The following is a 115461-nucleotide window of genomic DNA, read 5'->3' on the forward strand; positions in this document are numbered from 1 at the left end:
TGTCATATGAACAACCCATATGATCCCCAACGCTGGGGATTTTTGATTATCTTATCTTTGAATATTTAATAAATTTTTTGGGGTACTAGTCCCCAAGTCCCCAGAATATTATCATGTGATATTCATCACCTCGTGGACAATTATTTATCACGTGGTTAAATTCTAAAAAATTGGTAGCCGGATTTATGTACCGGTTCTTTAGAGTTTAGGATTAGAATTATATTAGGGTTAGGTGATTAGAATAGGATCATATCTTAAATTGTTGGTAATCAGTTTACTTAAGTAAGGTTGCCTGCCGAAACTAAAAAGGAAATTCCGAAAGGTTTCGGCCAATCAAATCAATTCCGAAACTCGTCCTTAATTTTGGCCAAAATTAAAATTCGGCCGAAATTATGTCATTATATCACCCGACATTACATAAATTTCCAAAAAAGGATATTTTAATTCTAAGAAAATATTATACGTACTTCTAAAAAAGTCAATTTTGATGTTGACCATTACTTTTGGCTGGAATTATAATAAAGTTTAATTATAATTTTGGCCAAATTTTAACCTTTTAGTAAAAATTTTAACATTATATAAATTTACCTAAACTTCTAGCTATAAAAAAGTTTTAGTCTTAGTTTAAATTACTTAATTTTGGCAAGTAATCTTAAATTTTACATATTGTTTACACAGTGAAATTTGATAAACTGGATCTTTGATAAATTAGATTTGGACCTAAACTGGACTTTTTTACTGAAACCAAATCACGTATATTAATATAGTTTTAATATACCAGAGTTTACTAGTAAAAGTTCGATATTCGCTAACTGGATAACATTCTTATAAGAGTGTTATCCAGTTGCATTATAATATTATCTAGTCATGAGTATATTGTTATCTAGTTATAAATATATTGTTACCTAATAGTTATATGTTTTCAAGATTCTATAGCCTTTTTATAAGCATGTTGATATCCATTTGTTTTTAATACTCTGTAACTATTTAGTTGCTAAGTAAGATAAAGGTTTGTTTTCACATTCTGAAGCCTTTTGACAATTGTAAAGGAGTGAGGTTTGTTTTCCCACTCTATAACCCTTTTGGTTATCATATTTGAGATTGAGATGTGGCCCATTTATTGGTATCAAGATAATGAAAAAAAGCATGTCAGGTGGCGCAGTAGATCTGCAATTATTTTTGGCTGACATTATGTCATAATTCTGGCTGATCTTTTGGACACATAATTTGAGGATCTAGCTTAATGCCATGATAGTGCCGTAGTAGTGTTATGGAACTATCGTGAAACTGGTAGGAAATGTCATAGAACTAGTAAGATATCAGAGAAGTTCTATTAGTTTGCCAGTTTTATACTAGCTTAGATGCTGAATTATTATATCCAAACTTTTGGCCAAATTTATGGAATAGTATTAGCCAAAATGAAGCGAATTAATACTGCACATTATTATATTATAGTTACGTGATACTGTTTTAGTGCCAGAACGCCCTGCTTGCCATTTCTTAATTGCTGGATGGAACACGCTAAATTTGCAATCCATCTATTTGCTAAAGATGTGTTGCAATCTATTCACTCACTTTTTGATTGCTAGTGAGGTATATGTGAAGTGTTAGTGTTGTGCTATTTTTGCAATCCTACCTTTTATGACCTATTTGATTGTCAGGGATGAGACACAAAGTGCCGAATTTGTATCCATTCTTGCAATTCCACCTTGTATGACCTTTTTGATTGCTGAGTGAGATACATGTAAAGTGTCAAATTAGTTCAAGCTATATTGCTTTTATACCTTTTTCCGTGTATTCTTCTAAATCTTACTGCCTTCCTGTTCTCTTTTCTGCCTATCGGTAGTAGGTTACTCAAATGAAATTTCTCTTTTCTTTTCTATATATAATTCTGCTTGAGTAAGTTACCAAATCTATATTCTTGTTTTCACTTCTGTTTTTCTCTGATCTTTTCCTGTATAGATGATACTCTACCAGGTCATATCATGCCTGTTAAATTATCTTTTTTGAACTATGATGAGAAAAAAAGATGGCTATACAGTTTTCATATCCTTTTTCTCATATTTTTCTAAACCTTTCTGCCTTTCTGATCTCTTTTCTGCCTATCAGTAATAGGCCACTCAAGTGAAATTTCTCTTTTCTTTCCTATATATAATTCTGCTTGGATGAATTATTATAAACTTGTTTGTTTTTGCCTTTTAACTTCTATTTTGGGGTATACCTATATCTGATTACTTTAGAATATCACTGCATTGGTAGGCCACTCAAGTATAATTTAGTATATTTTAGTATATTTATTGTATATTCTTGCCAGCGCAGAAAAAAACCTTGGAAAAATTTCAGAAAAATTCCAGTTAAATATAAAAATTCTGGAAATTTATTTTTTCAACCGGTATGGAATTAAAAAAAAGTTTTAGTTTTAGATGGTATTACCAAATATATAATAATCTTTTAACTTTTTTTTATTTGTGCATATACAATATGAAGTAATCAGAAAAGACGTACTGGCTTTAAATAATTATATTGTAATAAACTACTGAAATAATAAATAATAAAATTAAAGATAAAAAACTTTTTTGCAATATAAATTTATTAAATGAAATTTCCGGTATTTACAAAATATTCCAGAAATCTGCTATGCCACAACTGGAACAATTCCAGAATTATAAGATTTTACCAGGTTTATCAGAAATTTACCAGAAAAACCAGTTAAATTATAATGGATTTTTTACGCTAACTCCTGCTAATAATCAGATTGGAGGCCAGCTTTACATATTTTTTTATTTCATTTTTGAGTCATACATTATTACATTTTTTATTTTGAACTTTCCAAGTTTCTCTGTTATTTTATACTGCTTTCTTGCATATATACCATGCTTCTTATACAAAAATCCTGGGCTGAGCCCTAAAATAATAAACGAAGCAATCAGGCTCTTTTTAGGGTTAGCGAACCTTAACTATGAGTCTGGTTATAATAATCATGTATACTTTCAATATTTGTCTAATAATAAAAATGATATCTCTCTTCTAGTACCTATTATTTTGAGGAAATTTTTGATAAATATATAGTCTAAGTATTAGGAAAGAGTTTTACGGTAGTCAATCATCCATCTGAAGTTTATGGATTACCTGATGCTCATGAATGCATTGATGGGAATCTGCCTTTCTGCCTCATTTTGGATATTAATACAAGGCAAAAGTCAGATCCAATGAACCCTGAACTCCCTTTCTTAGATAAATATAAAATTACTCATGAAGATTTATTATCCAGGATCTTAATTACCTAATATTATATAATCTGACTTAAAACATTTTATAATTTTAAATGTTTTTATCTTGACCAATTCGTCTAATACTAATAAATGCAGTTGGCATATTGTGTATAAATATGCCTATTTTATTGACTATAAAGACCTTAGGGGTTTTGTAAAAAAAGTTGCTGATAGGGTTGGAAACCATACTCTGAATTCATTGACCTTAGACTTTATAAATCATGTTTTAGTTTTCATCTCACTGGTCGAAATCAAAAAAATCAGACATATGGAAAATTAGTTAAAAATCAAACCAAAATCGACTGACATTACAAATTGGCACATCTGATTGATGCCAATCGGACAATTTAATAAAAATCCAGCAAAAAATCATCATATTTGATTGACGGCTGATTGATGCTAGTTGAAATAAAAAAAAAATCAGACAAATGGTAAATCAACCTAAAATTTGCCCAATATTTAAATATGCACTTCTGATTTATGGAAAATTGACAATTCAATAAAAATTCAATAAAAATTCAATAAAAATCCAGCAAAAAATCATTATATTTGGTTGATGGCTGATTGATGCTGGTTGAAATAAAAAAAAAATCAGATAAAATGACAAATCTACCTAAAATTTGCCCAATATTCAAATATGTACTTCAGATTTATGGAAAATTGACAATTCAATAAAAATTCAATAAAATTTGGCAAAAAATCATTATATTTGGTTGACGGCTGATTGATGCTGGTTGAAATCAAAAAAAAAAATCGGACAAAATGGTAAATCAACCTAAAATTTACCCAATATTTAAATATGTACTTCAGATTTATGGAAAATTGACAATTCAATAAAAATTCAATAAAAATTTGGCAAAAAATCATTATATTTGGTTGACGGCTGATTGATGCTGGTTGAAATAAAAAAAAAATCAGACAAAATGGTAAATCAACCTAAAATTTACCCAATATTCAAATATGTACTTTAGATTTATGGAAAATTGATAATTCAATAAAAATTCAATAAAAATTCAATAAAAATTTGGCAAAAAATCATTATATTTGGTTGACGGCTGATTGATACTGGTTGAAATCAAAAAAAAATCAGACAAAATGGTAAATCAACCTAAAATTTGCCCAATATTCAAATATGTACTTTAGATTTATGGAAAATTGACAATTCAATAAAAATTCAATAAAAATTCAATAAAAATTTGGCAAAAAATTATTATATTTGGTTGACAGCTGATTGATGCTGGTTGAAATCAAAAAAAAATCGGACAAAATGGTAAATCAACCTAAAATTTACCCAATATTCAAATATGTACTTTCAATTTATGGAAAATTGACAATTCAATAAAAATTCAATAAAAATTTGATAAAAATTCGGCAAAAAATTATTATATTTGATTGACGGCTGATTGATACAAAAAAAGTCATCAAATATCATTAAAATTCAGAAATTCGGAAAAAATCAACACCAAATTTATAGTCAATTACTCAATTTATTATAAATTTATGTCTAAAACTTATAAGTTTATAATTGGTATTTTCTACTAATTAGATTTACGGCTAAATACTCTCTTGCATAGTTGCATTTTGCCAGTTTGAGATTTTGTAACTTACTGGTACAAATCTACCTAAAATATGATGCACAGGTATTATACAATCACGACTTATTGGATAAAATTCAGTATTCCACAACTCAACATTACAAATTTCATCACTGCTGAAATAGTATCGAATATTGGTTGAATTTGCATGTTTATACCAATGAACGTATACTAGAAAATGTTTGATAGGACCATCTGGAAAGTCTACTACGTGAGTAAAATAATACTGAATTTGACCTGAGTAGGTGTCGACATCTTCATCATCTGTAATAAATTTCGCTAAGATGTACAAACTTTTTACATGTTTTAATGAAAATAACAATCCAAAGACTTCAGAACCAATCCGATATCTTCCGATTTGGTTAATTTTGACCCTAATTATTATATCGTTATCTAAACCTTCTACAAGAAGTCTCCAAAATTCAAATGATTTGTAAGTTGTATTGTAATATTCAACCATTAAATTTAACATTTCACTTGAAAGTAGTATATTATGAGATACCGGCTTGAGAAATTCACCTAGGAAGTCTTCTTTGCCAGAAATCTATGAATCTTTAATATTTTGTGAATTCAGCCAAAATCGATGCATCTCATCTGATGAAAATTCATCAGTAACTGAAAGGGACCTGATAGTACGCTGACTGTTTAGCAATTCAAGACCTTTTACTTCAATACTTGAACTTATGATATTTTTGATTTGTTTATCAAACATTAATCGGCGCATAAGTTCAGACTCAATTTTCCTGTTGCTGTTTGTTTGGTAATAAACCTAAAAGTGCGAAATCAATAAATTATAAGCTAATATTGAAATCGTTAAAATCATTAAAAAATCGTTAATGGATATTTACCTAATATACCATTCATATGTTCGAAAGAGAAACACCAGAACGCATATAATGATCCATAATCAGATGAGCAATCACGCAAATGTAGAGAAAGATGAAGATTCGGTGTGATCTTATCTCTGCCGTAGTGATTCTCAATTAATTTGACTATTTCGATAAGACTTCTATGGGCTTCATCCACCAAATTAGATTCTAGAATCCGATTTACCAAAATCAAACAAACCCTGACAAAATGAGTCAAAATTCTTCTATCTACGACTAAAAGGTGTTCCCAAAGTGATACAGTTGAATAAATTGTAAAAAATATTCGCTACTAATCGGCCGTAAAATTAGTGAATCCTTCTCTACTATGAATTTTTCCTGGAATTCGATCTAAATCAGATGGTATCTGAAATTCATCCATCTTTTTCTGAATTTTGTTCAAAGAATTTGGTGTCAAAATACCCCCATCAATCCAAATTCGTTTTACTATCCACTTCGCAATGCCCAGAAATAAGCAATGCATTAGATCGACTGTAATAAATCTAATAGGGTCAAAATATGATAGACACAACAATTCAGATCATCTAACACCAGTTTCTTTGACGAAGCGCTTTCTAGCAGCGTCTGAATTGCATCTTCGCCAACCTAATGCGTTTTGCCAGTATTCATTCGAATCTTGAGCAGAATACCCTACATTATGCATTCCAGCAAAATTATGCTGCTCATTTTCATAATTTGCTTTTTTCTCACACCTGTGACATAAAACTAAGGCAGAAACATGACCGCAAATTTTTCTTGCAGCGGGAATGTCACATAATACTAAGATTAAAGCGCCACAAACTCTTTTTCCATTATCGCATTCATAAGTACGATTTAGTGTTAATTCAGTCTAGAGTGTTTCCAATTCGTTAACTATTGGTGCTAAATAGTGGTTCACTTTATGTAGGCTGACCTCCTTTGGCCCAGGTAAAATGCCGAGAGTTAATAAATTTTCACGTCTAAATCGGATATCGCGTGGCAAATTCATATAGCGGCATATATGACATCGATACTATAAATAGTACTATCATATGGCTGAAACCAATCAAGATTCAGCATCAAGTTAAGATGAGAATTGGCCACTTCGCTTCTGAAAAAATTTGGCGAATCTTCATTGTCTGATTCTTTAAAATTCTTTCACACTTGCCCATCATATATATCGGTCAAAATATTATAAAAATTTGACCGATTAGCCTAATATCGGAGAGAATTTTCAAATTCAAGCCGACAAACATAGTGGCAAGTTGTTGATTGATTCCAGTAAACTGATATATTAAATTAGGTTGTATTATTGTTCGATTTATCGATACACTAATTTTTTCAGACAATGCCATATTGCAAAGACGTGATCTATGAACTGAAGAATTGGGAAATTCTATATGTTGACATTTCATTATAGCAGGATTGTCCTCTTGTTTGAAATCTACCACTTCCTTTTTTTATACAATTTGTGACATTTCGGACAAGGTACAAAACTATGAAATTGGTCGTTTAATTCAAGCTTCTTTCTTGTTAAGTAAAGCGAATCTGAAAAATCATTAAAATCGTTATTACTGAACTCACACAGTGCCAATTTCATAAATTTTATTAGAGTCTCAGTAACTGTCTCTGCAATATTGAATTTTGTTTGAAAGTTCATTATCCAAAGTAACATCCATAAAAATTGATCATAATTCGATTCTGAATATGGTGGGTTTTGAAATGGTTCATAACTAGGTGGTGAATAGTCTTCAAAAATTTCAGAAATTCCAGAAATTGGATCATTATCTGATTCACTGCCTATAGACAATGTAGTATATTCGGATGATGATGAATCTTCTGAAATTTCTGAACGATTTATATACTTTTTTGCACGTTGTCGAGGTAAGAAGTTAAATTCGACATCTTGATATTCATCATCAACATCATCTTGATTACTGTTATCTGATTCTTTCAATTCTTGTCTAATAGATTTGTCAATCATTCGTCCAGCTGAAGCGGGTGTTGATGTTTCACCTATTTTAAGTTGATGAACTTAAGACGAAATTGTACCTTGCGAATCTTGGTATTCTTGATGTCTGGAATCATGAATTTCTTTTGTGTGAGAATTCACCAAGTTGCCATCACAATTAGGACAATTACAAACTACTAGTTTTCTTTTATTACTTGTTGGTCTAACAGAAGATACTATTTCTTCGTTTATTATACTAGAAATTGATCTATTTTTACGAGTAGAAGATGGCTAATTTGAAGGTGATTCTTTATCATCAAGATCGTCAAGTATATTAGAGACTAACCTTTTTCTGCTCATTTGTTTAGTGTTTAAATAAGTTTAATAAGTTTGGCAAAATCCAAATTTGTAAAAAGGCCAATTTTTATAAAATTTGAATAACATAAAATTTGTATAATTTGTATGTATAATTAATGTAATCCTGGCTTCTATGATTATTTCAATAATTTTTTAGGATTTAATATTTTTTTTCGCAAATTTGGCAATTTTATATAATAAATTTGCGAATTTTCTAATTAATATACTTTTAAAAATTGCAATATGATTTAAGCTTATTTTACAATAAAAAGCTTATTTTTAAAATAAAAAGCTTATTTTATTTTAAAATAACTTTTATTTACAAGATAATCACTTTATCATCCCTTTATCATCCCTTTATTATTTTCGGATGCCAAACAAACCTTATCAAAAAAAACTAAATTTTAGCAAAAGTTGAAAAGTAACAATTTTGTATTAATCAAAGTGGTATTGCTATAATAACAATATTGCTACAGAATCTAAATATACAAGGAATATTTTCAATTTTACTGCAAATTTTGATAAAGTATAACTTGCCGCATTAAAGTATATCAAATTTTAACGCAGTAGAACGCTAATGATTTTCTTATTATTATTAATTGATTTGACTTTTTAATTATAATTTATAGTTGATTTTCCTCATGAAATCAACGCAGTAGGATGCTAAAGATTTTTGTAATTTTAATTTATTTGTCTTTTTTAATTATGATTTATAGTTGATTTTTCAATCGAGAAATCAACGCAGTAGGATGCTAACGATTTTCTTATTAATTAATTGATATGACTTTTTAATTATGATTTATAGTTGATTTTCCTCAAGAAATCAACGCAGTAAGACACTAAAGATTTTGTAATTTTAATTTATTTGTCTTTTTTAATTATGATTTATAGTTGATTTTCAATCAAGAAATCAACGCAGTAGGACGCTAACGATTTTCTTATTATTAATTGATTTGATTTTTTAATTATGATTTATAGTTGATTTTTCAATCGAGAAGTCAACGCAGTAGGACGCTAATGATTTTCTTAATTTTAATTAATTGATTTGATTTTTTAATTATAATTTATAGTTGATTTTCCTCAAAAAATCAACGCAGTAGAATGCTAACAATTTTCTTATTATTAATTGATTTGATTTTTTAATTATGATTTATAGTTGATTTTTCAATCGAGAAATTAATGCAGTAGGACGCTAACAATTTTCTTATTAATTAATTAATTTGATTTTTTAATTATGATTTATAGTTGATTTTCCGTCGAGTCAAACGCAGTAGAATGGACTAACAATTTTCTTATTATTAATTGATTTGATTTTTAATTATGATTTATAGTTGATTTTTCAATCGAGAAATCAACGCAGTAGGACGCTAACAATTTTCTTATTATTAATTGATTTGATTTTTTAATTATGATTTATAGTTGATTTTTCAATCGAGAAATCAACACAGTAGAACGCTAACAATTTCTTATTATTAATTGATTTGTCTTTTTTAATTATGATTTATAGTTAATTTTTCTTGAGAAATCAACGCAGTAGGACGCTAACGATTTTCTTATTATTAATTGATTTGATTTTTAAATTTATAAATAGGATGATATGATGATATTGAACCTGCTTCAATTTTTTAAAACGAATATTGAGTGAATATCAAAATGTCAAATAATAGCAATAATAAAAAAAACAATAAAAAAAATAACAAACAAAAGCAACAGAGGTTTCAAGAAGAAACACTGGACGAATGATCTAATTGTCAACAGGGAAGAACGGAAGAAGAAAGTAATCTGAATGAGACGAGTGACAAGACTAATAAGTCGACTAATAAATCATCACCTACCAAGTCAAACAAACAAAAGCAGCAAAGGTTTCAAGAAGAAATACCAAGCGAAAGATCTAATCGTCAACAGGAAAGAATGGAAAAAGAAAGTGATCTGAATGAGACGAGTGACAAGACCAATAAGTTGACTAACAAATCATCACCCATCAAGTCAAACAAACAAAGCAGCAAAGGTTTCAAGAAGATACACCGAGCGAAGGATCTAAGCATCAATGGGAAAGAACAGAAGAAGAAAGTGATCCGAATAAGATGAGTAACAAAACTAATAAGTCGACTAGCAAATCGGCACCCATCAAGTCAAACAAACAAAAGCAGCAAAGGTTTTAAGAAAAAATACCAAGCAAAAGATCTAATCATCAACAGAAAAGAACGGAAGAAGAAAGTAATCTGAATAAGACGAGTGACAAGACCAATAAGTCGACTAACAAATTATCACCCATCAAGTCAAACAAACAAAAGCAGCAAAGGTTTCAAGAAGAAACACCGAGCAAAGGATCTAAACGTCAACGGGGAAGAACAGAAGAAAAAAGTGATCTGAATGAGACGAGTGACAAAACTAATAAGTTGACTAGCAAATCAGCACTCACTAAGTCAAACAAACAAAAATAGCAAAGGTTTCAAGAAAAAACACCAAGCGAAGAATCTAATCGTCAACGGGAAAGAACGGAAGAAGAAAGTGATCTGAATGAGACGAGTGACAAGACCAATAAGTCGACTAGCAAATTGGCACCCATCAAGTTGATCCTCAAATCTGTAAAGTCGATCAAGTTGACTCAAGAAGAGTTTGACAATGAGGTTATAGAAATTGAACTGCCAAATATTCCTAAAGGTAATTGAATTTTGGAAAATTGCTAATTAACATGTATGATAATTAATAATTTTTATAGATCAACAAGAAATGTTATCAGAAATGAAAAAACAATATGGGAATATTCGAATTTCACAAAAATTTGTATTAGTGGTTAAAGATGATCAAGGTAATGAAAAGATAATCGATGACGACGATACTAATTTAGAAGCAAGTACGATTTTGACTTCATTCGTATAAATTCAGAATTATTCATAAAAAAATATTACTATTAATAAAATTCTTTATTTAGAAAATCTAAAATTAAAGAAACAAATTGATGAAGTACAAGTAGAGAATGCAAGGCTTTAATACGAAAATAACTAGGGATGGGGACAGTTCCATCAGTTTGGTTCCAATTCTGCTAAGTGGTTTAACCGATTCTAAAATAGTTTGCTCAAAAAACGGTTCTGAGCGGTTCGGTTTCAGTTTGGTTCTGCTAAACGGTTCTAGTTGGTTCAAATTTGATGAACAGTTATGATAATTCTGGCCAGAATCAAATGATCTGCATGAAAATTTCCTTTTTTGAATTTCATGTAACTCAATTTCCGTTTTTATAAGGAGTTGAATTTCCTTTTTTGGATTGTATAACATCACGTGATCGGTTTAACCGAACTGATCCGCAGTTCAGTTTGAACTAGTTCACAGTTCCAGTTTTGTTTTTGGTTCTGAACCAGGTTCGAACTGCTCAACCGGCGAACTTCCCCATCCCTAAAAACAACTGATTATTTGATAAAAATCGTTTTTTGACTTGAGTAAATAAGGCCTTTGCAGACGAGAATGACAATTTACGCAAAAGCTTAAACAGGTATTCGAGAATCTGCCTGCCTAAAGCTATTTATAGGCAGATGGATCTCGAACAGCTGGCAAAATGTCAAAAAGAATTAAGACAAAAAAGTTCGAGTGGTATGAGGAAGAATTGGAGGAAGAAGGGTCTGGTTCTAACAATAATGATAAGTACGACGAAAAAGAAGCTAGGGTATATTAATTTTATTTGTCTGATTCAGTTATTTAAAATTGCAATATTGAGTAATTAAGTACTGGTTATCTTTATTTGATTGTTATATTTAGGCTGAAATGAAGTCTATTTTGAAAACCATTGATGAAACTCGAGGACTAGATTATAATGAAATGTTCAATAACGCGAAAAATCTCAAGATTCGTCGTAATCTAGTCCCTGAATTGCGTTCAGCCCTTACTCTGTATTTTTCCGCTTCAAATAAGCAACTTACAAAATGGTTGGGTTCTCTCCACAAGTCTTATCATTCTCATTAAAGATTAATGGATATGGGAAAAGCTGATGAAAATAAACATTGGGTGCACTCAAACAATCAAGTACACGACGTTAGTAATGATTTATAATTATTATGCTGAATTTTATTCTGATTATATATTGAATTTTATTCAAATTATAACGTATTTTAGAAGAAAATCTGCCGAATGAAGGTGGCAAAGAGATTATATAGTTTTGACGATGAACGGATTAGAGCTCCGAATGGGTCAGGTCAGGTCAGGTTAATTGATAAACCTGACCTGAAATTTTTCGAGGATCAGGTCAGGTCAGGTTATATCATGTTGTCTGTTTGACTTGACCTGACCTGAAACCTGAAAAATTTCAGGACTATTTTTATTAAAGTATTGAAAAAAAATGGTACAAAACTTTTTTTTTAATATAATATTATGAAAAAAAACGTTTTTGCAACGTTTTTTATTAAAATATTGAAAAAAAATATTGCAAAACGTTTTTTTTAATATAACATTATGAAAAAAATGTTTTTGCAACATTATTATTGAAATATCAAAAAAAAACATTACGAAACATTTTTTTAATATAATATTATGAAAAAACGTTTTCGCAACATTTTTTCTCAAAATATTGCGATTCAACATTTTTATATTGATTTTGTATAAAAAAAAAGTGAGTTGCGGTATTGCGATTCACTTTTTTATATTGATTTTATATAAAAAAAGTGAGTTGCGGTATTGCGATTCACATTTTTATATAAATTCTTATAAAAAAGTGAATCGCAATACTGCAACTCACTTTTATTATATAAAATCAATATAAAAAAGTGAATAGCAATACTGCAACTCACTTTTATTATATAGTAGAATCAATAGTTTCAGGTCAACAGGTCAATCAGGTCAGGTCAATATTCATACCTGACCTGAATTTTTTTAAAAATCTCATACCTGACCTGAATTTCAGGCAACAGTCTTGTGCCAGGTTACCTGAATTTGGCTAACCTGTTCGGAGCTCTAGAATGGATAACAAAATATGATAAGCATAGATTACTAAAGATGTTATCCAATCGTTTATTTCATTCTCCAGAAATAAGCGAGACAGACAAAGAAGACCCAACAAAGTCCATAATCGCTATTTATGACTATTTGTGGAGATCTGATGAGGTTAGAATAGTGTTTGGAATCATGTAACAGTTATTCAAATAACCCGAGTATATTCGAGTATTCGAATAAGCATAGTGGTTATTCGAGTATTCATTTAGCCAAATATAGTATAGTTAAAATTCTAATTGGACATGAAATCCTTAAATTTAACTGAGTTAAAATCATAATTCAGGCTAAAAATTATGTAAATCATTACTATAAAAGGAAATTTAATTTATTCGAATATTATTCGAATACACTTTATAAATTTAAATGAATACTCAAGTATATTCGAATATATTTAATTCCAAACACTAGGTTAGAACTTCTGAATCTTGATTTTTCAGACGAATCGCTGGATTTAATTTTTATATTTTATTGTTTCTTCAGCTTAAAATTTTGCTATGAAATGTATTTGATGTACACTTGTCAAATAAGATGAAATTAATACGCGGATGTTAAGGTTGCTTACCGAAACCTAGGGTTTAGGCAAGATGGCATTTCGCTGAAAAGTGAAATTCTGCCAAAACTATATTAAAGTTATATTAAAAAACTGGAGAAACTTTGGAGAAAGGCGAAACTGCCAAAACTTATTATAAATGCCAAAACTGCCAAAACTCTGCCAAAACTATAATAAATCTATAGTAAAATTTTGATGAAATTAATCGTAGGATTTTGAAGAGGTTTAGACAAGCAACCTTAGCGAATGTAGATATGATGATGAGGTACAAAAATATGATTGACCACATTCATCAAATGCTCCCGAATGGTCTTATATCGTACAATAACAAGATTTAATATTCGATACTGATATCGATCAGGGTTTCATTACTGAATATGATGAAGAAGTAAAAGAAGTTAGTAGAGAGACAACACTAGCAACTGGCAACACCACCAAAAATAATGAAGACCATAACAAGGAAGGAGAAGAAAAACTATCAAAATCAACGGTCGGTGATAATCATAATAATTCAGATTCTGATTTGAACAAATCTGAATTAATTTGGTAGAAAACTTTCTTTTTTTCGTCAAAAATCTATCTATATATATATATAATTAATATTCCAAATTATTAGTATTAGAATTTTCCATAATTCAAAATAAATTTGTCTTAATTCAGAAAAAAATTAATTACAATTCAAGATAAATTTACTGCAAATTTACCGTAATTCAGAATAAAATTTACTGCAATTCAGACGCAATTTAGAATAAAATTAACTGCAATTCATTAAATTTTTACCGCAATTCAGAATAAATTTACCGCAATTCAGAATAGAAAATTTACTGCAATTCAGATTAAAATTTACTGCAATTCAGAATAAATTTACCACAATTCAGAATAGAAAATTTACCGCTATTCAGAATAGAAAATTTACTGCAATTCAGATTAAAATTTACCGCAATTCAAAATAAATTTACCGCAATTCAGAATAGAAAATTTACCACAATTCAGATTAAAATTTACTGTAATTCAGAATAAAATTTACTGCAATTCAGATTAAAATTTACTGCAATTTAGAATAAAGTTTATCGCAATTTATTAAAATTTATCATAATTCAGAATAAATTCACTGCAATTTGGTAAATTTATGAATATATTTTTTTAAACAATTCGGATTAAAAATACTAAGCAATTCAATATTCTGATTGGCATCGATCAGCCTGCCAATCGGAACTTTGCCTAAATTAATAAATCAACCATCTTTATCACCAAATTCAGCCTAAAATTGGACATCTGATTTCTAGCCGATTTGGACTATTTCGACCAGTATATTGAAGAATTTGCTAAAGATAAGAAACTTATTCAAAATTCTAATAAAATTTAGAAAGAACAAACTAAAAAGTGAATAGCTAATCTGGATAGAATTCTTATATATTTCTCCTTAGCAAATATGAGTAAAAGGGTTCAGAACATGGATATTTCCAAAATTTCTACTAAAGAGAATCTTGCAAATATGATAGTTATATTGAGTATGAGACCTGCAGAAGTAAGATCTTTTCAGATCAATTACTATAAACCAGACTCTTCGAACATTCTATCATAGTATAAAGAGGAATATTCTTGGTACTGTACAGGCTATTTAAAAAATAGAGGAGAAAAGAAAAAGAATCTTGAGCTTCTACTATTTCTTTCCATAAAGAAAAATACAAAACGTGCAAGAGAATTGCTTATCTGGATTTAAAATGCAATTAAGGCTAAAAAGTTATTTGACCTTGTCTTTACTGAAAGTGAAATACGTATATAATGCTGGGCCATTTAATGAATTTTTAAAGTAAGAACCTTATAGAATCATATCTAAAAAATTAAGAGATTATGGAAGTAAACATGCTTTCAGAATTCATGGTGGTAAGAACCCAACTCCCCAGCATCTTAAACTACTTTCAAGAATTGCAATAAGATAAGAATCAAATCATCTTAATGCAAGTGATAATTACGCTATAAGCAATATAGAATCAGAAGACTCTAGTCCTAAAGATGAACATAACTCAGAGCTAAAATCAGAGTTCACAGAAAATGATGAAATATCTGATATTATTAATATATATAGCTACTAGTAATACGCCTATTTGATAACCACCTATTTTGAGAAAATTTATTTTTGAAGAGGGGTTGAAGATATTTTTTTCGCTTATCCTATTTTTTTGCAAATTTTAAATTAACCGTTAAGACATCGTATCAATCTACTTATTATTATTATGGATATCAGAAAAGTAATCCCAAAGGTTCAAAGGAGAGCTAAAACAAATAACTTTAAATCGATTCTAGAACAGTTCTTAGAAAAATATGGCTTATCCACTAGTCCACTTCAGAACAATTAAGTGAACATAATAAAGAGCTTGATATATCACTAAAGAATTGAAAGGCCCATAAATATATTAAAGATCTTTTAACCCTGATGCAAATTTAGTAAAGAGAAGATAGAGGCTCTTGTATCAGATAAAAAAAAAGAGAAGTTTACTATAGAGAAAAAGGCAGAATATTGTGCCAAGATGAGTAATAAGTGGGATATTCATCACCATAATATAAATTTAGGACCAAAAAATAATGATAAAAAAAAGTTATAGCAGATGCCTCGTGCTAATATATATCGATTTTGTGAAAAATTAGTGAAAGCTGGAGTGGATCCCAAGATTATTAATACTTATGCCAAAGATCCAAACATTATCTGAAGATCTAATAAAATTCCAAAAAAAGTGTTATCAGCTATGCGAGCTCTTCAATGAAAATAGTTTTTAAAGAACAAAACTAATTATATATATGGGTTAAAGGGTCAGGAGGACTGATTTATCAGTCTGATATTATTTATTAATTTTATTTTTTTGTTCAAGGCAAGATCTAGCATATAAAATATATCACAAAAATGGTAACTGATCAAAATCATTCATTTGATGTATCCAACAAGTGGAAAGTTATCAGATATACAGAAAAATTAGCCCAGTCATTAGAACTAAATAAGCAAAATACAGAGGTGTATAGTGCGCTTTCTGGTGAAAATAGAGCGCTAAAGAAACAATTGAAAGATTATCATTTCCAATATAACATTTTAGAAAAGAAGGTAAAAAGATTAGAAAAAGATGTAAAGTTCTTAGAAACTGAATAGAACCCCGCTTACTACTAAGATAGGTCATCCTGTGGCTTAAGGTAAGATTTACATATAAAACTCTTTGAAGATCCTACTATAAAAGGAAATTTTATGTTACATTGTTATAATTTTTTTCCTTTTAGTTAATTAACCAATAGAATTTAAGCAAATTCTAAGATAAGGTTTTATATGAAAGTGAAATTTCTATCGGTAACATATCTTAGTAGTAGGTGGGGTCCTGACTGAATATCTGGACGAATGTATAGATAGGGAAACTGTGGTTGACTTAATACAAGAAATAGTTCTCTCAATAATTGCTAAAAAAAGATAAGAGTTTCTCTTATTTGTCTGAGTCTTTGAAAAATCTGATTTGGTTGAGATAATTGAGGTAAGAGAAAAAAAAGGATATTTCTTATAAGCAACAAAGAAGGGTGTGATCAAAAAAAGTTAAGATCCTTTGATCAGGATGAAAGCTTTCCAATATTTTATATTAAAATTCCAGAAAAAAATCACTAAACAGTCAGTTAATCTTCTGCAATACTAAAGGTATAAGGGATATTATATTTTACATTTTTTTGTTTGAAGATACAATGTATAATACAGATTATTTATAGCGCAATCAAGCATCTTTTATTTACAATATATTTTACATTTTTTAACGATAGATAAATCAGAACTCCACCTATTACTAAGATATGTTACCGGTAGACATTTTACTTTCATATAAAACCTTACCTTAGGATTTGCTTAAATTCTATTGGTTAATTAACTAAAAAAGAAAAAAATTATAACAATGTAACAGAATTCTGGACAATTATAATAGAGGTCATATCTGTAATACTAATAAAAATTTAAAAAAAATATACATAAATTTAGTCATTTTATTATACATTTTTATCCTATAATTTTTATATAATACTAAAATATACTTTTTTATCATATGACATTAATATATATTTATGTTAAAAATTTTTTTTTATTTATGGTATATCAATATCATATATGTTAATCATCTTTAAAATAGGGTAAATTTAGATATCACCTCTATATAATGTTTAAAATTTAGCAAATCAATAAAATACACACTGTTTTATCAGGTAAAATTTATGCCATATGATAAAATTTTATGATAACTATGTTATTTACAAGATCAAAATAAATATCAATTTTACAACAAAAAAACTATGTGTAAAAATCCCAAAATTTCCAAAGATTAAAATAAAAATTATCAAATCTATTACTAGAAATCAAAAGCAAAAATTGCCATCAAAGATCAAAAATAAGTTTGCTAAAAAATTAAGAATGAAAGTTATACCACTAAAGAAGTACAAAATTATTGCCAAGATATGAAATCCAAGTACTTTTTAAGCTGAAATTTGGATTTTCCTAAAAAAAAGAAAGAAAAAAATAAAAGCTAATTACCAAAGTTTGAGGTCCTATAATTGCAAAATTCATGCCAAGGTCTATAAAAAAAAAAGTAAATTAATAATGTTTTAAAATCAAAAAATGTTAAAATGAGAGACATTTATTGCAATTTTAATGTCCTTAAATAAAAAAATAATGCCAAAACAAAAAAGAGAAAAGAACTCAAATCCACTTGTAACTTTAAGGTTTCTTGAAGTTCGAGTTTACTCTAAAAAAAAAGAATATTAGTAAGGTTTATAGACAAAAAAACGCAAAAATAGTAAAAAAAATTGAGAAATAATACCTTCATACATTCTTCATACTTATAATTTCAAAAATCTGTACCAATATCCAAAATGTTTTGTCATAAAAAAAGAAAAGGAGAAAGAATATTATATATTTTAAGTAACAAACGTAAAAATAATGAAACTTCCACTATTCCTATTTATGATTTTAGACTTTATGCTATTAATACTATTCTAAAAAGGAGAGGAAGAAAAAAAAATTTCAAAATAAATTTTTTTCTTCATGCGTCGCAAAATCAAGATTTTCACCAATGAAAACCCGTAATGTAATAAGTGATATTATCACAAGTACGATAAAAAGCAAAATACTAACTGTTAAAATATATATTTTTATAATAAATCTATATATGACCTTGAATTTTTATCTGAAATTTTATACTTTTTTTTACTATAACCTATTTTTGTAATATATTATTTTTGCATATAACATTTTTTTAAAATATACATTTTTTCATATAACCTGCTCATTAAAAATACAAAATTTTATACTTATTTTACATATGACTCCTATTATAATTATCTGGAGTCCTAATGTAACATAAAATTTCCTTTTATAATAAAATCTTCAAAGAGTTTTATATGTAAACCTTACCTTAAGCCACAGGGTGACCTATCTTAATAGTAGGCGGGATCCTGATAAATTCCTCTATCACACTTTATTTGTTTCCCGATTGTGGTATAGATGCGGTGCTCACATTTTATGGAAATGCATCAACTTAAAGGAAAATGGCTATTATCGTGCAAAGAATCCCCTTCAATTGAAAAAATTTATAAAATTAGTATGTAAAAAGAAACAACTAGTTTATAGCTTAAATCTAACTCATCTTGAAATTTCATACTACCATCCACTTTCCAATAAAAAAATTAATAATATTGTGCATTTATTTTTAAATATAATTCATTTGGATTTTGGAAAAAGTACAGGATATAGTAATAAAATGCTAAATCAAATAGCAGAATCATATCCAAATCTAAAGTATCTCAATTTGGAAAAGAATAAGTATGTAAGCAGTCATGTTGAAATAATAACTGATAAAGGCCTGTTTGCTTTAGCAAACGCATGCCGTAAATTAGAATATCTAAATATTTCTTACCACATAGAGATTACCAGAACATCAATTTCTAGTATTATTCGTTCTTGTCCAAGATTTTAGGAACTCGTCCTTAATTTTTGTAGAATTACTAATGTGATTATCAGATAAATTGCTTGTTTATGTCTTAATTTAAAATATCTTGATCTGGAGAGTGTTATAATATTAGCAAAGAAGCTGTAGATCAGCTAAATCGAAATATACACGTTGAGAATTTTGTGATGCCTCCTGATTTTATTGGAATAGTTAGAAATCATCTTACACTTGCTAGTTTAGCTCAGATGCGCAAGCAACATAGAGTTGGTGAAAGAATATTAGCACCAGAATGGGTATTCACTCTACCTATCTAACTAATTTGAATCAGTGATTGGTTCACAAGATGGTAATTAGCAAAAAGGCTTATTGTTGGTAAAGGCAAAAAAATTATGGATCAGTTTTATGACTATATCTTAGATGTCAGTCTTAAGGAAAGAAATTATTTTTATGTAATCTTCGGTGGAATTCACTCTGGGGGTTTAAAATTTCATGTGTGAAGATAATTCTTTACCTCTATATTTTATATCACGTAGAACAAACTTGGTAATAGCATAATTAGTATCTAATTTCAGGTATACATGAAACTGAAATTAGTTAATTTTGACCTCCAAAATGGTCAAATGGTCAAAATGATTTCAACTTGAACCCCTTCAAAAGTTGAAATGGTCGAAATTACGTCATAGGTCATAGTCATATGATTTTATAGTAAACAATAATATTAAAATTCAACGTTGACGAACTCCGCATCCAGTGATTCGATTTTTATGATCTTTACGCTGTTGGATTCAGCTCATCAAGAGGATTCCAATGATATGTATTTCATATTTGTAGCATTAATATTGACGGGGTTATTCACGTTTAAAATTTGGTATTAAATAGTCTTATAATTTTTATAGTAAACAATAATTTTAAAATTCAAAGTTAACGATCTCCGCATCCAGTGATTCGATTTTTATGTCTTTACGCGGTTGGATTCAGCTCATCGAGAGGATTCCAATGATATGTATTTCATATCTGTAGCATCAATATTGACGGAGTTAATCACGTTTAAAATTTTATATTAAATTATAATTATAAAAATCATATGACTATGATGTAATTTTGACTATTTCAACTTTAATTTCGACTTTTGACCTTCCCAAGTTGTAATATTTCTACTTTTGGGCTTTAATTTTGACTTTATGTATAATTCCAGGTTTGTCAGTTGATAATTAATTTTCTCTTTAAGCCCATACATTCTTACCATTAAACTGAATCTTTCAGCCATACTTTTCATATTCCGTTCCAATTCCACAATTGACTTTTGATAATGTTCATCTTTAATCTTGTCTTTGTAGTATTGTACAATATCTTCAAGATTCGCATAAGTTAACCATAAATGCTGTACTAAATTGACTAGTGTTACCCAAAGATCATTAAGTTCATTTTCTGGCCCTATATTAAGCACTGAATCCCGGTTTATCTTAATTTTTGGATTAAGTTTGCTCAATGCATCTTTACTAACATTTGTCGACTGTATGCCAAGAAATTCCAAACTAGAACAATGTTGCACAATTTCATCAATGACTATATCAGTAGCTAGACGGCAACACCTGATATCAAGATATCTTAAATTTTTACATGAATATATAATATTACAGATAGTTGTGTCAGAAGCATCAGAAGTATCGATATCAAGATGTTTAAGCTTTGGGCAAGAGTTAGCAGTATTACAAATAGATGAATCAGTAATAAATCTACACTGATCAAGTTCAAGGTATTCTAAATTATGAATATGTTGCAACAATCTATTAACTGAAATGTCTGTAATATTATGACAACATTTCAAAGAGAGATGGCGAAGATTAGGACATGAGTGAGCTATTACATCTATCGTCTGATCAGAAATTAGCTTATACCATTTTAATCCACCAATGCATAAAAGTACTAATTTAGAATATGCTTCTACTATTTTATAAACGAAATTATTAGTGATATTTCCACAGAAACTAATATCAAGATGACATATTTTGTGGTATGATTTTGCAATTTTATATATGGAGTGGCCAGTTATATCTTAGTTATCACAGATATTGAGAGATTCTAAGTTGGGATAAGATCAAGCAATTTCTATAAGTGATGCTTTCACTTTGTTCAAAATTTAAACTGGTTATATTTGGGTATGAACGTAGAACACAGAGAATTTTATTATCTGAGAGTCTAGAATAATGTATAATTTTAAGACTTCTTAGGCTTAAAGTATAAGATGTTTTCTGTTTATTACATGCTGACTCTAAAAAATTTTCCAAAAGAGTAATATTCTCACCAAAGACGGATAGTTCGTGATTGTAATCTGATGTTCTATCTCCTACAAACTCGAGATGTGTAACTTGTTTATTACTAGTATTAATCTTATTTTCTTTTATTTCAGATGTCATTTTTGTCAGTTATAATAATATATATATTCAAAATGGAAAACAATTTCTCAGGAACTACGTTATCTATACTTCTTCGCAGTAACTGAGGTGCTTTACAACTACCTCAGCCGTACTGCCAAAATTTTGCATACAGGCCACATTACGGTAGTATGCACTAACACATGAAAATAAACAGTGACGAATAAGGTTTTACCTACTCGAAAAAAACAAGTCCCTCAGATAAATATAAACAGTGAAACTTACGATGGGGTGCGATGATATGATGTATAAAAAGCAATCATTACCGTGCAAAAAATCACAAATGGCTGACCGTAATGGCTTTATGTTTTACATGATCGATCATCAGCTTGAAAAATTTTGCTAAATCACACGCATGTATTCTTATGTGACAAAAATAAGTAGATCACTAGGACTCCACTTATTTATAATAAAGGTTACTGTAGAAAATTGGCCCTTTACTAATAGTTTTTACCTTACTTTTTTCTTAAATTCTATTAAGCATTAGCTTAAAAGTAAAAAAATCATAATAATGTAACATAAAATTTCCTTTTATAGTAAGATCTGCAAAGAATTTTATATACGATTTTTACCTTAGGCCAAAGGGGGTGACCTATCTTATAAATAAACGGGTTCCCAAAAAACCCGCTTACTTATAATAAAGGTCACTGTAGAAAATTAGCCCTTTACTAATAGTTTTTACCTTATTTTTTTCTTAAATTCTATTGGTTAATTAGCTAAAAAAGAAAAAAATCATAACAATGTAACATAAAATTTCCTTTTATAGTAGATCTGCAAAGGATTTTATATATGATTTTTACCTTAGGCCTGGGATGACCTATCTTGCATTATGCAGCTTGGCCCCGTTCTGAATCACTTCAGTACAAGCTATTTGCGATTGACAGCCGTTAAGGCGCTAAAGCATATTAATTTTTGCATATCTAATACAGTCATCCTCCCATATAATCACACCCTTCAGGACTATAAAAAAATGGTGTGACTATAAAAATTATATTGGGATTAATTAATGTAAATGTGCTTATAAGGGAGTTGTGATTATACAGGGGGTGACTATATGAAAAGACGACTGTATTTTAAAAACGTTGTCGTCACGTGGTGTCATGTTTAGATTACCCGTATAAATAAATCATTTGAATTGTGTAACCCTACTCCTATTCGTCCCAATGTTACACAAGTACACAAGACCAAAAAAGGAAATTCTTTTAATTCTGGCCGGAATTATAACATTATTTTACATTATTTTAATACATATTAACCGTTGACGTAGTCAACGGGTGAATACTAGTATATTTGAAAAAGAGATCATATTAACCTTTGCTCTTTATTTTTCCCCAAACAAATGTGAGAAAATGTGAAAGGAGGTCTAGTTGCAACACAGGACCTACTGTAAAAGTAAATATTAACGTCAAAAGCATATGTTATGAAGGGCTGAGGACTTTGTAATTTCGAGATCCAAGAACTAACTACCTTTGCGTCTCTCCGGTAGATCTACATGTGAAAAGGTATGAGGATTCCGTTTACATGTGCTTTCATGAAGCTCTTCAACATATATTACGATACCTAATCTTGTCCATACTCCCCTTTTTCTCGTTTCGTTCAATTAATAAATAAATAAATAAATAAAATATTGATTCTCAACATATATTAGTATACCCCTCGTTCATAATTTTCAAAAAATGTCAGAAATGTCAGAATATTATCACGGCTATACATGTAAGTTCTAATTACACAAAGACTCAACTTATCCCCTTAATATTCTCTTTTTGATGCTTACTAACCAACCCTCTCTTTAGCCATTTGTTCTTACATAAGAAATCGTAACGAGACTTGTTCCTTTCACGAGTTCATAGACCTTTACCAGGAAATGATTATACATTCCCCACCAAACACTGATGACTGGAGTGGTTTAGAAACTGCATGGGAAATGAGATTCCTAAGAAGCGTAAAAGATATTATTCCTTAAAAATACGATGATATACATTCAAAGGTTTTATTTATTATACCTTTTTTTCTAATATAAATAAAAAGGAGCTCTTAATCGGTGATCGGTTGATTAAGGGTATTCGGTGATTGGCTGGCCCAAGTGATAGTGGTTGCGCTCCTGAGTTGGTGATCGGTTGACTTTGGAGTATCTGGTGATCGGCTGGGCGCCATCATTGCGTTTTGTATGGGCTTCACTATGATGTGATATTCACAAAGATATTTTTACTAATTAATTATTTTCTATAATAGGTGAAATCAGAAACTTCGAATAAGTCTCTAATATTATTGGCAGAATATAATAAATGAAAAAGGACAAGTAAATCAAGATTATTCAAATTTTGCTTGCTCTATTACTGGTACATTTATTGATTTCATTCATTATATTTTGATAAACAGAAATCCGTAATCAATAATCACATTTCCGGAAGTCTAAAAATATTGGACGCCACGGCTAAATATAATACAAATACGATCGTTTCGAAAGTTTTGAATCCTCGAGAAATAGATACGGATGCTTCATCACCAAATGAACGTTTAAAGGTGTGCATTTTTTGCTAGAAGTTGTGTGAATCGACAAAATGTTGGCTGTCAGATATTAACTCTTTCTTTGTATTTAGTCTGATGAACATTTCATGCCTGTCCGTGAACCAAAGCGGAAAAAGCAGTCTATTTCGAAAAAGGTTAGCATATAACAATAAAAGTCCTTTGATATAAAATGTTGCCTTGAAATCTATGCGACCTTGTTTTTAATGACTACTTTGATATCTATAGAATAAAGAATCTAAGGAACAAGCTAACTCCAAGATGGTTAGTATGGAATGCATCCCTGTAATGATAAAGATTTGTTTACAAAATTTATTTCTGTAGGACGAGGTCGATGTTTTTTTCCAAAGTCCCTCACAAACGGAATGCAATGACGATGACAACTCTCGAAAGATGAATGTGTATGATTACGAAAAATATGAAAAATCTTATGCTAAATTGGATGATTCCAATAAGTGGGTACTCACAACCGCACATATTACAGCACCTGTGACTTGCATGTCCGGCAATATCTGTTATAGTGTAAAAAAATAGTGTACTGAAAACAGCCGAAAGGCGCTTTGCTTATATTAATAAAGTTTAGCCAGTTCGGCCATTTATTTTTTTAATTGATACATGATTAGCTTGAAATGATTTTTGATCGATACTAACACCACATAATTAGCGGATATACATGTCCAAAAATATTTGATCGATACCTAATTAGCGGACATGCATGTCCAAAAATATTTGACCGACACTGCCACCACCTAATTAGCGGACATGCATGTCCAAAAATATTTGATCGATACTAACACCACATAATTAGTGGATGCATGTCCGGGATTCCTTGGTACTGCGCCAGGATTACTGCACCTCTGTCGTCTAATTTTCCCAGAATATAATTAGCCGATCATCTCATGACTTATAGAAACTCGCCTGCTCCTGGAACTCTCCTAGAACTATCAAGGAACTGGCAGGGAACTAGGGAGATCACATGTGATACAAATTTTAGTTTAGTGATCGGATCTAATTTAGCCAATATGAATGTGTTTTTCATCCTGAACAAGGACATAATCAAATAAAAAATGAATTTGGATTTACTAGCATATAGTCTCTCAAATCGGCTACAAATCAACTAATCGCTAATCAGTAAATCTGTATAAATTTGAATGGTGATATTATCTAGTATAAGTTGCTAAAGAATTGCAAGAATTCATTAAAAATACTATAAAACTCTGAAATTGCTATAAATCTCTAATTTACTAATAATTATGCCTGGTGACATGGTTAAAATCATTATAGATAGGGTTTATAATAAAATTGTACCTAAGCCTATCAATCTCCACCCTGAATATGATATGGAACATGTTTTTAACTGTCGACCTCAAACTGATAACTATTGGTATGAAAAAGTGGTTAAAATAGAAAAACAATATGATTATTTATCTATTATTAGACTCATGAAACTTCCCAGCAATGAACTAATCGTGTAAGAGGTTCTCTGCAAGAACTACTTTTTAAGCGAAAATATAGTTCATATCATGTGTACTGCCTTTTCACTTCATTTGGGCAATTAAAATCCAAAACATACTATGTTAATGGAGCATAGCGGACATGCTTTTATCACTTTGCCGATCATTTGTTGATCATATAATATATCATGTCACATTAATTTTGAAGCTATGGTTAAAGCCATAAAATTCTTAGCCAAACTATACTAATGTCTTTTTAGTAGTATAATTTATGAAAAATAAAAAAAATTATATTGTTAAAGTTAACCTTAAACCAAAATTTTAATAATTTGATATTTGCCTTTATTTGCCGATCATCTGCTAATTTGACTTTGGAGCTTCGGGTGAAGCCACAGATTTACGGGCGAAACTTGAAATTTTCAAAATATATTATTTAGGTATTCAAGAATCAATGGCCAAAATAATCATGTAGAATTTTAGGTAATCAAAAAGTTATCATTGAGCAAATGTTTATGAATATTATTAAAATACACATATAGACAAAATTTGTAAAACTTTATTAACTGTCTAAAGAATTTTTTTTGATAAATTTAATATGCAGTAAATTTAAATGAATGTTAAATTATCTGTAAAATTATTATTATGTAGGATTTTCAACTAAAGTAATTATAACGAAGTGATAAAATTGAATAAATAATCGACAAATGATCGACAAAATTGTGATAAAGTAAAGATGTCCGCTATGCTTGTTAATGGTGAGTTATATGAAGATCACTTCTGCTATCGTAGACTTAGTGTTTATAAGAGCCAAATGGCTATCTGTTTCAAATGCTGGAAATTGGTAAAGATTACTGAAGTAGAGTCTAGAAAGGAATATTATAGTGGTTGGGAAAGATGGGCCTATGAAGTTGAGTCCAAAGATCTGATGAAGAATCATTGGTATAATTTATATTCTAAAGTGATTATACAAAGTACTCCAAATTTCGAGCCAGCTTATATTCCACCTTCCGGGTAAGAAATGATTTTACCAACTTCTTATCAATTATCAAATTGTAGCAGTGATACAGGCAAATTATTTATATTGTCTCTATCAGTAGTTTAACTAACTGATTCTGACTATTTCTTTCAGCTGAAGATTAATATCATATATTATATATACTTTATTTTTTTGCATAATGAATGGTTATATAATCTGCATGCATGATCACCACAAGTCAAATAAAGGGCTATCAGATGATTTTCAATCACCTGATAGCCCTATGTTTTTCCATCAATTCTACTTTGAATAGAATCTGGTAGGTCTATATGAAATTTAACCGATTTTTGGCGTAAATTAGGGATAAATAATATGGCTATCAGATTAGAGAATATCGGGTAAGTTTAATGCCAAAATCAGGAGGAATCTAAGCATCCCGATATGACTATAATATTCTGATAAATCAGGTGTATATCATTTGAATATCAGTTGTAAATCGTATATTGATAAAATCACGAAAATTTAATTTAAATAAATATAGTATTTTATTTTACAATTAAATATTACATAATAAATAAATTGCTACATTATATTCAACTTTTGTTATTACAAATACAAAGTAGTAAGTTTAAATCTTGCTTGATTCTGATTTATTTATTTCATTTATATTATAGAATCTACTTGAAAAAAAAATTAAAATAATTATTAATAAACTAATTATTATAAAATATTAACGAACAAATAAAAAACTTACTTGGTAAAATAAAAAAATATTTATTATTTGGACTGGTAGGAAGATAAAATAGCCCATTCTGGAGCATTACGAGGTGGCTTGGAATTATCTATGTACATTTGATTATCATACCATCATTTCCTTACTATTTTTAAGTTCTAAGTGGCTTCACTTACTTCATCAGCACATCGCAAGAGAATCCGCAACTAAAAAGTTCAATTATGTAAATAATTGAAAAAAATACAATGTAATAATTCAGCATATGTCTCATCCTTTGCGATCTCCACCTCTTATCATATACATGAAGAACGTGATTCGTATTTTCGTTTCTAGATGGACAAATCTTTATGTTTTTCTCTTCTTAAACTTATGTGAAAGGAAAAAATGATATCGTAAAGTGTTAGTATTTCAATGATAGTAGCAACTATTATATGCAGAAAACACAAACCTTCTTCTTCATCTATTTCTGAAACTTCGTCTGAATGGTAATTTGAATCATTAATGATTTTTCTTAAATCTTTGATCAAATTGCTAAATTCTAAATCCGTGAGCATTTGATCTTTGGTATTTATTATACGCTTCAATCCTCTTTGACATCTTTCCTTTTTCTTTGCAACAAAAATAATATAAATACATAAAATGTTAGTAAGATATAAGACATCTCAAATTTGCAGAATATCTATTTAACTTGATGATAATATTCAATAAAGAGCACCATCATCCTATTTCAAACCTAAAGTAAAGTTGTACTTACATCTTTCCTTCTACTGTTTATACCTGTTCTTTGTCTATTTGCTTTTTGTTTCTGAGGATTCAATAACAAAATGTAGGTGTCTCTTTGGTGACGATGATAATTCTGAAGAACTTTCTTCAATTCTGTGTCAGTGTAGTGAAATCTTTTACCAAACGCTCTCTTTATAGCCAGAATTACATTTTGAATCACATATATCTTGATGTCAGTATACCGATTCTTATAGTCTAACTGTAAAGAGGCATCCAAGCTTTTTAATATGTTGACAACATCATTCTATTATAGATAGAAGAGAAGTAAGTTAAGTAAATTACTTAAAAACTATACAACTTGAGCGCAATAATACAAATACTGATCCAGAAAATTTTTTTGTAATCTTTATTCATAGGTTCTAAATTATTCCAAGCTTTTTTGATACTTGCTGAAGTATCAGGTGATGCAAAAGGTATTCTTGTTTGACTTCTATTCCTGTGAAGTTCTTCGATTTTGTCCATCAATTCCATCACAATTGAATGTAACTCTGTAATTTCTGATTTAAATAAAAATTAATGTTAATTATTTTCAAATTTTTTCATTATAAAATTCATTCATACACAATTTCTTTTTTATAATAAATTACCTTCTTGATTTTGAATTTCTCTACTTTCATTCCTTTTGTGCTTTTTCTCCCTTCCATAATCTCCACTCATGTCTCTTTCTTTTTCTCATTCCCTATTGTAGCGTTCTCCACTCACGTTTCTTTCTCTTTCTTGTTCCCTATTGTATGTCACCGGGTTACCCTTTCTCTTTCTCATTCCCTATTGTAGCGTTCTTCTAACGACAGATTGCGGAGTTCGACTTCTGCCTCTTTCATGTACCGACTTTTCTTTTTCATAAGTAAAGCGATTAGCAAAGTAGGATAATTATAATAAAGGTCATATACAAAAAAAGTATATTTTATTGTATTTTTAATGAAAAGGTCATATGCAAAAGCGGGTATTTTAAGTAAAAGTCACATGCAAAAATAGAATACTTCTGAATTAGATCATAGTAAAATAAGTATATAATTTTATGTAAAATTTTAAGGTCACATGTAATTTTTCTAATAAAGCGTATATTTTAAGGGGAATATAGTGGGGAATATAATATGCAGTAGTGTTACATCAAATTTAATATAAATAGCAAATTTTGCTTGAGATAATTTTATCATAATGATAACGTAATAAATTTATATTCAAAAAGTTCATTTTTTTATCACAATGTAATATAATTATTTAAATTTATTAAATTTATTTGCTTTTCATGTCAGATAAATTTACCAGAGATTCAATATGATTTACCATTAATTATTTTTAAAATGTTAAGACTTAAGACACGCGTTTTCGTGTTTTAATTTTTGTCTTTAATGTCATTATATATCAATACAAAATGAAATATTTTGAGAAACTTTTAAACATTAATACTTTCTACAATTCCACCTCCTAATATTCATTCTGTTCATGTTTCAAATATTAATATATCTGATATCTTTTCTATTACTTTTGATACTCCTTATGAGACTCTTCTACCGTTAGCCAAAATTGATAATACTGCTGAAAAGATCCTTTATTTGCAATATTCACATTTAACTTTCACAGCTGTCTTTTCTAATGGGGGTTGTTTATTAAACCTTAGCATTACAATTTAGACTATGATTTTAGAATTAATGAAATTTTCAGGAAATTGTGAAAATTTCACTGAAAATATGGGATTTTTAATCGTAGGAAAAAAAGAAATAATAATCTATAATTTTTTAATTCAGCTATAGATAAATTACAGTTGATTATTTTTACAGAGTCAATTGATGATAATGCTGTATAATTTTAATATAAAATAAAATTTTGACCTATTTTTTAGTAAAAAAATTATATTGATGTCATATGATAAAAAGGATATTTGTAGTACAAAATAAGGTCGTATGATAAAAATGTATATCAAAATGTCAAAATTTATGTATATTTCATTAGATTTTTAATTAGTACTGCGGATGTGACCTCTATTATAATTATCCAGGGTTCTATTCGAACTGTCTCAACAAGACGATTCCAACGAGCTATTGATTGGATTTTTACAATCACTGGATAGCGAGTTATTGCATAAAACGAATTTTGACTAATTAGAAAAGAACTAAAAAATGGAACTAAACTGAACTGTTCAGAGCTTTAAAATTTACATTTGGAATTTTATCAGGCTTTATTGCTCGAAATGTAATATTTTTATAATACGGCTTGGAGCTATTAGCAATGATTTAATAACAATCCCAGAGGTATAAATATTTCAGTTCTTTAAGGTGATGTCCAAATAAAATAAGATCATACTTTTTTTATATACCAATTCCCTTTCTTTTTTCCATTGAAAATTCGGTAAAGTTTATTGCCAAGCAAGAGATTAATGATCATATTTGTTTTTTCTGAATTGCTCTGATCACATACTAGTAATTTGAATATAATAAATTATAATTTTATATAATTAAAATTAAAATTAAAAATTATTATTATATAGTTTAGTCAATAACAAAACTGAAACTAGTTGGTGATGAATAAGGTTGCTTGTCTAAACCTCTTCAAAATCCTACGATTAGTTTCATCAAAATTTTACTATAGATTTATTATAGTTTCGGCAGAGTTTTGGCAGTTTCGGCATTTATAATAAGTTTTGGCAGTTTCGCCTTTCTCCAAAGTTTCACCAGTTTTTTAATATAACTTTAATATAGTTTCGGCAGAATTTCGCTTTTCGGCGAAACGCCATCTTGCCTAAACCCCTAGGTTTCGGCAAGCAACCTTAGTGATGAAACTGAAATTTTTGGCAAAAAAAGTTTAGGCAGGTATCACTAAGTATAAAATAGTTTAATTTTAGTTAAAGAAAAATAGTTTTTCAATAGTCTAATTGAAACAATAGAAATTAATCAGTAAATTTAAACTGAACGATAGTTATTAATCAGATATTAACCTAATTAATACCTAATTGAAGTGTAACCAATTTTTAACTATTAAATAAATCAGATAACTGATCAAAAAAAAGTTACTAATCAGATAAATACCTGATTGGTCAGTGTTTTACTTATGTTGTAATTTTGGCTGATACTATAAGTTCAGCTTGAATTAACAGTAGAATTGAAAAGACTGAAAAACTGCAGTTTGGTCTTAAAACTAGCAGTTCTGGGATTGAGTAAGACTGGTAGGACTGATGACATCTTTACTGATTGAGTATTTTTACCAAATACCATTACTAATCAAATAATTTGCTAACTTTTGACAGGATTTGCTTATTTATTTAATAAAGAATTAAAGCAGCGTTAGAAAATTAACCCTTTACTAATAGTTTTTACAGGACCCCAGAAAATGCTTAGTATATATGTAAGGTACTAAGGTCTTAAACGGCATAGAAAAATTTTATGATGTAAGAATTTTATAATGCTTAATTTTGAGAAAATTTTATACTATGTAAGATAATTAAATTGCATATTTTTGGTATTATTTTAAAATACTAAGAGTTTTTAGTTGCTTATTTTTCATATTTATAGAACTTTTTAAAATATTATATATTGAATTTATAATTAAATTTTATTTTATTTTCACTAACGGTAAGTGTTAATTTTGTATTATATTCCACAATTTTGTATAAATACACAAACAAAAATTTTTTTTTTGATGAAATTTCAGTTTTTTTTTTCAATGTTTTATTAATTATCTTTCAATAGTATCTTTTTAATTTTTATTAAACTCAGTGTATTATTTTTAATATAAAATTACTATATTATATATGTTTATTTTGTTTAAATAAAATTAAAATATAATTTCACTACTCACTATTTTGGTTATATCAAATTATATTGTATGCTTAAGTAAGGTTGTTCAGCAAGTTAAATCTACTTGTATTTTAATTTTCATAAGGCTAAATATGATATTTATATAGAAAAGCATATTTTTTATAATGATAATAACTTTTAAATTTTTCACTTTTTTGTTTACAACTTCAGAGCGTAATTACACCACTTCAGTCAAATGAAATCGACTTTCTAAATTAATTGATAGTTGTTCAGCAAGATCGAAACTACTTATATATTAATTTTCATGAGTGTGAGTATAATACTTATGGAGAAAAGTGCATTTTTCATAACAGTACTAACTTCTGAATTTTTTATTTCTCCGTTTATAACTTCAGAGCGTAATTATACCCCTTTGGTCAAATGAAATCGACTTTCTAAATTAATTGAAAATTGTTCAGCAAGGTCGAAACTATCTTTATATTAATTTTTATAGGTGTAAGTATAATACTTATGGAGAAATTTACATTTTTTGTAATAGTATTAATTTTGGATTTTTCTTTTACTGTTTATTAACTTTATTAATTGAATATTGTTAATCTACTTGTATATTATGTTTAGTTTAGCTTCACAACATATTTAAAATTGGATTTAATAAAATATATTAATTAATAAATATATGTTATAAATTATATGTGTTATAATAAAAATTTAATTAGGTTAGAAGATTGATTTATATAATTTTTAAGGTTAGATATCAACAATGCTTAGCGATTATAGTAAAAACCTATATCTTAGAGCTACTAATAAAAAAAATTTTTGGAACCTTACTTATATAAGTATTTTCCAGGGTCCTGTTTTTACCTTACTTTTTTCTTAAATTCTATTGGTTAATTAGCTAAAAAGGAAAATTTATAACAATGTAACATAAAATTTTCTTTTATAGTAGGATCTGCAAAGAATTTTATATATGATTTTTATCTTAAGTTTAAAGTTGATCTATCTTATAAATAAGTAGGGTCTTCTTTTGATTCAATGATCAGAAAAGGATGAAATATAACTTATTGGAATCATCTCTACAAGATGAATCTAATGGTAGTAAAATTGTATTTTTAAGGTTAATAGTTAATAGGAAATTAAATAAAATATAAATACAGTCAACTCTCTTTATAGTCACACATTTGGGACAGTCCATATTTGGTGATTATAAAGAGATGTGACTATATAAAAAATTTCTTATATTAGTATATCATAATTCCGGCCAAAAATTAACATAATTTTGGCCAAAATTATACTTAAAACTTTATTGTATCGTAACTCCTCCAATATTAATCGTAGAGAGATGATCTTACCGCCATTCGATTCGTCTTGATGAGACGGTTCTAATGGTATAAAATACATCGAAATCCAATCACTAGATTAATTTCCGAAATTAAAAAAATACTAATGGTTTTTGTGTAATAACTCTGCCAATATTGATCCTAGAGAGACGATCTTACTACCATTCGATTCGTCTTGATGCGACGAATCTAATGGTATAAAATACATCGAAATCCAATCACTAGATCAATTTCCGAAATTAAAAAATATTAAATAGTTTTTAAGTAGTAACTCCGTCAATATTGATCATAGAGAGATGAGCTTACCACCATTCGATTCGTCTTGATGAGGCGATTCCAACGAGCTATTAAACGTCTTTCTACAATCACTAGGTACCGAGATATTTAGCAAAATGTTAAATGGCGCAGTAAACGTAAATCAAGGAATATAATAATGCCGATGCTTAACATTTTGTTGAATAACTCATCAGCCAGTGATCGTAAAAGGATAAAACTGCCACCATTCGATTCGTCTCAGTGAGACGATTCTAACAAGCTATGGTACATCTTTGTACGATTATTAGATGCCAAGTTATTTAATATATTCTTTATATAACTGTGATTATAAACGGTTCTTTTTAATATAAGATTTTTGAGGATAGGTGTGATAGTGACTATAGATAGATTGTGACTATATAGGATAGATTTTAATAATAAAGTGTTTTGAACATTCAACTGGTGTGACTATATAGTAGAATGTGACTATAACGGGAGTGACTATAGAGGGAGTTGACTGTAATATATTTTTATTTTATATTTTACTTAATTTCTCATCAAGTATTACTAATTCTAGAAATGCGATTTTACTACCATTAGATTCATCTTGTTGAGACAATTCCAATGAGCTATATTTCATTCTTTTCTGATTACTGGGTCAAAAGTTAGTAAACTGTCTGATTGGTGACTGATTGGTAACTGATTGATGTCTGATTTTCCACTTTTTAACCTGTGTAAAACAGATTATTACATAAATTTTCTTTATTAAAAGTTGGATTAATACTAATTTTTATTTTAGTATAGAATAAATTTTACTTTTTTGAATTTTATATAATATATAATAATACATACCTATAATTTAGAATCACATATATAGTTACACAGAAATCTAGAATTACTATAATAAAAAAACTTTACATAAAATTATTTGTTTTTCATATTCTCATGAAAAAAAATTGCTAAATTCAGTTGATTTAGCTATTCAGAAAAAAATTTATTATACACTGATTTAACTTTCTGATAAATTACTTTATCATATTATAATTTAATCTAATTTGGCAGTGACTTTTTAATATAATTATATTTAAAAGGTCACTAGTAATTTCATTTTCTAATATATTTTTTTTTGATTTTTTAATAAAAATGAAATGCTTAAAACTTTATATATAAACTATAAAGTATTAAGTAATATTTGAGTTACTTAATTATTATTTTAAATAAAAAGTCCCAATTTTGAAGGTATTTGCTTTTTATTAACTGTTGAGTCATTATTTTTAAATTTTTTATTATTGAATACTTGTCTAATTTTTCATATTAAGTTAATTTTTTTAGGTTTTATTTAGTTTTTTAATATTAACAGGTTATCATTATATTATAATATAAGTTTATAATACACTAATTAGTAGACTTTTGTATTACATTTATTATATTAAAATACTTATTGCTTTCGATGTGTCACATTTTATATAACGTTTCACGTGATAATTTGAACATTGAGATCGACAGTATGATCGACGAAAAAAAACCCTTCAACAAAAAGCAACTTTATAAAATAAATTTTTACCTACAAGCGATACAAGTCAACGAAGTACTCCGCGAAATTATACCGCGGAACGATATTTTGAAACTATTTATAATTAATAATGATATTGACTCAAACTAAAATTATAACAGAAGTTCTATTAAATATATTTATACAAGTCCGTTTGGTACGCATTAAACATTCGTAACACGTTCATCAAGAAAAATAATGTTAAACCCGAATTTATTATCGCTAATTCACAACGCTTTTTCTTAAATGTGCACTTAAATACTTCCGAGTTGTGCAGATCACAGAAGCAGAACTTTAAAGATCCTGAATGGCGACTGTACAAAAGAGACGTAACGGACGACGAAACAACCAAGAAGAGACACCCAACAAATTGAAAAGAAAAAATTCTAAAATACTTGAACATGTTACTCAAGACGAAACTCCGGTGTCAAACGTTGTTGTTCCAATGGAAATTGAGGAAGAAATTAAACCAAAAAGCAATGGAATTTTGACTTCGCTGCCATCACCAAAACTACAAAAGGAGCAGACTTCAACTCCAACAGTAACATCAAGCAAAAAGTCAACTACACCTAGAAAACGAAAAGCCAAGTCGGAAGAGATAACTTCAGATATTAAAACGGAAACTATATCAACGGAAACTATATCAACAGATCAGCTTGTGATGAAAGAAGATGAACAATCCGTTACAGCAATTAAGAAGGAAAAACGAAAACGTAATAGAGTTTTACCTCCAAGGGGGAAAAAAGTTAATAATGACTCATTACAGTCACAAACACAATTGCAACCAACAACACAACCTCAAAATGAGATGACACAAGAACAACAAACACCACCTCCTCAACAACCTCAGCCAGAAAAATCAACGTCATCTATACAAATATCTCAAAAAACAAGGAGTCCTTCAACTCAGAAGCGAAAAGTTAAAGCTTTGGCAATCACAGGACCGGGAGTTAAAGAAAAATCCCTTGATAATGTCACCCCCGCAACCTCACTTGAAGAGGCTAGTACTCCTGTACTTGAACCTAAGGAAGTACTTAAAGAAGAACAAAAAGAAATTAATGAAGCTAGAAAATCACAAAAAAAAAGCGAGATTAGTAATCAAACAAAAAAGGAAAAGAATAATCAAAAGCAAAGAAACTATATCAAGTGGGGATGATGATTTGGAAGACGAATACATTCCAAATGATATCATAAAAGTAACAACAATTAATGAAACACCACGATCATCATTAACATCTCACACTAAACCATCGAAAAAACGAAATATTACGAATGGTATGGACAATAATAAAGATTTAAAAGCTCGTGTCACTAGACAGCGAAAATCAACAAATAAAGGGAAAACTAGGGGTCGAAAGAAATTAATTAGGTTAGAGGATGAAGAAACTGAAAGGAATATAAACAAAGTTTCTGATGCAGAGACTATTCAGAATGATATAGATGAAAAACGAGATCAAACATCAAGTCATGCCCCCGATAATAGGCAGGTAATAGAGAATAATGAACAGGATCGGGAACAAACTGAAGACGTTGATTTGCCATTTGGTGGTAGATTAACGGCAGATGAAGCAGATACATCAAGGACACGTCCAGATTACTATGACAAAGTGAGGTTTGAAAATGCTAAAAACAAGGCTGAAGCTGTATGTATTCCCTATATGTTGGACATTATTGTATATAGGTCTTATTTTTTCCCTTTTTATTTTTTAGGCTATGCAACCAAGACAAGAGACTACCTTTGATATAGAAGATCAGCCTCAAATATTCGCTGATGCCACTCCAAAAATCAGGTCAATCAGGTTTGGTGACTGGGAAATGGATACATGGTATGTAGCTCCCTATCCTGAGGAATACAGTTGGTATCCAACGCTTTATATTTGTGAATATTGTTTGAAATATATGAAGAGCAAATATATTGCAGACCGACACAAGGTTTGTTTTTAATCATTTCCTTGTTCATATTTTATCAATAATTTTGACTTGATTTGTGTTTAGATGAAATGTCCAATGAAACATCCTCCTGGTGATGAAATTTATCGAGATGGACTAATCTCGATATTTGAGGTCGATGGACGTAAAAATACTGTAAAAAGACGAATTAATTTTTGTTATTTTGCTACTATGATTTCATAGTATTTAAACTTAACTGTCATTATTAGATCTACTGTCAAAATTTATGTCTTTTGGCAAAAATGTTCTTGGATCACAAGACGCTTTATTATGATGTAGAGCCGTTCTTATTTTACGTAATGACCGAAATAAATGATACAGGATGTCATTTTGTTGGATACTTTTCAAAGGTTTGTAAATTATAGAATTCTAATAAATTAGATTGTTTCATATTAACCTATTTTATTGCAGGAAAAACGTTCCCCTTTAAATTACAACGTGTCATGTATCTTAACACTACCCATTCATCAGCGAAAGGGGTACGGAAATTTACTAATTGAATTTAGTAAGTATTATAGTTTTTAACTTTGGGGCGTATTTTTGCAAAGTTCTTACATAAGCTTCACTTTATAGGTTATCTTTTAACAAAGAGAGAGAGTAAGACAGGGTCACCAGAGAAGCCATTGTCTGATCTCGGCCTTCTTAGTTATCGTTATTATTGGCGCAACGTACTTTTTGAAGTACTCAATGATTCTCCAGAGGCTCTTAGTATCGAAGGTATAATATAGTTTTATATATTTAAAATCTCTTCAAATATAATATTATGTTAATTTTGTGCCTTATAATGCTAGAATTAAGTCGCGCAACTAGTATGACAGTCAATGATGTTGTAGCTACTCTTCAAATTAATAATATGTTGGTAAAAGATGAAGAAAATGGTACATATAGGATCGTTGTTGACAAAGACTTAATTAAGAATCACCTTGAGAAAGTGACAGCTAAAGGGTATCCAAGAATAAGAACAGAAAATCTTCGATGGACGCCATTTATTTTAACGAGAGCATTGCGAAGAGCACAAGATCTTGAAAACGAAAAGAACATAAGCAAGCAAGAGCAACAGAATTCAACTGATCGGACTAATAAAATAGTTGATGACGAAATGGATGTTGATTAACAAAAATATATATTAACTAAACACTGTTGTAATTAATACATTATAAATTTAATAAGGGTATATATAATATATTCATTTTAGTAATCATTTGTTTAATTTTAAATGGGTCAAAAAATTGTATATAAAGTTATTATTAAAAAAATCATAGTAATTATCTTATTTAGTGATATATAATATATTACAATTTCTTACTCCCAAGAAATTTAAATACTTAAATATTCAAGTGTACATAAAATTAAATTACAAGTAATTATCAGTTAGGAACTACAAAGTTTCTATCGGACCGATATAAGATAGGGGGTATATCGGAGTCACCCTTCATTTCTTAGCCACGATTGTTGATTGTCTCACAGGTATCATAAACTTCGGATTTGGTTAAGGTTATAGATGTTTATAGAATTGGGTGATATTGCGTCATGCTGCAATGAACGAATGATTGACAAATCCCGGTATTTTTTTCTCGTCTTTTATCAACATAGATAGCTAGATAGCAGATACTAGGAAAAAGAGAGATAGAATTTCGTAAATAAATACATATTTTTGCTTTTTTTCCATAAATTTTAAGCTTAAGCTTTATTAGCAATTTTTATAGTGACTTCGGATGCTTTATCTTTAAAAGAATTGAATTTTGCCAGAATAGTTATTTTGCGTCATCTTACTTCTTTTTGTGTGAATTCAAGTAACCATTTGGCAAGCAAAATGTCGTCTTTCACTAGCGTGGCTCGCATGTATGCGAATGTCAACCAGACTATGCCCCGGGACTACTGGGATTATGGTAAATAATGAGGCTTTTATTTCACGAAAAAACATTTATAATTTGGCGTGATCTCCTTGTTACCATTATTATTAATTTACATTGATTCAATTTAATTTTAATACAGATAATTTACAAGTTCAATGGGGGTAATATGTCTTATTCATTTTATCATAATTAGCTTATATGGAAAAGTAATTCTTTGGTTAAATCAATAAATGATTTTTTGATTTAAAATATACTTTTCAAAATAGATAATTTAATGATGGGTTAATCTAATTTTTTTTTTATCATCGGCATCTAGTGTACAAGATAATTACGAAATAGTACGTAAAATCGGTCGTGGGAAGTATTCCGAAGTGTTTGAGGGAGTCAACATTATGAATAATGAAAAATGTGTGATTAAAGTCCTTAAACCTGTAAAGAAGAAAAAGATCAAAAGAGAAATTAAGATTTTACAGAATTTGGCTGGTGGTCCAAACATTATTTCGCTTTTGGATGTCGTAAGAGATCCTCAGGTAATTTTAAAAAAATAGACCATGATAGGAAGAGTAATAATCGTGGTGGGTTTTGATTTATGGTTAAATTGAAATATTGAATCTGTTGATATGAAAAAATCGGAGTGAATAGTTAACTAAAGTAGTTGAGCAAAAGACATATACGAGTGAAGAATATATATTTAAATTTAAATATATATATATATATTTTTATTTTATTTATTTATTTATTTTATTTTATTTATTTTATTTTGCTTATTAATTTTTCCTTATCGTAATTCAATTAGTCTAAAACGCCATCACTTATTTTCGAATATGTAAATAACACCGACTTCAAAGTGTTATATCCCAAGTTCACTGATTACGATGTTCGTTATTATATCTATGAACTTCTTAAGGTATAAAGGAAAGAATTTATTTAAATATATGCTTTGAATTTTTTGATGTAAATGGCATTGTGTATTTAATTCTTTAATTGATGAAATTGATAATAGGCATTAGACTATTGTCACTCAAAAGGTATCATGCACAGAGATGTAAAGCCGCATAACGTCATGATCGATCACGAGAAGCGCAAGGTAGTTATAAATTTATTATGTAAATGCATTTCAATAATTTATTTATAAATAACGTGCTTGATTATGTTTTTTTATAATTGTAGCTGAGATTGATAGATTGGGGTTTGGCAGAATTTTATCACCCAGGAACTGAGTATAATGTGCGTGTAGCTTCTAGATATTTCAAAGGTCCAGAATTGTTAGTTGATTTCCAAGAGTATGATTATTCTCTTGACATGTGGAGTTTGGGATGTATGTTTGCCAGTATGGTAAGCACTCTTTTCTTATTTATACGGTTTACTATTTTATTATTATTTAGTCATTTATTTATGTTACAAAAATATTCTTTTTAAGATCTTCCGTAAAGAACCTTTTTTCCATGGTCATGACAACTATGATCAATTGGTGAAAATTGCTAAAGTTCTTGGTACTGATGAACTCTTTGCATATCTTGATAAATATGATATAGAGTTGGATGCCCAATATGATGATATTTTAGGAAGGTAATTATGGATGATGAGATTTTTTTTTGGATCATCCGCAACGAAATTTGCATGTTGCAACTTTTTTTATTGCTTCTTATAGATATCCACGGAAACCATGGAATAAATTTGTCACAAATGAAAATCAAAAATTTGTTACCAAAGAAGCTATCGACTTTCTCGATAAATTGTTGCGATATGATCATCAGGTTATTATATTATTATAGAAGAAAATTTGTATTTACGCAAAAGAAAATTATTAATATCTTAACATGTGTTAACATTAATAGGAACGATTAACACCTCAAGAAGCGATGGAGCATCCTTATTTTGGTAATTAACATTTGGAATTTTACTCTAAATGATATTAATCTTTGAATTCTATTAATTAATAATTTTATTTTAGACCCAGTAAGACAACATCGAGATGGCAATGGAAATCGAGCATAAAAAGCGACAATTTATTGGTTTCAAAGACAGTTTATTTTAATTCACCAGGTTGATTTCGGCAGCCCAGTAATCAATAATAATATAGGGAATGACCAAGAATTGGATGTTTGGACGAGAGAAGGAGGGAACATGCTATTTAAAAAATTTCATTTTCACGTGATTTATATATATTTTTTGAAAAAAAATTTATTACATCTTTTTTATCTCCCAATATTTCAAACAAAATTTCTTTGTATGGATACATTATTAATCTTATGAAAAAAAAAATGACAATCATAGGACAATTTCTCATTTCTCTTTCAATATAAATTACAGATTAATTTTGTATTTTTTTTTCCCTTTACGTTTTCAAAATGCAATATAGATGAAAATTATAAATTGCAAAAAATTTAATTTTTTAATTAATCTTGTTGAGATTGTTGTAAATTTGATAATTTAGAATGCAAAGCTTGATGAAATTGTTCACCAAATTTTGGAGAGGCAGCTAATAATAAAGCTTCCATAGTTTCAAAAGGTTTATTAATCCATTTTTTTGCACATTCCAAGTCTTCTTTATTAAAATTAGTGCCTAATGGATCGACTTCAGTGATCTATTTATTAAGTTCAATTCAAATTCAACGATTTTAAACAAGTAACACTGCTAATAAAATGGATAATACATACAATATACCCTTCCTCAGCGATTGTAATTATTAATTTAACATTTTCAAGTAAAGTCAGTTTAAATATAGAAGATTGATGAGCATCTGAATTCAAACTTCTTGTAGGTAATATTTCTATTGAATTTGGTGTAACACCGTATTCATATTCTTTAAGTACGTTAGAAAGTTCTTGTTCAATAAATTTATTTGTCTCTGTAGTTGATGTCATTTTCTCGCTTTAAAAAAAAAATTTTTTTTTTCGGAAAATAAATTGGGCCAGTAAAAATTAATTTTAAATCTGCTGATCATCGAATAACTCCTTTCCTTTTTTTTTAGTTCGGAAAGTTCAAATTTATAACAGACCATTGTGTACTAGCTAGGGTGTGAGGTACTAGTAATTTTTTGGGTCAAATTAGCACCGTGCTGATCAAATTGACTAAAATTGTAACGTGTGAAAATTTCCAATTTTGGAGCATGTGAATAAACAGTAAGGAAAAAATTCAATTAATTCAATTAATTCCAATTAGCGATTTATTTTTCGCGAAAAAATTACGCAGTTTTTTTTATGAATCTAAACCAGTTTTTTCCAGTTTTTAAATTACACTAAACATTTACTACGGCTGATCTCATATCGAGAATTTTTTAGATATAAAATTGCATCACTAAACGCATTCCCGAACCTTTATTATCGTTACGCTTTATAGTTGTAGTCTTTGCGTTCTTTCTCAACAATTTATAGCTACTCACTGGTGAACTTGTGAATTGTTGTTTTTACAATCCGTTTACTTCAATTAATTTCTTTAATAAATTTCCATTAGTAAGTAGTTTTTTTAAATGCAAAGATCTTGTACTAAAATATTATTTCTCATTGTTTGCTAACTATTGCACGTTTGTTTATTCCTAAGGTACGTTTTTTACATTTCTCTTTTATCGACATGCCTCTTTATGAAAACAAACCTCTTGCTTCACCACCTGAACCAAAGTTAGATCCATCCAAGCACGGCAAGAAACAAATATGGGTAATCCCCTATTCCAACGAAGTCTTTATTAATTATAGGTATTATAAAAATATATATGTGATTTTGAATCCATATTTGTAGTTCGTTTACCGGTTTTCCTTTTTTGCCTGATTGTCGCCATCTCAATCATATCGTAATTTTGTAGTAAACTTACATAATCCTGTTATTTATTTATCTTTCTTTTTTTTTCCATTTGAACAGAGACTATCTTAATCGTATAGCATTTTATAAAAAGTCACACTGGCAATGTGCTGTGACTGGCAGACAAGGACTCACATATGAAGAAGCTATTGAGAACGAAAAGAAACATCGTGAACAACTCAAAAAATTTCCTAGAGGATTGAAACAACAAATTTTACAAATGGTGCAATTTAGTAAGTATAGTATTTATTTTTTTTTAGATGAAATCGATTTAGTTCCTTTATATAAGTACTAACATTTTTATTTAAATTATTAATTTCTCATAGGTACCGATCGTCTTGATGTCTTGGCTAATCAAATATTCGATAAATACAACGAAGAGTTTACTGTTGGTGAATATGTTACTATCAAAAATGAAAGAGAAGGGAAAAAGAGGTATGTATTCAATTTCTCCATAATGTTTTTTTAGGCGACATATTTATGTGTTTTGTACATTAAAATTAAAAGGTTGAAGGGAAAGATCATCGACGTGAAGGCGTCGGTTGCACCAGTTGAAGGATCCAAAGGAAAGAATTCTAAAACCAAGAGGTCGGTTTCAACGGTGCAGACTACAGTATATCGCGTTCAAATGTTAGACAAACTAGGAAATTCCGTTCAACAAGTGGCAAAGAATGGAAGTCATAAATATTTGATAAGGACTTTTAACGGTGGCGAAAACTTGAGGTTTGTAATATTAAGCATTTATTAATCAAATTTCAAGGCGACCAAAATTTGAACTATGTTTATTCCTTATAGCCGTAACAAATTGGCATTCAATAAGACCTTGATCCGCTTGTTCATCAAACAATCCACAACTAAAGACACCTACTTGCACGCTCCTTGGGTTGTGAAGGATGATTTGGCTAAAAAGTACAAAGTGATTACTAAACTTCCTGATGATTTAAAGAAGGCTAAAGATGAAGCACGAGAAAAGAGCAGAAAGCGAAAAGTAAAGAGATTGAGTGTTTGTTTTATATAATCCAAGTTACTTAAGGTTAATTATGTTTATAAATTATTTATACAATAAAGGGCAAAGCTACACAAGGAGGTCCTTCTAAGAAAACTAAAGTAAACAAAGGAACGAACGCTAGAACTAGAGGTGATGACGATCAAAAAGGTGGCAAGAAGGGAGCGGCCTCCGCCGCAAGGGGCAAAAGAGTGCCAGCATCAAAAAAGCAAAGCAGGGCAACCACGAGTAAGGAACAAGCGAAAAAGGCGGCTGAAAAGAAACGGCAGAAAGAGCGTGAAAAAAAGAAGAGGGAAACTGAGCGAAAGAAGGAGAGAGAACGTAAAGCTAAAGAGAGAGAAGTTCAGAAACGTTTAAAAGCTGAACAAAAGAAGGGTAAATAGATTTTACATAAAATTATATATAATGTTACTGACTAACTATACTCTTATTTTATTAAATTAGCAAAATATCCAACAGAAGATTTAGATGTGCCCCTTGATAGAAACTTACTCTCGAAGAGACCTCACATGGTTCTCGATTTCAAGATCCCTCAGAAATATATCGGAACGTTCTTGATGACATGGAACTTTTTCACAGTATTCGGGTAAGTTTTACTTTCGTTATTGAATTAATTCGATATTTATCATTCGTTTCATTTTGTTGTTGTTTTTTTTTTCCAGAAAACCTCTGGGTATTTCATTCCTTACACTTGACGATCTTGAATTATCATTTTATCACAATATTATACAACCTCGTTGCACTTTGGTGATTGAGATGCATGCGGCTTTGCTCAATGCTATTATCAGAGATCGTTTACAATCTAAAAGTAAAAAACGCCAACCAATTCCTCGCGTCGTTCCTGCGCTTAGAGATCAGATCAATGGCCCAGATGACATGGATATTGATGATAGAAAGAGCGTGCTAGCATCTCGTGATGTCCTTGAAAGATTTGCCAAAACTTGGGATAAGAAAGTTATATCTTCCAAAGATTCACGAAAGGGATGGGAGTGTGTTCTTATTGGCTGTCTTTATCAGGTATATATAAAAAGATTTTTCAATGTTTCGATTTAATTTTAATCAATGCATTTCCTTCTGTTTACAAGATGGGAACCTACGAAACGATTCCCAATGTGGATCGTATTCTTTCTCATTTAGCTCCTATTGATAGCATCAATGCATCTGAGGAAGATTTTGAAGGATATTTTTCTACCCTTGAAGTAGCCGATAAATTGCAGATAATGGAATTTTTGATAAATAACGTTGCCAAAACCACCCTTATTCATGAACACATTGAAGGATGCGTTAGCAGGCAGACGGAATTGAATAAGGAGAAGAATGAAATCGCCAAGGAAAGGAAACAAATGTAAGCATCCTATAACTTAGTAACTTAGTATTTATTATGATATGATAATAACGTTAATAATAATAATCAGCGCGAATTCACTTGCGGAAATTGTCAAAACAAATGTCACTGTGCCACGCGGAAAAGGAAAAGATAGATCGGACACCGATGAGAGTATTGTTACAAGAAAACGCATTCTAGAGGAGGAAGAAATTGCATTACAAAAGAGAGTGGGTATATATTAAAGTATTTATACAATTAATAATGTTATTAACCAATTTAATTATTAAGGAGGAGAATATTGATAAAGAAAAACGAAGATATGCATTGCCACGAACCAATTCTATGGGCCGCGATCGGTTTCATAACAAATATTATTATTTTGATGAAGTAGGATTGGTTGTTAATGAAAGATATGGAACTGGTAGAATCCTAGTTCAGAGTCCTAGTTCTCGAGAACTAGTAGATGTATTGACCGAAGCTGGGCGCCAAAAATATAACAAAAGAAGAAAGTTAGAAGAAAGTTTTGGGTCGGAAGAAGCGCAATGGGGATACTATGAAGATCCCGAACAAGTATGTAACTTTCCGGTCAATAATATAAATTATGATGTAATATTAATGATGCAATTTTAAATGCCTTAGATCGATGATTTGTTGAAATGGTTCAATGAAAAAGGCCAAAGAGAGTTACTGTTGAAAAAAGAAATAATTTCCCGCATTTCCGATGTCAAATCAGGAATGGTTAAGAGAATGCAGGTAATGCAAATAAAGAGTGCTAATGAAATTATTAATTCATATCTGTATCATTTTTTTATTAATTTTTTATTTATTTATTTAGGACATAGTTGCTTCGCGCAAATCTGCTGAAGTGCGTCGTAGTAGGCGGACCCAAGCGACAAAAGCATTACTTTCACAACAGCCTTATATGAAGTGGTTTAACAAGTTTGCCAAGTAAGGCATTCATTTTTTTTTCGTAAAAAATTCATAAAAAAATAAAGAAAAAAAAGTTTAAAAAGTTAAAAAATTTAATTGAAAATAAAACGAAAATAAAAAAAGATTAACCAGAAGGAAACTGGGTTAAAAACCGGGTTGGAATCGCTCAATCGTCCCCAGGCTTGTGTCATCACCTCATCGTGGTGTCTGGGTGAACAGGAACTTCTTCCTGGCCAAGGATGATACGAATTATTTGATTGTTTCAAAATGTAACTTTTATTTATAAAAATTCGTCCCAAATATTGGTTATTACACAACTTTTCATTGTAATTAACTGTCCAATTCGGAGAGCAAAATAAAGAATTTTTTATAATGTTTTTTTTTTACTATTTGAATTAATTTAAGGCTTATTTTAAAAAAAAAAATTTTCTCTTTTTTTTCTCTCACACATTTCCCACATTTCCCACATTTCTTAAGCCTACTATACTGTATTTTGCTGGATGTTTAAATATATGTGTTATTATATATAGTATTTTCGTGTTTCGTGTTTCTATACGTTTTTCATTTTCTATAATAATAAAAATTATTGTTCGACATTATAAATAATGCTCGTTTTGAATTTCAACTTCTTCTAAACCGGTTACAACATTTGGGGAATTTGAAAGAATATTAAGGACCAATTTAGCAGAATTTAAGACACAATCATTTATACTGATTCCCCAATAACTTGCACCAGTAACACTCAATCGATTTGCGTAATGATTTTTAATCGCATAATGAAGTTCTTTAAGTCTTGAATAATGACCAACATAATATTGAGGTATACAATTCTTCTGTATATCAACAAGATAGTAAAGTGGAGTAGAATAAATTCCAAGATGTTTTTCTAAAATTTCTATTGATTGTTGTAATAAGATTTCTTTCTTTGGAAAATCATCTTTTTCCGAAATAGAATTAAAATAGTGACCACCCATCATTATTGTTAATTTTGTATATGTCCTTGAAGGTTCATCTTGTAATGGCATAGCATTTGAATCAAATACTACACCAAGAACGTGATAAGGATTATGTGGTGTTGATTGTGGTATTAAATACCCAAATCCTTTAACTGGTAAAATTTTTGGGTGAGCATATGCTAAATTAATTGTTGCTACTGAAACTGATGGATTATAGTTCAAATGAGGAAGTACATCCTTTTCAGGAAGAATATTATAAAGTGCTCTTGAAGGCAATGCACTAATTACATGATCAGCTTCATAAACTGCTTCATTTGTGAAAATCTGACGAACATAAATATGGGGAGAAATAATAATTTTCTTTAATAATGAATTTTCTATACACAATAAAAAAATAAATCATCATTTTTCTTACCTTTACATTTTCCCCAAATTCCAATTTTGTTACCTGATTATTCGTTTTTAATTGTACATTTTCCTTATTTTTCAAATCATTCACAATTGCTGATGATAATTGTTCTATACCATCTTTAAAAGAATAAAGACTAACATTTTTAAATATTGACAAAAAATCTTTATTTTCATCATTAATGATTTTTAATAAATATTTATCTTGTTGAGATAAAAACTCTTCTTTATTACTCATTAATAAACCTTTAATAACAGAACCATATTTTTGCTCTAGATTATATAATCTAGTAAAAGTTGATCTAATGGAAAGTTTATTTATATCACCCGCATAAATTCCATGTATAAGTGCACTAATTAAAATATCAGAAATAGATTTACTAAATCTTCTTGAAATAAATTCATGAATCGTTTCATCATGATAATTCCTTGCCGGTTTAATAAATGGTTCAAATAAAATTGATGGTATCGACTTTAATAAAAAATTATTCGTGAATACAGATTTCATACTTGATAATAATGATGTTCCCGGTAGTTTTACTATTTTATCTGGATAATAAATAAAACGATCTTTAGCAGCGTCATCATCTTTTGTAACAGCATGTAATGAAGGAATTAGATTCAATCTATTAACCTAAAAAAGAAAATTTTTAAAATTAGATAAAAAAATTTTAATTTTAGAACAGTTATATTAATTTACTTACCATGTCTAATACGACAGAACCTCCTATTCCATTAGGTCTTAATGTTCTTGGACCTTGCTCAAAAAGTATTTTATGTTGACCAACTCTCTTACTTTTTATCCATCCTCCAAATCTATTTGACCCTTCTAAAACTAATATTTTCGTTGTAGAAGGTGCATAACGAGATAAATACCATGCGGCACTTAACCCTGATATGCCACCTCCTAATATTACAAAATTATTTGGACTTGACATAAATGAGAATTTTTTTTTTTTTTAAATCTTATCTCAAAATTTTTTAATGTAAATATCACATTCTTTTAATTGTCACCTTTATTTATCACTAACAACGCGTTCGCAAATTTATATTTGAAACGATTTGATAATTGTTTACCATAAAGTTATTAAAAAAAAAAAAATTTTATTTTTTTAAATATTCAAAATTTTCCAATTTGAAAATAATTATTAATCCGGAATATGAGATGAGAAAGGTAATAATAAAATTTCATCTTTAAAATAAGAAGAAAGTAAAGAAAATCCATCAGATAAATCATTATCAATATATAATTTAAAATAACATTTTAAAGATTTTTTATAATCAATAAAATCTTTAATATTTTCAGGTAATAAATTCCACCAACCAAATAATTCAAATTTTTTAATATTTAAACTACTATAATCTTTTAAAACTTTTAAAATATCATTTGAATAATCAATATCATTAATCTGAGGTTGAATAATTGAATCAAATCTTAAAAAATTTAAATTTTTAAATAATTCACATAAATTCTTAGATTTTTTAAATGATTCAATATTTGTAATAACAATTGGTATATGTAAATAAGTAAGATAATGATAATTTAATAATAATATAGCATCTAATAATAATAAATGATTATTATCACTAGTTTGCCAAGTTTCAATAGAAATATATTCCAATCCACCATTATTATTATCATAATAATTATTATTATCATTTACTGAATTATTAATAATATAAATTAATGATTTAGTTAAAATAAAAGAATTGAATTTTAAATATTTTAATTTAATAAATTTTTCATTTTTTAATTCTAAATTAAAAGTATTTTCAAATTCCAATTCCAAATATTCAAGATTAATAAAAAATTTTTTAAATAAATTAAATATTATGTCATTATTAGATAAAAATGATAAACCAAAAAATAAATTAAGTTTATTAATAGAATGTTGACTATTTATAAAATTACTTAATTCATTTAATGATTCATCAAATTTATTATCTAATAATATAAAAGAACCAGGAATATTCATATTAAATGATTTAATATTTGTAATAATTGTAAAAAGAAATTTAAAAATATTATTTGATGGATAAATATCAAAACATTGTTGAAAAGAATAATAAGTTGCTGAACATTCAAATTCTTTAATATTTGATAGAAATTCTTTAAATAAAATATTATAATTATCATTTAAATAAGTAAATGATGATAAAATTATTATATTATTATCTTGAAATTTTGGATCAAAACATAATTTGATCACATTTTTTGAATATTTCATAAAAATATATAATAAATTAATTAAAATTGGTTCAACTTTAATATCAGAAGACCAATTCTTTATAGTATTAATAATTCTATCAATATCAAGACATTTTAAATATGTACTATAATTATATAATGGACTTTTATTTAAAGGATTAACAAAAATTTCTTTTTTTTTATCATTATCTTCCATAAAATATAAATAAGAATTTAATAAATTTTCATATCTTCGAAATGTAACAGTACTTTCTTTCATCACATTTCCTTTAAGAGGATCTTTAGAATCTGAAATATTTTTAACGGATGAAAAATTTTCTAATACATTAGAATCTATTGCTACCCAATTTAAATATCTGAATGGATTTTCCCATAAATAAGGGATTGCAATTTCATTCCATTGCTTATTTACCAAAGAACATGAGTAAATAGTTGGAATTTCCTTCAAATTTGAAAAAATTATTTGTAAACAATCGGAATTTAATCCTTGACTCATTTGTTTCAAATGTTTTAAGGAGGGATTTTGAAAAAAAAAAAAGCAAGTTTAAATGATGAAGTCGATCCTATACTTTTTATATTTTGAACTATGACAATTATGGTATCCACCATTTAAATTTTTGTTCACTTTTTAAAAGTAATAAGTGTTACATACCATTCATGAAAATTCTATTTTAAGTTTAAGCACACGTGTTTAAACATACGTAAACCTTGCTCCGGACAATAATATCAAACGATTTTAAACGGTAGAATTCATCCCCGGAGATGATGACAAAGATTGATTTTTTGTTTAGATGAATATTGAACCGAAATTTATCCGGATTTTAAACCAATAGATTATGATAGACGGATGAATTTTCACCCGTAATTCAAATAAATAATATGAAAATTACTAATCAAGGCTTTTTAGTTTTACCGACATTCCATTTCAAGAAAAGATGTCCCGATCAAAAAGAGATTGAATCAACACGACATAAAAAAATATTTAACTTATGATTGTTGACTGGTGCCATACAGGGATCGGTTATATTGGAAAAATTTTTGATTCTGTAATTATTAGGAGTTGTTAAACTGAAAAAAAGTTACATTTTTCTAAAAACAATTCTTATAATTTGTTCATCTATCATCTGACATAAACCAAAAGTTAAACAATAAGGATTAGAAATCATTGTATCACCCTAAAATGGCATAAATACCCGAAGAATTATTCCTTTGTGTATTAATTGTAAGAGACGTTGGAATAATTACCTCCTTCTACTCTTATGGTTTAAATTTTATGGTTTAAATTTTATGGTTTAAATTTTATGTTATATGCTTTTTTTTTTAATTTTTATTTCTTATCCCGCTTCTTTTGAAAACACTCTTACATTAATTTATTAAGTTTTTTTTTACGAAAGAAAAAAAGAAAAAGAAAATCAAAAATTTCGATTTTTTTTTTTAGATAAAATTTTCTCAATTATTAAAAACAAATTAAAACAAATTGAATTTTTATTCTCACTGATAGTTAAGATATTTTACGCCATAATTACCATATTTGATATTGGATAATCTTCACAATCTATTCAATCTAACCAAAATATATTCATAATAATAAATTATTTACGTCATTAATATAATTTAACTGCGCCATCACGCGATATAATAAAAATGCCATTCTGGAAAAGTAAACCTCCGCCACCACCAAAACCAAATCAGTTACTTCCTGAATTAAACGCAAATGTATTTTCAAGGATTACATTTTGGTGGGCTGGAAGTTTAATGAAGTTAGGTTACAAACGCCCATTGGAAAAAGATGATCTTTACGTTTTAAATGATGTAAGACTTGCTAAAAATATAATCAGTAAATTTGAAAAATCCTGGGAAAAAGAGCTTACACGTAAAGATGGTAAACCTCCATCTTTATTCAGAGCTCTTAATCGTGTTTTTGGCTTCAAGTTTTGGATGGCGGGTTTTTTCCGATTTATGAGCGATACTTTACTTGTTACGTCACCTTTGATTCTTCAGGTATTTGATCTACTGCGGTATTAGTCACGTGAAATTATGTATTATTTATTTAATCCTCCTTTAATATTATTGATTATTGTAGTTAATTTTGCAATTCGCTCAAGAATCATGGATGACCAAAGATGCTAAGGATGCTTCACCTAAATCTTATTGGGGATATTGGTTTTCCGTAATTCTTTTTATCATGCAAATGAGTTCGACACTCTTTATCAATTCTTATTTCTATTATTCTATGGAAGTAGGAATCCTGATTAGGACTGCATTGATCACTGCAATTTATCGAAAAGCTATGATGTTAAGTGGAAAAGCACGTAGTATGTTTACCACGGGAAAAGTAACAAATATAATGTCAACCGATACAACGAGACTTGATTTTGCTTGCGGTTTTTTTCACGTGGCCTGGGCTGCGCCGATTCAACTTTGTATAGCTCTTGGTTTATTAATTAAAAATCTTGGTCCTTCAGCTTTAGCAGGTTTTACTTTATTAGTTATAGTTGGTCCACTTCAAGCTAAAGTTATGAAAACTTTGGCAAAAACACGTGGAAAAGCTTCTAAAATCACTGATGATCGTGTAAAACTTACTCAAGAAGTTTTACAAGGTATTCGAGTTATTAAATATTACGCATGGGAAGAAAGTTTTTTGAATGCCTTGAATAAATTAAGAGACAAAGAAATGAAATATATTAGATTATTATTGATTATAAGATCTGGTATCACTGGTGTTTCCATGGCCATTCCGATGTTTGCTAGTATATTGACATTCATAGTTTATTCGCTTACTGGAGGGACTCTTACTGCGGATATTATTTTTCCTTCTTTGGCCTTGTTCAGTATTTTAAGGTTACCTTTAATATTATTACCTATGGTGATTACTATACTTACAGATTCTTCTGTATCCATAAAACGTATACAAGAATTACTCCTAGCAGAAGAGTTAGATTCCTTACCAAAAGTTAATCCGGATAGTGATTCTGCTATTAAAGTTATTGATGGTGAATTTATTTGGGAATCTGCACCTCCTGAAGAATTATCAAAAGATAAACAAAAGAAGAATAAGAAGAAACATAGGAAATCAAAGGGATTATCTAAAATTGAAAATAACGAAAAGAATCATGTTGAAGAAATTAAAGATAAGAAAGAAAATATAAACGAAAAAGATAATAATGGGACAACTTCTCAATCTTCTACGACTTTAACACCAATTGATTCCACGGAACAAAATTCTACTACATTTACTCCTTATTCACACCTCCGGAACATAAACTTTTCAATACCACACGGTAGTCTTGTTGCTGTTGTAGGATCGGTAGGAAGTGGTAAATCTTCTTTGTTATCAGCTTTAGTTGGTGAAATGAAAAAGATTCGCGGAGAAATTGAATTTGGAGGAAGTGTGGGGTATTGCCCTCAATCTGCTTGGATTCAAAATGCAACTTTGAGGGATAATATTATTTTTGGTTTACCTTTCGATGAAGAAAAATATCGTCGAGTTGTTAAAGATTGTTGTCTTGAACCAGATTTAGCTGTATTGCCTGATGGTGATATGACTGAGATTGGAGAAAAAGGAATTAATTTATCTGGAGGGTGAGTATATATTTCGAATATTTAAACAAATAAATAAATACCTTTTAAACTTATACAATTTTTTTTTTATAGACAAAAGCAACGTGTCAGTGTAGCTCGTGCAGTTTATTATAACGCTGACATTGTAATGTTAGATGATCCTTTATCGGTATGTATATGTATTTTTTATTGCTTTTATATATTCATTGGTCTCTATATTAATTTTTTATTTTATATTTATTTTTTATTTTAGGCTGTAGATGCACATGTTGGAAATTATCTCATCACAAATTGCATTCAAGGCTCACTTAAAGGAAAGACACGTATTCTTGTCACTCATCATTTACACATATTACCTCACGTAGATTATGTTATTTGTATGAAGGATGGTGAAATAGTAGAACAAGGAACTTATGAAGAATTAATGAAAGCTGGAAACGCATTTGCGAAATTGATCGAAGAGTATGGCGAAGCTGAAGAAGAAGAAGAAGAAGAAGTAGAAGAAATTGATGTCAAACCAGTAAATAAAGATGAAATTGAAAAGGAAAAGAGCAAAGCCGTCGAAAAATCATCGAAGACTTTAATGACCACAGAGGAACGTTCAACTGGTTCTGTCGATAATGCTATTTATTTTGCTTATATAAGAGCCGCAGGAGGATATATATTAATACCTAGTTTGTTATTCCTTCTTATAATGATGCAAGCCACCAACATTGGGTATGTTCTCTTTTTTTTCAATTTTATGAATTTTAATAATATATTAACTTTTTTTTTTTAATATTGAATAAAAATAATTAGAAATAATTATTGGTTGACTGTCTGGATAAACAAACAATTAAACCTTTCAGAGGCAGCATATGTAAGTAATTTAAGTAAATTGCTTATTAGGATTCGATACTTTTTTTTTTGTTCTTAATTTAATTATTAACTTAATTAACTTATTGTTAGATGGAAATTTATGTAGCATGGGGAATTGTTCAAAGCATTTTCAGTGTTTTAGTTGGCATAACCTTCTCATATGCTGGTGCTAAAGCTGCAAGAACGTTACATAGAAATGCCATTAAAAGAGTTATTCGAGCTCCAACTAGATTCTTTGATACAACCCCATTAGGAAGAATTATCAATCGGTATGTCAAAGACACTAAAATTTCTGTTTTGGATTTATTGATTAATTATTGTGGTTAAATTTTTTTTAAAAAAATTATCATGTTTATAGATTCAGTAAGGATGTTGATACATGCGATAATTTACTCTCTGAATCTTATCGTATGTTCTATACTACTCTAGCAGTTGTGATTGGAACTTTTATTTTGATTAGCGTCAAATTTGTACTTTTCCTTATTCCATTGATTCCGCTTATGATATTATATTACGTGGCCGCCCTCTATTATCGATCCACAAATCGTGAATTGAAACGTAAGTCTTTTCAATTTTTTTTTTTTTTTTAGAAAAAACCTTCTATAGTTTCTTATAAAAATTAATTTCAATTTAGGTCTCGATTCCATTTTGCGTTCATCTCTTTACGCACATTTCTCTGAGACATTAACGGGGTTACCTACTATTCGAGCTTATCGTGAACAAAATCGATTCATAAGGTTTGCTTTTTTAAACAATTTTTTAATATCATCAATATTAATATTAATTTTATATAAATTTTTATATTGCAGCATAAATGAACGATTTACTGATATTGAAAACAAAGCATATTTCCTTACAGTTGTCGTCCAACGTTGGTTGGGTATTCGACTTGAATCCATTGCAAATGCTTTGATTTTCTTTACAAGTATATTTACTGTTATTGAAAGGTATAAAGTAGATCCTGCAATTAGTGGTTTGGTATTAAGTTATGCACTACAAGTCACTGGAACTTTCAATTGGTGTGTCAGACAATATGCAGAAGTGGTAAGTTGTGTTTTTTATACTTTCAAACTTTAATAATAATTAAATAAATACTTATACTTAAAGTAATATTTTTTAAAAAAAAATTTCCTTAATAGGAAGCAAATATGAATGCCGTAGAACGTCTTGTATATTATTCAGATTCACTTGATATTGAACCTGCACCAATAATTCCTGATCATAGACCACCTCCAGAATGGCCCGTTAAAGGAGAAGTACAAATTAAAGATTTAGTGATGGCATATGCACCTGAACTTCCACCTGTATTAAAGGGAGTTTCACTTGATATTAGTTCGGGAGAAAAAGTTGGTATCGTTGGAAGAACTGGTATGTAGTAAAATTTATTCATTTATATTTCATTTTATTTAGTAAATAATAACGTGAAATTATGCAAATTTTTTTTTATAATAGGTTGTGGTAAATCAACGTTAGCGACATCTTTCTTTAGATTTGTTGAACCTACTTCGGGAAAAATTGTATTAGATGGTATTGATGTTACCACTATTGGCCTCAAAGATCTTCGAAGTAAAATTACTATTATTCCGCAAGATCCTGTTTTGTTTAATGGAACTTTAAGGTAAATAATAATTTTATTCATTCACGTAATTTCGAATTGAAGATTAAATTAATTTTTTTTTTTAGGAGTAATTTGGATCCGTTCAATGAACATGATGACGCAAAATTATGGAATGCACTTCGAAGATCTCATTTAATTCAGGAAGATAATGATAATGTAGAAGAACCCACCATAACTGACAAATCAGGAGCATTACTTATAACAGGAGAAACACAACCACAACAATTTAAACCAGAGAAATTAAGTCTCGATTCACCAGTTGATGAAAATGGAAGTAATTTTTCACAAGGACAACAGCAATTAATAGCATTAGCAAGGGCATTAGTACGAGATCCTAAATTAATTATAATGGATGAAGCAACAGCTAGTGTAGATTTTAGGACTGATTATTTAATTCAGACTACAATAAGAGAAGAATTTAAAGATTCCACGGTATTAACCATAGCTCATAGACTGAGAACTGTTGCTGATTACGATAAAATTTTGGTTATGGGTATGTATATGATTCTTTATGTTTATTATTTTCGTAAAATATTCAATTATATTTAATTTTTTTTTTTATATAATAGATGCTGGTAATATAATAGAATATGATTCACCATACATATTAATGCAAAAACCTAATGGAATCTTTAAGGGAATGTGTGAAAGGAGTGGTGAATTTAATGAATTATTTGAAATCGCTAAAGGGAAATATGGAAGTGATCAAAAAGTAAAGAAAGAGGAAATTAATAATGAAAAGCAAGAAGTTATAAAACAAGAAAGTGAAATAATAAATTTTGAAGAAAAATCAGATAATTAAAATATGAAATATGAAAAAAAGATACATAATTTAAAATAAAAATTATTTTTAAAGAGAGACTCGATTAATTATAGTGTTAGTTTATTCACCATCTTGGTTGTTTTAAAAAACTAAATCAATCTTTAATACTGTAGTTTTATTTTCACTTTTTATAATATAATTAATATTTAATGAATACTTGTAGTATTAGATAAATAAAATGTGATTAAATAATAAATCAAATAAATAAAAAAAAGAAATTACGATTTCAAATAATAATTTCAATTTATATTACTAAAGCTCATTTAAATTCTGGATGATTTTTTTTACTATTATTATTTCAAGAAATAAAAATCGGTTATTATATCTTACCCCCTGGTAAATTGCAGACCCCGGCTCCATATTTCTTAAATGAGAAAGCACGTATTTTTTTTTTAAATTTAATTTAAAAGGAAATTTGGCACATTTTTTGCCATTTTTTTTACTGCGCCGATAATAGTGTAAGAAGTGATTTTCAAATGATGATAAAGATAAAATTATAATTAATAAACAATAAACAATAATTTGATATTCGGATTTTCAGACTTTGAAAGGTTTAATTATTTTAAAAATAAATTTGATATAATGATAAAGTTACAAATGTTTGGTTGAGCATTGCTTTCAATAGATCAAATTTGTCAAATGATGAATGATTTAATGAAATGATATAAAATAGAAATTTTCTTGTGATTCCCAAGCACAACATTTCGGAATTAAAAGTATTGTGGTCCAAAATGATTGAATCATGATCTTCAATTGAAACGTTTTTTCAAATTCTCAATAAAATCGATAAATGTAAAAAACCATATTTTTATTAAAAAAAAAAATAAAATAAACCAAGATTCGTAAGAAGAAATAAGATTTAAAAGGATAAAATTATAAATAAATATGAAAAACATATTATAGAAAACAAAGAAAGGTTATTAAAAAAAAAAAAATGGCATTCCTGCCAAAAGGAATAAAAAGGGTTAAAAAAAAGAAGACAATCCGTTAAACAATTGATTTGCAAATGGATCATTTGTGTTTTGTTGAGGGAGTCTCTTCAATGTATCATCATTAAATATACGTTTTTGACGTTTTTGATGTCTCATTTTACGTCGGATTCTTCTCGGATGATTTTGAAAACTTCCGTGTTGATTTGAAAAGCGCATTTTTGTTAGTATTTTTTTGTTATGCTTAACCTTTCTTTTTTTGTTGGTAAGAAAAAAAAAAAGGTTAGTTAATGAAGAAGTAATTATGAAGGCTTTAAATACTTATTTTTTTGTTCATGTTTATTTTGATATTTTTGATACCGATAAACCGTTTTCATTTTTTTTACAAAAACCGTTCATTTTATCTGAGGTTACACCTTTGACCTTTAAAGACATGATTTCTAATAAGATTGATGGTTTGATAAATGATATGATTGTATTAATATCTTTATTTCATTTTTTTCAAATGAAAAATTTTTTTCAGAATGAGAAAAGATAAGAAAAATTTTATATTTTATTTTAAATTTATTAACTTAGTATTACAACTCACAACATGATCTTTTTTTTTTATTATTATTATTATTATAATTTCCAGATTTTTTACGATACTCCAGTTTTAGTGTAAATCTGATTGTTTTGAAAGTGTATAATCAATAATTAATGAATGAATACTCCGGTGATTCATGATTGGTACTACGTGAGAAAGTCTAAACCGTAAACCTGATTTTATAAAAACTGCTTATCGAATAATCAATAAACTTTGTGATCATATTTAGATGTCTTTTATTTACAGTATATTTATGTGTATTTTTTAGAAAAATTTTAAAACATTTTACTCCGGCACGTGTAAAGATTCACGTGATACTAAAATAAGGAGTATGCCATTGTAGTATGTATGTTGTGGTCAAATGTCAGCTATACTATGAAAATAGGGGTATATAATGGAGGTCATCATACCATTATCTATTCTGCAACCACAAAATGATTATAATTTTAATATAAATTTTGCACCATATTGATTGATTCAGAAAAAAAACATATTCTTTTTACCTAATCTCTCATCCAAATTTCCTTACCCTAATCCCTTACCACAATCCTAATCTTTAATGAATGTATAGTAATTCATTTCTTAATAAGTTCCTTGTGTTAGAACGATGCCTAATCATTTATATAATGAAAAAAAAATATTAAAGATTTTCATAAAATATACACAGTCAATTATTTGATATATACACCTGACGGGAAAGAAAATAAAAAGTAATTAATATAACTAAACAGTTAAACAGATAACAGATAACACACCATGATATTTTATAACGCTAAATATATATACTGAAATAAAATGTCAAAGAATTCAAAATCTCAATGATGTAATTATTTATACACGCATTCACATCCAATACTTTTTCGTATTTCCTGTATACCCATTTGTACGGCCGTACCTTATTTAATGCTTTATATATAATACCCGGACTGGAAAAAAAACGGAGTTCATTGACAGATGTAACACTGCTATTGTAGCAGGTATGTTGTCGATATCTTCTTCATCCCAGTTTAGTGTTACGATCCGAATTAAATCCACTTTTTGTGTTTCTTTAACCGATTTCATTGATATGATATATAAGTAACATGGTAAATACGCGTATCATTTGGCACGGTTAATAACTACTTATATTATTTTTTATTTGTATATTAGAATTTCTCAAATAAATGGAACATATAGTAATTTGATAAAACATTCCAATTTACTGATGGCTCACCAAATATGAATTAAGGGTACTGTTCTAATATTAACACTATGTCACCTCTTCCCGTAAAATGGATTTTCAGATGGTGGACCAGGAATTCTTCTTGAAGAGATGGTCAAATAAATATTTTATAAGTAATCTATCCTATAACTCTAACACAACAAAGTAAATTAAAGAAATTAGGCTGATTTCATCACGTTTATGAAGAAAAGTTTAAATTAAGCATTTTTTTTTTAATAACTTTGTTGGAAGAATCGAAGTCGAAAACAGCGTTCGGTGGAATCATGATTTTAGGAGTTAAATAATACTGGCTGATATGATTTGTTTTTGTCGAATTTATCGTGTATATTATATTTTGAATATTTTGGAATCTCATACCTACAAAAAAAATAGAAATAATTTGGTATGATATAGTCGATATAGTCATGTACGAAGAAAATCTATAATTCATTAATATAATTATATATAATAGAATTTAAACTTAAAATAAGTAATAACTATGGATTTGTTTACAGCAAAATTCGAAATATAGTGGACACTTGAAAATTTTTATTGTCGGGATTGTCGGGTACTCGGGTTACTCGGCTAGTCAAGTTATTAGAAAAGAAAATAACACGGGTATACTTTAATTAAATTTCAATATAACATAATTACATTTATATAGTATATACAATTATACTTTATTATACTTATACTACGCCATCATATATATATATGTTACCATGTTATACTGTATATCTTTTCTAATATCCCGACTAGCCGGGTAACCCGAGTACCTGACAATCCTGACAATAAAAATTTTCAAGTGTCCACTATATTTCGAATTTTGCTGTAAGCTTAGACTAGAATGTTACATCCACATCCGGCCGTCGCTAAACGTTCTGACTATGTATATAGTTTTGTTGATGATGAAAATGTACTCCTTAGCGCCTCTTTCAAGTTTCTATTTGATCACAAGCAAAAATTGCAAAGATAAAATATCCTAGACTTGAAAAAAAAGTCTTAACCCATTTTTATTTTATAATCGATAACATCAATACATATAATAATATAAAAAAAAAAGCCCTTTTAAAATCATTACTGGTATATATAAAATCCTAAAGTTATCGAAGAAGAAAGATTAAACGTTAAAAGAGTATGATACTTATAAACCAATTATTTAATGGTCTACGACAGGTAATTTAATTAATTTTCTTAATGACAACTAAATTTCAATTCCAAAACATTCGCGTGAATACGTTCACTAAATATCGTGGTCATTTCGTGACATATTTTTGACATGTACGCAGTATAAACATTATTTGAGATAGCATACTGTATACCCTTTTGTTGGTACGAAGGACTTACATAGTGAAAAGTAGGGTATCTTAAGCATCAGTTAGTTTTAATATATAAAACTTTCTGAAAATAAAATAACCTAAATTTTTCGTGCACGTCGCACAAATAAAACAGGATATAATTGAATTTCACCTGATTTTATATGGAATCCAGTATATCGAAATTTTTAACATATCGAAAATCTCGATATACCGGATATTTTTATTGTCCGTTATATCGAATTTCACTGTGTAATTCTACGCAAAAAATACGTATTACACGTGACGTAGAAACGATAAAGCATTTAACAATTATGGCACTAATTTGAAAGTTTTGTGAGGAATACCACCATTTCTGCTATATATATATAATATATATATATATATACTGTATAGTTCCACGAAATTTCTAAATGCAGTAAATTGGTATAAATGCATGTACTGATTGTACCGTCACAATTCATTCCCATGTATAATTCGTAAAGTTATTATTGATCTAATCCAAATATTAAAGTTTTCACTAAAAAATCTCTTAAAAACTTTTTTATTTAATCATATGTTTTGGTAGGAGGTAAGGAGGTTAGATAACCATTTTGTTATCATTGCGTTTTAAATTAAAATGGTTCATATAAATATTATGATAAATTTCTAGAATACGGATTGAAGAAACTTTTTTACATGCTTTATACCATAAATGTCATAGTTTTTTTTCTTTGGGTGTGAATATTTAAATAAAGATCAAAAATATTTTATTTTTTTTCATGCACTTATTATTATGTTGATCTCCTTAGTGGACCGAGTTTAACCCTAATAATACTTTATTGGAAGAGTTTTTGACAATAAAGTTTGACAAAGTCTTAAAATATTATTTGTTTGCCTGCAACTAATATTTTAAATGCATTTTCATTATTAAAACAAAAAGTGAAGTATAGAAAATTATTAAATATGTTCTATTTTTAGAAAAATGTATTAGATTACATTTAAAGCTCTTATTTTCGTTGATTATATATGAAAAATAAAGTTCGTTTAAATTATTCTCTTATTCTTTCTGTGTATGACGAATTTAAACGTTCTCAATCAAAATTTTTTCCGAATAATAACGTATTTGATTTTTATGTAACACAACATCTAAAACACTTAACAGGGAATCGAAACAAAACTTGCGATGGCCTGATATACATGTGGAATCAGATTCATAAGGCGATTACTAAAAGTCAATAAGCATGAAAATGTTTGTTCGTTTACACTTTTTCAAATGATGATATCTAGAGCTAATAAAATTTTTATATCTGGTCATATTTATTTGGGGTATTCTTTCCATTTAGTTCTTTGTAAATAATAATATTTAAATTCGTTTAAAGATGATTACTGAGACACGGATGCATCGTATCGATGAAGATATTCTCACATGACAATTGGCAATACATGCATAATTATTTTTATTATTGAACAATTACATTTTCACTTAGAATGTGAAAATAATAATTATGTATTGTCTTGCAGTAAATATGAATATTTTTGTAATACAGTTCAAAAATCCTAACGCAGGAAGATTGCACGTACCATGTTAATTAATCAGATTTTATTATAAACAATTTCTAGAATTAGGACTCATCAATAATTTAGGACATTAAAATCGAAAAAATAATATATAGGGTCTGATCTAGGTAAGAGAATTTTTTGACTAAAATTTGAAAGTTATTGTATTTTAATATAATCATTCAAAAAGTATAATGCAATAAAAATCTTAATTTTTATATATTGTACAATATATTATCAGTTTAATTTTTTTAATATTATACGGGACCTTTGCAGAATGTTGAGAGATAATGAAATACATATTTATATAGCCTCATCCGTTACTTGATTTTTTTATTTATAAAATTTAGATATATTATTACAATTAAAATGTCTTTTACAAATCGCCGTAGAAAAAGTTATTATCAAAGACGACGGATTCAACGTCAAGAACGACGAATTATGAATTTAATCCGTATACAGATTAACAATGACACATTAAGAAGAATTGAAAATCTTCCTCCTCAAAATACGAATGATTCATTCGCAAATCAATTATTTAATGGATTACATTCTTTCTATTAAAATTTACCTTTAATCAATTAAAACTTTTTATTTCATATTTTATTATTTATTAATTTTTATTGATAAAATATTTTTCTTTACTATCATGTTTACTATATACTGTATATGCTATCTTTTTATCGTACATCGTATAGACTGCCTTACCTATGGCATTTTTCTTTTTTTAAATATTTCGCATTATATAGTATTATACAGTATACATTTATTGCAAGAGCATAAATATTTTAATTTTTATGATCTGTTATATATGGTTATTATAGAGTTATTAGGCACGGAGTATTCAATATGGAGGTGGGTGTTGAATGATTGGCTGTCATTGTGCCACTGCGTGGCATATGACAACAATATCTTATTTGGCTGCATAATAAATAAATAAATATATATATATATTCTTCATTTGATTATGTGAACAGTATTATTGATCAATATATGACATTTCAATAAAAATAAATATATAGTAAATAAGATTTGCATGATAACTCCAGAATTATTTGAAATATATTGAAGATTCCGTATGAATAAACGGGGCAATCAGACGATAATCAACATAACCCATTAATATTATAATGCGTAATAACAAAACACGAAACTATATGAAAGTATGATTTTTTAAAAAAATATCGTTTCTATATCTTTTATATCTTTTAAAAAAAACAGATCGGATATTTGAAACACACCTATATAGGACTAACACGGCTTTGCTTTCTTATGTATAAAGTATATTATGTGTAACATATAGTTCAGGCCCTATGTTGGCCCCTGTTTATTCAAAGAATCTGATTTCATAAATGATCGGTAAAACTAGCTTTGTGTTACATAAATTAATATTAGAATAGGAACTGATTTCTTTGGGAGGTTAAAGCGGAGGATTAAAGTGACATAAGAAATGTTCGTTATCTGCAGAGTTTGTTTTCTAATTGTTTGCTAATGACATTTGCCAGAAAATTGTTAAAGTAAATAGCTCAGTTCATAAATCTAGAGGAGTTTCCATTCTTCTACTACTATAAAACGAAGCATCATTATCGTTTTCTGTTTTTCATTTTCATTAAAGAAAATGAAACGAGGAAAAAAAAAATTGCTCAAAATTCAAAATTTATATTCATAAAATATGTTGGTTAAAAAATCATTATAATTCGATTTAAGCTAATGATTTAGTCTAAAAAAGGAAATTAATGAAACGTCATTGTTTCTATATAGAATGTCTAAAGTGGAAAATTTTGATAGTTGGGGATTCCAAATTATGATCTCGAATGGAAAACTTGATAGATTGACATTACACAGATCACATAAAAAAATTTGCAAAAAAATCAATAAAGTAAATTGAAAAAGTGATAAATCATTGATTTTACAAATCCTAATATGAATAGATCTAGCTTATCAAAAGATTTGATCTCAAATTATGATAAAAATGGAATGTATCATCATCAATTGAATGACACAATGCCAATTTTCTTTGTCAAATGATGATTTGATTTTTCTTCTCTAAAGTTATATTTGAAATAAATAGCCTCAAAAATAAATCTTTATTCCCAAATTTTTTTTTATTCTTTTTAATAAGAAAACATTTAGACATAAAATAAAAATGTATCCTATTATGGAATCTCGAAGAAAAAGACGAAAAATACGATATTTTAACTATAGATCGAATGATACACTGAATAGAATGTTAAGTACTCGTCAACAAAATACAAATGATTTATTTGTAAACCAATTTTTTAATGGAACTTCTTTTTAATTAAATCTAAACGATAATTTCTTTACATTTTCTCATTTTATTAATTTATTATCATAAAAAAAAAAATTATCATCACATTTATCAGAAAATCTTCCCTTTTTTGACTTCATGTGCATCGCGCATATGATTTTTTTTTTTTTTCTCCATAAATTTATGAAAATAACTTTTTTTTAAAAAAAAAAATCATCACTACAATTATTAAGGATGTCTATCATAAAATTTGATTTTTTTTAAAGCATACACTTCAACTTTTGTCTTTTTAGCTTTTTAGCTTATTCCTCAATAAAAATATTTTTTGTATGACTGCATTTCAATTTCTATTGTACAATTTTTCTACAGTATTTATTAAATCTATTAGATAACATTATGAATATATCGTCATACTTTAACACAACATCTCCTGTTTCATCAGTTTACATAAAAGTTTTGATCTACATCGATTGAGTCCATTCGATTGAGGTTCTGATAAAAGATTTTTTCTGTATTACTTGAAGGGTCAAACAAAAAAAAAAGCTTACAAATAAATTATTTATTTCAATTGATTAAAATCACTGGCGAGTCATGAGATAAAGTATATAATTACCAACCTTGGTCCTCTTCTTTGAGTTTCTCAACTAACTTCATGATATGAGCCGCATGTCCCATTTTCATTCGCCAATCAGCTTCCTTAATTAGATAAAACATGTTTAAAGCAAGAAAACAATGGTAAAATCTATTTTTCAATTATTATCAATACTTGGAACAAAAATTCTAATCATTTCTAGTATTCTATTTACAGGAAGAAACTCATAAACCAAATAGTATGATCGATCAGATGGATCACATGGATCAGTGGATCACATGAAAAATTCGAGGTTAACCGTTAACGAAAAAAAAATTTATTAGGGAATAATCTTGTATAGTCGCATTAAGTGGCGTACTCCCTCAAAGATATGTCATATATTTAACCGCTGTTCTAACATTCTTTGCTATGAAAAATTATTAATAAAGTTTCACTACATGAACTTTATTTTTTAATGTGTGATCCCAAAGTTAGGCTTATACCAAAATAAGACGATTTTGAAAAAAAACTTTCCCAGACACCAAAAAAGTCATCAGCACAGGCAAATATGCGAGGGGGTTTATAAATTGATAATATTCATGTACCCCGAGCACGTACAAAAATCATTTAATTTATTATATATATATATATATCCGAATTTTTTTCTCTTTTAAATTTTTTTTTCTTTTAATCCATGCATTCTTTTTTATATCACATTTTGCAAGAAATATTTTCAGATCGTCATTCAGAAATTTATTCAAAAATAAAAACGTATCTCCTCCCTTCTAAAATAAATATTACTTATATATGCCGTCCAAATTCAAAATTGCCAATTCCAAATCCCAAATCACAAATCCCAAATTATATTTAATTTGCCAACATTTTGAAATCTTAATATTGAGAGACGAAATTGAAGATTGGAAGAAAGCAGTCTGATTTTGGTAAAACCGTCATGATAACTTCCTGAAATAAGTTGAAGCGATTTCGACTGACATGGAACGTTTAGCTGAAAATGATATCATTAATAAGGAACTCAGAAATATTAATGATATAGTGCTAATAGAAATGGGTTAAAACGCAAATAATGAAGAATTTTGTAAGAAAAAATACATTCTACTTGCTTTTTAAATTTTCTTTAAGCTTTATTATAAACGCTAAAACTGTACAACTGTGTCCATTACCAGTGTTGAGAAGTTTGTCCAGAACTTGCCTAAAACTTTATCAAATCCTTAAAAATTCTGTCCAAACCCAACACTGCCCATTACTAAAAGTAAGACTATTGCCTCATTTTAATGTAGATCTTAAAGCTTAATCGGACGAGGTTAATGGGATTGTTAAAGGCTGATGGTGTAAATAAATTAAGAGATAATTTTATATTGATTTTTGGTTAAAAATATAATCCAATCTCTGGATTTAATGACGTGAAATCGGTACAATTTTTTTTTCAATTAGTTTTTTTTCTTGTTTTTTTATAAAAAAAGTTTTGAGGAATAGTGTTCGGGATTTCGGGGGGGGAGAAAAGACTTCTAAAAAAATGTTTTTTTTTTAATTAAATTTTTTTATTTTATTTTTTTATTTCTTTAAAAATGTTAAGAGTATTATCCGACTAATAGAACAGTTTATATAATTTGTGGCCAATAAGTTCCGCTACTATTTTTTGGCAAAAATTATCTGCCATATTAAGACAATATGGATACTGTCAATGCAATAGAATCCATATCTGATATATTGTATCTTTTGTTATCATAAAAATAATCTCCAAATCCATACTAATGTAATTTATAATGAATAAATAAAATATATGTATATACGTATGTATATAAAACTAAAAAAAAAAGATAAAAAAACAAATAATAAAACTAAATCAAACCACACATGGCGTAAAATGTCATGCATAAAAAGCATCAAAATTATGTTAAGATTCAACTATAGATACAGCTAATCCAAGGTATGGATAAGGTTTAGGTGAAGGGAAAATTTTTCTGCTGATATGAAATCCTTCAATTGGTTGAAAAACAAAATTTCTAATTAACATTCCTAACATTATTTTCATTTCAGTCAAAGCTAATTTATTGCCTATGCATCCTCTTGGACCATTAAGAAAAGGCAAATAATTTAAATTTGTTACATTTAAAGAAGGATCCAACCATCTTTTTGGATCAAAATCATCAACTGTTGAGCCCCAAATTTCAGGTGATTTATGAAGTGCTGAAATTCCAATAAATAATTCAGTATCCTATAAATTATAAAAAAAAGAATATTTATTTAATAAATATTTAAAAGACAAATATATATATATATATATATACGTTTGGTTTATTTAATAAAAATAACAGATATATACCTTTGGAATCAAATGTTCTCCAAAAACTTTATCTTTAGAATTCGCTCGTTTAAGAATTGGTACTAAAAGTAAAAAATTACAAGTTAAAAATTACTTGATCTGTTAAAAAAAAAAAAAATATTAAAGTTATACCTGGAGAATGTAATCTTAAAGATTCTTTAATTACGCAATTTAAATATTCCAAAGAATTAATATCATCAAAAGTAGGATTGAAATTTGATTTATCGGGAAAAGCTTTAACTAATTCTTCACGTAATAAGTCTTGCACATATGGATGTTCTGAAAGTAAATATAAAGCCCAACAAGCTGTAACATTTGTGGTTTCATGTCCTGCTATTAAAAATGTCATAATCTAAATATTGAACCGCAAGAAAAAAAAATATGAAACAAAAAAAAAAAAGTAAAATAAATAAATAAATAAAATAAAATAAATACAGTAAAATTAATTAAAATTTTTAATTACCTGATATTTTAATTCTTCGTCAGTTATTTTTTCTTCAACAGGCAATGTTTTATTGATATTGATTAACACAGATAATAGATCCTTGCTTTTTAATTCGCCATTTTTCGCTTCATTATATTTTTCTTCAATCAGTTGTTTTGATACGCGATTAATAACTGCACACGCATTTTTAAATTTCCTATTAATATCTACTGGAATTTCTCTAATAAGTGGAACATAATTTGCTAAAAGACTTATTGTCATACGTAAAACAGTTGGTGGACTATTTAAAATAGAATCATAGGCTTCTGCCAATTCATTTGATGATGTTAATGAATTAAATTCATAATTAAATCCTAAAAAAAAAAGAAATTTCATTATGATAAGCGTTCAATATTGATAAAATCATTCTACAGTATTTTTAATTTTAATTTTCTTTTACCTACTGAACCAATAATATCTAAAGTAGTTTTTGAGATATAAGGCGTAAAATTAATATTAGATTTTCCTTGATTTATTTCATCTTCGATTAAACCTTTTAAGGTAGAAGTTATACGAATAAATGTTGGTATCATTTCCTAATTTTTTTTTAAAAAAATGTTATAAAATATTATAATATATTAATAAAAAATCATAAATTAAAATTTTTAAAATTATATTTTTCATAAATTAAATAATAATTAATTACTTTAATATTATTATGAGTGAAAGCTGGACTCATCATTTTTCTTTGTCTCTTATGATCTTCACCTTCCGAAAATAAAAGTCCTTTACCAGCAATTGCAATGGCAGACGTATTATAAGGTTTAATAAAATCATAATTTTTATTTAATATAATTTCTTGAATTATTTTTGGATCTGCTATAAAAAGACTTGGTTTATTAAATATTCCATGGAATTTTATGATATATCCATATTCTTTAAACCATTTAACTCCAGAATTAAACTAAATTTTTTTTTTAAAAAAAAAAATTTTTTGAAAATATTGTTCATAAGTAAATTAGTGAAATTATTAAAAATTAGAAATACTGTAATAAAGATAATATGTTACATCATCTGCCAAAAATGCTTTAAGATTTCCATAAAATGGACCTTTAGATGGTGGACCAGAAATTTTTCTCAAAGGAGAAATATAAAATGGCCAAATAAAAATTTTATAAGTAATCCATCCTATAACTCCTAACACAAAAAAGCTAATTAAAGAAAATGAATCAAGCATTTTTTTTTTTTTATTAATAAATTTTACTAATAGAATAAGTGAAGCGAGAGGTTTAAAAGTTACGAGAAGAAAAATAGCATTTTTTATAGGGATAATCGACAAAGAGCATTGGTTTCTATAAACTATAAAATAAATTCCTTTGATTGCTATATTTAGGATTTAGTAAGTCGAGAATAGCAATATGTTGCTTTAGAATGCGGACTAGAATTTGGGATTTATATAAATGCATTATAAAATATTCAATTAATTCAACACATGAGCTGCGCCTCACACTCACTTGATGATAAAAATAAGCAATCGAGCGAAACAAATCAATCAAATGAAAAGAAATGTATGAAAGAAATTATCATTGAAATATAAAATTAATTATATTTCGTAATGTTCAATATTTATATATTGTTCTAAATTTTTGAATAAAAGAACTGAATGCTCATTATACGTTGTAAACACATAATCATAATATAACCATTATGATCATTTAGCCATTTAGCCACGGTTTAATCGTTATTATAAGGATTTTGGTAACAAAAGAAAAAATTATTCCATTGTAAACAATCATTTAATTGTTACAATGTTTGTTAGCATTTTCTGTCATTATCCTGCTTTTTTTGGTATACATTTTCTTATTTATAATTTTTCTTTCTCATTAAAAGGTAATGATAAGCGACCTGTTTACACATCAATTATCTGTTATGCTAAATGAATTTTATTAATTTGTATATACTGTATACATTTCTATAATAAATTTGAAAATAAATAAAGTATGACACTTTATTTAATTTATAATGAATGAATAACATGATAATATATCCATAAAAAAACACACAAAATAAATAATAAGATCAATAACAAATTAAGATTCAACTATAGATACAGCTAATTCGAGATGTGGATCAGGTTTAGATGAAGGGAAAGTTCTTCTTCCAATTTCAATTCCTTCAGCTGGTTGAAAAACAAAATTCCTAATTAACATACCCAATAAGATTTTAGCTTCAGCTGAAGCTACCTTATTGCCTATACAACCTCTTGCACCATTTAGGAAAGGCATATAATTTAAATTATTTACTTTTTCAATTAAAGTAGGATCTGTCCATCTATTTGGATCAAATTCACAAGCTGTTGGGCCCCAAATTTCTGGTAATTTTTGTAGTGCTGAAATTCCAATAATCATTTCAGTATTCTATAAATAATAGTAAAAATAAAAAAATTTTAATTAAGTATTCTGAAAAAAAAAAAATTTAATAAAAATAAAATAAAATGAAAATAATAAATATACCTTTGGAATGAAATATTCTCCAAAGACTTCATCTTTAAGATTAGTTCGTCTAATACCCGGTACTGAAATAAAGTAAAAAAATTATTGTTAGAATAAAATTTTAATTTGTATAAAAAATGAGAGAATTAAAATTAATTTATACCTGGAGGGCTTATTCTTAAAGTTTCTTTAATTACGCAATTTAAAAACTCCAAAGAATTAATTTCATCAAATGTAGGATTGAAATTTGATTTATCAGGAAAAGCTTTAACTAATTCTTCGCGTAATTTGTCTTGATGATGTGGATGTTGTGAAAGTGAATATAAAGCCCAACAAGTTGTAATATTTGTAGTTTCATGACCTGCTATTAAAAATGTCATAATCTATATTCACAAAAAAAAGAGAGGTAAATAAAATAAATAAATAAATAAATAATAATCAATTAATCAATCGATTTACCTGATATTTTAATTCTTCATCAGTCATTTTCTCTTCAATTGGTAGCGTTTTATTGATATTAATCAACAATGATAACAAATCTTTTCCTTTTAATTCTCCATTCTCGGATTCTTTATATTTTACATCAACCAATTCTTTTGATACGCGGCTAATAACTTGACACGCATTTTTAAATCTCTGAGTCGTTTTTAAGGGAAGACTTCTAATAAGTGGAAATCGAGCTGATAACATATTAATGGCAATTCGTAGAGTACTTGGCGGACGATTTAAAATAGAATCGTAAGCTTGTGCTAATTCATTTGGAGATGTTAACGAGTTGAATTCATAACTAAATCCTGGTAAAAAAAAAAAATTATATTTTTTCAGTCTCTTATTATAAAATGCGTTAATATTAAAAAGTCGTTTTCTCCTCACCTACTAAACCAATAATATCCAAAGTTGTTTTTGAAATATAAGGTGTAAGATTTATGCTTGATTTTCCTTGATTTATCTCATTTTCGATTAAACCTTTCAAGGTAGAAGTTACACGAATGAATGTTGGAATCATTTCCTAAATTGAAATAAATAATATTAACTTTTAATTATATTAACTTAATCAAAAATTAAATTTTATAATGAAATTACCTTGATGTTACTATGAGTAAAAGCTGGATTCATCATTTTTCTTTGTCTCTTGTGGTCATCACCTTCTGCAAATACAAGACCTCTACCAATAAGTTCAATAGCGCCTTTATTATAAGGTTTGACGAAGTCATAAGTTTTACTTAAAGTTATTTCTTGAATTATTTTTGGATCCGCGACAAAGAGAACTGGTCTATTAAATAACTCATGGTATTTAACAACATTTCCATATTTTTTAATCCACTTTAGTTGTGGATCTATAAAATCAGACTAATAGCAAAAAAAAAAGGTATCCAAGTTAGAATTAAGAATTATCAAATTAAAAAAAAAATTACAAATAAAGAGTTACCCTTTTTGTCATAAGTGATTGAACATTTCCGAAATATGGATTATCAGATGGTGGACCAGGAATGTTTCTCAAAGGAGAAACATAATAAGGCCAAATAAAAATTTTATAAGTAATCCATCCTATAGCTCCTAACACAAAAAAGCTAACTAAAGAAAACAGATCAAGCATTTTTTTTTATTTTAATTGATAAATTTTATTAAAAATAAAAAAAAATAGGTGAAGCAGAAAATTTTAAAAAGTTGGTTGGTAACGATGAAAAATAACGTATTATTTATTCATTTCGGTGTTCGGTAAAATAATTACCGAGAATACGCCTCCCTTCGCATTATCTAAATGGAAAAAGTCAATATAATAAACTCAAAGTTATTTCGGCCTTAATTCCGTAAATTATTGACAATGTTTCACTGCTTTTTATTTTTATTGAACTAAAACTTCTTTGATTGATTGCTAAATTTAGGCATCAATAAAACAATCAAACCGCAGTTAGCAATAACTGATAAGTTTTCTTATAATAGTTATATTACTATTATGTACTTGTAAAAAGGCTTTATAGTATTATGGCACAGTACTGCGTCTAATGGAAAGACGAAATTCAACTAAAAAAAGAAAGTTTCATTAAGTCGATCCTTTTAAGATCGGTATCAGCTCCCCGTTGCCAATCGACGATTGCGCATTAGTTTATATGAGTTTTGGCAAATTGTTACAATTTGACCTTATAAGGCAATTTTAATTTCACATGCCAATAACAATGATCGACAAAAGTATCCCCGGGCGCCGTTCGCGGCATTGATAACCGAAATATAATAGCAGGACGTGATTTTATTTGCAATTTTAAGTAAAATAGATAAGCATATAAATTGTGTAATTAAGGAAAATTTAAGAATACGCATTCCAGGTACAAATTTGATCTTAATAGTTCTTACCTACTGAAATATCTCTGATAAACGGAACGGCAATTCGTAAAATATTTAGTGGGCTATTGAAAACAGAATCATAAGCTGTTGTTAATTCGTTTGAGGGTATTAATGAATTCAATTCGGGAGTCGTTCAAAATCCCGAAGATCGGATCAGAATCCCGTTACGACACAAAATAAATCATAATCCCTAAAATTCAAAATCCAAAAACTACATTATCCCCAAACATTTACTATCCGAACACTCAACACATATATATGGGGGTGAATTAGGTTCAAGCTATGGCAAAATATTACGATTCGGCATTACACCGGTGTAATACTGGTGTAATATTGGTGTAATACTATTTTCATATGAATCTTCGAAACAAAGATTTGGTGTAATAAATTTCACAATTACGCCGCCTTAATGCCTCGATACAACGAACCTTCCGGTTTCACCTTAAATTCACTATAAGATTATAGCAAAGAATTTAAAGAATTAACAAGTAATATTATATTTTGTGATTGATAAATGTCACGTGTTGGAAAAATTCGTTATAAAGGCTGACTGTATATTATCTTGATTCAAAAATCAAGTATATTGTAAAAGCTGAATTCATTTATCTCATGATCGATGTGTTCGGTCACGGGATGTACACGTACTTGATTGGTCACTATAAATAGCCAAACATTATGATTGGCTTATGATCACGTGAACGAACATGGCTTTAGATCCCAAGTTCTCTCAACAAAGCCTTGTTAAAAGGGTTAACAAAATGTTATACAGTCAAACCTTTATATAACGATATGTCGGGACATATATGAAATTTTTAGAAAATATCGTTATATCAAAGTTATACCGATATTTATATGTCCTCACATATAGTGGGAAAATAAAATTTTATCGGTATATCGAGGTTAGACTGTATTAAGTAAAATAATCCATTATATATAATATTTTATGACCCAATCACTATGCGCAAAAAAAATAGATAATTACAATAAAAATAAGATTACAAAATTAAAAATTTAAACAATGTATTACCTCTCCCGTTATAAGTGATTTGAGATTTCGTGGACCAATAATTTTTTTTCAAAGGAAAAATAAATCCATCCTATAACTCCTCTAGCTAAAGAAATAGTGCAAGACAATTTATTCTTGATAAAATTTTATAAAAAGAATGATAGGAGCGAGAGATTTTAATGTTCGGAACCCGAAACATAGCACCGACTAGCATTATAACTTTTTTCGTTAATTACGCAAACTCGATCTCGGGATCCTTTTATTGTTAATAATAGAACATAAAAATATATATAAGTAAATGTCTTATGATATTGTGGCACAGCACATGAGTTTCGTTGAATACCTTGCTTTATTTAGTACAGTAGTATATATAAGTTAACAATTTTTGATTTTAATTTAATTAAATAGTAATCGCGCCTTCTTTGCAATTACACTTTTAGGAAATTATAAAGTGTAAAGCTTTCCTTAAATGAAAATTTAGAGATCTATGAAAAATTTATCTTTTCCGATGAAAAGATCGGCGCAATGATAAAATATTTTAATGGAAAAATTATTATTATTCACGAATTCAAAACTTTAATCGTAAATTATTTCCCTAATGTTTCAACTTTGGAGTTTGGGCCCGTTATCCGTTTGAATTTTCAATGTTTGAAAAAAAAAGTTTTAGAAAAATATTTTTCGCAAAATTAATGATATAGCCATGAATTTTACATACAACAATAGACTCTACATAATTATACTTCAGATATCTGTCCGACAGATACTACAACATTATTAGTTATGAAATAAATTATTAAACTTTATCATTAAATCTGCAGAATTAATGGCGATTCAGTTTATAGAAAATCGTGATGAAAATATTGATACATTATAAATTTGAAAAGAAATAAATGAGAAAGCTAGTTTTTTATGAATAAATCATATTTAAATGTTTACATATATATAAAGCAGATAATAATAATTACAATAAATAAAAAAAACCAGATAATAAATTTTAAGATTCAACTTTAGATACAGCTAACCCAAGATATGGCTCAGGTTTAGATAAAGGGAAAGCTCTTTTTCTAATTTGAAATCCTTCAATTGGTTGAAAAACAAAATTCCTAATTAACATACCCAATAATATTTTAGCTTCAGCCAAAGCTAATTTATTGCCTATACATACTCTTGGACCACTAAGGAAAGGCAAATAAGTTAAATTTGTTACACTTAAAGAAGGATCCAACCATCTTTTTGGATCAAAATTATCAGCCGTTGGGCCCCAAATTTCAGTTGATTTTTGAAGTACTGAAATTCCAAAAAATATTTCAGAATTCTATAAATAATAATAATAAAATTTAATAAATACTTTAAAAAAAAGGAATTTTTAAACAAAAAAATATATATATATATAAAATAAATAAACCTACCTTTGGAATAAAGTATTTCCCGAAAATTTCATCCTTTAGGTTAACTCGTTTAACAACTGGTACTAGAGTAAAAATCGCTAAGTTAGAATAAAATATTGATTGTTTGAAAACTATTAAAATAAAATTTGTACCTGGAGGGAGTATTCTTAAAGTTTCTTTAATTACGCAATTTAAATACTCTAAAGAATTAATTTCATCATATGTAGGATTGTAATTTGATTTATCAGGAAAAGCTTTAACTAATTCTTCACGCAACTTGTCTTGCTCATGTGGATGTTGTGCGAGTAAATATAATGCCCAACAAGTTGTAACGTTTGTGGTTTCATGCCCAGCCATTAAAAATGTCATAATCTGAAATATTCGCCAAAAAAAAAGATAAATAAATAAAATAAATAAAAATAAATAAATAAACAAACAAATAAATAAAAATCTTTTTTAATTACCTGATATTTTAATTCTTCAAAAGTCATTTTTTCTTCATCGGGCAATGATTTATTAGTATTGATTAATAACGACAACAAATCCTTATTTTTCAATTCTCCATTTTCAGCTTCTTTATACTTTTCTTCAACCAATTTTTTTGATATGCGGCTAATAACTGCACATGCATTCTTAAATTTCAGGTTATTACCTACTGGAATGTCTCTGATAAATGGAACATAATTTGATAACATTATAACGCCAGTTTGAAAAGTACTTCGTGGGCCATTTAAAGCAGAATCATAAGCTTCTGCTAATTCGTTTGAGGATGTTAATGAATTGAATTCATAACTAAATCCTAAAAAAAAAAATTCAGTTTATTGTTGTAAAATGCGTCAAATATTGAAAAAAAAATCATTTATTTTTTTTTTCTCTCACCTACTAAGCCAATAATATCTAAAGTAGTCTTTGAGATAAAAGGTGTAAGATTAATGTTAGAATTTCCTTGATTTATCTCTTTTTCGATTAAACCTTTTAAAGTAGAAGCTATACGAATAAATGTTGGAACCATTTCCTAAATTAATTAAATGTATTAAATATTAATTTGGTTCAAAATTAAATTTACCACGATAAAATATAATTACTTTGATGTTACTGTGAGTGAAAGCTGGATTCATCATTTTTCTTTGTCTCTTATGATCGTCACCTTCCGCAAATACAAGTCCATTACCGATAAGTGCAATAGCAAACTTATTACTAAATTTAACGAAATCATAAGATTTATTATTTGAAAACATTTCCTGAATTATTTTTGGATCAGCGACAAAAAGAGTCGGTTTATTAAATAATCCATTGTATTTTACAATATTTCCATATTTTCTGACCCATTGAAGTTGTGGTTCAGTAAATCCGGCACCCTATAGCAATAAAATAAAATAAAAAATACATACAAAACATTTATAATAAAAATTAAGACTACTAAGTTAAAAATATGAACAATGTGTTACCTTTATAAGTGATTGAAGATTTCCGAAAATTGGATTATCAGATGGTGGACCAGGAATTTTTCCCAAAGGAGAAACATAATAAGGCCAAATAAAAATTTTATAAGTAATCCATCCTATAACTCCTAATAGAAAAAATTTAACTATAGAAATCGAATCAAGCATTTTTTTAAATTTTATGAAAGGGACTTTAGTGAAGGATAACGTATTTATTTATTTATTTTACCGTCGGTAAGATAATTGCCGTGTTCCCGACATTTCGAGTTACTGCGGTTAGTATTATAATTTTTTTGGTTAATTATAATTTGCCGAACAATAAGGAATATTATGGTACAGCACATGACTGACATGACTCAGTACACTATCATTTGTCTAAAAGGGGATTAATTTTTGATAAGTGCCGATCCGGTGTATTTGGAAATCGCCGTAAATTCTTATTGTACATAATATTTATCGCCGTGTGCGACCCCCCGATAAGTCACTCTAAGGGGTATTCACAAATATGGAAAACCCGGATTTTTCCTGAAGAGAAGGGTCGATTATTAGTGATTACCAGAGGAAATCTTCAGTTATTTAAGAAAACTACTTAAATAATTGAGATTTCTGCATGAATTTCCTTCGGAAATCGCTAATAATCGACCCTTCTCTACATACATAGCTATCCAAGAAAATTTAAAAGAGTTTTCCAGATTTATGGATACCGATTATCTTCATACATGGATCGCACTAATTTGAAAACAGCGATAATTAAAATTATTGGAATAACAATTATTGTTAAACTTTAATTATAAATTATTTGTTTCTAATGAATATTTTTTTTTTATGACAAGAACAAATAATTTTCTTTGTACGCGTATAATCATGATTATTTTGCCACGTTCATTGACAATATTATGTATACTGTCATTTTTGATGTTATTTATTTGATATGCGTTTTTTACAAAGAATTTTTTACTCTCAGAATTAGGTAAAAGGTAATTGTTTAACAACTCAATCATGTTAAATGATATATTTAATACTTATTATACATTAGTTATAATTTTAAAATTAAATGAATTATGACGTTTATTGAAACAAAAGTAGTTTATATTGAATAGTAAATAAATATAGTAAATAACGTAATTGATTATACTGTACATGTATATAAAAAGAAGATAAATTCAGATAATAAATTTAAGATTCAACTATAGATATAGCTAACCCAATATATGGATCAGGTTTAGATAAAGGGAAAGGTTTTTTTCTAGTTTGAAATCCTTCAATTGGTTGAAAAACAAAATTCCTAATTAACATTCCTAACATTATTTTCATTTCAGCTAAAGCCAATTTATTGCCTATACATCCTCTTGGACCACCAAGGAAAGGCGAATAATTTAAATTTGTTACATTTAAAGAAGGATTCAACCATCTTTTTGGATCAAAATTATCAGCCGTTGGGCCCCAAATTTCAGATGATTTTTGAAATGCTGAAATTCCAATAAATATTTCAGAATTCTATAAATAATAATAAATAATTTAATAAATAATTTAAAAAAAAAGAAAAAAACAAATATATATAAAAATAAATAAACTTACTTTTGGAATAAAGTATTTCCCGAAAACTTCATCCTTTAGATTAGTTCGACTAATAATTGATACTAGAGAAAAAATGCTAGGTTAGAATAAGAAATTGATTTTTTTGAAAACTATTAAATCAAATTTGTACCTGGAGTGCACATTCTTAAAGTTTCTTTAATTACGCAATTTAAATACTCTAAAGAATTAATTTCGTCATATGAAAGATTGAAATTTGATTTATCGGGAATAACTTTAACTAATTCTTCACGCAACAAGTCTTGCTCATGTGGATGTTGTGCGAGTAAATATAATGCCCAACAAGTTGTAGCGCTTGTGGTTTCATGTCCAGTTACTAAAAATGTCATAATCTGAAATATTCGCAAAAAAAAAAAAGACAATTAAAAATAAATAAATAAACATAAATAAATCACTGGTCGAAGTGGTATGGTCTCCACTATGGAAACCTTGGTATATATGATGGAAACTTGTCTAATTTGCACAACATTTCCATAACATCCCACAAAAACTGGAAACTTCATTGAAATCTGGCGCACTATGGAAATTGGACAGGTTTCCACCAAATTTTAATGGTATAACTTTATGTTAACTATATCTCTTCGACCTGTGAATAGATAAATAAAAATCTTTTTAATTGCCTGATTTTTTAATTCCTCATAAGTCATTATTTCTTCATCGGGCAATATTTTGTTAGTATTGATTAATAACGACAACAAATCCTTATTTTTCAATTCTCCATTTTCGGCTTCTTTATATTTTTCTTCAACCAGTTTCTTTGATACGCGGCTAATAACTGCACACGCATTCTTAAACTCCACGTTCGTGCCTATGAGGATATCTTTTATAAATGGAATATAATTTGCTATCAAGATAACGGCAACTCGTAAAGTATTTAGTGGGGCATTGAAAACAGAATCTGCTATTTCGTTTGAGGATGTTAACGAATTGAATTCATAACTAAATCCTAAAAAACAAACTTGTTATAACAATGAGTCAACATTGAAAAAACCCATTTATCTATCATTTTTTCTCTCACCTACTGAGCCAATAATATCCAAAGTAGTCTTTGAAATATAAGGTGTAAGATTAATGTTAGAATTTCCTTGATTTATCTCATTTTTGATTAAACCTTTTAAAGTTGAAGTTACACGAATAAATGTTGGAACCATTTCCTAAATTAATTAAATGTATTAAATATTAATTTGGTCCAAAATTAAAATTTTCCACAATGAAATATAATTACTTTGATGTTACTGTGAGAGAAAGCTGGATTCATCATTTTTCTTTGTCTCTTATGATCGTCACCTTCCGCAAATGCAAGACCATTACCGAGAAGTGCAATAGCAAGCTTGTTTTGAGATTTAAAGAAATCATAAGCTTTATCACTTGATGTCATTTCTTGAATTATTTTTGGATCGACGACAAAAATGGTCGGTTTATTAAATAATCATTGTATTTTATAACATTTCCATATTTTCTGACCCATTGAAGTTGTGGTTCAGTAGAGTCGACAGACTAAAGCATAAAATTAAAAAATATACACTTATTCTAATAAAATTAAGACTACTAAGTTAAAATATGAACAATGCGTTACCTTTACAAGTGATTTAATATTTCCGAAAATTGGACTTTCAGATGGTGGGCCAGGAATTTTTCTCAATGGAGAAACATAATAAGGCCAAATAAAAATTTTGTAAGTGATCCATCCTATAACTCCTAATAAAAAAAAAGCCAACTATAGAAATCGAATCAATCATTTTTTTTTTTTAAGAAATAGGTGGAGAAGAATAACGTATTTATTTATTTCACGTTGAAGATACTGTATAAGGACCGGGTTAGCATTATAATTTTGTTGGTTAATTACGCTAACCAGAGTAACAAAGAATATTGTGATACAAGCATACAGCACATGACTGGCATGATACAGTACGTCAATCTTAACATTAAGTGTGTATTTTCAATTTTGAAAATCCTCCCATATCGGCTGATCAGAAAAGCCTCCCATAATTTTATATGCTAAATGACAATAAGTAACCCATCAGTTAAATAATGAACCCATCAACTGAGCTTAAATATTAATTGGCTTGATTTTTCCAATCAGCCGATATGCTTGGCGTTTCTTACACGAAATTAATGATATAGAGAACTATTTTATAGGAGAGAAATCAAATACTTTTTTTTTATTAGTTCGCAGCGGTAATTTTTATAATGGAATACATTTGTCAAAATTATTAGTGTCGAAAATTATTGGTATATTGTATGCATATAGTCATGACTATTTGTCACGATTTTAATATGTTAGTTGACAATATGATGTACTATATACTGTCATTTCAATGCTATTTTTTGATATGCATTTTCTTACAAAGAATTTTTCATTCTCAGAATTAAAAGGTAATTATTAAAAACTCAATTAAGTTAAATGATATATTCAATACTATACATTAGTTATCACTTTAAAATTAAATGAATAATGACATTTTTGAAACAAAAGTAGCATAGTAAATAAATATAGTAAATAACGTAATTGTTTATTTATACTGTATATGTACAGTATATAAAAAGAAGATAACAAATTTAAGATTTATCAGCCGTTAGGCGCCATTAAAAATGTCATTATCTGAAATATTCTCAAAAAAAAGATAAATAAAAAAAAAATAACATAAATAAATAAAAATCTTTTTTCTAATTGCCTGATTTTTTAATTCTTCAAAAGTCAATTTTCCTTCATCGGGCAATAATTATCTATATTTTTCCTTGATTTATCTCATTTTTGATTAAACCTTTTAAAGTAGAAGCTATACGAATAAATGTTGGAACCATTTCCTAAATTAATTAAATATATTAAAATATTGATTTGGTTCAAAATTTTCCACAATGAAATATAATTACTTTGATGTTGCTGTGAGTGAAAGCTGGAGTCATCATTTTTGTTATGATCGACACTGCAAGACCATTACCCATTCAACCTGTGATATTTACCTGTTATGAGAAAGAAAAAATTGTTGATAGTGGCTAAATTTTTATTTATGGTAATGAGTCATAGCCAGTTCCTCTTTTAGAACTAGCAGACTTTACCAATAACAAAATTAGGATGTCTGCTTGAGTTGGTTATTAAGTGAACAAGTAATTAAAAAAAAAATAAGAAAGAAATAAAAAAAATAAAAAAATAAAAATAAAAATAAAAATAATTAAAAGAAAAAGCAGGTAATTCTCCTAAGTCAACCTTGTGAACTCCCCGACTCAATTAAGTAATCCATTCTAGATTTTCTTAGGAGTTACCCACTTAAATAAAAAAATCATCCACCACCTTTCACCAACCCAAACAAACAAATCCAAGTATTCTCCTAAGTAAAATTTGTGAACTCCCCGACTCAATTGAGTAATCCGTTCTAATTTTGCTTAGGAGTTACTCACTTTGCAAAATAAAAGTAAATGAAAGAGGTGTATTTGGTTACGGTACATTTCGCCGAAAGTCATTTCGCCAAAAGGACGTTTCGCCGAAAGGACGTTTCGCCGAAAAATAGGGCCAACATTATGCAGAATTATAAATAACTCAGGCCAGAGGTTATTTTTCGGCGAAATGGCTTTCGGCGAAATGTCCCGATTGACCCGATATCATATCATATCTCACCAAATAGTAACCGTAACAAGTTTCATTAATATTATTAGAATTTATCTTAAATATAAAATTATAAAATTACTGCTTCAGGATATTCATTACGGAATAACAAAAATTGGGTCTTCTACTTTTTTATCTAATCAGGAATTGTCTCTTAATGATTAATTTTCTTAGTTTAATAATTAAAAGACCAACAAATCAATATTCAAGTACCTGTCCTCGAGTTGAAGTATTTGTAGTATGAGTAAGTTATACGTAATTTATCGATACTTCAAGACTATGCATTATCATATGACCAAAATAATAATGTATATTTTAAACTACAACTAATAATCAAAAATTTAGTTTCTCACGCTTTCTTTCCCTCTATCTTTTTTTTTCGTCGTCGTCTTTTTTTAGGGATATAATTTATCAATTATTTTTCTTTGTACACGTATAATCATGATTATTTTGCTACGGTTTTAATGTTAGTTGTCAAAATTATGTAACAAAAATTTTCATTCTCAGAATTAAAAGGTAATTGTTTAAAAACTCAATTAAGTTAATGATATTATTTAATACTATACATTAGTTATCATTTTAAAATTAAATGAATTATGATATTTATTGAACATAGTAAATAAATATAGTAATAACGTAATTGTTTACACATGTATATAAAAAGAAGATAAATTCAGAAAATAAATTTAAGATTCAATTATAGATACAGTCAACCCAAGATATGGATCAGGTTTAGTTAAAGGAAAAGATGCTTTTTTAATTTTAAATCCTTTAGTTGGTTGAAAAACAAAATTCCTGATTAACATTCCTAATATTATTTTAGCTTCAGCCAAAGCTACTTTATTGCCTATACATCCTCTTGGGCCATTAAGGAAAGGCAAATAATTCAAATTTGCTGCATTTGTTGTAGAAGGATCCAACCATCTTTTTGGATCAAAATTCTCAGCCGTTGGGCCCCAAAGTTCAGTTGATCTTTGAAGTACTGACGTTCCAATCAATGTCTCAGTATTCTATAAATATTAATAAAAAAAATTAATAAATACTTTGAAAAAAAGGAATTTTTTAAACAAAAAAAAATAATATATATAAAAAATAAATAAACCTACCTTTGGAATCATGTATTCCCCAAAAACTTCATCCTTTACATTAAATCGACTAACAACTGGTACTAGAGTAAAAGTCGCTAAATTAGAATAAAATATTAATTTTTTGAAAACTATTAAAATCAAATTTGTACCTGGAGGGATTAATCTTAAATTTTCTTTAATTACGCAATTTAAATACTCTAAAGAATTAATTTCGTCATATGTAGGATTGAAATTTGATTTATCAGGAAAAGCTTTAACTAATTCTTCACGCAACTTGTCTTGCTCATGTGGATGTTGTGCGAGTAAATACAATGCCCAAGAAATTGCAATACTTGTGGTTTCATGTCCAGCCATTAAAAATGTCATAATCTGAAATATTTGCAAAAAAAAGATAAATAAAAAATAAATAAATAAAAATAAAAAATCTTTTTTTTTTAATTGCCTGATTTTTTAATTCTTCAAAAGTCATTTTTTCTTCATCAGGCAGTATTTTGTTAGTATTGATCAATAACGACAACAAATCCTTATTTTTCAATTCTCCATTTTCGGCTTCTTTGTATTTTTCTTCAACCAGTTGTCTTGATACGCGGCTAATAACTTCACACGCATTCTTAAAATTCACGTCCATGGCTGTTGAAATATCTTTTATAATTGGAATATAAGTTGCTGCCATCATAACGGCAATTTGTAAGATACTTAGTTGCTTATTGAAAAGAGATTCATAAGCTGCTGCTAATTCGTTTGAGGATGTTAACGAATTAAATTCATAACTAAATCCTAAAAAAAAAATTTCAGTTTCTTGTTATAAAATGCGTCAACATTGAAAAACCATTTATCTATCTTTTTTTTCTCACCTACTAAGCCAATAATATCTAAAGTAGTCTTTGAGATATAAGGTGAAAGATTAATATTAGAATTTCCTTGATTTATCTCTTTTTCGATTAAACCTTTTAAAGTTGAAGCTACACGAATAAATGTTGGGACCATTTCCTAAATTAATTAAATGTATTAAAAATTAATTTGATTCAAAATTAAAATTTTTACAATGAAATATAATTACTTTAATGTTACCGTGAGTGAAAGTTGGAGTCATCATTTTTCTTTGTCTTTTATGATCGTCACCTTCCGCAAATACAAGACCATTACCGAGAAGTGCAAGATTAAACTCATTATGAGATTTAACGAAATCATAAGCTTTACTACTCGTCAATATATCTTGAATTATTTTTGGATCGGTGACAAGAAGGGTTGGTTTATTAAATAATCCATTGTATTTTACAATATTTCCATATTTTCTGACCCATTCAAGTTTTGGATCAGTAGAGTCGACAGACTAAAGCAATAAAATAAAAAAAATACATACATATTATAATGAAAATTAAGACTATTAAGTTAAAAATATTGAACAATGCTTACCGACAGAAGTGATTGTAGATTTCCTAAAATTGGATTGTCAGATGGTGGACCAGGAATTTTTCTCAAAGGAGAAACATAATAAGGCCAAATAAAAATTTTATAAGTGATCCATCCTATAACTCCTAACAGAAAATAGCTAAGCAAGCTAACTATAGAAATCGAAGTAAACATTTTTCTTAAATTTTATGAAAGAAATAGGTGGAGAAAAGTAGCGTATTTATTTATTTCACTGTTCTGCAGATTAAATTGCCAAGACCTCGAAGATACTGTATGGGAGGGATTTTGACTCACTTGATGATCGACATTCTAATTAAATCACAAGAATATTTTGGTACAGCACATGACTAACATGAGAAGCCCGACACTCACGATCCTGATAAGTTATCATTTAACAATTAAGTCATTCAAACTAATAATTGGTTTAACGTCCCTTTCTGGTTCAAAAATTTGGGGGATGGAGGGAATAATTTAACATATAAAAATATTATTTAGGAATTTCCGGTAAAATCGGAAATATTCGGTCCACCTAATTTTAGAAAAGAGAGGGGGTGCTTTAACAAACATATGTGAACATATGTGTTTAAATTACCTTTGAAATTTTTCAAAAATAGAGAGGGGAGGGGGAATGACGTTAAACTAAAAATTAATTTGGAGCGGGCCTTAGTTTGATTAAGTGCCGATCCAGTCAGTGTATTGAAAATCACCTCCTTTGCTAGATCATTTTCTACACGAAATTAATGATAGAAAGAAATATTTCTTAGGAGAGAATCAAATGCATTTTTTTGATAAATTCTTATTGTACTAAATTAATTTTTTTAATATTTATTAGTTCGCTGCGATAATTTTTTATAATGGAATACATTTGTTAAAATTATTAGTGTCGAAAATAATTGGAATATTCCTAATGTTTCTGCTATAATATTTTTTTTTAATGACAAGAACGAATAAATCTCAGAATTTAAAGGTACTGTAATGTTTAACAACTCAATTAAGCTAAATGATATATTTGATACTATCCCTATAAAAAATTTTATCCGTTATTTCTGTAAAAACTCCGTAAAAATGAGCCTTTCACGAGTCCATTCACGGAAAATGTAAATAATTCGCCTTTTACGGGCATACGTTATCATTTTAAAACTAAATGAATTATGACGTTTATTGAAACAAAAGTAGTTTATACTGTTTAAATTGTGAAGAGATCATTTCCTAAGGGGGATTAAAAATCTATAAAATCTAAATTATGACATTTTTGGCCATCCCCTAGTAAATAATGTAATCTGATAATAAATTTAAGATTCAACTATAGATACTGCTAATCCAAGATATGGTTCAACTTTTGGTGAAGGGAAAACTCTCTTTTTAATTTGAACTCCTTCGATTGGTTGAAAAACAAAATTCCTGATCAACATTCCTAATAATATTTTAGCTTCAGCTAAAGCTACTTTATTGCCTATGCAACCTCTTGCACCATTAAGGAAAGGTAAATAATTTAAATTTGTTATATTTTTAATTAAAGAAGGATCTAACCATCTTTTTGGATCAAAATCGTCAGCTCTTGGGCCCCAAATTTCAGTTGATTTTTGAAGTACTGAAATTCCAATAAATATTTCAGTATTCTATAAATAATAAAAATAATAATAATAATAATAAGTACTTAAAAGACTTTTTTTTAGCAAAAAATATATATACTATATAAGTATAATAACATGCCTTTGGAATAAGATGTTCTCCCAAAACTTCATCTTTGAGATTAGTTCGTCTAACGGCTGGTACTGAATAAAGTAAAAAATTATTGTTAGAATAAAATTTTAATTTGTTCAAAAAATGAAGATTAAATTTAATTTATACCTGGAGTGTTTAATCTTAAAGTTTCTTTAATTACGCAATTTAAATACTCCAATGAATTGATTTCATCATATGTAGGATTGAAATTTGATTTATCAGGAAAAGCTTTAACTAATTCCTCACGTAATAAGTCTTGCTCATGTGGATGTTGTGCGAGTGAATATAAAGCCCAACAAGTTGTAACATTTGTAGTTTCATGCCCTGCTATTAAAAATGTCATAATCTGAAAATATTTACCAAAAAAAAAGGTAAATAAATAACAATAAATAAATAACAAATAAATAAAATAAATAGTAATCAATATTTTTTTAATTACTTGATTTTTTAATTCTTCATGTGTCATTTTTTCTTCATCGGGTAATGTTTTATTGGTATTAATTAATAATGACAACAAATCCTTATTTTCCAATTCTCCATTTTCTGCTTCTTTAAATTTTTTTTCAGCCAATTTCTTTGATTCGCGCTCAATAGTCGCACACGCATTCTTAAATTTCACATTCATATCTACTGGAATATCTCTGAGAAATGGAATATAATTTGCTAACAAAATAACAGCAGCTTGTAAGGTATTTAGTTGGTTATTGAAAATAGAAGCATAAGCTTCTGCTAATACGTTTGGAGATGTTAGCGAATTAAATTCATAATTAAATCCTAAAAATAAAAAAATAGGGTTTTCAGTTTCTTGTTATAAAAACGCGTCAACATTGAAAAATCATTTTAATTATTTTTTTTTTTTATCTTACCTACTAAACCAATAATATCCAAAGTAGTTTTTGAGATATAAGGTGTAAGATTAATATTAGAATTTCCTTGGTTTATCTCCTTTTCGATTAAATCTTTTAAATTAGAAGTTACACGAATAAATGTTGGAACCATTTCCTAAATTGATTAAATGTTAATTTGGTTCAAAATTAAAATTTTCCACAATGAAATATAATTACTTTGATGTTACTGTGGGTGAAAGCTGGAGTCATCATTTTTCTTTGTCTCTTATGAACGTCACCTTCCGCAAATACAAGACCATTACCGAGAATTGCAATAGCAGACTTATTATAAGGTTTAACAAAATCATAAGTTTTACTCAACGTTATTTCTTGAATTATTTTTGGATCGGCGACAAAAAGTGTTGGTTTATTAAACAACCCATTATATTTTACAATATTTCCATATTTTCTAACCCATTTAAGTTGTGGTTCAATAAAACTGTTAGACTAGCAATAAAACAAAAAATATTTGTTACAATAAAAATTACGATCATGTAGTTAAAAATATGGACCATGCGTTACCTCTCCTGTTATGATAGATTTAAGATTTCCGGAAATCGGATTGTCAGATGGTGGACCAGGAATTTTTCTCAAAGGAGAAACATAAAATGGCCAAATAAAAATTTTATAGGTAATCCATCCTATAACTCCTAATACAAAAATGCTAGCTAAAGAAGTCGATTCAAGCATTTTTTTTATTTTGTTAATAAAATTTATTAAAAGAATAGTTGGAATGAAAGATTTAAAGTAGAAAATAAAAAGAAAAACTGTATTATTTATTATTTCGGTTTTCGGTAAAATAATTTACGGAATCCGAAATATCCAATAGGGTCGGAATTATAGAGTGCCGAGTACCGAGAGTTTGTTTTGGGTGACAAATGATTTACTATTTTAATTTTTATTGAACAATGATAAAAATAACAACAGGAATAGTAAATTTGCTACCTTATAAGCAATGATGTATTAATTATATCATGTATGATTGTACGTATAAACTTCGTGAGCTGCGTCAACTCTGGATTCTGGAATCTCATATGTTGCCAAGACAAACAAAAAAGCAATTAATTCATTGGTTTATATTAGTTTTCGCAAAAATATCGCCCCAAATTTTTAATACTTGATAAATTAAAGTAAGTTCCTTATGCAAAAAAATTTAATATTTCATGAAACAAATTAAATAATCAAATTTTTTTTTTTACGTTTTGCAATAGCTTATTATTGGTAAATCTTGCGAAAGCAAATTTATTTTTCTTATTGTATTGCTGTATCGCTGTAGCCTCAACTCGGGACATAATAAAGTTCGAGTTACAACAGTACTAAATTAATTTTTATTTAATTTAATTTAATTTTTTGTTTTATAAAATATTTTGGATAGATATTTTAGTAAAGAACTACCGTATGTAACAAAATGTTACGCAGCAAAAGCTAGTTCATGGGACTTGACGATTATTATTGCCATATAAATTATAAAAAGCAGAGTGAAGCAGTTAATAACTTACATCCAGCATAACTTATATAATTAATATAGTGGGAAGTCGAACTGGAAAAATAATTGGATAGAAATAAATTCTAATTTAATTCTTTGATTCTCTTGCAGTTCTATATTTCTTTATTTATTCTTTATTTACTATTTTATTATTGTATTCAAATCGCATTTATTCATTGTGCAACCATTATTTATTTAATAAATCATACACTACATATCCGCCGATGCATATTATATAAAAACCCATCTAGCAGTGCCAAAATTATCACATGCATTCTGCAGATCGGCTGATATGATTTTGTCGTTCTTGATTACATTCTATATTTTATTTTTTGTCACGTGATGACTCGACCGAAGGAATAAAATTTCTTAGCGCCATCATTTTGTTATGTCGAAGCCATGGTAGCTAATTCAAATTATTAACTGAAGTCGGAAGTTGAGATTGTGATATGTACTCAATTTAATAATTTTAACTAAATTGTTTTATTACGTACGCTTGTTTTTTTGGTATGCATAACAAGCGACATTGAAATGGATTTTTTAATCAAAGTATATTTAATCGTAATAAATAATAAACCATTTATTTTCAAACTGATAGACTATAACTGTTGAAAATTTGAAATACATATAAATATAAAATACTGTACATCGAATATTAATAAATTTAAGATTCAACTATAGATACAGCTAATCCAAGATATGGTTCAGGTTTAGGTGTAGGAAATACTTTTCTTCTAATGTGAAGCCCTTCAATTGGTTGAAAAACGAAATTCCTAATTAACATGCCTAACAATATTTTAATTTCAACTAAGGCTACTTTACTGCCTATACAACCTCTTGCACCATTAAAGAAAGGCATATAATTTAGATTTGTTACATCTTTTATTGAGGAAGGATCTAGCCATCTTTTTGGATTATACTTATCAGCTGTTGGACCCCAAATTTCAGTTGATTTATGAAGTGCCGAAACTCCAATAAATATTGGAGTATTCTATGAATAGTAAAAAAAAAATTTAATAAGTACTTTAAATATTTAAATAAATAAATAAATAAATATAATAACATGCCTTTGGAATAAAATATTCCCCAAAAACTTCATCTTTAAGATTAGTTCGTGTAATAGTCGGTACTAAAATAAAAAAAAATTTTTAAAGTTAGAATAGTTTTTGATATGTTGAGAGCAATTAAATTTAATTTATACATGGAGGGTTCAATCTTAAGGTTTCTTTAGTTACGCAATTTAAATACTCCAGAGAATTAATTTCATCATATGTAGGATTGAAATTTGATTTATCAGGAAAAGCTTTAACTAATTCCTCACGTAATAAGTCTTGCTCATGTGGATGTTGTGCGAGTAAATGTAAAGCCCAGCAAGTTGTAACATTTGTCGTTTCATGTCCTGCTATTAAGAATGTCATAATCTAAAGTATTCACAAAAAAAGAGTGATAAATAGGAAGTAATTAAATAATTATAATTTTTTTTTTAATTACCTGATGCTTCAATTCGGTGTCATTTATTTTTTCTTCATCGGGTAATGTTTTATTGATATTGATTAACAAAGATAATAGATCCTTTCCTTTCAATTCACCATATTTAGCTTCATTATATTTTTCTTCAGTTAATTTCTTTGACACGCGTTCAATAATTGCACACGCATTTTTAAATTTCTTATTTATATCTACTGGAATTTGTCTAACAAGTGGAACATAATTTGCTAAAAGACTTATGGCAATGCGCAAGTTAGACGCTGGTAAATTAAAAACAGATTCATAAGCTGCTGCTAATTCATTTGAAGATGTTAATGAATTAAATTCATAGCTAAATCCTAAAAAAAAAAAAATAGATTTTCTCTTATTAAAATGAACGTGAAAATATCGAAATATAAAATATTATTTTTTGTCTTACCTACTATGCCAATCATATCCAAAGTAGTTTTTGAGAGGTAAGGTGAAAGGTTGATGTTAGATTTTCCTAGTTTTACTTCATTTTCGATTAAACCTTTTAAGATTAAAGTTATACGAACAAATGCTGGTGCCATTTCCTAAATATTAAATACATTAACTTTGTTCAAAATTAAAAATTTGCAATGAAATATAATTACTTTGACGTTACTGTAAGTGAAAGCTGGATTCATCATTTTTCTTTGCCTCCTATGATTTTCACCTTCCGCGAAAAAAAGACCTATACCGGCAATTGCAAGAGCAGATGCATTAAAAGGTTTAACAAAATTATAGGTGTTGCTTAACGTCATTCCTTGGATTATTTTTGAATCAGCGATATAAAGGGTTGGTTCATTAAATAATCCATGGTATTTTACAATATTTCCATATTTTTTAACCCATCTATGTTGTGGTTCACTAAAACCAGACTATATCAAGAAAGGAAGTAAGTTAAAATAATAATTAAAGACTGCCAAACTAGAAATGTAATAATATGTTACCTCTTCTGTCGTAAGTTCTTTAAAATTTCCGGTAATTGGATTTTCGGATGGTGGACCAGGGATCTTTCTCAAAGGAGATATATAAAATGGCCAAATAAAGATTTTGTAAATAACCCATCCAATAACTCCTAACACAAAGAAGCTAACAAATAAAGTCAAATTCATCATATTTTTTTTTTTTTAATAAGTGAGAGATTTTATAAGTTAGAAAAAGAAAATAACGTATTATTTATATAGATTTATCGCGCTGTTAGTTTTCCGCTAGAATGATTGATTATCTTTGTTTGATTTTTTTGTTTGTTATTTGTGTTAGAATGTATTAGAATGGATGTTGTTATTTGATTTGGGATCTGCAATCATTATTCTGCAATTAGATTTTATTGGACAATAAATAAGCTATTTTTAAACTCCATGTGAATAATGTAAGCAATGATGTGCTTATCCATTTAATAATCAAAAGAACGAATTCAATTAATATAATAAAAGGAATTTAAATCAAAGCGATTATTAGGAAATGACCTACAATATAGAAATATGTAAATATTATTATTATTTATTGTTATAAGTTAGATTGGCATTTATTAATATGTGCCAAAGTCATTTATTTTAAAATAAATTTCATTTTTTTTTTAATGACTTACTATTCATAACGATAATAAATGTAACTCGTATCACATTTAGTTATTGTATAATGAACATTATTTCTGGAATAATCTGTGGAATAGAAGAATTGTAAGAATTGTACACATCTTTCATTTCATAGTAAGAAACTGCTAAAACGGGTTCTTTTCATTGTATAATATGCCACTCAATAAACTATTATTACGATCTAAAAAAACGAGATTTTTGTTCTATATCAGTGTAAATTGGCGCAATTGTGGGAATCGTACCAATTAAATTGGTCAATATATTGTAAGCCATTAAAACTAATTCATAACAACAATTCAATCATATAAAAAGTATACCAGATATGGGAAAATTAAAATGACTGTTTATTCGACATTGAATAAAACTATTATTAGTCAACAAGTCATGATCTTTCGATTAGATAATTAGATCGACTCGGACTTCAAGGAATAAAAGAATAAAAGCAATATAATAGAAATATAATTATCATTTTTTAATTACAAATATCGGATTTAGCAAATAGAGTTAAATACTACTAAATGAAATTATTATTAATATACTGAACTTTTTCGTTTTTAATTTAGAGGTGCAGTTGGAACTCGATCACATTGGGATGAGCCGTATCACAACTGAGATATAACTAGTTGTAACTAATTAATTTGACGTCTTTTCTTAGGTTGGTCTAATATAAAGATTTCTTCTTCTGAAGCACTTTGCTCATCATTGTTGTTCACAGTTTAGAATAATTTCAATCATTGAAAAACAAAATATAATTGTTTCATGAAATTTATAATCAAAGATCAGTATGAAAACTTTAATTTTTGATAACAAATTCGGAGAGATTTAAAATTTATACTGTTAAGCAGTGATGTGCATTGAAGATTGGAAGCTATTGGAATCTTCCAATTCTTTCAATTCCAAGTCTTCCAATTCCGATAAAAAGTCATTGGAAGCTTCCAATGCACATCAATGCTGTTAGCTATTTATACTATTAAACTATTTTATGCTATCAAACTACCGTAGAGCACTGACTAAACTACCCTGGGTTTTTTACAAATCTACCACCGAATTTGCAAAATACCCGGGTAGTTTAATCAGGGGGTATTTTGTATTGAGGGGGGTATCTTGTATAGAGATTAGAGATGCGACAATTGCGACATGTTGATCAAATACAGTATACTTGCACGATATAAAAAGTATTTTGTAGCGCTTTCTTTGCGTTTTATGGTTTGGGAAGAATTTTAATAGTTGTAATGATAAAGATATAAAATCTAAATAAAAAAATTCGTTTATAAATAAATAAATATAAAATTTTGATAAATACAATAAATACAAGTAAAATCGGCTATTTTCCAGTTCAAAAAAAATCAACTATATAAAATACCCGGGTTTCTTACAAAATTTGGACCAAAACCCTAGGAGGGTAGTTTAGTCAGTACTCTACGGTATTTAAACTATTTATACTCTACGGAACATTTGCCACAGTAAGTTGACTAATAACGTTTTCAGTTGATAGGTTTGCTGCGTATGTGCCAATGAAAGTGTTATCACACATTTACAGTACATAGTAAAGTTCTATATTTTAAATTTCTTCATTCCTCTTATTTCATTTTGTTAAATTTATTAAATTATGCATTGAAAGTATATACATTATAATTCTCTCTTATTGACAGTATTAAGCTTCAAGTTTGGCTTCGGAAATGAAAAAGTCTCAAAGGTAAGTGAAAGGTTTGAAGTGCGACTAATTTAACGAAATTCACATAAAGTATATAAACGGCTTCTTTGTTTTTTTATTAAAACAATATGATGAATATACTAACACTTGGGACAAGTAGCTTGGTAGCAAAAAAAATGAATTTATCAAAACTAAAATAAAGATGACGCAATAATTTTTATGGCGCAGTACGTGTGATTAATACTTAATAGTATTAAACGATACATACAAAAATTCATATATAATAACTAGAAATTTAGAAAAAATTTAAATTTTGAGAGTTTACATTTATAAATCATATGATTTTTGAGAATTAATTCACATATCCAGCCAAAATAATAAAGAAATTTTTATTTGCATATAAAACTTAAAGTAGCTTGAAATATATTACGAACATTAAAGTAAAACTATGATTAAAGAATTATTAAAAAAAATCGTATTTTAGTACATTGGACTTTACTTATAACGTTAAATAAGTTAAAAAATAACAGATAATTTCATTTATTAGTATTTAACTCAAGCTTAACTATATGCGCTTAATTTTATACTGATAATCTACTTCGCACAAATCTTTATGTAAAATTCCTTATTAATCTGACTATAAAACAATAAATTTTATTGAGGATATTTTGTTGTTGAGACACAACGGAATGCGCGAACCGCTAAAGATATAGGAAATTTTAGTTATAAATTTTATATATTTTATTTGTTGTATTTCCTAGATATATTATTATCCAATCAAATTAACTAAAATTTTATTATAATGGAAAATATTTGTCCAAGTTATTATAAATATTAATTACACTTTAAACTTATTTCCTCCTAAACTTTCGACTTAATCTACTGTACGTTTTTTTTTTGAAAGCGATAAAGCACTAGCGCAGCAGGTAGATTGCGGAAGTACCGTACTATACTCAGTTTGTTTTATATACATTATACGATACACTTATTAGAATATGCCCACTAATCATAAACAAACTTATAATAAAACAATATTTTGTTAAGATTCAACTATGGATACAGCTAATCCAAGATATGGATCAGGCTTGGGTGCAGGGAAAGATCTTTTTCTAATGTGAAATCCTTCAATTGGTTTAAAAACAAAATTTCTAATCAACATACTCAACAATACTTTAAATTCAGTTAAAGCTACTTTACTGCCTATACAATTTCTTGGGCCAGTAAGAAAAGGTAAATAATTTAAGTTTGATACATTTTTAGTTAAAGAAGTATCCAACCATCTTTTTGGATCAAAATTATCGGCTGTTGGGCCCCAAACTTCAGTTGATTTATGAAGTGCTAAAATTCCCAATGATATTTCAGTATTCTATAAATAATAAAAATAAATAAATAAATAAATAAAATTTAAAAAGAATTCTTTAGCGAAAATAAAATTTAAACGTACTTTTGGAATGAAATAATTCTCCATAACTTCATCTTTAAGGTTGGTTCGAACAATAGTTGATGCTAAAATGAGAAATCACTAAGTTAGAATAAAAATTTGATTTGTTAAAAACTATCAATATTAAATTTTTTACCTGGAGGATTTAATCTTAAAGATTCTTTAACCACACAATTTAAATATTCCAAAGAATTAATATCATCATATGTAGGATTGAATTTTGATTTATCAGGAAAAGCTTTTACCAGCTCTTCACGCAATGAGTCTTGCTCATGTGGGTGTTGTGCAAGTGAATACAAAGCCCAGCAAGTTGATATACCTACTGTTTCATGCCCTGCAAATAAAAATGTCATGATCTAAATAAAAAAAGAAAAGAGAAAAGTAAATGAATATAAAATAAACAAACCAATAAATGAGTAATAACAAATTTTTTCTAATTACCTGATACTTTAATTCTTCATCAGACATTTTTTCTTCAGCAGGTAATTTATTATTGATATTGATTAACAAGGATAATAAATCCCTTCCTTTTAATTCTTCGTTTTTAGCCTCGTTATATCTTTCTTCAACCAACCTCTTTGATACACGGCTAGAAACTTCGCACGCATTTTTAAATCTTTTATTTGGTTCTAGTGGAATCTCTCTAACCAATGGAATATAATTCGATATGATATTAAGAGCAATACGTAAAGGAGTTACTGGGCTATTAAAAATAGAATCATAAGCTACTGCTAATTCATTTGGGGACGTCAATGAATTAAATTCATAATTAAATCCTAAAATAACATTTATAAACGTAAATTTTATTATTGTAAAACGTGTTAAATGTTAAAAATGTCAATATTGAAAGAAAATTTTTTTTCTCACCTACTAAACCAATAACATCCAAAGTGGCTTTCGAGATGTAAGGTGTAAGGTTAATATTAGTTTCTCCTGAATTTATCTTATCTTCTATCAAATCTTTTAAGGTAGAAGCTACACGAACACATGATGGCACCATTTCCTAAATTTAAAATAAATATATATTAACTTAATTTATAAATTAAAATTTCCATTATGAAGTATAATTACTTTGATGTTACTATACGTAAAAGCTGGATTCGACATTTTTCTCTGTCTCTTATGATCTTCACCTTCCGCAAGTATAAGACCTCTACCGATAAGTGAAATAATTGCCACACTAGGAGGCTTAATAAAATCATATGCCTTATTCAATAAAATTTCTTGAATTAATTTTGCATCTGCGATATAAAGTTTCGGTTTATTAAATAATCCATGAAATGTTATAACTTTTCCATGTTCTTCAACCCATCCAAGTTGTGGTACACCAGACTATATAAAATATATTTAAAGTAAGAATTAAGACTGTGAATTACTAATATTAACAATATTTCTACCTCTTCTTTCATAAGTGTTTTAAGATTTCCGTAAATTAGACTATCAGATGGTGGACCAGGAATTTTTCTTAAGGGAGAAATAAAATATGGCCAAATAAATAATTTATAAGTAATACATCCCATAACTATAAAATAGAAACCTAAAAAAATATTAATCGAATCAAGCATTTTTTTTTAGTTTTAATAAATTTTAACAAAACAATAGGTGGAAAGAGAGATTTTATAATTTGGGAGAAGAAAAGTGTATATAAATAATTGATCAAAATGATCGACGAAATACAAGAATTTTCGGAATCGAATGTTCCACCTAACGTTGTGACACAGCTTATAACTGTTCTTTATTTGTTTAAAATGAATTATAAATTGTTTATTTGATATAAGAATTAGTAATTCATATTTAATTATTATCATTTTGCCGAAACCTAGTTCCAAATTTGTTGTAATAGCGATAATTTTATTATAGTCGCGCGCCGTTTAATTGAGCCGTAAATACAAAATATCATCTCCTTTTCCGAAATAAAAAGACTGTTACGATGGTTATTTTTTATTTGGATGGAATGACGAATATTTACGGCATAATTTTTTATGAAAATTTCATGTGGCGATTTTTCTATAGGCTTTGTTGCCTATCGTAATATATAAATCACTGTTTCAGCTGAGGAATATCTGGTAATTTCCAAAACATTTATACATTCTAATGAAATTTAACTGAACAAATACGTCGATCAATGTTATCTATTGATAGCAGCAAAAAGATTTGTAATACGTATGTAAATTTGCTTACACTATGATAATTTCGTCAGAATTATGGTCAAAGGTCGTCATCACATGTTATTATACAGGAAACTTGTTTGGAAACGAGCTGGTTTAAACCCGAAATTTTACTATTAGGAAAGCCTATACAATGTTTATTACAGTATTTATGAGCGCAATCAATGAAGGTCTATAGGATTCTATCCTGTTATGATTATACATGACCAATTATCAAATTTTTAAAAAGGCCCTCAATAATAAAAAAATATGCATACCAAACTTTCACAACTGCATTTTTAATATTTGTATATAGAATTTATAGTAGCGATGACATTTTCTTTTTATAAATCAATCTCTAAATTTTATTTTTGTTTTTTCCTTTTCATTTCATTCTTTTTTCTCTGTTTTTCTTATTTCTATATAATTTCTATATTCTTATTCTATATTTACTGGTTTCATTAATAATAAACGTCGATATAAATTTTCATTCTAAAATCATACTCTTTGTTGCGATATATTAAAAGAAGTGATTGAAACAGTAAAGAGAAGAGAATTTTGTAAATAGAAATTCACCAAATATGACTTAAATAATTTTACTAGAACTATTTATATTTAGTCTTGCGTGAAATATCATTAGAAGGCTTTTCTGTTGTGATTTATGAGAAATGGCACTTTAAGGACATCTAAAACAAAGAGAAACAAAGGAAAATATTGAATCATTATCAAAATCGTTAGATATGGATCAGGTTTGTGTATAGGATAATCTAATGTGAAATCCTTCGATTAGTCGAAAACAAATTTCTAATTATTTTGTATTTGTTAATATTTTAAGTATAGATTTTTTTTTATTGTAACACGTTTTTTTAATCAAATTCAAACAAAAAAAACCCTTGTAACTGGCAGTTTTTGAAAAATGAGGTTTTTATTATAAATATTATAGAAAAGGGTTTTACATATCAAGGTAAAAACTTCACAACGCAAAATACTAACATCAATATTACTTATTTAATCGGGTATTCAATCATTAGCTGATTCCTAAATAGTTTCAGGCAAATCTTTTATTAAACTCTTTAAATTCGATTTACCGATATATATATTTTATTTTTTATTCTTGACTACCAAAATAAGGTTTAACTCCAAGAGACTCCAACACGGCGTTAATGCTATGATTTCCCCACCATACACAGCCTGAATCCCCTTTCTGCATAAACATTCTACACAAACCCACACTCCTAACCCATACTCTCAACTCACATACTGTACCTAAAGGAAGACGCAAAGAAAGGGACCTAAGAGAAGGCCTAATAAAGAGAAGATCTTGACAGAGAGAAGATAAACCTAAAAAAAAGATGATGAAAAAAAAGAAGTTAAACACCACCAGATAATAAATATAAAGTATAAACATCAAAAAAAAAAATTCACATTTTTAATATTTAATACGCACTCTTTTTCAAAAACTCCTTTAAGAAAATTTTTCATTCTACCAGTGAATAGCAGTGATTGTAAATCTCTGCATTTACCTATTTGAGAAAGAAAAAATTATTAATAGTGTGCTAAATTTTTATTTAATGATAAAGAAGACATAGCCAATTCCTTTTCCAGAATTAGCAGACTTTATCAATAGTAAAGAAGACAGCTAATTCCTCCTTTTAAAATTAGCAGACTTTACTAATAACAAAGTAGGATTTTATCTGCTTGAGTTGGTTATCAAATGAACAAGAGAAATAAAAAAAAAGAAGAAAAAAAAAGAAGAAAAAAAGGGAATAAAAAAATAAAAATAAAAATAAAAGAAAAAAGAAAAAAGCAGGTAATTTCAAGGAATTACCCACTTTGCTCACCCTTACCCAACCCAAACAAACAAATCCAGTACCCTCCTAAGTAAAATTTGTGAACTCCCCGACTCAATGAGTTATCCGTTCTAATTTTGACTTAGAAAGTTACCCACTTTGCAAATAAAAAAATACACACCTCTTTTAAAGTTTCTTAAGTCTCTAGAAAATCAGTAATGCTTCGTCCAGAGAACTTTCATCTGTTGTCCAGTGTTTCATACAATGATAAGAGGTCAGATAACAAATACAAAGTATAAACATCAAAAAAAAAAAAAATTTCACGTTTTTAATACTTGATACACACTCTTTTTCAAGAACTTCTCTAAGAAAATATGTGCACCTCCACTCTCCTGTCAAGGTTTTCTCTTTATTAGGTCTTCTCTTAGATCCCTATTTTTACGTCTTCCTTTAGGTATGTGGGTTGGAAGTGTGGGCTGGGAGTTTGGCGTAATAAAAGAATATGAATATATAAGTAGCAAAATACGTCAAACTTGAATAATGACCATATTCCTAGAAAATTATACACAAGAAATAACCGGTGGTGTTAAATATATGGTCAAATATCAAGCTAATAGCCATTAATTTTTCATCAACAACGATAAAAGATAATTTTACCGAAAAAGGTTTGAGAAATTTCGTCATAAATGTAGCTTAAACCCTTATACTGCAAAGAAACAATGAGCTAGATACAAATGATGATGCGATCGCATCTTTCACTCTGATCAATTACTAATCCAAATTTTATCACAAAAGGTTATTACAAAAATAACTCTTCCTCTAAACTAGCCATCCGTTCTCTATGGTCTGCTCATATGTAGGTAGTGGTGCGTCTGGTACAAACTCGTAGAAATCTGAAGACCTTATTTGCATTACAGCAAAAATTAACAGAAGGCTTCGCACCCTGTGTTATCACCTGAGGCAATAAATGATAATTTCCCTCATCTTTTATCGCTGAAGTTTTTAAATTGACTCGTCATCTCCAACCGTTGAATTATTACTGATTTGAACTACGTGATCACGAGTTGATAAATGAAGTTTTGGTTTTTGTTATTTGCTGTTAAAGAACCAGGTTTATAAGTTGGGGGCTTCGAAATTTCTTTTTCAGATTTCTCAACAGCAGGCTCTTGTTCTTTGCTCTTGTTCTTTTTCAGTTTGTGATTGCTGTGAAGATGGGGGTGGTGGGGATGGAACTCGTGTAGTAGTGTTTTTTCCGGAGTACTATTATTTTCAACATGATTTATAAATAACGAATACTTTTTTGTATATTAAAATATTTTTTTATTGAAACTACGTTTGATAAACCTGTCCTTTATTGTAAACAACTATCAAATTACCCCAAGAATGTCCTTTAGACGATTCCTTATGTCATGGCATTTGGGTGAATTGGATGAAGTTGGTGTGAAGTTGGGTAAAAAAATTATAAAGTTAAATTTTCGTAAAGAGTTTTTCGTAATATATATATATATATATATATATATATATATACAGTATATAAATTAAAATTTATTTCATAAAATTTTTTCGTAGAAATAAATTTTTTCGTATTGAAATTGAAAAGGATATTTAAGACCTTTTTATATATTTTTTTGTTGTACAAACTTTTTATAAACTATGAACAATAAACACACGAAAACGTGAAAAATATCAGTTTTCGCGTCTATTAAATAAATTAACTCAGATAGTCTATATAGTCTCCAGCTTCCCACGGTTTACACGGACTTATTATGATTATATTGATAAATATTATGTAATAACATTATTTCTATTTATTTTATTGAATAAGTAAGAGTATATAAAAAGTATAATTAAGCTGTAAACTTATAAAGATTAATTTTAGTTTATATTAAAAAGTTGACCATGAGTCAAATATATATCATCGGAGAAAATTTTCCTGCTTTTCAACTCCATATAGTACTTAACCCACTTATCATATTTTTAGTATCGATATTGACATGTGACGATTATAGCTGAGAAAGATTATGAATCTCAGATTTAAACAGACTATAATTTAGACCAACATTAAAGTATTATTATCCCAAAAATTTATACTAATTTACTTATTCTTAATATATATATAAAGTTGAGGGAGAAATTGCACATAAATTAAGCGAAATTTAATCAGGAGATAAAATTATTCTCTTAGATATTCATAATATTTTTTTATATTTTTAACTTATCATTATCCTTTTAGATGTTCGAGATACGCTTTTGGTTGCGTACAAAACAGGGTGTTTGATGATAGGAGATAAGTCAAGTTTGAGCATAAAGGCAAGAACTATGATGCAGCAAAGTTACATTTATGTATAAGTTACGATTTAATAATGACTTATATATATAATAAATACTGATGTATAATATATTGTAGCTTTTGGAAAGTAGCATGAATTTGCTGATAATTCAGCGCGTTTTACCATAAAATAAAAATATAAAATATATAGATTAGCAAACTTATAATAAGGGACATACCATAGTTATAGTTATTCCAGATATAAGACCAGTAGAACAGTTATAAATTAGTAAAAATGCGATAAATAAATTTGTATATAATATAATTATTTTTCCTTAATGTATCAAATATCAGATGAAACGTTCATCGAGTATCACGTGATATAATATTTAAAAAAAAAAAGATCTGCTTTTTTTTTTAATCGGGGACTTTATTTTCTTAAGTTTCGCTTTTTTTCTGTTTTAAGTGACTCTTCAGCTTGAGCTTTCAGTAAGTCATTTATTAATTTCTTTTTTATTTTAACTTGTTTATTTTAACGAACTTTTTACTAAATGTTCGCTTTCTTTTTTTAGTCAGCTGGAGATTATTACTTTATTTTAATACTTAAGGTACAAAGTAAAAGTAGTTTATGAATAAATATTAATAAAAAAGCTAAGCCTAATAATCCTGCTAAGCCTACTAATTTTATTTATTTTATTTTAAAAATGTAGACAATGACGAGAGCCATGTTAGTTCGGGAACTGAGCCCTTACAAAAGAAACTACAACGTGCCACTATACTAGTATAAACCAAACCCTCGCAAGGATCGCACTGCCTGTTATTGAAAAAAAAAACATCAGGCATTACCTACAAAACCAAAGATTTTTTTTTATTCATATAATAATGTGATCTAATGATAAATTTATTTCAAAAAAAAAAGTAGTTTAAAATAAAAAATACAAGTAAAATTAATCTTGAGAAAAAAAAATCGGTGAGGAAGATGAAGAAAATCAGAGGGAAAGAAAATAGAAAATACAATTAAAGCTAAGCTTACTAAGGATAAGGTAATACCTGCATTGTGGGACGAAACCAAAGATTTTTTTTTTTATTCATAATAATGTGATCTAATGATAGTTTAAAATAAAAAATACAAGTAAAATTAATCTTGAGAAAAAAAAATCGGTGAGGAAGATGAAGAAAATCAGAGGGAAAGAAACAGATACTAAGGATAAGGTAATACCTGCATTGCAAGACGAAACCAAAGATTTTTTTTTTTATTCATATAATAATGTGATCTAATGATAAATTTATTTCAAAAAAAAGGAGTTTGAAAAAAAAATACAAGTAAAATTAATCTCGAGAAAAAAAATCGGTGAGGAAGATGAAGAAAATCAGAGGGAAAGAAAACAGAAAATACTAAGCCTACTGCTTATCCCGAAATTTTGATTTCCGAAAAAATCAGCTGGATTTCTTTGGACACGTGGGTTTCAGTACTTTTTTCTTCTCTATTTTCCTTAATTTAGCTACTTTAACGAACTGCTACTAGCAATTCTTTTTTTTCCTTTTAGCGGCTCTTGGCTCTTTAGCTTGGGATTTCGGTAAGACTTTAATTATTTTTTTTTATTATTTTTATTTTAACGGACTTTGTTAACAGTTCGTTTCTTTATCTCTTCTCTTAGGCGGCTTGCTCTTAGGCTTTTGGGACGTGGAATTTCGGTGAGTCTAATTGTTTTTTTAATTTTTTATTTCGTCTTTTAAAGAAAGATTAATAATTTCTTTTCCTTTTTTTTTTTTTATTAGATCCATGCAAGTAAAAGTGATTTGGAGCCTAAAAAAAAATCTCCGTGTAGTTAATGTGTAGTTAATTGAGAAAAATTTTCGGCAAAATACCAAAGAATAACAATGGGGTTTATGAATTAAAAATTAAGAGCCAAATAATCACTATTGGCTAAAATCCGTTTCGCCATCTCTTCAGCCTCTTTGGCTTTACGTTTTTACGTCTATTCATAGATAATAAATTAGAAGTCTTCTATACGATTGAACTTCCCTGGATTTTATAGTCACTTTGAGAACTTCACGGAGTCGTGCTCATCATCTGCACGTCAAGGATGAATTACCAATGAACTAATTTTTGGAATTATTAGAGAAGTTGGATGGCTGATATGAGTTCAAGGGAAACTGAGGTTGAATCACATAATTTGGGATATACCATCACTGTTCTCTCTTTTACCACTTTTAAAGAATAATTCAACAAGAAAAATGTTCTGATCTACTATCATTGATACACTGCTCTGATTGATTCAGCTTGCTGGACATCCCTAGCCAACTTAAATCTTTGGTTACCGAATTTCATTTCCTAATAAAAAAGAAACAACTTCTTTTGCCCTCAATCACTTGGTCATTAAAAGCGAAGAAGACGTTATTCAACCTTGGCAGGTTATTCAATTTTTAACTACTTATTAAAGATCTTTTATCTCTTAAGTCAAAATGTAGGAAAAAGCATTAAACGCTCATTTATCTTTTTTTATTTAGATGACTTAATTCTTCGGGTATTCGGGCGCATGAGAATTTGGTGAGAGAGGTTGAATTGGGATTTTGGTGAGTTTTTTTCTGTTTTTGATTTGTATTTTAATTAAATATACTAACAGTTTTTTTTTCGGCAGTTCTTGGAGGTTGGGTTTGGGATTTTGGTAAGTGGAAAAGTTTTTTTCTTAATTTCTTTTAACGTAACGACCATTAATATTTATTTTTTTCTTTGTAGATGGCCGTTCTTTGGTTATTTGTCCCTTTTTTAAAGAAATTGCGACTTTTACAACAAATATCGTATCGGAAAGTCTCGTAACATTCAGTATCTAAATCCGAGATATAGATTGTCCGGACTGAAACGAAAGACAATGATAGGTTAATATGATATTTTTTTTTAATTGATCTTTTTTAATGAAATCATTGTTAACATTTTGTTATTTTCTTCTTTTTTCAGATAGTTGAATGTGCAGTATATACTATCGCTTTATTTAGTCTTTTGACTTTAATTACTAGAACTTTATTATTTATAATACGCCATATTAGCTTTATTAAAGCCTATAAATTTAATACCGATTTTGCTAAAAGCAAAGAAACAAAATTTTTATTTTTTGGATTTATCCAATTATTATAATAATTATTTATTACACATCTTTACTGTAAAAAAAAATATTTTATTTATGAATAATATGTTGTATATGTTGTGAAAATTTTCCTAATACTAAATCTTAACCATAACCCTAAATCATAATCCTAAATCCTGACCCTAATCAATAATACCATTTACGCCATGAAAATATATATATATAAAAAAAAATCAGTAAAAAATTTAAACTGGTAATTTTGTTAAGATTCAACAACAGAAACATCTAATCCGAGGTATGGATCAGGTTTAGTTACAGGGATAATTCTTTTTCTAATGTGAAATCCTTCAATCGGTTTAAAAACAAAATTTCTAATTAACATACATAACAATATTTTGATCTTAGTTAAAGCTAATTTATTGCCTATACAACTTCTTGGACCATTAAGGAAAGGTAAATAAATTAAATTTGATGTATTTTTAGCCAAAGAAGGATCCAACCATCTTTTTGGAACGAAATTGTCGGCTGTTGAGCCCCAGATTTCAGGTAACCTATGAAGTACCGAAATCGCCATCATTATTATAGTATCCTAAATAAAAAAATTTAATTAAGTACTGAATTTTTAACAAAAAAAATATATATATATATAAAAATAAATACCTTTGGAATGTAATAATCACCAAAAACTTCATCTTTAGTATTAGTTCGCCTAGCAGATGTTGCTAGTGAAAGTAAAAAGTTACCATAAAGTTAGTAAGATGACTTTATATATTTTTTAATTATCAAATAAAGACTATACCTGGAGAAGCCAATCTTAAAGTTTCTTTAATTACGCAATTTAAATACTCCAAAGAATTAAGTTCATCAAATGTAGGATTAAATTTTGATTTATCAGGAAAAGCTTTAACTAATTCTTCACGCAATAAGTCTTGCTCATGCAGATTTTGTGAAAGGTAATATAAAGCCCAGCAAATTGAGACACTTGTAGATTCATGTCCTGCTACTAAAAATGTTTTAATCTGAAATATTTACAAAATGAGAAAAATGATTAATAAATAAACACTTAAATAATTTATAAGTAATCTTTTTCGATTACCTGATATTTTAATTCTTCTTTGGATATTTTTTCTTCAATAGGCAATGTTCTATTGGTATTAATTATTATGGACAACAAATCGTTTTTCTTTAATTCTCCATTTTCAGCTTCCTTACATCTTTCTTCAACCAGTTTCTTTGATTCACGATCAATAATTGAACATTCTTTTCTGAATTTTTTATTTACTTCCAAGGGAAGTTTTCTAACGAATGGTGCATAGTTTGATATAATATTGATTGCGTTAACTGGAGAACACATAAGAGAATCATAAGCTTCAGCCAATTCGTTTGGAGATTTTAACGAATTAAATTCGCAATTGAATCCTAAAAAAAAAATATTACGATTATTTTATCATAAAATGCGTATTAGAATGTGAAATATCAATATGAAAACAAATAAAGCAAATTATTTTATTTTTTTCTCTCACCTACTAAGCCAATAATATCTAAAGTAGCTTCTGATATATAGGGTGTAAGATTAATATTAGATTCCCCTCGGTTTATTTTATCTTCAATTAAACCTTTTAATGTCATAACTATAGGAATAGATCTCGGAACCATTTCCTAAATAAATTAAATGTATTGTATTAGCTTAAAAAATCAAAGGTTAAATTTTTTTAAATATAATTAATTAATTACTTTGATTTTACTATGAGTGAAAGCTGGATTTATCATTTTTCTCTGTCTTTTATGGTCATCACCTTCTGCGTATATAAGACCTCTACCGGCAACTGCAATAGAATCAGCCAATAAACCAGGAGGTTTAATAAAATCATAAGCACGAGTTACTGAGATATCTTGAATAATTTTTGGATCGGCGACAAAAACAATTGGTTCATTAAATATTCCATGGACTTTTATAATATTTCCATATTTTTTTATCCATCTAAGTTGTGGTTCACCAGACTATATTAAAAAAAAAAGAAAATATATTAAGCGAATAGTTAAAATAGGTTAAGGTTAAAAATAAGAAATAAATTACCTCTTCCTTCATAAATGTTTTAATGTTTCCGAAAAATGGATTTTCGGATGGTGGACCAGGAATTTTTCTCAAAGGAGAAATATAATTTGGCCAAATATATATTTTATAAGTAATCCATCCTATAATTCCTAACACGAGAAAACCAACTAAAGAAATTGAATCAATCATTTTCTTATTTTTTTTAAAAAATAATATACGAGAGATAAAAAATAATCGCGAAACTAAGGGTTTACGCTTTTATTAATATATAAAATACGTCGTACAATTGAATCATTTCTTTGCCCACAATCTAGTTCTTTGACTAGTTAAAAAGAAAGTTTAAACTTTATTATTTAGAATTCTAAAGTACAGTAAAGTACCACATTCCAATAAAAGGATAATTGGGAATAAAAGAGATTTTTTTTTAAGCCAATCTACTCATTTTTAGTCGTTTGTTTTTAATATAACGCGAGCTACGCCTTTATTTGTTTAGAGAATTTCATTCTCAACCCAAATATAAATCACATAAGGCACCAAAAAAATTTTTCATGAAACATAACAAGGTTTAGGCTCAATAATGTATAATAATATGTGTATCCATCTTATGTATCATCTTATTGTACTTACTGTACTGAATCTAAATTAAGCAAAAATCGATTATCATTTGGTAAATATTTGTGTTGTGTTCAATAGTATTGGCATTATTACCGTCGAACAGGCGCTCTCCTGCATTTTTTTTTAGAAAAAAAAATTTATTAGTCGGTAAGACATTTATATATTTTATCCATTAATTGTCATTCATTAGAATGTCGATTATTTTGATTGGCTAATTAAAAGATATTGAATTCTTATAAGGCCAGATGCGTCTTAAGCTAAGTAAGTAAGTAAAACACAAACATCAAAACCGGTTCAATACTGGTTCAGTCAATTCAATTCGAGTTCCCCTTTTCATATTACAGTGGACAAACAAATGAGACATTGGAGACTGAAATGTGAAAATTTTTTTTCCGTGTGAAATTTATAGCTTACTCTCTTAAAATTGTATCATTTAATGTTATTATGTGGAACGGTATAATGATTTTTCGGGTTCATTATGAAATCTAGAAAAAATCCTGAAGCTCAATATTCAAGACACATTAATCTGCAATATTATGATAATCATAATTGTTTTAAAAAGTATAAAAAGAATTAAAAAATATTGTTGCGATAAAAACTAAAAAATATTAATTTATACAAAATTTTACTTGTGCAATAAGAACAAATCATATTATTGCGAAATAATAATAATGAGTGTCGGAGTCTCGAAATTTTGAGTTTATAACGGGATTTTGATCGTCAGGATTTATTATTAGATATACAGTATTACCTATAGGATCATGCCGATCATGCTGATTTATTTGACCGATATTTTCATTATCGTACAATATTGAATATCAATAGTTTATTTGCGTACAATATTGAATATCGATAGTTTATTTGCGTACAATATCGAATATTAGGTATCCGATCAAAATCTAATAAAATAATTTGTTGCAATAGTTGCAATATGTAATATTTAGTTTAAATGTGGTAAATTTTATAATTTGTTCTATAATTGCCCTGTCGGTCTTGTGTCAGTCGCTCAAATGATTTTCGAGATTTCGTACCAGTTTATTTGAATATAGATATTGTACGGTGGTATTATATTGGTTAACGTCACTTCTTGACGTTAACCAATATAAATACAATACCGTACAATATCCATAAATTATTGATATTACAGGCGACGTTGGGGTGTTCTGTCAACATAGCTTCACAAAACTATATCAAGTCCTATAGTAAAATTTACTATAGAATTTTAATCCGTATTAAACTATGTAGTACTATAGTTTAAGAAATCTCTCACTAAATAGGTGCATTTATTATACTCAAATAACAACTTATTATTCTCGTTTCAAATTTCATGAAGGTGTTCCAAATATCTTTTTTATAAAATATCTTGCTTTTTTTAAAAATAAAAAAGAATCCATTTTTATAATAAAAATTGATACCTTTGAGCATAGCTTCATAGGGAAAAAATTTTTTCTTCAAGATTTTTACAAAAAACGAGGTATTTCAAGTTTCTTAAAGTTATCATGTAGTTGATTAAACTTTTAGTATTACATAAATGTTAATAGTTTGTGAGTTATTTAAGTTTTAAAATTTCGAAAAATTTAATAGGAAAATGCCTCGAATTTCGAAACAAGCCCAACATTTAAAAAAAGCTCGTAAATAGAAGCTCAGAAGCTAGAGGCAAAGAAATATGAAAAATTAAATAATATGGATGAACCAAAACTTATAACTACTTTAGAGTTTAAGACTAAATACAGTCAAATCTTTATATAACGATATGTCGGGACATATATGAAGTTTTAGGAAATATCATTATTTCAAAGTTACACCGATAATTTATATCGGTATATCGAATATGAGGTTAGACTGTAATACTGAATCAGAAATATCATTGGGAAAAGAAAATAGGCGACGAATGGATTTAATTTCTTCAGTTCAGCAATTATCTGATAAAGAAATTTCAGCTGTAAACCCAGATTTCGGAAATAAACCGGTTTCAAAATTTAAAATGATCAAAAAAAACCAATAGTAAATTTTACTATATATGTTGACAGAACACCCCAAAGCGACGTGGCGACGTGTGATTTTTAGCCATTAATTAAAACTTGCTGTTTACAATAGTTTTACACAAATTTAAATTTGAGTCAATTATATTAGTTGTTAGCTATCTATATTGACGTATTATGGAATACTTCGATCAAAACATGATTTATTTTAAAAGATTTATGGCATATTTTAAGTCTCAAATTAATTAAACTAATTTATAATGAATGGAAAAATATTATATAAATTTCTGAAATACTACCCTTCAACTTTAGAAACGTTTAATCCAAGATACGGTTTAGGCTTATTAACTGCCATAGTTCTTGGTTCAAGTTGAAATCCTTCAATTGGTTTAAAAACAAAATTCCTAATTAACATACTTAATAATATCTTAAATTCATTTAAAGCTACTTTATTGCCTATACAAGCTCTTGTGCCAGTAAGAAAAGGTAAATAATTTAAATTTGTCACATTTTTGGTTAAAGAAGGATTTAACCATCTTTGTGGATCAAAATCCTTGGCAGTTGAGCCCCAAATTTCAGGCGATTTATGAAGTGCTGATATTGCAACCATTATTGTAGTATCCTATTATAAATTAATAAGAAAAAAAAATTCAATTAATAATTTGAATTTTTTTAAAAATATAAGATTATATATATTATATATATTACTTTTGGAATGAAATATTCCCCAAAAGTTTCATCATTAAGATTAGTTCGAGTAGTAAATGGTGCTAAAATAAAAATTACAAAATTATTAAGATGATTTGTATAAATTTTTAATTTTTTTTTAAAAAAATATACCTGGAGAATGTATTCTTAAAGTTTCCTTAACTATACAATTTAAATACTCCAAAGAATTAATTTCATCAAATGTAGGATTAAATTTTGATTTATCAGGAAAAGCTTTAACTAATTCTTCACGTAATAAGTCTTGCTCACGTGGATGTTGTGCAAGTAAATATAAAGCCCAACAAGTTGAAACACTCGTAGTTTCATGCCCTGCTATTAAAAATGTCATAATCTAAATATTCACAGATAAATAATTATTAAAATATTATTATACATATCATTGAATAAATATATAATAATACAAAACGCTATAATTTTTAAATATTTATGATATTAATTACCTGGTATTTTAATTCTTCATCAGTCATTTTTTCTTCAGTAGGTAATGTCTTATTAATATTAATTAATAAAGATAATAAATCCTTTCCTTTTAATTCTCCATTTTCGTCTTCATTATATTTTTCTTTGATCAATCTCTTTGATACACGTTCAATAACTTCACATGCATTAGCAAATCTTTTATTTATGTCTGTTGGAATTTTTCTAATAAATGGAATATAATTTGATAGCATACTAATTGCAACGCGTAGCATAGGGTTTGGACCATTTAAAAGAGAATCATAAGCTTCCGCCAATTCATTTGAAGATGTCAATGAATTAAACTCGTAATTAAATCCTAAAAATATATACATATATATATATAGTATTAGAAAACACCTAAAATATCAACATTGAATAAAATCATTTTTTCTCACCTACTAAGCCAATTACGTCTAACGTAGCTTTTGAGATATAAGGAGTAAGATTAATTTCAGATTCTCCTAAGTTTACTTTATCTTCGATTAAATCTTTTAGGGTAAAAGCCACACGAATAAATGTTGGAATCATTTCCTGAATTGAAATAAATATAATTTATTAACTTGATTTAAATATTAATTTACAATTTATTTTCACCAATGAAGTATAATTACTTTGACATTATTATGAGAGAAAGCTGGGTTCATCATTTTTCTTTGTCTCTTATGATCTTCACCTTCTGCAAGTACAATACCTTTACCGGCAATTATAATAGCATCAGCCAACATTTTAGGGGGTTTAATAAAATCGTAAACTTTATTTAATGTAATTTCTTGAATTATTTTTGTGTCTGCGACAAAAAGAGTTGGTTCATTAAATATCCCATAGTATTTTATAATATTCCCATATTCTTGTATCCATTTGAGTTGTGGTTCCTATATCAAAAAAAGATCATATGAATCAATGAAAGACAAATTAAAATATAAAAAAAAAATATTAACCTCTTCTTTCAAAAGTGTCATAATATTTCCAAAAATTGGATTTGCAGATGGTGGACCAGGAATTTTTCTCAAAGGAGAAACATAAAATGGCCAAATAAATATTTTATAAGTAACCCATCCTATAAATCCTAACACAAAAAAGCAAACTAGATTGAACAAGTCAAGCATTTTTTTTTTGTCTTTTTTTTTTGGAGAAGAATTTTATTAAAGAAGAATCAGGAAGTATATATACTGCCACGATAGATCGTTCGGTATCGGTAGATTTTATTCGCCGTTGTTTACCGTTGTTTAGTTTAATCAATAATTTCCCAAGTTAATTGGATAAGATAAAATGATTTGCATTCAAAATTTACTATTATTGCTATTATTGTATTCAGTTCCAACAGAAATTCTAATGTATTACGTTTCATTTTAATGAACGCTATTTTAAGTCGCACACAACCCGTGAGCGAGCTGCGTGTCAATTTTACTATATCACAATTATCACATGCTTCAAAAGGATCATTGAAAGAAACATCTTGACTTTAAATTTAATTGGCTTACTATAGTTGATCGCAAAAATACTGCATTTATAAACAACAGCACAATACGTAAGAATGCCATAAAATTTTTATGAACTTGAATCATTGAAATTAAGTTAACAGAATATTCTAATTAATTTAATAAAGAACTCTATTGATATTTTATACAAAGAAATGTGTATTAAACGTCATTTATGCCTTTATGGTATGCAATCGTTCCAAGTTGAAGTGTTGTAGTGATACCAATTAATAAACAAGTTAATGTAAATTTACGATAATAATTAGTTGCAGTTTTAATATTTTAATATACATAAGTAAATCATTCGTTTAAAAGCAGTAAACGTCGAATAATTGTATATACAATAAGTAGTTATTTAATAATTAAAAGTTAGCGGACAAATCAGAAACTCACGTGATGCAAAACATTTTGCTAAAACCGGTTCATCGTCTGGATCCGAATTTTATTCAGTTATATCCAGTATCATGATGCCGATATCCGGCATGTTACGTCATTTATTGCCGGATACATGCCGAATATGAGCATTGAGCAATATTGATTACAGTAATATGCCGATCACCCGAATTTTCGCAACCGGTTCCGAGTGTTTAGATCAATGTTCCAAATATGGTGGTACTTTACTTAATGTTCTTAAATTTGCCAAGTGTCCAATGACTTTCAGATTTTGTTAGCGGAAAAAATGGTAGCCAGATTTGTTTCTGGGTTACACATGGTCTGTGCACCGATTATTTTCGGTAATTAATAATTATACTTCGATCGCGAATAATTTGTATATATCATCGATATTTTACTTTCTTTTGCTGATAGATTGCATATTTTATTTGTCAATATTATAGATGTTGACTTTCTTTAAATAGATTTTGTTCTTAATTATTTGATACTTTACAAATACAATTAAACATGCTACAATACTATTCCCAATACATTGAACTATTGTTCAGATCTCTCTAAGTTCTTGGTGTAGTTCGACAACTCTAATATCATCATTTATCTTTCCAATAATTTAAGGTTTGGACGAATATATTTTTAATCATAGATGACATTTTGGCTTATTACGTGATTCCTCTAATCATTCCTTAGTCTTGAGATGTAATATTAATGAATAACACATCCTTTTACAAACCATATTTTGTTGTTAATGACGTGTTAACAATTTTTAGAAAAATATTAGTAAAAAAGAAAGAAAAGGTGATATGTGTAGCGTAAAGGATAGATCAATAAGAAGTTTATAATTACAGCCGAAAATAATCATCCAGATCATGTGCACAGATCATGTGTAACCCAGAAACAAATACGGCTACCATTTTTTCAAGGGCGTAGGGAAGACGAAAGGTCTTGATTTAAGTTCTTTAGTTTCGTTTTATCTCTTGTTTTTATACCTGCATGTAATTAATCAAATCGACAAACTTTAGTTTCATCATCGGTGCCATCTATATCAAGATTTATTCATATTCCATGTTAAAACGCAGTTGGCTAACTAATAAATTATTTTCTTGACGCTTTTAGAATTGCCTATGGATTTGATAAAAATATTTGACGCTTTCTTGTGATATATATATATAACTTTGAATTTACTAAGAGATTCAATTTGTAAGACTGTGGGGATGTAGTACCAAATTATGAGTCTTGGCCGTAATTTATTTAAAACTTTAAAGAACTAACATGGTTTGTGAATTTGGTATCGCCATTCGGCGGAACCAGGGGATGATAATGTTTTCCACTTTTACAAAAGAGGAACGAATAGAAGATATTTATTATCAAGCTTAACGTGTTGAGATAAGGGTTCCATCCTTCAGGCACGGAATCCTTCTTGTAACTAATATTGATGCGGTTCTCTAGGAGTAACTTTAATTGTTGTTGACGATTCTCCTCTAGTATTTATTGTGTTTTCTACAATGTGTTTCCGCGTTCGCGGTTTAAAATGAAAATAGGGGTATATAGCATAAAAAACGCTTTTAATACGTAATACATGTAATACATAAAAGTTGTTAACGGACAAAATTTTTTTTTTTTTATAAAAAAATTTGTCAGTCATGTCTATAAACCTTGGAGGTTTATTTTCTAAAAATGATAAGAATAAGAATATAACATTAAAAATTATAAACTCACAAAAATCTGAATAAAAAAAAAAAGAGATGAAGGTGCGTGCTATTTACGATGATTTGAGTATTTATGCAACGTATTTTTAGGGAAAGAAATTATGATGAATTTTCAATTTGGAAATATGATGATGATAATATTAAAGCGAGAATTGAAAATTTTAAAAATATAGGTAATGATGTGTGAAGATAAAACTTCAATAGAAAAAATTAAAGATATTGAAAACATGAAAATTGATTTAAAATCAATCTTCTTTTATTTCTATTTATAGATCATTATCGATTTATTTATCTCCAAGTTATTGTCATCAAGACCTATGAAATTTTGTTTTTGTTTTTAATGCGTCTGCTTAGACCGAAATCTGATATTCTTATTGAATCTTGACGTACGAGTGAAATATTTAGTATGCTAACGTGTTGTATAACAATATGACAATTGACAAATTTGTGAAACTTTATGGTACGGTTGAAAAATTGCATCATGAATTAGAGGAATTAGAGAGTAAATTTTATTTTAATTCATTTTATACAGTAATTCTGCGAATTTTTTTTATTTATTTATTTATTTAGGCCCCTCTATGTAAAGGCTAAATTACTCAACGAAGCCTACATATTTTTGAAAATAATCTTTTTTTTTGTATACATGTTTCACGTTTTTCGTATATCTCAAATTTCAAATAAGGATCATGAAAATTAATTAAAATGTAAATAGTATGTAAATGATTAATTATGATAAAGAAACTGAATTGCCATAATTTTTAAAAATTGTAATGAAAAACAAAAATAAAAATTAAAAATTACTAAAAAACAAATAATTCTATGGCATCCTTATAAGGGAACAATTATCTAAGTTGCGCAGTTGAAAACTTTACCATAATAAAGAAAAATATTACCGCACATTTATGGATTACCACATCCGCTTCACGTTTATAAGTTCCTGCATCCGCATTACGTTTCTTGCATCTGCGACACATTTCCACCTTTCCTGCATCCACTTCACGTTCACAAACTGGCGCACTTGCATCACGTTTAAATATTCCTGCAGCATCTGCATCTCCTTTCCACTTATATACTCTTGAAGAAGCAGAATAGAAATTTTCAACCAAAAATTATGGTAAGAGCCAGAAGATTTTGCGGCACCCTCATTATAATTTAACCATTAAATTATAATGATTCGGTATCCTGAGATGACGCGTGTGTTATCAGTAAGGAACAGGTCTCTTACCTTGTTCTACTTTCATCTTTATCACTTTAAAATACAGGAGAAGTGATAGAAGCACGAAAAATTTGCTGTAGAAATAAAAGTAAAAGAGAGTTAGCTTTTGCTAAGTACTCTACTTCAGAATTTCATCCCACCATCTGGTAGGGTGACGTGAGGCAGTATCCTTCTAAAGTATCAGGTAACATAATGAAGCAGTATGGATCTTCTTCCTATATATTAGTGTCGATATTTTCACCGTCTGGTCCTGAAAACTGCACAATAAAAGGTATAGCTACGAGTATCTGTTTGAAAGAACTTACAAAAACACAGCTTTAGGTTATTGCATTCTTTCACTGACATCTCTCCTGAACACACAGATGATATGTTATCATCCAGAAATTCTGAAAACAGAGAAGGACGTTCACAGTAAAACTGTGGCCACGAAGTGCTTCCAGTTCTCTGAATCCAAAAGTCCTCAATGAGAACAAATCAATTGCATGATGTCAAAGTTGAGGAAGGTACATAACTATTCCTCATTGCGGAACAGTAGACCTCAACACTGAGAAGATCTTATTCGTATCTCAGCAAGGTCCGTCAGTTAACAGAGTTATCATAGATAGACCTGCCAGCTCACAAGGTTGCCGTAACTTCCTTGATCATTGCATCCACTTGTTCACCTTCACCAGAAATGAGGGTAACGCATTGCCACTCTTTAGCTTTATGAAAATGGTTTGACGTACTGTACCTCTCACTTCTCGTCTCTTACTTTCCAATTCTTGTCTCTCTCACATATTTCCTTAGTTTCTTTCCATTTATATACTCTTTTAAAGAAGCAGAGTAGAGAATAGAACAAAATTTTTAACCAAAAATTATGTAAGAGCCGGAGGTAATTATTGTGAAAGTTTAGAGATGAAATAAAATTATGAAAAATTATTGCGAAAGAGTGTGGGAGTGGGAGTGGGAGTGCAGGTTGGGAGTGTGGGAGTGTGGGTTTGTGTGTGGGTTTTTGTATGTGGCGTTTCATTTCATTTTTTTTTTCATCATCTTTTTTTTAGGTTTATCTTCTTTCGTCTAGAACTTTTCTTTATTAGATCTTCTTA

At 28.0% G+C, this 115461-nt stretch overlaps 32 protein-coding genes across 33 annotated transcripts; 14 read left to right on the forward strand and 18 right to left on the reverse strand.

The window, feature by feature from the left end:
- Positions 1-9931: 9931 nt before the first annotated feature.
- Positions 9932-11014, forward strand: OCT59_007523 (uncharacterized protein; the record flags this gene model as incomplete). Its single annotated transcript, XM_066149281.1, has 6 exons — positions 9932-9944; positions 10007-10175; positions 10300-10384; positions 10465-10684; positions 10743-10877; positions 10956-11014. The coding sequence occupies 6 exons, from the start codon at positions 9932-9934 to the stop codon at positions 11012-11014; spliced, it is 681 nt and encodes a 226-aa protein (XP_065998745.1).
- A 559-nt stretch (positions 11015-11573) lies between these two features.
- Positions 11574-11977, forward strand: OCT59_007524 (uncharacterized protein; the record flags this gene model as incomplete). The annotated part of the gene is made up of 2 exons (XM_066149287.1): positions 11574-11681; positions 11774-11977. 2 exons carry the CDS (start codon positions 11574-11576, stop codon positions 11975-11977), a joined length of 312 nt encoding a protein of 103 aa, XP_065998746.1.
- Positions 11978-13003: 1026 nt separating this feature from the next.
- OCT59_007525 (uncharacterized protein) lies at positions 13004-14100 on the forward strand (the record flags this gene model as incomplete). Its single annotated transcript, XM_066149294.1, has 2 exons — positions 13004-13111; positions 13912-14100. 2 exons carry the CDS (start codon positions 13004-13006, stop codon positions 14098-14100), a joined length of 297 nt encoding a protein of 98 aa, XP_065998747.1.
- A 2352-nt stretch (positions 14101-16452) lies between these two features.
- OCT59_007526 (uncharacterized protein) lies at positions 16453-16692 on the forward strand (the record flags this gene model as incomplete). The annotated part of the gene is made up of 1 exon (XM_066149299.1): positions 16453-16692. One exon carries the CDS (start codon positions 16453-16455, stop codon positions 16690-16692), a length of 240 nt encoding a protein of 79 aa, XP_065998748.1.
- A 2629-nt stretch (positions 16693-19321) lies between these two features.
- On the forward strand, positions 19322-19824 carry OCT59_007527 (uncharacterized protein; the record flags this gene model as incomplete). Its single annotated transcript, XM_066149306.1, has 2 exons — positions 19322-19383; positions 19644-19824. 2 exons carry the CDS (start codon positions 19322-19324, stop codon positions 19822-19824), a joined length of 243 nt encoding a protein of 80 aa, XP_065998749.1.
- Positions 19825-20615: 791 nt separating this feature from the next.
- OCT59_007528 (uncharacterized protein) lies at positions 20616-21927 on the reverse strand (the record flags this gene model as incomplete). The annotated part of the gene is made up of 2 exons (XM_066149308.1): positions 20616-21457; positions 21639-21927. 2 exons carry the CDS (start codon positions 21925-21927, stop codon positions 20616-20618), a joined length of 1131 nt encoding a protein of 376 aa, XP_065998750.1.
- Positions 21928-23621: 1694 nt separating this feature from the next.
- Positions 23622-23908, forward strand: OCT59_007529 (uncharacterized protein; the record flags this gene model as incomplete). The annotated part of the gene is made up of 2 exons (XM_025329774.2): positions 23622-23658; positions 23739-23908. The coding sequence occupies 2 exons, from the start codon at positions 23622-23624 to the stop codon at positions 23906-23908; spliced, it is 207 nt and encodes a 68-aa protein (XP_025180648.2).
- Positions 23909-25724: 1816 nt separating this feature from the next.
- OCT59_007530 (uncharacterized protein) lies at positions 25725-25946 on the forward strand (the record flags this gene model as incomplete). Its single annotated transcript, XM_066149317.1, has 1 exon — positions 25725-25946. One exon carries the CDS (start codon positions 25725-25727, stop codon positions 25944-25946), a length of 222 nt encoding a protein of 73 aa, XP_065998751.1.
- A 712-nt stretch (positions 25947-26658) lies between these two features.
- OCT59_007531 (uncharacterized protein) lies at positions 26659-26940 on the forward strand (the record flags this gene model as incomplete). Its single annotated transcript, XM_025325564.2, has 1 exon — positions 26659-26940. One exon carries the CDS (start codon positions 26659-26661, stop codon positions 26938-26940), a length of 282 nt encoding a protein of 93 aa, XP_025180647.2.
- A 1055-nt stretch (positions 26941-27995) lies between these two features.
- On the reverse strand, positions 27996-29074 carry OCT59_007532 (uncharacterized protein; the record flags this gene model as incomplete). The annotated part of the gene is made up of 5 exons (XM_066149327.1): positions 27996-28000; positions 28083-28242; positions 28389-28612; positions 28738-28914; positions 29005-29074. 5 exons carry the CDS (start codon positions 29072-29074, stop codon positions 27996-27998), a joined length of 636 nt encoding a protein of 211 aa, XP_065998752.1.
- Positions 29075-35312: 6238 nt separating this feature from the next.
- OCT59_007533 (uncharacterized protein) lies at positions 35313-36472 on the forward strand (the record flags this gene model as incomplete). Its single annotated transcript, XM_066149332.1, has 2 exons — positions 35313-35473; positions 35594-36472. The coding sequence occupies exon 2, from the start codon at positions 35624-35626 to the stop codon at positions 36470-36472; it is 849 nt and encodes a 282-aa protein (XP_065998753.1). The 5' UTR covers positions 35313-35473; positions 35594-35623.
- Positions 36473-36593: 121 nt separating this feature from the next.
- Positions 36594-38552, forward strand: OCT59_007534 (uncharacterized protein; the record flags this gene model as incomplete). Its single annotated transcript, XM_066149341.1, has 7 exons — positions 36594-36959; positions 37027-37248; positions 37312-37401; positions 37476-37616; positions 37678-37771; positions 37840-37983; positions 38058-38552. 7 exons carry the CDS (start codon positions 36594-36596, stop codon positions 38378-38380), a joined length of 1380 nt encoding a protein of 459 aa, XP_065998754.1. The 3' UTR covers positions 38381-38552.
- A 300-nt stretch (positions 38553-38852) lies between these two features.
- Positions 38853-41504, forward strand: OCT59_007535 (uncharacterized protein). Its single transcript, XM_025316402.2, has 10 exons — positions 38853-39155; positions 39262-39283; positions 39439-39652; positions 39919-40029; positions 40126-40209; positions 40293-40457; positions 40543-40691; positions 40774-40879; positions 40961-41003; positions 41077-41504. The coding sequence occupies exons 1-10, from the start codon at positions 39080-39082 to the stop codon at positions 41118-41120; spliced, it is 1014 nt and encodes a 337-aa protein (XP_025180643.1). The 5' UTR covers positions 38853-39079; the 3' UTR covers positions 41121-41504.
- OCT59_007536 (uncharacterized protein) lies at positions 41250-42039 on the reverse strand. 2 transcript variants are annotated; one of them, XM_066149357.1, is made up of 2 exons: positions 41784-42039; positions 41250-41688 (listed from the first exon to the last, which is right to left on the reverse strand). In XM_066149357.1, exons 1-2 carry the CDS (start codon positions 41988-41990, stop codon positions 41605-41607), a joined length of 291 nt encoding a protein of 96 aa, XP_065998755.1. In that variant the 5' UTR covers positions 41991-42039; the 3' UTR covers positions 41250-41604. The 2 variants fall into 2 exon arrangements, with proteins under 2 accessions (XP_065998755.1, XP_025180642.1); XM_025316401.2 differs by having other exon boundaries at positions 41250-41710.
- A 324-nt stretch (positions 42040-42363) lies between these two features.
- On the forward strand, positions 42364-46237 carry OCT59_007537 (uncharacterized protein). Its single transcript, XM_025316400.2, has 14 exons — positions 42364-42578; positions 42667-42818; positions 42982-43154; positions 43248-43356; positions 43429-43644; positions 43717-43909; positions 43990-44302; positions 44372-44513; positions 44590-44944; positions 45013-45272; positions 45343-45481; positions 45543-45824; positions 45894-46007; positions 46090-46237. The coding sequence occupies exons 2-14, from the start codon at positions 42697-42699 to the stop codon at positions 46204-46206; spliced, it is 2535 nt and encodes an 844-aa protein (XP_025180641.2). The 5' UTR covers positions 42364-42578; positions 42667-42696; the 3' UTR covers positions 46207-46237.
- A 200-nt stretch (positions 46238-46437) lies between these two features.
- OCT59_007538 (uncharacterized protein) lies at positions 46438-48486 on the reverse strand (the record flags this gene model as incomplete). The annotated part of the gene is made up of 3 exons (XM_025316399.2): positions 46438-47464; positions 47556-48182; positions 48253-48486. The coding sequence occupies 3 exons, from the start codon at positions 48484-48486 to the stop codon at positions 46781-46783; spliced, it is 1545 nt and encodes a 514-aa protein (XP_025180640.1). The 3' UTR covers positions 46438-46780.
- A 210-nt stretch (positions 48487-48696) lies between these two features.
- OCT59_007539 (uncharacterized protein) lies at positions 48697-50253 on the reverse strand (the record flags this gene model as incomplete). The annotated part of the gene is made up of 1 exon (XM_025325563.1): positions 48697-50253. The coding sequence occupies one exon, from the start codon at positions 50251-50253 to the stop codon at positions 48697-48699; it is 1557 nt and encodes a 518-aa protein (XP_025180639.1).
- Positions 50254-51401: 1148 nt separating this feature from the next.
- On the forward strand, positions 51402-56863 carry OCT59_007540 (uncharacterized protein; the record flags this gene model as incomplete). The annotated part of the gene is made up of 13 exons (XM_025309230.2): positions 51402-51758; positions 51841-53339; positions 53412-53487; positions 53572-54035; positions 54117-54177; positions 54267-54445; positions 54535-54734; positions 54811-54913; positions 54986-55220; positions 55316-55544; positions 55629-55794; positions 55860-56287; positions 56364-56863. The coding sequence occupies 13 exons, from the start codon at positions 51402-51404 to the stop codon at positions 56594-56596; spliced, it is 4230 nt and encodes a 1409-aa protein (XP_025180638.1). The 3' UTR covers positions 56597-56863.
- Positions 56864-66573: 9710 nt separating this feature from the next.
- OCT59_007541 (uncharacterized protein) lies at positions 66574-69033 on the reverse strand (the record flags this gene model as incomplete). Its single annotated transcript, XM_025331899.2, has 7 exons — positions 66574-67264; positions 67373-67434; positions 67505-67724; positions 67836-68170; positions 68257-68392; positions 68503-68760; positions 68866-69033. 7 exons carry the CDS (start codon positions 69031-69033, stop codon positions 66944-66946), a joined length of 1500 nt encoding a protein of 499 aa, XP_025180637.1. The 3' UTR covers positions 66574-66943.
- Positions 69034-69725: 692 nt separating this feature from the next.
- Positions 69726-71915, reverse strand: OCT59_007542 (uncharacterized protein). The gene is made up of 7 exons (XM_025316398.2): positions 71718-71915; positions 71372-71638; positions 71162-71297; positions 70748-71082; positions 70452-70671; positions 70310-70371; positions 69726-70213 (listed from the first exon to the last, which is right to left on the reverse strand). The coding sequence occupies exons 1-7, from the start codon at positions 71883-71885 to the stop codon at positions 69887-69889; spliced, it is 1515 nt and encodes a 504-aa protein (XP_025180636.1). The 5' UTR covers positions 71886-71915; the 3' UTR covers positions 69726-69886.
- A 2536-nt stretch (positions 71916-74451) lies between these two features.
- On the reverse strand, positions 74452-76650 carry OCT59_007543 (uncharacterized protein). Its single transcript, XM_025316397.2, has 7 exons — positions 76474-76650; positions 76111-76383; positions 75905-76040; positions 75490-75824; positions 75178-75397; positions 75047-75108; positions 74452-74952 (listed from the first exon to the last, which is right to left on the reverse strand). Exons 1-7 carry the CDS (start codon positions 76633-76635, stop codon positions 74632-74634), a joined length of 1509 nt encoding a protein of 502 aa, XP_025180635.1. The 5' UTR covers positions 76636-76650; the 3' UTR covers positions 74452-74631.
- A 993-nt stretch (positions 76651-77643) lies between these two features.
- On the reverse strand, positions 77644-78392 carry OCT59_007544 (uncharacterized protein; the record flags this gene model as incomplete). Its single annotated transcript, XM_025325562.2, has 3 exons — positions 77644-77964; positions 78046-78107; positions 78176-78392. 3 exons carry the CDS (start codon positions 78390-78392, stop codon positions 77644-77646), a joined length of 600 nt encoding a protein of 199 aa, XP_025180634.2.
- Positions 78393-78611: 219 nt separating this feature from the next.
- On the reverse strand, positions 78612-79441 carry OCT59_007545 (uncharacterized protein; the record flags this gene model as incomplete). Its single annotated transcript, XM_066149405.1, has 3 exons — positions 78612-79009; positions 79082-79217; positions 79289-79441. 3 exons carry the CDS (start codon positions 79439-79441, stop codon positions 78612-78614), a joined length of 687 nt encoding a protein of 228 aa, XP_065998756.1.
- Positions 79442-82238: 2797 nt separating this feature from the next.
- OCT59_007546 (uncharacterized protein) lies at positions 82239-84342 on the reverse strand (the record flags this gene model as incomplete). The annotated part of the gene is made up of 7 exons (XM_066149410.1): positions 82239-82677; positions 82774-82835; positions 82905-83124; positions 83327-83532; positions 83610-83745; positions 83816-84088; positions 84172-84342. 7 exons carry the CDS (start codon positions 84340-84342, stop codon positions 82354-82356), a joined length of 1392 nt encoding a protein of 463 aa, XP_065998757.1. The 3' UTR covers positions 82239-82353.
- Positions 84343-85300: 958 nt separating this feature from the next.
- Positions 85301-87470, reverse strand: OCT59_007547 (uncharacterized protein; the record flags this gene model as incomplete). The annotated part of the gene is made up of 7 exons (XM_066149413.1): positions 85301-85787; positions 85882-85943; positions 86020-86239; positions 86333-86667; positions 86760-86895; positions 86958-87227; positions 87303-87470. 7 exons carry the CDS (start codon positions 87468-87470, stop codon positions 85461-85463), a joined length of 1518 nt encoding a protein of 505 aa, XP_065998758.1. The 3' UTR covers positions 85301-85460.
- A 1460-nt stretch (positions 87471-88930) lies between these two features.
- OCT59_007548 (uncharacterized protein) lies at positions 88931-90875 on the reverse strand (the record flags this gene model as incomplete). Its single annotated transcript, XM_066149419.1, has 7 exons — positions 88931-89257; positions 89334-89395; positions 89468-89687; positions 89758-90092; positions 90173-90308; positions 90369-90635; positions 90708-90875. 7 exons carry the CDS (start codon positions 90873-90875, stop codon positions 88931-88933), a joined length of 1515 nt encoding a protein of 504 aa, XP_065998759.1.
- A 3173-nt stretch (positions 90876-94048) lies between these two features.
- On the reverse strand, positions 94049-95970 carry OCT59_007549 (uncharacterized protein; the record flags this gene model as incomplete). The annotated part of the gene is made up of 7 exons (XM_025309228.1): positions 94049-94375; positions 94454-94515; positions 94587-94806; positions 94892-95226; positions 95318-95453; positions 95522-95782; positions 95848-95970. The coding sequence occupies 7 exons, from the start codon at positions 95968-95970 to the stop codon at positions 94049-94051; spliced, it is 1464 nt and encodes a 487-aa protein (XP_025180630.1).
- Positions 95971-97901: 1931 nt separating this feature from the next.
- Positions 97902-98935, reverse strand: OCT59_007550 (uncharacterized protein; the record flags this gene model as incomplete). The annotated part of the gene is made up of 5 exons (XM_066149432.1): positions 97902-97938; positions 98045-98120; positions 98569-98591; positions 98734-98819; positions 98933-98935. 5 exons carry the CDS (start codon positions 98933-98935, stop codon positions 97902-97904), a joined length of 225 nt encoding a protein of 74 aa, XP_065998760.1.
- A 2143-nt stretch (positions 98936-101078) lies between these two features.
- On the forward strand, positions 101079-103491 carry OCT59_007551 (uncharacterized protein; the record flags this gene model as incomplete). The annotated part of the gene is made up of 12 exons (XM_066149440.1): positions 101079-101145; positions 101229-101264; positions 101367-101868; positions 101959-102007; positions 102098-102115; positions 102204-102233; positions 102315-102351; positions 102436-102451; positions 102780-102818; positions 103215-103233; positions 103299-103325; positions 103397-103491. Exons 3-12 carry the CDS (start codon positions 101827-101829, stop codon positions 103489-103491), a joined length of 372 nt encoding a protein of 123 aa, XP_065998761.1. The 5' UTR covers positions 101079-101145; positions 101229-101264; positions 101367-101826.
- A 513-nt stretch (positions 103492-104004) lies between these two features.
- On the reverse strand, positions 104005-105987 carry OCT59_007552 (uncharacterized protein; the record flags this gene model as incomplete). Its single annotated transcript, XM_025325561.1, has 7 exons — positions 104005-104331; positions 104403-104464; positions 104542-104761; positions 104839-105161; positions 105266-105401; positions 105477-105743; positions 105820-105987. 7 exons carry the CDS (start codon positions 105985-105987, stop codon positions 104005-104007), a joined length of 1503 nt encoding a protein of 500 aa, XP_025180629.1.
- A 2703-nt stretch (positions 105988-108690) lies between these two features.
- On the reverse strand, positions 108691-110689 carry OCT59_007553 (uncharacterized protein; the record flags this gene model as incomplete). Its single annotated transcript, XM_025331107.2, has 7 exons — positions 108691-109017; positions 109104-109165; positions 109236-109455; positions 109565-109899; positions 109979-110114; positions 110195-110455; positions 110522-110689. 7 exons carry the CDS (start codon positions 110687-110689, stop codon positions 108691-108693), a joined length of 1509 nt encoding a protein of 502 aa, XP_025180628.1.
- A 3313-nt stretch (positions 110690-114002) lies between these two features.
- OCT59_007554 (uncharacterized protein) lies at positions 114003-114567 on the reverse strand (the record flags this gene model as incomplete). Its single annotated transcript, XM_066149462.1, has 3 exons — positions 114003-114234; positions 114386-114409; positions 114533-114567. 3 exons carry the CDS (start codon positions 114565-114567, stop codon positions 114003-114005), a joined length of 291 nt encoding a protein of 96 aa, XP_065998762.1.
- Positions 114568-115461: the final 894 nt, after the last annotated feature.

This window comes from Rhizophagus irregularis, chromosome 15 (genome assembly GCF_026210795.1).
Source record: "Rhizophagus irregularis chromosome 15, complete sequence".
NCBI lineage: Eukaryota > Fungi > Glomeromycota > Glomeromycetes > Glomerales > Glomeraceae > Rhizophagus > Rhizophagus irregularis.

What these genes read in the sequence shown, in the direction of transcription:
- OCT59_007542 (XM_025316398.2), bottom strand. Translation starts at nt 71,885, where the DNA reads ATGCTTGATCTGTTTTCTTTAGTTAGCTTTTTTGTGTTAGGAGCTATA. An exon ending in AATCACTTATGACAAAAAGG is followed by an intron (nt 71,639 to 71,717) that starts GTAACTCTTTAT and finishes TTTTGCTATTAG; the next exon opens with TCTGATTTTATAGATCCACA. An exon ending in ATGAAGAATTAAAATATCAG is followed by an intron (nt 70,672 to 70,747) that starts GTAAATCGATTG and finishes TTGTGAATATAG; the next exon opens with ATTATGACATTTTTAATAGC.
- OCT59_007536 (XM_025316401.2), bottom strand. Translation starts at nt 41,990, where the DNA reads ATGACATCAACTACAGAGACAAATAAATTTATTGAACAAGAACTTTCT. An exon ending in TCGCTGAGGAAGGGTATATT is followed by an intron (nt 41,711 to 41,783) that starts GTATGTATTATC and finishes CTTAATAAATAG; the next exon opens with ATCACTGAAGTCGATCCATT.
- OCT59_007537 (XM_025316400.2), top strand. Translation starts at nt 42,697, where the DNA reads ATGCCTCTTTATGAAAACAAACCTCTTGCTTCACCACCTGAACCAAAG. An exon ending in TTTACAAATGGTGCAATTTA is followed by an intron (nt 43,155 to 43,247) that starts GTAAGTATAGTA and finishes AATTTCTCATAG; the next exon opens with GTACCGATCGTCTTGATGTC. An exon ending in ACTATGAAGATCCCGAACAA is followed by an intron (nt 45,825 to 45,893) that starts GTATGTAACTTT and finishes TAAATGCCTTAG; the next exon opens with ATCGATGATTTGTTGAAATG.
- OCT59_007543 (XM_025316397.2), bottom strand. Translation starts at nt 76,635, where the DNA reads ATGCTTGATTCGATTTCTATAGTTAAATTTTTTCTATTAGGAGTTATA. An exon ending in ATCTTCAATCACTTATAAAG is followed by an intron (nt 76,384 to 76,473) that starts GTAACACATTGT and finishes TTATTGCTATAG; the next exon opens with GGTGCCGGATTTACTGAACC. An exon ending in TTTAAGAATACTCCCTCCAG is followed by an intron (nt 75,109 to 75,177) that starts GTACAAATTTTA and finishes TTTTTACTCTAG; the next exon opens with TACCAGTTGTTAAACGAGTT.
- OCT59_007535 (XM_025316402.2), top strand. Translation starts at nt 39,080, where the DNA reads ATGTCGTCTTTCACTAGCGTGGCTCGCATGTATGCGAATGTCAACCAG. An exon ending in ATGTCGTAAGAGATCCTCAG is followed by an intron (nt 39,653 to 39,918) that starts GTAATTTTAAAA and finishes TAATTCAATTAG; the next exon opens with TCTAAAACGCCATCACTTAT. An exon ending in TGTTGCGATATGATCATCAG is followed by an intron (nt 40,880 to 40,960) that starts GTTATTATATTA and finishes TAACATTAATAG; the next exon opens with GAACGATTAACACCTCAAGA.